The sequence below is a fragment of the Antechinus flavipes genome, chromosome 1 (assembly GCF_016432865.1).
Source record: "Antechinus flavipes isolate AdamAnt ecotype Samford, QLD, Australia chromosome 1, AdamAnt_v2, whole genome shotgun sequence".
Lineage (NCBI taxonomy): Eukaryota > Metazoa > Chordata > Mammalia > Dasyuromorphia > Dasyuridae > Antechinus > Antechinus flavipes.
This window is the reverse complement of record NC_067398.1, coordinates 342,273,166-342,393,522: the sequence shown is the minus strand read 5'-3', so window position 1 is coordinate 342,393,522 and position 120,357 is coordinate 342,273,166. Positions and strand designations below refer to the sequence as shown.

Here is a 120,357-nt window from a genome sequence, read left to right as displayed (position 1 = left end):
CAGGGATTCAGAGACATATTCTATCCCAGGGGTGCTCCTGGGCTTGTTGCCAGGGCCCTGCTGGGTTAGAATCAAGTGGGCTGTAAAAATATTCTTAAACCACAGGATTACACAGGTGGAATTTTCATTTCAGTTTTTCTAGATGGGGAAGTCTCTTTCTCTCTCTCTCTCTCTCTCTCTCTCTCTCTCTCTCTCTCTCTCTCTCTCTCTCTCTCTCTCTCACATTTTTTTTCATTCAAATTGGTTGTTACCTAGGGTAACCCACAAGCAGAGAGGAATTGTTGAGATCTCATCCTTGGTATCACATGATAGCTTCCACCAGTAAGATCTAAGGCTTCTGTCCCATTGTGGGTTTCACCTCAAATATCAATCTAGGGTTTCAATGTTACCTGCTAGACCAACCGTCCCATCTTCCCAACAGAAGGTAGAATGATTTCAGTTGATTGATGCATTTCTCTCGGATGATCATGGATCAGATGGAGTTAATAATAATACTCCTTCTGCCACCCTCAACTCTCTGAATCTGTGGGAATGAATGAGGTTGCGTCAGTGAAAACATGGAACTTTGAGACAAAGACGAACTATGTGACCATTGCTGTTATTTGTGGCCCATGTTGAAAATGGCTTACAATTCTTAAAGGAGCCGCTAAGGGGCAGAGTTGCTATTTCCAAAAAGTTGGCCAAAGTCGGCATTGTACCTTGCTCTTTCAGTCCTTAGAAGAGTTTGTTAATGGTCCTGGACTTCCAGCATAAAATGACCTCAGTTGGGAGACGCAACCCAGCAAAGGAGCACGTTAAATCTAAGCACATTGACAAATGTCGACTGTATGGATTATTTTCTTCCAGAGAGAAATATGGTTCCTTACAGTAAGCGGCACATCTCTGAGAAGAGTTCAGAATTGACTGCGCTGTTCTGGATTCTAATTTCCATGGTTTGCAGTGTGCTGCATTCCTGGCTGGCCAGCCGGTCGTGGAGAGCTTGCCATGTTTAGATATTCTAACAGTTTTATATAGTATGAAAGTTCTCTGTGGATGTTGTTGCTACCAGTTACGCTTCATCTGTAACTCATTACTGTTGTTGGCACCAAGTCGGAGATGATATGGTGTTGGGAGTCTAACAGTTGGAGGTTATTAACTTGTTTAACATTGTTTATACAAAGCTGGGGATTTTTCCTTTTTATGTATTAAATAGAGAGGCTGTGTACCTCCTCCAGTGAGTCTTTAGCAGCATTTTAAACATTCTTCTGCCGCCCTTTGGTTCTGATTTTTTTTTTTTGGGGGGGGGACACACAAAGGAATTGCTCTCCCACATGGTAACATCTGTATGGTGGGAGGCTGTTTCCTCAGCTGTAGAAGAACAATCCTTTGGAGAGTATTCTAGTTTCTCCCCTTCCTCCTGGGTCCAGGAGACTCCCTTCTGACCTAAACCCTTAATGAGTTTCTCCCAAGGGAATATTCACACGGGGTCATCTTCAGGCATTCACCATTACCATCACTCCAGGTGTTCTTCCTCTGGCCCAGAAAATCTGAAAGAAAACTTGATTAAATTTTTATTGGAGCTCAACAGCAATTTCCCCCATTGATGTGTTTGGAATTCAGCACCAAATGATAAGATTGATGTTCAGGAACTAAATGCTAGGGTTCGGTCATGTGAAGAATTCACAATGGCCGTTCTCTTTGACAAAAGGATGGTTTATTTATGAGAAGAGATTACAGACAAAATGAAGAGGTACAATAGACACTAGGAGTGATAAATATGAAATAGAGTTAGGAGAACATATAACAATTAACAATGGAAAAGACAATTTCCCTAGTGGAACTCACAATTAAGCAGGAGAAAGGAAATATTCCATGCCCTTAATTGGCAGGCTAAATCCATAGAGGAGTTTAGTACCCTAAAAGAGTTAGTTAGCTATAAAAAGGAGAAAGAAACCATGAGGTACTTCAGTCTTTCTCTGCCGACCCCACCTAGTTACTCAGGACCTCATCACTACCTCTGACCTCAGTGCTTCCTTGTAAAGGATTTTGGGGTCATCTGTGGAGTTTTGGCTTTAGAACATAACCCACTTTAGATCTGGAGTTTAGAGAGCTTGGGTTTGCGTATTCTAGCTGTGTGACCCTGAGCAAATCATTTAACCTACCTGAGCCTCAGTTTTCTTATCTGTAAAATGGGGATAGTCATAGCACCTATCTCAAGAGAATTTTTGTGAGGATCAAATGCAACAATATACCTAAGGCACAAATCTCATCTCTATATAAATGTTAGTGAGTATTATCATTATCTTTTGTCTCCTTCCTAGTATGTTTCTGAGAGCAATACACTCTCAGTCTTCTTCAGTACAACAGAATAGTTCCATTCTCTGCTTTTTTTCCCCCCGAGGCAATTAGGGTTAAGTGACTTGCCTAGAGTCACACAGCTAGCTCTCTGCCTTTTTATTGACTGTGACTAGAAGGCTCCAACTCCCCTTCCCATCCCAGGTTCCCTGGTTTCTTTCAAAATACAATTCCCATCTGACCTGCAGGAGTCCTTTCCCAATCCCCCCACCCCTCCCTAAAATATTTTCCTTCTGAGTTTACCTTCCTCATGCTAAGATTACCCTAGACTCACGCTATAAATTCTGTAAATACAACTTTTTTTTTGGGGGGGGGGGCGGGGAGGAGAGAAGCATGTTGTCTCTTTCATCAAAATGAGAGCTCCTTGAAGATTCATAGTTTCTTGCTCCTTCTTATAGCTAACTGACTCTTTTAAGGTGCTAAACTCCTCTATGGATTTAGCCTGCCAATTAAGGGCACGGGATATTTCCTTTCTCCTGCTTAATTGTGAGTTCCACTAGGGAAATTGTCTTTTCCCTTGTTAATTGTTATATGTTCTCCTAATTCTATTTCATATTTATCACTCCTGGTGTCTATTGTACCTCTTCATTTTGTCTGTAATCTCTTCTCATAAATAAACCTCCCTTTTGCCAAAGAGAACAGCCATTGTGAATTCTTCACATGATTGAACCCCAGCATTTAGTGTCTGAACATCAATCCTATCAACTTGGTGCTAAATTCCAAACACATCAGTAGGGGGAAAATGCTGTTGTTTTTGTCTTTTAGTCTCTACTCAGGGCTTAGCACAGTGTTCAGCATATGGGTGGTTTGTTGGTAGCTTGTTGGCCTTGATGGCTAGATCAAATTGACATCATCATGTTGGGGTCAGGGAACAGTGCGTCCACTATGGCTGATAAGACCAAGATGAGCTTGCAAGTTTCTACCACAGGTCAGGCAAAAATAGTCCATGTGAACATTTGGAGCGGAAATGTCTCTAAATTTGCTCATTTCACATTTCTTTTAAGCTACTGCAATTCTGTTTGCTTGTAAAGCTCAGTCTTTGATGTGGGCATGTCATACTGGGTGGTCTTGTGCCAGGGTCTCCCATGTCTCACAATTGATTCCAAAGTTCTTCAGAGAGACCTTGAGAATATGCTTGTAATATTTCTTCTGACTTCATATGAATTCTTGCCTTGTATGAGTTCTCTATAAAATAATCCTTTAGGCAACTGTACTTTTTGGCATTCAAATGCATTGGAGTTTGGATGCTTAGCAGTTCAGGTTGAGAAAGGACCTCAGTGTCTGGTATCTTATGCTGCCTGATGATCTTTAGAATCTTCCTAAGACAATTCAAATCAAAGTGATTTCATTTCCAGATATTGTGCTTTTAGTTTTCACCATTTAGTTTTCACAGGCATACAACAATGAGGTCAACACAGGGACTCTAGACCTTCAGTTTAGTAGGCAGCATAATACTTTTCTCTCACACTTTCCCTCCAAATCTCCCAAATACTGAGCTAGCTCTGGCAATGCATGTGTCACCTCATCATCTATGTATCCATCCCTGGAAAGTATGCTGCCAAGGTAAGTGAACTTATCTATGGCATTCAAAATTTCTCCATTTGCTGTGTAATACCATATAGAAGGCACTTAATAAATGCTTGCCGACTTACTACTGAAAAAAATGAAGGTACCAACTATATATAATAATGGATCACAGTTGTATATTTCTTTTATGCTTTTCAATGCAGATTCTCAAAAATATGAAATGATGTCTCTCACAATAGCTTGGTAAGGTAGATGAGACATAGTATTCCTGTTAGACACTTAATTTTAATAGTAATAATTGGCATTTAAGGAAAGAGAGGCCCACAGAAATTAAGTGATTTAAGGTCATGTGGGGAGTTAGTCTACCTATTTGGAGGCCAGGCCTCCTGACTCTCAGCCCTATGTTTTTTCCAGTGCCCTAGGCTGCTTCTTAATGACAGCTACCCTGGGAAGATACAAGATTCAACTTTGCCCAGTTTAGGAAACTGGTCCTGTTGAGATCTCTCAGCTATTAAGCCCATGTTGTGACTATAAATTAATGAGTCGAATGTTTGTTTTTTTAAAACAAACACCAGAATTTGTACATGTAAATGAGAACGTTTCCCTTGGGAGGCTACACATTTATTCCAGCAAGGCTGCTATTGCTCAGATCATGTCTGGACTCCTCTTTGAGAATTGTCTTCAAAGGCAATTTATAAGATACACAAGGAAGCCGCTTTCATTACATATAGTCACACCTTGTTTTCATCTTCCAAACTGTCTTATCCAGAGTGTTCACCCACATAATTCACAAGATTTGCCTTCAAATGACTTGGGGCCATCTCCAGAAATTAAATATATCCTTGAAAAGATAAAGGAAAGAGGACATCCACAGGAGGAGGTGCTTGAAATTCAAGATAATTTCTGAAAAGTTCTAACAGTAGTGTTATTAGTAAGGGAACCATCCTCAGAATAATTCTCTTATTCTCATTCAGGTTCTCATGGAAACAATTCTGAAGGAGATGACATTGTGTCACCTGCAGCCTAGCAGGAGGATGGCGGGAGGACTTCTAACAAGGTGGTCTTAACTCCAGGTTCAAGCACCAGATTCTATTCTGGGGTAGCTTGACTCCAGAGAGGGAATCAGTCTTTTTTTTTTCATACTTGGGATCATTGTGGTCCCATTTCAGAGCCTTAGAGAACATGTCTTAAATAACACTTAGGTGTGGCTCATATTTATAGTCTTCCCAAAAGGAATTAACAAAATACAAAATTATTATTTTTATTTTTATTTTTTATTATAGCTTTTTATTTACAAGATATATGCATGGGTAGTTTTTCAGCTTTGACAATTGCAAAATCTTTTGTTCCAATTTTTTCCCTCCTTCCTCCCACCCCGTCCCTCAGATGGCAAGTTGACCAATACATGTTAAATATATTAAAATATAAGTAAAATACAATGTATGTATACATGTCCATACAGTTATTTTGTTGTACAAAAAGAATCAGACTCTAAAATAGTAAAATATAAAATTATTGATACCAGGAATAGGACAGCTATTAATTTTCTCCACCAAAATAATTGTTTAAAATATAAAAGACTCAAGTCTTTTTTATATATTTTTATATATTAACACATGTCCTTATGAGTCTTTTATATTTTAAACAATTATATTAACAGATATAGATTAAAAATTAACTATAATCCATCACTTTTATTATATTAGTGATAGGTAAAGATTTTGGGGAACTTTGTGAGATTGCTGAAAAGATATTTTATTTCATATTCATTTTGTGATCTAGACTGTCCAAGCAACAGTCACTCAAGGTTCATATCTTATAATCAGCCAGGTAAGCATATCTCATCTTCCTGAAGATTATCTTGTCTTATGAGAAGGTATAATTTCAGGGGAACCTTCCAGCTGGGCAACTGGCACATAATTCAATATGTCTGAAGTTCTTAAGCTTATGAAATAGCTGCCAAGAATGAGAATTTCTATCCCTTAGGATCACTGTTCTGTCATTTGTGCTCAAGGAAAGAAACACCGACTAAGAGCCATCCCAGGGACTAGAGATCCACAATGTTCTTACAGCCACCATTGCTGCTATTGGGGAAAGGGAGGGAAGGAAGAAGAAAATCTGCCCTCTCCAGTTGGGAAGTCTGAAGGACAGTTTTCTTATGAAAGAGATTTGCTAGAGAAAAGAATCTTTCTCTTTGCTCCCTTAACTAATCTATTGAGGAGATGGCCCTTCTAAGCTTCAGTCTTTCAGTCATAAACCCAGGTCTTCAACCCAGACCCCTGTATCTTTCCTGTTTCTCCTCCTTCCCCATAGGGATAAAGGGATCAAATAAACTGCCCTTAGCAAAGAGTCAGAGAATACTTGGTCTACATATCAGCATCCCTCAAGGGATGGGTACTCCCATCCCAAAGGATGGAAAGTTTTGTGTCATTTTGTTTCTAATCTTAGGAGTCCTTTTGGGGAAAGGTACCTTTGTGCCAAGAATAAAACTCACTAAAAAGTTTGTATTTTATTCTATAGATAGTAGTGAGCCATTGAAAATTTTGGAATCGGGGAGTAATATACTCACATCTGTACATTAAGATTATTCTGGAAATAGTGAGAAGGGTGTATTCATGTGGGGGAGATTGGAAGCAAGGAACCTAGTTAGGAGAGCTTATTACAATGATCCAGGCAAAAGGTAACAAAGGGCGGTGACAGCATGAATGGAGAGGTGGAGGATTGATTCAAGAGAGATTCTGGTTGTAAGATTGATAGGCCTTGGCAACTGTCAGAAACACATTTAAATGATGGAAAGACTGCTTGGCAGGCTAGAAGTATGAGGCAGGCATAAGTACCTGCTTGGGAATAGAAGTGAGAACAAGAATTTATGAAAAGGACCCCAGGACTCTTTGCTTTCGAAAGTGCTTCTATGACAACCAGTTACTGCAAAATTGAGGTAAAAAACATTTCTCTCATCAGGAGCTCTCTGAGCCCAAGATGTAACCTTGTTACCTTCGAGTTTCTGGGAAATCACAAAAGGTTATTTTGCAGGATATTTTGATCGGATGAGGAAACACTGCATCTTTACTCATCTTTATCCATTCAAAAAGGTTTTTCAGGTAACTGGGTGTCCAGCTTTCAGTGAGATGGAGTGGAAATTTAAAAAAAAGGAAAAAAAAAAGGACTAAGAAGTCCCATCCCTGCCCCTGGGGGAAGCTCTCACATTAGTTAGTGAAACAATATGTACACACAAAGCAATTATAGAATAGCACAAGCTAGCATATAATTAAGCATGGGACTCTGCGATTCTCCCTCTAAGTGCTGTTGGAGTTCAGAGACTGGAGAGATCATTAGAGCCGGCGTTGGCGCAGGCTTCGTGGAGGAGGTGAGCCTTGGGCTGGGCTCTGAAGGAAGGAGTGCCATTTGGATGAGGTGCTGAGTGCAATTTACAAATGGAGAAGTTCGACAGAGGTTCTCTGTCTGCCCCTCCTCTCAGAAGAAACGTAAGACACATTACAGAGTCACACGCTGAACTCTTTAAATAAAAACTTATGTAAGGCGCTGACAAGAATGCAGGTACGGAGCCAAGGATGCAGATGCCAGGCAGGTGTGCGAGAAGGCTGGATCACACAGGCGCTGGGAATGGGCTCAGCACCGGGAGGGGGGGGGTGTTGGGTGTGGAGTTGACAGCGGGGGTCTCTAGAGGATGGGGGTGGGTAAGATCTTTTGGGGAGGAGGGGCAGGATCTGTTGGCCCCATGGACTGAGGTGTGAAGAGGCATTCAAGGAAGGGGAAGGAAGTACCGGCTCCCCAGGCCCAACTCTGCATGTGTACCTGGGGGTGAAACGATTGTTCCTAAATTGATTTTGGCAGCTCGACTTTGTCCCAAAGCCGCAGCGGTGCGAGTCCCCAAAGCCACCTTCTAGCTGATACAATATAATAGTGCACTAATGTATGACATAATCTGGACCGGATGGCCCGGTGGTCGGAGTGCAGCGAGTCCCAGGCTTGGTCCCCACATGGGCCGGAGAAACACTGCTCTGTGACTACAGCCCGTCCCTCTCACTTGGGTAAAATACGGCACTAATGCGTGTTATTGATCGACAGGGGACCTGGTTAGGGCGGATAAAGGTAATTCAGCCCATCTCTGCTGCGAGGGGACACCACTCAGAGCCGGGGCCTCTGGAGGGAGTGGGATCAGCCCATTATTAAATAATGTATGCAATCATTCTACCTGGAAGCTTCATATCTAATGATGGATCAGCCACTTAGAGCCCACAAAGCTCTGTGCAAATAAGAGCAAGCTGGAGGCAGGACCAGGTGCTGAAGTTGAGTAATGAGCCTCGGCAGTTCCTGCCCTGCCCATTACAATCATGAGGCAGGCAGGCCTGGCCCCGGCATTGAACGCTGAGGAACACGTGTGGCCCCGTTCTCAGAGCAGAGCTGGATGGAAATGGGGCATCGGGTGTTCTGCCATCATCTAGTCAAAGAGGCCGAGTCCTGTCAGGCGAAGGGCCTGGTTAGGGGGTGTTGGCAGCCCAGATGTGCACTCCCAGCCCCACCCACCCCAGAGACGGAGTCACAGGGCTGGGAGCCTTCTGCCAGGAAAGGAGAGGCTCCAGGAGTGTGGGTGGGGCTGGAACCGCCCGCGGGAAGAGCGGGCACCTGTTCTTTTGGGCTCCCTGTCAGTTTGGCAGACTGCTGGGTTTGCAGATCATCCAGCTTCAGGGAATCTGTGAGACATCCAGTCCAATTCCCTCTCTATTTACAGAGGGGGAAACTGAGGCAGTCAGCGAGTGTAGAAGCAACCGGATATAGTTTTAACAACAACAAAAAAGAATACTCCCTGGACTTGGAGTCAGGAAGATCTTACTCTGGCTTTGGTTTTCCTCATTTGTAGAATGAGGGATTTGGAGTCAATTTCCTTTAATGTCCGTTCTGGCCAGAAGGGTGCTGAAGCCAGCTCAAAATGGATCTCAAGAGCCTATAGTTAAATTTTCATTATGAGCATTTATACTTCAGAAATTGGCAAATGCTACGTTATTGTTTTGTTGATTATTTAGACTTAAAACAATGAGAAAATGTTAACTCATGCAGATTAACAAAAAGATGTCCTATATATAGTTTTTTGGAGAGCAGGGTGTTAAACTTTTACCAGTGCATCCTTACTTCCAGTTCTGTCTTTGATTCTATTGCTAGTGAATGGAACTTACATTTCCTGACTCTTGATAGAGTGTTTTCCCCCACCATATCATACCGAATGTCTGTGAGCATAAGGATCAGAGGATTAAGTTTCTAGGATCAGATATAAAAGTTCTTTGTTTGGTATTTAAAACTTCCCAATCTGGCCTCCAGACTTATTATACATTGCCAGCTTTCACCTGATCTTTTCACCTGATCCGGCCAAATTCATCTTCCTGTTGTTCCTCATATAAGCCACTCAATCTCTCGTCTTTGTCTCTGTACCCCCTATGGTTCCATTTCCTGGAAAGTTTTCCCTCCTTACCTTTTTGCCTCCTGGAATTTCTATTTTCTTTTGAAACTCAGTTCAAATGCCACTTTCTTCTACTTGAGGCTTTCCCTGATCCTTCCACTTACCTTTCCCTAACCAAATTATCTTGTATTTATTTATAGATTCAGTCCCCAAAATCAGAATATAGTTTTAATCTGTGTATTTACAAAATGCCCCCTCTTACAATAGAATGTGAGTTTCTTGTAGGGATGGGCCTGTCGTTCGATTGTTTTCAGTTATATCCAACTTTTCATGACTCCATTAGAGGTTTTTTGATTAAGATATTGGAGTCATTTGCCATTTCCTTTTCCAGCTAGATTTTACAGATGAGGAAACTGAGACAAATAGGGTTAAGTGCTTTGCTCAGGTTCAGTCTTCCTGACTTCAGACCCAGCAGGCTATTTACCCTGCTACTTAGTTGCTTATTGATTGATTGATTCAAGCCTTCATTTCTCCAACCCTCATTTTTGGGACTCCCTCATTTTTTTTTCTTTTCTTTAATTTAATTTTAATTTAATTTTTTTATTTTCTCAATTACATGAAAACAAAAATTTTAACACTTGTTTTTGAAAAAAAAAAGTTCCAATTTCAATACTTCTCTCCTTCCCCTAAATTCCTCTCTGAAAAGTCAAGCAGTTAGATATAGATTATATATTTGCAGTCATGCAAAATATTTTTGTTAGACATGTTGCAAAAAGAAAACTGAGAACAAAAACCAAAGTGAAAAATAAAATATGCTTCAATCTGCATTCAGACTCTATCAGTTCTTTCTCTAGAAGTGGATAGCATAGGACCCCCTCATTTCTCCTCTTCCAACTTCCTTGGGTAGTAGGAAACCAGTCTGTAGGGTAACCTGGTGGGGGAGTGCTATCCCCAAATTCATCAGTCAGGACTTTTCTTTGTGAAAGCAATCACTAAGCCCCAAGATACCTGAGTGAAAACCTTGAGCCTTCGTGTGTCTTCTGGGCATCAGTTTTCTGAAGCTCTAAGTGCCCCTCCCAGTATGATTCAGATCTGAGGCAGTACACAGAGACCCCTGGAGAGGTTCTTTTTATTTTTAAGGACATGGGTATGCAGATTCCAATAGAGCACATTTTGCTTGGCTAAGCAGAAGGGGAGGCCCATCAGCTCCAAGAAAAAAAATACAATAAAAGTCTTTTAGCACAGAAATTGGATTATAGGGACTGACTGCTGAGGTAAATTTCCCTTATTGTTTAGAAACTCATCTGTTTCCTTCCTCGTGACCCTAGAATGACCTGTTGGCCATGGGATAAGGTGGGCCAGGGAGCCCTGACTTCCACAAGACTGATTCTGAGAGCAGCTGGCCTGTGGCTGTTGGAGGGGAAGACCTAAATTTAATTTTCTTCCCCAAAAGTTTTTACTCTTAAGCCTTGTCAGAGGACTCCTTGCAAAACCTAAAGATCTTTCAAATAATTGGAGGTAGGATCACTTTTCTATAAGTCTAAGGATTTCAACACATTTATACACAGATATATAGACACATGGATGCACATTTATATACAAATATGCATGATAAAACATTTATTAAGTGCTTACTGAATGCAAGGCACTGTGCAAAGGGGCGACTGGGAGTATAAATCCAAGTCACCAGATCATCCCTTCCCTCAAGAAGCTTACTTAATGAAAGAAGACAACATATAAAGGGAAGCTGGAGAAGAGGAATGGAAAATTCTGCTCAACAGCATAATTTGGAAATAACCTCAAAGCGGCACAGTCCTGAATCCGGGCAGAATTGACACTGGAAAATGGGTTCAAATCCCACCTTTGACATTTCCTGGCTGTGTTACTTAACCTTGCTCCTTAGGACCTGGCACAAATGCTGAATATTCAGATACAAGCATATGCAAATAACATATGTACATATAAGACATATTTCAGACACATTGCCATCCTCTTAACAGGAGACAGTCATTTGAAAATCTTGCTTTTTTGCTGATTCCCTTTTATGCTTTCCATGAAGAAAAATGAAGCTGGAAAAGACGGGTTGTTTATGGCATTCTGGCTCCAGAACTAGAATTTCCCTGGTGCTAATGGGGCATAGAGAATACACCTGCTGCACCACGGAGGCCTGGGAAGCTGGCAGTAACCCACCGGCCCGAGTCCTCAGTCTGCTTGGATACCAAGGATCCCTCCCGCGGCTGGGACATGTGTGAATTTGGGGGGGGGGTGCAGTGAGAGTATGGGGGGGGGGTGAGCAGGAGATCACAGATCCAGGTTTTTTTCCGCATTGTTTCAGCTATAGGCTCTGCTTTCCTGGCTCTGGCCCTCTCCCCACCAAGGGGCCCGGGCTAGGTAGAAGGTGCTTTCTGGGGCAGGAGAATTTGGCCCAGGAGTCCTTTTCTTTTTGGTGAGGGCAAAGCAAAGCTCTGAACCAATGGACTCGTAAATCAGAACAATCAGTTTAGGGTGGGGTGGGGTCTCTGACCTTGCTCCTAGCCCTCCTCCCCTCCTTAGAGTTTGGGCTCTGGACTTCTATGAGCAATTCATACTTTCTTGCCTGGGCCTGCTCTGCCCAATAGCCTGGGAGTTCTGAAAGCTGATGGGTGAGGTCAAGTGGGGTGTTCACTTTCCCTGGGGTGCAGCTGTCTTGCCCCAGGCAGGGGGGTTAGGAAGCATGTAAAAAAATAAATTCTGCTGCTGGCATGAGGGCGGCTCTTGACTGAGTAGTGATGGACCCAAGATGCTTCATGAGATTCATTTTGGGACATGGTTGAAGTCCATGGAAATTTATTTTGATTAACGAGATATTTATCACAAGGACTTTCTTTTTCTTTGTCTCCAATGGAAGAGTAGTGATGAGAATTCAAGGGGATATAGGGATAGGATGGTGGGGAAAAGAAGGAAAAGAGAGATCACTGAAGCATCTTTTTTTAAAATAGAAATAATCACATAGTTTCATATGTAATCTTTTTTCTGTTCCACTGTATATATGCAAGTGCCTATTCTATTTGGTGTTTTTTAAGTTTAGAATAAAATTTTAAAAAATTAAAAACAGCATAGGGGCCTTTTGGGGAGTGATAGTCTAGCTGGAAAAATAGTCTCACATAAAATAGAGAAAGGACAATGGGAGCTCCAGTTACCCAAGAGCTAAGCAAAGTCTGGAGAAGTGAATAGGTTTCCTGGTTTTGATCCCCCAGGGCAGAAGGTTATAATAGCTGACATTTATATAGTGTTTAAAAATTTTGAAAAGAGCTTTACATATATTATTTCATTGAGTAGGACAATTAATGTACTCTTCACTAATCCAGTTCTTCCCATTTGGTAGATGAGGAAACTGAGGCTCAGTGCAATCCAATGATGGTGAGGAGAGAGAGGTGCAGGAAGATATGGGTTGGACTAATTGGTTTCTGATGGCTTTTCCAACTTTAAAATTCTGTGGCTTGCCTGTCATCACACATCTATTAAAAGTCAAAGGTGGGGTTTTCCTTACTCCAACTCCTGAACTCAGAGTACCAAATCATATTTCCTCTGCCTGACTAGAGAGATGCCCATGGGGTTTTGGACCTTCTAATTGGAGGTAACACTGGGATACTTGTTCTGGGTTAGAGTTCATAGAGCCAGGAGAAAAACTGCTTATGTCTGCCTTAGCACACAGTTCACAGAAATAGAGGAAAGGCAAGGAAGACTTGAACTAAACCCATGGGCTTTAGGATGCAAGAAAACCAGAGAAGACTGTCCTTTGAGGGTTTGTTTATCCCTAGCAAGCATTTGCTGAATGTATGTCCAGACCTATATGGGCAGGCTATTTAAAAACATCCAGCAGCATTAGCCAGATGAGACAGGGACCAAGCCAGGGTTTCAGAAATAAAGACTTTCAGAATTGGAAGGACCTTAAAAACTCTAGTATAATCTAAGCCATTCACTTTAAAAATTTTTTTCCATAGTATTTTATTTTTCCAATTACATTCGGAAGTTAGTTTTCAATATTTATTTTTGTAAGACTTTGTCTTCCAAATTTTTTTCCCTCACTTACCTCCCCCTCCCCAAGACAGCAAGCAATCTGATATAAGTCATACAGAACATATTTCTGTATTAGTCATGTTGTAAAAGAAAAATCAGAACAATGAGAAAAAATAGCAACCCCTCCCAAAAGATGAAAATAGTATGTTTTCAATCCTCATTGAGTCTCCATAGTCCTCCCTCTGGATGCAGATGGCATTTTCCATCCCAAGTCTATTAGAATTGCCTTGGATCACTGTATTGCTGAGAAGAGCTAAGTCTGTTATAGTTGACAATGATCTCCTGGTCCTGCTCACTTCCCTCAGAATCATGTCGGTCTTTCCAGCAAGCATTCAATTTGGATCGAAGGACAATTGGTTCAGAGAGAAGAGAGGACTTTTCAGGGTCACATGATGAGTCAGTGGCAAAGGCAGGGTAAAAACCTAGTGGTTCCGGACTCCAGGCCCTCAGGTTCTCAGAGTAGCTGAGTGTAAGCTTCATGAGGGCAAGGATCCTCTCATCTAAGCTTCGTATATCCCCAGTGCCTAGAACAGTCCTCCACACTTAGATCTAAGGCGAAGGGTTCATGAATCATCTCTGCCAATGATTTCACTTTACAGGTGAGCAAGCTGAGACCCATAGGGGTTACGTGGCTTGCTCAGGAGCATACAGGTATTAAGTGACAAGGGCATGATTTGAATATATAGACTCCTCACTCCTGAACCAGGGCACGCACATATTCTATTCCACATTGCCTCAGTAAAATGAGAAGAGCAACTTCATTTTTGTATATTTTATCCTCAATAATCTTGCCTTTTATATACACATGCCTGGACACATACGTACACAGTACATAAATACATCTGGGTATATTTGCATGTTTGCCTTTAATTCCAATAAATTATTTGAACCCGTGGAGACCTGAGGGAACACAAGATGGGTGTGTGCCCAGGATGCTATTAACAGAGGTAGTTGCTCAGCTGTGTTTTCTGTTTAGGAAAGAATTGTATGATCCAAATGATGGGGGAGGGGGGAGATGGCAGACTGTCCTCTGCCCCTAGCAAGGAGGACCTGGTACTGATGGCCATTTTTTCCTCCATCCCCAATCTCTGTTGTCGGTGACAAGCCTTTATCAAAATCCAGTTAGTGAGTTTTTTAACTCACCTCCCACACTAGTCCCTCTTAAGTACTATGGCCTTTGCTTAAGGTCGGGTCCCAGAGGCCTCCTGCCCATCCAGAGTGGGGAATTCTGGCCATCTTGATCTTACAGCTGGGGGAGTGTCTACAGTTTCCTGAGCCTGTTAACCTTCCCTTGAAAAACAGAGAGCTCCATTCATTACCATCTGCAAGTTGTCAGGGAGAGTGTTGCATCCAATTAGTGTCAGGCTATGGGAGTTAGTTGGGAGGGGGGCAAGCAGGCTGGAAAGCTGAATTTGGGGCCCCGATTGGGGATGGGGGCTCAGAGGCTGAAGACAAGAAGGGGAAAAGGAAGAGAGAGAGAGAGAAGATAGTGGTAGGGGTGGGAGCTGGCTGCTTAATTGCTCAAATTTGCCCTCACCCTTCCCTTTTCTGTAGGATGACAAAGACATGACCATTGCGTGCTTTTAAAAATGTCTTCTGCCTACTTTCTGAAGCCAAACCCTGACCAGGGTAGGGTAGGGCAGGGCAGGGCAAGGCAAGGCAAGGCAGGAATTGCAACAGCCCAGGAGGGAGCTGTGAAAAAAGGAGATATAGGTGTCCTCCCGGGAGTTGTTATTTCAGTGCTTAGAAAATTGCCAACAGCAAGGACCCCACCCCATTAGGAAAGGAGAAGGAAGAAGTATTGGACCAGCCTGACTTTGACCCTGCCCTGGCCCTGTATCCCAGACTGCTCCCAGAGGGAGTCAGGTTGAGGAAATATTGGGTTCCTTGTCTTTGCTGCCATCCCCTGCTTGTGGCCTCAGGGTACGGCCCCTTTTCTGTCTGCCCTGAACTTCTTCTCAGGTCAACATCCAGTTTATGAAGAGGCTTTTATTTTGTGTCCAGGAACGTTGTTGTTTGTACTTCGTTCTGGAAGAGGACCATGACATCAGGGAGGGGATGCCGTGACATGCAAGGGAATTGGGTTGAAGCGAGAGAGGTCACTCATCTCATTCTCTCCTCCAGAACCACCTGGGTCCAGTGACAAGATACTGACCCCTATCCAGAAATGATGTATCTGTCAAACAACTTATGTACTGACAGTCCCCATCCTAGTCAGAACGAGACTGGAGGAAGAGACTAAGGCTTTGTGCTTGGGGAGCTAAGATCAATCAGGGAATTCTTCCTTCAGGGTACTGGATTATTCAGGAGAAAGGGGTATGTCCTCTATTGAGGGGAGCAGATTCTATCTTCAGGGAATCTAGGAACTGAGGAATCAAGGGAATGTTAGAAAGAACAAGGTTCCTTTCCATAAGAACAACACCTTAAAAATAAGAGCTTTTTATTTTCAAAATATATGAAAAGATAGCTTTCAACATTCATCTTTGCAAAACCTTTGCAAAAAAAAAAATTGTATCAAATTTTTCTCCCTTCCTTCCCCCATTCTCTCCCCTAGACAGCAAGTAATCCAATATAGGTTAAATATGTGCAATTTTCTATACATATTTCCACATTTGATAGTGCATAAGAAAAATCAGATCAAAAAGGAAAAAATGAGAAAGAAAAAAACCAAGCAAACAATAATAAAAAAGGTAAAAATACTATGTTGTGATCTACATTCAGTCCCCACAACCCTGTGTCTGGATGCAGATGGCTCTCTCCACACAAATCTTTTGGAATTAGGAGTCTGATATCACCTCATCGAATAACATTTTCTAATTGCACATTTTTAACCCTATATTGGTTTACTTGATGTCTAGGGGAGGTGAGGAGAAAAACTTGGAATACAAGGTTTTGTAAAGGTAAGTGATGAAAACTATCTTTGCATGTATTTTGAAAATTAAAAAGCTATTATTTTTAAAATTAAAAAAAATAACATCTTCAGTGGGATTAGCTTAGAATGATTTCTTGGGAGGAGGTGCGAGGCCAAATTGTCAAGAACAGGAAAGGTGTGAGTTGGAGAGGGATATGGAGATTTAGATATGAAGTATCTCCAAGGAATGATGGGAAATTCTTTGGCTTGGATCAAGAGGGAAAGTAGTGGGAAGCAATGGAAAGAACCTAGTACCCACCTCCCAAACTGAGGTAGCAGCTGATACTTACAAAACTGAACAGAGAAGAATAAGAAAGGGCTGCAACTAAGGAGAGCCTGACAGTCTTCAGGAGCCTAATAGGGTGCCTTGTATCAAGAAAGCAGCTAAATCCAGAGTACTGGATTTAGAGTAGGGAAGACCTGTATTCAAATGCTGCCTCAGATGCTTATTGTATGATACTGAGCAAGTCACTTAGTTTCTATTTGGCTTAATTTCCTCTTCTATAAAAATGAGGATAAAATGGAAGTTTCTAGTGTGGAAAGCAGATGTCAGAAAAGGGAGAAGAAATTATGAGTAGGAGTATAGTTTGTCACAGCAAGACCAGATTCAATAAACCATTCATTTTTCTGGACTTTCATGACCTTCATAGTACCTTATAGTCCTTCTATATACTCATTTATTTTTTTGTCTTTGCAGATCTTTTAACTTCCTGCATTACTGTCAATTCTTTGGGGGTAAGGAGTATCTTCTTACTTCCCCACAGCATCCAGCACAAGGCTTCGGGAAAAACTGATATTTAGTATTTTAGTTTGTTGATTGAATAAATGAACTTAATAATAATTTATTACTTGTCTTACCATATCCAAATCTCATCCAGAGATTTTGGAAAACCAAAAAGCTTTTAAAGCAGGATTAAGCTAGGGTTCATAAATTTTGGGTTTTTAAAAAACTAATAATTATTTCAATATACTTTATTTTCCTTTGCATTTCATTTTATAAATTTAAAAATATAATTCTGAGAAGGGGATCATAGGCTTCACCAGGCTACTAGAGTGGGTCCAAGACACACAAAAAAGTGAAAACTTTTTGTTTTAAAACCACTAAGCTACAATGATGGGATTTCCAGTAGTATAAGTTTTCGAGGACATATCTCTGTATCTTCCTTCTTTTATACTTAGCAGTCTCTGTGGAAGTTGCATCTAGAGAATACCCAGTTGACTGCTGGGATGCCCTCTCCTCTGTAAGAGAATGAAGTAGGACTGTTCCAAGCTCAAATCCAGAAATTCATTTGGAGATATCAGTTTCGTTTCTCCTGTCTCTTTTGATATGTTATCCAGTGAAATCCTTCTAGGAAAGTTTGTTCCTAACTTTTACACTGGAGGGAGGCCTCTGCCATTTAGGGACTTCTAATCCACAAATCCTGACTTAGAAAATTACAAGTTCCTTTTTGGCTGAAATAATACAAAATAATATTTCTATATAAGGCAGGCAGGTCCAATAGTCTTCACTTCCCACAGTATCTGGGTTCTTCAGAGCATCACTTCTTAGGAGGAATTCTCTAGATTTGTCTTCCACAGTGTAGGTAAGGGCTCTGATTGGGGTGATGGGCAATCGAGGCCAGAGTAGACCTTGGGGTAGAAACACAGAGAGGAGAAGGAGCAAAGTGGGACAGGTGGGAAGAGAGAAGGTGACCACATGTCTCTGCACTCCAGACTGACCATAATGACCTCCGACCGTATGCAGTAATTTTCTTTTCTTTTTTTTTCCATGAATAATCAATTTATTGAGATATTTTGGTAACATAACAAATTGGTAGACCAAATATTTTTCCTCATTCTCATAACCACTCAACTTTTTCAAAACGAAATTATGTGCCAAAGATAAAACAAAGTTATTTTCCTAGTCTACGCTATCTACAACCTAAAAAAGGTTAAAGAAATAAAAATGGAAACATAGGAATTAGTGCTTTCTGATCCTATGTTTACTTAGCAGCCTTCCACTTATCTCAATCTAACAGCAAAAAGGACATACTAGCAGACCCAAGGACATGACACAGGTTTACATCAAAACCAACCCCTGCAAGTTGGGGCTCTCCCTCTTTCTAGTTGTATGCAGTAATTTCCAAGCAGCCCCGAGGGAATCCTAGAAAAGACAGTACAATGTGAAGATGGCGCCATAATTAAGCAGTCACTACTGGACCTGTGCTCTTTAAACAAGCTGGGGATTCCAGTCAACAAACATTTATCAAGTACCTGCTATGTGCTGGGCACTGTGCTAAATGCTAAATGTGGAGGGTTTTAAAGGCATTGTAACTCCCTGGAGGTGCAGGAGATTGCACCTTTTTGTGCATGGGTGCAGAGAATGTTTTACTACCTGAAACCCTTCCTTGTTGTTTATTTTGTTTCTTGTCTTAATTAAATGATGTTATCAGATGTATATGTCTGTGATGTTATTGTTGTTTGTCCTTCACTTTCGCAGAGAACCACGACATTAGCGAGGTGATACTTTGTGACATGCAAGTGAAATGGACTTAAAGTGAGGGAGGACTGGGCAATCTCATTTTCTTCTCCAGAGCCATCTGGGTCCAGTGGCCAGATATATAGATCAGGACAACTAGAGGTCTATTGAATCTGGGGCGATATACCTCTGGTGTAGTCTAGAAATAGACCAACATATTAGTCAGAAGCTCCAGGTCTGATTGAATAGCTAGAACCTCAAAAGGGCCATAATGAATCTAGGAGTAGCTAAGGGGTATTATACCTCCATAATTCACTAGATCTGTGATGACAATCATGTGAATACTTCCTCTGTTGGTACATAATAAAATCTACTTCTACAGAAGCAGCTAGGTAGTACAGTGAGGAGAACACAGGATAAGAGACCTGAGTTCAAATTCTGCATCAAATAACTTACTTGCTATGAATCTGAACAAGTCATTCATTCTCTCTCAGGTTCAGTTTCCTCTTCTGTAAGATGGAGATAATAGCACCTTATATATCCCAGGAAATAGGAAAACATAATGTAGGGCAATTTACAAACCTCAAAGCACTACATAAATGCTAGCTATTCTTATTTTATGTGATTCTGGGCCGTCTTCCCAAAAGTTCAACACAAAAGAGCTAGAGGTTTGCCTCCAAGTTTTTTTTACATGTAATGGATACCAGTGCAACACAAGTTCTGGTCATCTATCATCCATTGCTCCTGCCATAGGAATGATCCACCTCCTCTCCAATCATACACTTCCTGGATAATACCCCTTATGCAATTCCTCCTGTGGAAATGTGTGTTGAAAATCTGCAACAGCCTTCTTTATGCTCACTCTGTGTCTCCTTGTTGTCTTTTGGGTCCATTGCAATTTTGATTCTTTAGAGATTGTGGTACTCGTACCTGCATAGCGATGACTGGGGCATCTTTAGTAAATTTTTGGGTCAACTAGCTTGGGCTGTTGAAACTGATCTGAATTTTCCTGCCTGTGATTTGGCCTGTTTCTCTTCTTCCCAATCAGTTTTGGGTTCAGCTCATCCATCTGTGTGCAAAGTCTGCCCGAGTTTTATGTATGATGTACTAACTCCATCCAACTCTGTGTCACAGTCTGGGCAACAGGCCTGCTGGACACCTTGTTTTTTTCTGTTTGGACAGTTAGGTCAATCTCTTTTTAGCAATCATGGACAATGAGAGTGTGAAAATGGACTTTAAGAAAACCACATGTATAACACACACCCCCGTTATTTTCCTGATGTGCAGAAAACAGCCTAATGAGATTAAAGAATTCTTCCAATGGGACCATGATGATCCCTCCCCTAGAGCACACCTGCTAAGGGCTAGCCTCAGTAACATCTGGATAGAATTACTACACTTTGTTCTCAGATAATAGCTCCATCTCTCTTTAACCCCAGGCCAATCAAACCCCATTAGATACAGGTTCCTTATGGGAATGGCCAGGCCACTGAATTAACTAAGTTTATTCATTCTAAGCCTACTCTCCAGACAGGAGCTGCTAAGATTTTTCATGTTTGCAAACTACATTCATTAAAAAAGCAACTTTGGGCCTGAGTTCAGCATGATAGACTTTAAATCAAAATTGTAAATTTAGTCTCCCACAGGCTTCAAGAGTGTAACTGGGAGTTTGGTAGCTCAAGATTGCACTTTCCAACTCAATTTCATGCTTCCTTCCTTTCTCCTTCCTTCTTCCCTCTTTTCTCTTCTTTTTTTTCCTTTTACCTAACTTCTTCTTACTTATTTCATATAAGTTCTTTTTCCTCCCCTCCCCTCCTTTCTCCTCTCCTTCCCTCCCCTTCCCTTCCCTTCTCATTGTCTTTGCTCTTTTCTTTCTTTCCATTTCTTCTCCATCTTCTCTTCTCTTTCTTTTCTCCCTTTTCCTTCCTTTTCCTCTTCTCCCTTCCCATATTATCTTGATTTCCTCTTCTTTTCTTCCTTCTCCTTTTTCCACATCCCTTTTTCTTCCTTCATTTTCTTTCCCCCACTTCTTTCCCTCTTTTTCTTCCCCCACCTACTCCTTTTTCTTCTTTAGTGTCCTTCTTTCCTTTTCCCTTCTTTCTTCTGCAATTAAATTTATCAAATAGTTGATTAAGTATGCATTATGAATATGACATTGTTCCAGGCACTGAATATACAAAGATATCTATGAGAGACCCACCTCTGAAAAAGCTTACAATCTAATGGGGAGAAATTTGCACAAATCCCATATTTGCCCTATGTGGCAAATAACCAAGAGAACTTCAAACAAAATTCTGTGAGAAGGAGGGGAGGGAGAGATCACCTTTACCATAATGAATCTGGAAGACTGAGAAGACTTCATGAAGGAGGAGTCATTTAAAGGAGGGGAGGAACTTAAATAAATAGAGATGATATTTGTGATTTGGGGAATGATGCAAGCAAAGTCATAGAGATTAGAGAGGGCAGGATAACAATATGAGATGGAGAATAATCTAGTTTGACCGGAATGTTGAATAGATAAAGGAAAACATAACATGGAATAATACTGGAGAGAAAAGTTAGTGACAGATTGTGGAGGCTTTGAATTCCAGTCTCAGGAGTCTCCATTTTATTTAGTGGTCAATTAAAAAAACATGGAAAATTTTGGAATTTTGGTACAAAAAAACCCAAAAAATTTGTTCAGAGTGATGCATTGGAGACCAGGTATTGGTACAAAGGATGAGCTAGATTGGGGAGACTGAAGGCAGGTGAAGGATGAACTGAGTAAAGGCTATAGAAATTACAGGTAAAAGACAAAAATCAAAGGAATGTTGAAAGTTCATTGAAAATTAATAATTGAATGTAGGAATAAAGAAGAAGAAAATCTTGAGCCTGATTGATTGCAGTGATGTTTTAAAAGGAAGATGAGTTCCATTTTATATCTGGTAAATTTGAGGAACTGGGATGTCTGAATGGAAAGGTCCAACAGTCAGTTTGTATTACTCCTTCTTCTCTTTCCTCTTTTCCCTTTCTACCTTTCCTACCTTGTTATAGAAATAGACAGTGTACTTGTGGGTGGGGATAACGTGTGTCTGCAGGGCAGTCCCAGAACAGAGTAGAGAAGCTGGACCTCCACTGAATCCCTGTCAGTGCCCAGGCCTAGCAACTGATCTGCCCACAGGATGGATATGTACCCAATGCCTGCCTGATAAATATTTCTCTTACCAGAGCCTAAATTCTGGTGCTCCTGTCTCATAGCCAGGGATGTGCAGGAGCCAGCTCCTCATTTAGAACTGATTGTTATATTTTCAGGGTGAGCATTTCCATGTATAAATTGGGCTTGATTTATTCTTTTGCTGATTATCTAGATTTAAGAAAGTGATGGAGAAATGTTAACAATGCACATTAAATTTAAAAGTGTGTAGTGCTTCAGAGAGCCAATTGTTAAACATTTACCAGCAAACTCTTTTCCAAGAAGGTGCCTCTCTCCAAATCTCATTCTCTACTCAAAAGTAATCTTTTTGTCTCATAGTTTTTCTTTTAAAGATCCCAATTATGTAAAAAAAAATTGAGCATTCCTTTAAAACAATTTTTTGAATTCTAAATCTTCTCTCTCCCTTCTGCCTCACCCCTTGAGAAGGCAAGCAATTTGATATTGATTACATACGTAAAGTCACCTAAAATATTTCCATATTAGTCATGTTGTAAAAGAAAACACATTCCAGGAAAAGTAAAGAAAGTTAAAAAAAAAAGCCCATAAACAAACAAATGTGCTTCAGTTTTCATTCAGACTTTATCAGTTTTCTCTCTGGAGGAGGATAACATTTTTCATCATGGGTCCTTTGGAATTATATTGGGTCATTGTTTTGCTGAGAAGAGCTAAGTCTCTCATATTTGATTATCACACAATGTTGCTATTACTGTGTACAATGTTCTTGGTTCTGCTCACTTCATTTTACATCAGTTCTTATAAAATTTTCCAGAAACTATCCTACTTATCACTTCTTTATTTAAAAAAATTGTTATTTAGTAATGTTTTATTTTTTCTGATTACATGTAGAGATAGTTTTCAACATTCATCTTTGTAAGATTTTGAGCTCCAAGATTTTTCTCCTTCTCTGTCTTCCTTCTCCCCCTTCCCAAGATAGCAAGCGATTTGATATAGATTATACATGTACAATCATGTTAAAAAATTTTTCCCACATTAGTCATGTTGTGAAAGTAGACTTAGAACAAAAGGGGAAAACCATGAGAAAGAAAAAAAAACAAAGAAAAGTAAAAATAGTATGCTTCTATCTGCATTCAGACTCCATATTTCTTTCTCTGGATATAGTCAGCATTTCCCATCACAAGTCCGTTGGAATTGTCTTCAATCATTGCATTGCTGAGAAGAGCTAAGCCTATCACAGTTGATCATCATAGTGTTTCTGTTACTGTGTACAATGTTATCCTATTTCTGATTGTTTCATTTAGCATCAATTCATGTAAGTCTTTCCAGATCTTTCTGAAATCTGCCTGCTCATCATTTCTTATAGAATACTAATATTCCATTACATTCATATACCATAATTTCTTTAGCCATTCCCATGAGGAGATAGTCATCTCCTCAATTTCTAATTTTTTGATACTACAAAAAACCTGCTATAAATATTTTTATACAATTATGTCCTTTCCTTTTTTCTTTGATATCTTTGGGATGTAGTAAGCTTAGAATCAAGAAGACTCATTTTCATGACTTCAAATCTGGCCTCAGATACTTATTAACTATCTGACCCTACACAAGTCAGTTAACCTGGCTGACCTCAATTCCTGTAAGAATAAGCTCAAGAAGGAAAATGCAAACTACTCTCATAACTTTGTCAAGAAAATGCCAAATAGGGTCATGGAGAATCAGATGTGACTGAGATAACTAAATAACAACAGTGGTATTGGTGAGTCAAATGGTATACACCGTTTTCTAATCCTTTGGACATAGTTCCAAATTGTTCTGCAGAATGATTGGATCAATTATTAGTTCCAACAACAGCTCATTAGTATTCCAGTTTTTTCATATCCCCTCCAGCATTTGTCATTTTCCTTTTCTGTCATGTTAACCAATTTGAGGTATGAGCTGATATCTCAGTTTTATTTGCATTTCTCTAATCAATGGTGATTTAGAGCATTTTGATTTTTTCTTCTGAAGACTGCCTGTTCATATTCTTTTATTATTTATCAATTGGGGAATAGATCTTATTTTTATACATTTTGCTCAGTGCCCTATATATTTGAGAAGTGGCCTTTATTAGAGATAAATGCTATAAATATTTACTTAAGTTTTCTTCTAATTTTGGCTGCCTTAATTTTGTTTGTGCAAAACCTTTTTTAATTTCATGCAATCAAAATCATCCATTATTTTTCTCATGATCTTCTCTGTCTTGTTGCTTATGCATAGATCTGAAAGGTACATTCTTCCATGCTTCCCTAATTTATGATTTCACCCTTTATATCTAGCTATGTGGTGTGAAATGTTCTATGCCTGTTTTTTTTTTTTTTCTCCTCAAACTGCTTTCCAGTTCTAGAAATTTTTGTCAAATAGTGAGTTACCACCAAATCTTGGATCTTTGGGCTTATCAAACACTAGATTGTAGTCCTTTACTACTAAGTGTTGTATAATTAATTTATTCCACTGAACCACCATTTTATTCCTTAGCCATTATCAGATTGTTTTCATAATTACTGCTTTGTAATATAGTTTGAAATCTGGTAACATTATGGGCCACTTTCTTTCATTTTTTTTCATAGATTCCTTGATATTCTTGACTTTTTTGGCCTTCCAGATGAATTTTATTATTATTTTTTCTAGCTCTATAAAATAATTCTGTGGGGGAGTTTGGATGAGTAAATTAACTTAACATTGTCATTTTTGTTATATTGGCTTGGCCTATGTCACAGCCTTTCAGCGTCTAATTCTGTGCTAATCTCCAAAAGTATTTTCTAGTGAAGAAGGCCTAAGAAGATCCTTAGGAGACACAAATACTCTAGACCTTGCTCTATTTACTGTGTGATAGCATAAATCTCTTGAGTAAGTCTCATTGTATCTCAGAATCTCCCTCTAAAAATAAAAAGATTGGACTAGATCAGTGGTTCTTAGAGTGGTCCAGTCTAGTGATCTAGGGCCCTGGGATCCTTCAAGGGGCCCAAGACCCTTTCATGGGATCCTAGAATCAAAACTGTTTTCATCATAATTTGATTTTGAATATAGTCAGTATTAGTGATATAATTCATGTAAGGGAGAATTCTTTAGGGCTCTTAATAATTTTAAGAGCATAAAGGCCCCAAATTTAAGAACTGCTGGAATTGTAGATCTCTAAGGCCCTCTCCAGGTCTGATTTTCTAAGGTTCAGGTAAGCAATTAGATTGAATCTGCTTAAGCCAGAGTCTGGCTTTCTTGGATTCTAGTTAATAGAATTCATGGGAGTGAAGATGGATGGCTGCCTGACTGAAGTAGGAGGAAGAATGGGTAGGGGGGTCATGCTGAAGGATGCTTAAAAAGGGCTAATGTGGGATACAGGGCCACAGGAGCCTTAAGAACATGTCCATGTTCTGCCACTTGGGCAGTTTGTTAAGGAGAGGAGGAAGAGGGGACTTCCAGAAACCAGAATATGTCTCCTGGTACAGGTCTAGGCCCTGGCACTCTGAAGCACCCTATGAAGGCTGAACCAGGGCCTTTGATGCCTTCTTGCAATTTTTTCCCCCTCTCTCCTCTGTCTCCAGCTGTGATTTGTTGCTTGTAAAACCACGCAGATTAACTCTGGTTTAGCCTCCTGGTTTAATGTCTTATCATGTTTCATCTCCAACAAAAGACGTTTACAATCAACTCACAGCTTCAAAGTCATTGGGGCCAGAGCAGACAGAGCCAGGCCTTGAGGGAGGGGTTTGGGTGTGGGGCCTTTGTGTGCACCAGGCTGCTCTGATGCCACCCAGGCCAGGACACTTGAGGATGCCCTGGTTCCCTGCAAAGAACATCTCCTTCCCTTGTTCTTTTGTTCTCGGATTATTTCCTCAGGACACTGAAAACTCCCTCACTCCACCCCCATGTCTTACACGCAGCTCAACCCAGCCATCAAGGATTCTTGGCCAGAGTCTCTGAGCTTATTGGATCGACATGCTCAAGTTTTCTGCATTAAAGCTCATCTTGAGGGCATTAGGGCTGTGTCTCCCCATGCAGGGCCCCTCCCAGGCACCAGAGCTAGCTGGGAACCCCACACTGGGAGAAGGGGATCCTATTCCATAAATTTCTTCCTTCTTAAAGGTACTTTGGAGAGACTTGTGGAAAGCGTGTGGGGGTGTTGTATGCAGCAAACTCAGTGGCTCCCTATTATCTGGGAATAAAAATACCCCCCCTCCCATTTGACATTTAAAGCCTTTCATAACCTTTTGTCAGACTATCTTTTCAGTTTTATTTATTATAATATTATTATTATATTAACCTTTCTGCTAATCCTCACATATGACATGTTATCCCTTATCTCAGTGTCTTTATTACAGGCTGTCCCTCATAACAGCAATGCATTCACTTCTCACCTGTGTCTCTTAGAATCTCTTCCTTTCCTTCAAAGCTCAAATACTGCCCATCCTCCCAACACACACACACACACACACACACACACACACACACTCTCACATGAATCTTTTCTGGATTCCCCTTAGATCTACCTAAGTGCTTTCTTCCCTGATATAATGCTAGAGTGGAATCTCTTTGAGAACAGGGTCTATTTTTTTTTTTGTCTTTGAATTCTTAATGTTTAGCACAGCGAAGGTCTGTTGCAGACCTGTTGTAGGCCCCTAATGAGTGTTTATGAATTAAATTAATTCCTCCCAAACTTCTTTCCAGGACTCATTAGGCATAAATCTGCCAAAAGTCAAAGGGAAGGACAAGATGAACACAGGTGTGTTTGTTCATTAGTGATGCAATCTCAATTCTAAGAGAAAAAAAAGAAGGAGGGATTGGTTCACTGCCATAACTGTAAGGACAATGTAGAAATGGCACCATGAGCCAGGCTAATGCCAGCTTCATTCTGTCCTAAACCTATTCCTGGGCTCAGCAGCCAATATGGTGATAGGAAGCGTGTTACATTGGTAACCCTCCATCTGTCAGTTCAGGATCTGGCTATACTTCCTGCCTGGTGCAGAGTGAATACATCTCTTCAAAGATAGCAGAAAATCAGTAATATTTACTGAGTTTCAGGAGCCACTGACTCTAAAGGAATCCCCTCTGCTGAAGAAGGTAACCTGGGTGTTATAGTCAAACGAGCAATGGTCTTAGACCAAGTTTGAGTCGTGGGTCTGCTCCTTATTAGTGATTTGTAAAATGGAGTAGCAAGGAGGCACTAAGTAAAGCTCTGTATCTCTGCCAAGAAAACTCCAAATGGGGTCTTGATTAGTCAGACATGACTGAAAATGACAGAACAGCAACAACACAACAGACATAAATGTAAAGGAGGTGATCAGAGGGACCTGCTCAAATTGATGAAGAAGCAGCAGGTAAACCACTGTTTGGGACTTTAACATTTCACTAATGGAAGGATTCCCACACAATTCCTGTTTCTTGGGCCTGGTATTTATTGGCCCATTTGTACCTCACTGAGAATGAACAATTGAATCTCAGAATTTGGAGAATGATTTGATTCATTCAAGCTCTTTCTAAGTGAATAAAAAAAAATTAATGGGAATATTTATGAAGTGCTTACAAATGAAGATACAAATAGAAAATTGATTCAGCCTTGGTCCTAATTAGCTCATATTCTCATTAGGGGAGACAATACATGTAGGAGGACTAACTGCTGGGCAGATGTCAAAGCCTAGTTATCCTTGAGCTTCAGTAGCAGGGCAGATAGCAAGGCCCAGGAATCCTTAGGGAACAATGGCAGGTCAAATGGGAAAATGTGATGGCACATCATCTTACCAAGTAATTTGTCATTTTCCATTAACAGCTCCATTGGATTTCACTCCAGGAAACTCATGCCCCTTCCAGGATAAGCAGAGCACCTGAAATCTCGTCAACGTGCAGATTGTCTCAGTTTTTGATACTCAACACCTTCTCAACTCCCTGTTTGCCTCTTCTCTGATTGGAGCTCCAGAGGGTGGAACAGTAGACTCCTCCTAAAGTCTAATCTACAGAGGGTTTGACCTGTTTAGCTAACTACTCTCCATTTTTCCATCAGTGGCTTTGTTTGCTCTGGAAACCAGGGAACATCATGCCTTTGAGCCAGGTATCCCCTGGTGGTCTTCCCACCCCAGATTTTCTGCTTCCTTTTGTGAATTAGAATTGTAAACTCCTCGAAGACTAGAATTATCTTAATCTTATTTCTATCTCTAAAGTATATAGTGGTGCTATTTTCAGTTTCGTCCTACTTTTTGTAAACCCATTTGGAGTTTTTTTTGTTGTTTTTTTGTTGTTTTTTTTTGGCAGAGATACTGGAGCAGTTTGCCATTTTCTTTTCCAACTCATTTTACAGATAAGGAAACTGAGGTAAACAGATTAAGTGACTTGCCCAGGTCACACAGTATCTGAGTCTAGATTTGAAATCAGGAAGATGAGTCTTCCTGACTCCAGGCTTGGCATTGTATCCACTGTGTCACTCATATGCCTAATAAATGATTTGAACTGAACTGCCAGAATAGTTCTGTGTAGTGACTCCTTGCTCATTCAAGCAACATGAGCAGTCTTTTCTGCCTATCAGGGAGGGAAAAGGTAGGCTAGAGCCAGGTTGTGAAGAGCTTTGAATGCCAAAACATAGGAGTTCATATTTTCTTTTTTAGAGAGTAAGGACTTATGGGAGCTTTCTGAGCAGGGGATCAACATAGTTTATGTAGAGGAAAACAACTTTGACAGCTGTATGTTAAGGAAACTGGATAGAAGACAGAAGAGGTGAGAAGAAAAATTAAGCTATTGCAATGGTCCAAGTAAGAGTTAATTGAGATGAAGCAGGGCCATTGGGTGAACTTGCTTCTCTCCAGTGCTGAGCAAAAGAGTTGTTTGTTTTCAGGGGATCTGTAATTGGACTTCTCTCTCACTTCCCAGGAGATATTGAGTGACTCCATTTCTTTTTTTTTAATGTATAAACATATTTATACAATTCTCTTGCTGCACAAGAAAAATCAGATCAAAAAGGAAAGTAAATGAATAAGAAAACAAAATGCAAGTGAACAACAAAAAGAGTGAGAATGTTGTTGTGATCTACATTCAGTTCCCACAATCCTCTGTGGGCATAGATGACTCTCTTTGTCACAAGATCATTGGAACTGGGATTAATCATCTCATTGTTGGAAAGAGTCACAGTCATCAGAATTGATCATCATATAATCTTGTTGTTGCCGTATACAATGATCTCCTTGTTCTGCTCACTTCACTCAGCATCAGTTCATGTGAGTCTCTCCAGGTCTCTCTGAAATCATCCTGCTGGTCATTTCTTACAGAACAATAATATTCCATAATATTCATATACCATAACACCTGATGGGCATCCACTCAGTTTCTAGTTTCTGGCCATTACAAAAAGGGCTGCCACAAATATTTTTGTATAAGTGGGTCCCTTTCCCTTCTTTATGATCTCTTTGGGATACAGGCCCAGTAGAGACACTGCTGGATCAAAGGGTATGCACAGTTTGATAGTCCTTTGGGCATAGTTCCAGATTGCTCTCCAGAATGGCTGGATCTGTTTATAATTCTACTAACAGTGTATTAGTGGATGACTCTGTTTCTTGAGAATGGTTAGAAAAAGGAGCCATATATCTAGGGGTTGGTAAGGATGAGATGAGTAGAGGAAAGGATATCTGGATTAAGAACAGAATGCTTATGGATCTGGGGAGAATGAATTTGGGCTTTGGGGGGAGCCAAGAGTAAGAGCTGGCCACTTAGCTGTCTGCACATGTGATTTCTTACCTTGTAGCCAGTCATTGACCCTCTGCATTGCAATAGTCTGGTTTGAGAACCCATTACTGTTATGGGGATTTATTACAAAGCAGGGGATAGTTAATTAATTGGTAAGCATTTATGAAAATCATCTACTATGTACCAAGTACTGTATTAAGTAGCAAGTGTTCACAAGATGGTCAGAAATAGGACACTCTCAAGGTCTCTCACCTTTAGAATCAATTGTATGACATGGGAGACACTGGCCCAGGGCTGCCCAGCATGTTGTGCTGTGCTTTATGAGGAAAGCAGAATTGAATCAGCCCAAAGGAAACTCAAGATATGCAAAATTAGAGAAGCCCCCCCCAAATGTTCATATGGACTATTTGTGTCCGACCTGTGGCAGAACATTCTGAGCTCATATTGGGCTGAGCATCCACAGTCCGACACACTGCAACTCAATGCTGACATAGTGATGTCTTTTTGGTCCCTGAAGGACAAGCTGTGCTAAGTTCAGAGGAAATAAAGAAAGGAAAAAAGCACACAAAAAGAGGGTGACCCCAGCAGCTAGGTGGTCCCACAGGGCACAGAGCGCTGGGCCCAGAGTCCAGAAAACTTTTTCCCTGAGTTCAGATCTGACCTCAGACACTAGCTGTGTGGCCATGGTCATGTTACTTAGCTGTTTGCCTGAATGAGCTAAATAAGGAATAGCAAATTACTCCAATGTGGTTGCAAAGTTTGGATGCCCTGAACAACAACAAAAATCAGTTCCTAATCTTGAGAGGCTCATATTTTAACAGAAAGGAGATAAAGATTTGGGAAGGAGTCTCATGCCTTTGCATAAGGTAGCAGAGGTATGCATCAAACAACTCATTCCCTACTAGGTCTGTGGGGTAGACTTCGTGTGCATCAGGAGCCTGGAAGAGGGCTTTCAGGGATCCACCACAGACTGGGACAAGGCTTCCTATGTGTCCTTTCTCCCTCAACCACTCTGAAAAGAGGAGAAGAACAAAGCCCAACTTCTGCTTCAGGGAGGATGAAGAGAAAGATGAACAGTGTGGATCACTTTTCTAAGAGCAGACCTTATCAGGAGTTTCCAGATTGGAACATTTTGGCAAGTGTAACTATAATTTAAAATTAGCAGTAGTTTATGTGCCAGAATTGTGGAAAGGGGATAACCCTTTCCACACATATGTATGAACATGTGTGTGCATCTGTAGCACCTGGGACATCCCTCCTTTTGTATGCAGGGGCCCCCAAACAGGCTACTCCATATTCAAGTTTCTCTGTAGAATCTCATTCAAAAAAACTCTGTAGTTTACAAATTCCCCCACTGAGGTGTTTGTTTTTACTTATCAAAAGACACAGTTAGCTCAAATCAGATATTTAATGAAATTGCATAGGAAAAAGGTAGAAATAGAACATTTCCCTCATTCACCTGGGGCACATTATTATACAACTACACACACCATTGCTGGGGAAGAGCATACAGAATGAGGGAACACATTTAGAGGGGCACTTACTTAAGAAACATATGCAGAGGGGCACCTCACATTTTTGAGGCTACAGGACCACCAATGTCTTCTGCAAATGCCATCAATCACTTCACTCCCATGGGGTCTGCTTGCTCCCTCTTGGTCTCACATGGCATGCAGTTTCTGTCAAGAATTTAGTTCCTTTCAGAGTATTTCCTTGATCGGTGGTCATTGCTGGTGGCTGCCAGAATTGTGGTATGGTTCCACTGGGCATAGGATTGTGGCATTTCCCAGTGTTTCTAACTTCTGGTTTAAGCTGGGATTCTCCACTAAGATGCTTACAAAGTGTAGGTTCTGACATCTTTTGGAGCTTAAAATCCAGAGGTTTAAGCTTTAGTTCTTTTTTTTTTTTTTTTTTTAAAGCAGACTCTTGGAATGATTAGGTGGCTCAAAGGATAGAGCATCAGCCCTGGAGGACCTGAATTCAAATTTGGCCTCAGATACTTACCAGCTGTGTGATCCCTGGGCAAGCACTTAACCCCATTGCCTCCAAAGAAATAAAAAAAAAATTAAATCCTCCACTCATATCTAGCCATCTGCCTAGTAAAAAAATTCCTTATTTGCTTTTTGCCTCACAGAAACCATCAGACCTCAGAATTTTGACTATAACAGAATTTTCCTCTCCAAAAAAAAATTTTTGCTTCTAATGTTGAATTCTTTTGGAACACAGAACAGACAGTTACTGAGTTAGCTAAAGAAACTTTCTCAAGTATTATCTATTTAAAAAGGCAGCTAGGTGGCCCAGTAGATAGCATCGTGGGCCTGGAATATCTGAATTCTCATCTGGCCTCATAAAGTTACTACCTGGGCAACTGGGTGTGACCCTGGGCAACTTGCCGGTCAGTTTTTTCAACTTTAAAATGGAGATAACAGTACCTGCTTTGCAAAATTGTGAGGATCAAATGAGAGAATATTTGTAAGATGAATGGCGCATAGTAGGTACTATATAAATGTGTATTCTGTTTTCTTCCACCAAAAGTTTTTGTTTTTACAAATTACCAAAGCCTGTTTAAGAAAGGGATACCCTGCCACCCCACCTTCATTCTCACTCCTTACCCCTTATGAAACTTCATTGGTTTTCTTGGCCCCAAGATTTTTTGGAATTCCCATGTAAATGAATGTAAGGGAAAGAAACAAAGAAATCCAGCCCTTGGAATGGAGCTGTTTAAAGACATTGCTGTTTACCTCAATCACTTTTGCTTCAGATTATTGCTTTTATGTGGCCACAGTGAGCCACTTCAAGGCTTTTAAATTTGTCCTTAAACATCCATGCACGTGCATAGAAATACACACATGCACATTCATGCACATATACAGACACCACATCAAGTAGGAACACCCACCGTGGTGGATAAATTGGGAAGGCTTAGTCACTCAAAGTGGGGCTTGGTCAGGATCCCCCTGCCAACCGTGACAGAGAGAACTGAGAATGGTTCAGAGGAAGCTCTTAGGGATTCAGAGTCGTTGCTGCCCCTTCAGGGTAGTAAAAGCTCTCTCACAGGGCTTGAACAACATAGGAGAATATAGCCACACAAAGGGAAAGTACCCAGTTCTCCAGAAATTTACTGCTCTGTCACAGAGTTGGGTTCTCTTGTTCTCTCTCCTATTGCCACAGGTAGAGCTGCAGACACATTAAGTGTCAGTTTAGAGAGCACTAGACCAGAAGTGATAGATCTCTTTACTTTTAACATTGCCTTTAGAATAGAAGAAACATTGGGGCCACGATGGCTAATGGAAGAAATCATTGCCTTCTTTGCTTCTATGGCCCAATTGTCCTGCATCTCCATTTATGGTACCACATTTAGTGGTCGGGAAAGTTTAGACAGAGTGAGAATGAAAGTCCTTGGGTCAAGACCAATGTTACCTAGGTCAGATCCAAGAAGGACCTGAGATAGCTTCTCTGGTCAGCAAAGCCTAAGGTATTCATTCTATCCAGGTGGCCCATCCTGGGCCTACTTGGATTATGGTGCTGAAGATTAATTTATATTTAATTATATAATTTATGTATTTAATATGTTAAAATTATACTTTAGTATAATTTATATTTAATTTAATATAACATTATATTAAATATAATATTTACATTTAAATAGAATTAAATATTATAAACATAATAATTTATATTTACATAATAAATTATATATTTATATATAATTTTTATATATGTTGGTTTGGCAGACATTTGTGAAAGACCAGCTATTAGTATATTTTATCCCCTCCCTGAGAGGAATGTCTGAAAAGCCTTAATTCAGTAACACAGGCTATACCACAATGACTTCTTACTGCCTCTAGTGTCATTTCAACTCTTTTGGTCCTTTAAAGTCTTTTACAACCTGGCTCCAAATTGTCTTTCCACTTCATATAGTCTCCTCACATTCTATGGTCAAGTCAATAAGTACTTAGTAAGTACTTACTATATTCCAGGAACTGTGCTAAGTGCTGGGGATACAAAGAAAGGGAAAACATGATCTGTGTCCTCAAAGAGTTCACAATCTAATGGGGAAAACAATATACAAACAACTACCTATTTTATGTGTGTGTGTGTATTTGAAGAAAGCCAAGAAATTCAGGAAACAGAAGAGAAGAAGAAAACCACTGAAGAGAGCCACTGAAAGGCATCTTCTGGTGCAAACCCTGTGGTCCAGCCAGATTGGTCTCTTGTTATCTTTTAGACACAATACTCCACTTTCCATCTCATTACTTTTGTACTCACTGGCTATCAGCCATGCTTGTGATGCACTTTTCTCACCTCCCTGCCATAAATTCCTAACTCCTTGAGGAAAAGGATTGTTTCATTTTTGTATCCCTAGAAACAAGTACAATGTCTGAATAAAGGGGGGGGAAGCCATTTATCCCCTCCCTTCCTTCAGGATTTCCTTAAAAGTAAAGACAAATCTCTCTTCTTATTTCCAGATCACCATTTCTAGGTAGATATGTTACATTATCATCAGAATCAATTCAATTCTAATTTATTAAGTTCCTATGTCCAAGTAATGCTAGTCATTAAGAATGCAAAAACAAAATGAACAAATTCCTGTCCTCATGAAGTTTCTGTTTCACTGGGAAAGAAATGAATTAGCTTTTTATTTTATTTTACTATTATTATAACTTTTTATTTACAAAACATATGCATGGGTAATTTTTCTAACATTGACCCTTGCAGAACCTCCTGTTCCAAATTTTCCCCTCCTTCCCCCAGCCCCCTCCCCTAGATGGCAGGTAGTCTAATACATGTTAAATATGTTAAAATATATGTTAAATCCAACATATGTATACATATTTATACAGTTATCTTGCTGCACAAGAAAAATCAGATCTCAAAAGAAAGAAAACAACCTGAGAAGGAAAACGAAAATGAGAGCAAACAATAACAAAAAGAGTGAAAATGCTATGCTATTTCCCACAGGCTTCTCTCTGGGTGTAGATGACTCTCTTCATTACTGAACAATTGGAACTGGCCTGAATCATCAATGTTGAAGAGAGCCGTGTCCATCAGAATTGATCTTCCTATAGTCTTGTTGTTGCTGTGTATAATGATCTTCTGGTTCTGCTCATTTCACTTAGCATCAGTTCATGTAAGTCTCACCAGGCCTCTCTGAAATCATCCTGCTGATTGTTTCTTATAAAACAATAATATTCCATAACATTCATGTACCATAACTTATTCAGCCATTCTCCAACTGATGGGCATCCACTCAATTTCCAGTTTCTTGCCACTACAAACAGGGCCGCCACAAATATTTTTGCACATGTGGGTCCCTTTCCCTTCTTTAATATCTCCTTGGGATATAAGCCGTAGTAACACTGCTGGATCAAAGGGTATGCAAAGTTTGATAACTTTTTGAGCATATGAACTAGATGAATAAATACAAAATGTTTTGAAGAGGCAGAGTACTACAATTTTGGAGGAATCATTAGAGTTCCCAGTGGAATTGAGGCTTAAAGGGAGTGAAAAGATTTGAAGAGGTGGAGGGAATATATCACCAGACACAGATAAAAGCCTATATAAAGGCATGGAATTTGAAGGGGGAATGCTGAGTTTAGGAAACAGCAGATATGTTAGTTTGTCCTGGAACATCTGGAACATAGAATGGAGGTAGAAAGGGAGAGGAACATTTATTAGGTACCTACTATGGGCTGGGCACTGTGCTAAGCCCATTACAGATATTATCTTATTGGATTTGATTTGATTTATTGTGCCTCAAAAAAGAGTAGCTGATGGGACCGTATATAGTCAAAGGCTTGAGATGTTTGTATGCTATCTAAACAACAAAACAATACTTTGCTATTGATCCTTTATTATTTGTTTTGTCTTGAATGAGACCATAGACCCTAGCCTGATGGACAAGGAACTGTTTCTAACATTGGCCCAGGCTGCTATAGCTTTGACTAAAACAGAAGCCAGTTAGCCCAGTCAAGTCAACACTCAGTTTTTCCCACTCAAGGTACTATGCGTTAAGTTCTGGGAATACAAAGGAAGACAAAAAACATTAGCTCTTTCAAGGAGCTTAAATTCTTTTCATTTTCTTTCAATAGTATTTTTTTTTCCAAATTCATGTAAAGATAGTTTTAAACATTCATTTTTGTAAAACTTTGTATCCTAAATTTTTCTTTCTCCCTCCTTCCTCCTCTTCCCAAGACAACAAGCAGTGTGATATAAGTGAAATATGTGCAATTCTTTTAAAACATATTTCCATATTTGTCATGTTGTACAATAAAAATCAGAACAAAAGAGGTAAAGATCTGTGAGAAACAAACAAAAAGGTGAAAATAATATGTTTTGATCCATATTCACTTTCCATAGTTCTCTCTGGATGAGATTGGCATTTTCCATCCCAAATCTATTGGAATTGCTTTTAATCACTGCATTGGTGAGAAAATCCAAATCCATCATAGTTGATCATTCCATAATCTTGTTGTTACTGTGTACAATATTCTCTTGGTTCTGTCTACTTGGCTCATCCTGCTAATCACTTCTTATAGAACAGTAATATTCCATTACCTTCATAAACAAAACTTATTCAGTCAATCCCTAACTGATAGGCATCCATTCAATTTCCAGTTCATTGGCACTAGAAAAAGAGCTGTAACAAACATTTCAACATGTTTTTTTCTGTATTTTATGATCTCTTTGGGATACAGAACCAGTAGTGATACTGATGGATCAAAGAATATATAGTTTTATAGCCCTTTAGGCATAGTTCCAAATTGCTCAAGGAATTTCCATTCTAATGGGGGGAATCGACATGCAAATAATTATGTACAAACAAGATATAGACAATGTAAATTGGAAATAATCAATAGCAAGAGGGGAGACATTAGCATGAGGGAGGATCAGGAAAGACTCCTTGCAAGAAGGTGGGATTTTAGTTGGGACTTGAAGGAGAAGACAGGAAATGGACATGAAGAGGGAGAAAATGCTAGGCATGGAAATCACTAGTGGAAATACAGGATTGGTAGGTCAGTGTTTTTTTTTTTTTTTTTTTTTTTTTTTGCAAGAACCTTCAAGAAGGGCAGAGTCAGTGTAGCATAGACATGGAGGATAGTAAGGTTTAAGAGCACTGGAAAAGTCAGAATGGGCAAGGTTATGAAGGACTTTAAGTACCAATTGAGCTAAAAAGATGGGTAGTGTTCTGTCTAAAGAGTAATTGGATATAATTAGTTCATGGTTAGTTAGCAAATCTGTCTGGATGATACTTATTCGGGGATGCTGCCTCAGAAGGGAAGGATGTGGTGACCCATATTCCCATTAACTCCATTTCCCATACCAGTCATTCTTCCTTTTGTGGTTTATGTACATGTGTGTGGAAAGCTATTATGGATAATGAGATCATAATTTCTGCCACGAGATCATGATTCTTTTGACTAGATAGTGCTGTGGAAATGAAACCTATGAAATACACCTTGCTTCAGTATCACTGGAAACTTTTGAATTTCCTTCTGATATTGCCTGTAGTTTGGATTTTGCTTAATTAGAATTAGTACCCTACTCTCCAGTTGCAGTGGGGCAGTTAGGTGATAGTGGATAGAGTGCAAGGCCTGACTTAGGAAGACCTGAATTCAAATCTGAATTTTAAACATTATTAGCTGTGTGACCCTGGATAAGTCATTTAATCCTGTTTGCCTCAGTTTACTCATTTGTAAAATGAAAAGGAAGTGTCAAACCACTTCCAAGACAAGAAACATCAAATGGAGTCTAAGCAACAATAACTCCAACCCCAATAACCCATTGAACGGGATTAAATTATAATATTGGGAATTGTTATTTATTCTTCTTAATGATGTAAAGACAGAACTAATTCATTGGAATAATGTTTTTCCTCTGGCCAAAGTCAGGCAGTCAAATTTAGAGTTGTGAATCTGACTTCAAGTCTTGGCTTTGCCACTAAATAACCGTGCTCCTTTGGGCACTTTAGTTGTCCATTCTATAAAATTGGGGTGTTAGACCCCAATTATGTTTTTTCTGATTCCAGAGCATAAGAGATAATGGCCTCTTGATTTTTGGAACATAGCCTTTACCTTCATCACTTTTGAAATACCAGGTACTTATGATAGAAAAATCTCAATGCCATAAAACATAAAGTACTTGATTCTTTCACTTTTGTTCCCTATTATTGTTTAGAATTTCAAATTCCATCTCATTCCTGATGCTTCCTCTCTTCTTTATGTCTCAATTCATTCCCAATTCCAGGAAGTGGCTTAGAAATGATCTCTCTTCCATTTCATCAATTAACACCCCCCCAAACATATCTAGGGTTTAAAGTTGATAACCCCACCTGTAATATAAGTGGGTGTTGGGTGTTGGGTGTTGGGTGTTGGGTACACCTAAGTTAGCTGTAGTTGGTAGTTATATAAAAACCCTCCCCCTCAGCCTGCTACTTAGGTTATTAAATTGTTAAGTTGTTCACATTTGTTCCAAAGGTAATCAATGAGTCTGGTCTAATATTTCCTTTAAAATTAATAAAAACAATCATATCCATTAATTATTGGTTTTAATGCCCCCTGTAAGTTTGTGACTTTCCCCATAAATTTTTTAAATTTCAATTTTAAACTTTAAAAATTATTACACTTTATTTTATTTTATTACAATTTATTAACAGTAATGGAGAATACAAAAACATTTAAATATTTCAGCAGTGAGGAAAGTCATAGACAGAATTAGCACATGTAACTCCTGACCTCTTAGCTCTGGTTCAGCTTATAGTTCATAGTTTATAGTCCCGTGATTCAGCTAAGGTCTCAGAATGGTAGCCAAAATCTTTTGATAATTCTCTTCAGGATATCTGCTCCACAGAATAACAATTAAACAAAGTTCTTTCAAGAAAATTTCTTCAAAATTGAAAGCCATTTTTAGTTATATTTTTAAAAGCTCCAAATCATTATTGATTAGAGAAATGCAAATTAAGAAAACTCTGATGTACCACTACATACCTCTCAGATTGACTAAGATGACAGGAAAAGATGATGGTGAATGTTAGAGGGGATGTGGGAAAACTGGGACACTAATACATTGTTGGTGGAATTGTGAATTGATCCAACTATTCTTTTTTTTTTTTTAACTTTTTATTGACAGAACCCATGCCAGGGTAATTTTTTACAGCATTATCCCTTGCACTCATTTCTGTTCCGATTTTTCCCCTCCCTCCCTCCACCCCTTCCCCCACATGACAAGCAGTCCTTTACATGTTGAATAAGTTACAGTATATCCTAGATACAATATATGTTTGCAGAACCGAACAGTTCTCTTGTTTCACAGGGAGAATTGGATTCAGAAGGTATAAATAACCCAAGAAAAAAACCAGAAATGCAAGCAGTTTATATTCATTTCCCAGTATTCTTTCTTTGAGTGTAGCTACTTCTGTCCATCCTTGATCAATTGAAACTGAATTAGCTCTCTTTATCGAAGAGATCCACTTCCATCAGAATACATCCTCAAACAGTATCGTTTTTGAGGTATATAATGATCTCCTGGTTCTACTCATTTCACTCAGCATCAGTTCGTGTAAGTCTCGCCAGTCCTCTCTGTGTTCATCCTTCTGGTCATTCCTTACAGAACAGTAGTATTCCATAACATTCATATACCACAATTTACTCAACCATTCTCCAATTGATGGGCATCCATTCATTTTCCAGCTTCTAGCCACTACAAACAGGGCTGCCACAAACATTTTGACACATACAGGTCCCTTTCCTTTCTTTAGTATCTCTTTGGGGTATAAGCCCAGTAGAAACACTGCTGGATCAAAGGTTATGTACAGTTTGATAACTTTTTGAACATAGTTCCAAATTGCTCTCCAGAATGGCTGGATGTGTTCACAATTCCACCAACAATGTATCAGTGTCCCTGTTTTCCCACATCCCCTCCAACATTCCGCATTATCTTTCCCTGTCACTCTACCCAATCTGACAGGTGTGTAGCGGTATCTCAGAGTTGTCTTAATTTGCATTTCTCTGATTAATAATGATTTGGAGCATATTTTCATATGTCTATAAATAGTTTCAACTTCTTTGTCTGAGAATTGTCTGTTCATATCCTTTGACCATTTGTCAATTGGAGAATGGTTTGATTTCTTATAAATTAGAGTCAATTCTCTATATATTTTGGAAATGAGGCCTTTATCAGAACCTTTGAGTGTAAAAATGTTTTCCTAGTTTATTGTTTCTCTTCTAATCTTGTCTGTATTTGTTTTGTTTGTACAAAAACTTTTCAATTTAATATAATCAAAATTTTCTATCTTGTGGTCAATAGTTGATCCAACTATTCTGGAGAGCAATTTGAAATGATGCCCAAAGAGCTATCAAACTGTGTCTTTGGTACCTTTGATCTAGCTGTTTGACTACTGGGTCTATATTCCCAAAGAGATAATAAAAAAAGAGAGAAGGACTCACATGTGCAAAAAATGTTTGTAACAGCTCTTTTTATAACGGCAAGGAACTCGAAATTGAGTGAATCCTAATTGGGAAATGGTTGAATAAGTTATGGTATATGAATATAATGGAATATTATTGTTCTATAAGAAATGATTAACAGGCTAATTTCAGAAAAGCTTGGAAAGATTTACATGAACTGATGGTAAATGAAGTGAGCAGAACCAAGAGAATTCTGTACACAGTTATAGCAAGATTATGTGATGATCAATTGTTATGGACATATCACTTTTCAAAAACGAAGTGATTCAAGATAATTCCATTAGACTTGGGATGGAAAATGCCATCCATATCCTAAGAAAGAACTATGGAGACTGAATATAGATGGAAGAATAGTATTTTCACCTTTTGTTTGTTTATTTGTTTATTTTTCTTTCTCATGGTTTTCTCCCTTTTGGTCTAATTTTTCTTACACAAGATGAAAATACGGAAATATATTTAAAAGAATTGCATATATACAAAACCTATTTTGTATGTCTTGGGGGGGTTGGAGAATTGACACTTTTTATAGGATTTTATTCTGTTTTAAAAGTAAAGAAATAGTCTCCATAGCATCTGTAGGAAATACCATTGCAGTTGGGGTTATATTTAAATTAGATGTTTTATTAAAGACAATATAAAACATCAATACAACCAATAAACTTACATAGTAAATATTCACATTTTGATTAATTTGAATGCACAAAGTACCATAATAGTTTAGTGACTCCAAATCCTTATTTGTATTCTTTGATCTTTCAAAGTCACTTTTTCTCTTATGTCAAAGAATCTTAGATTTTGAGATATCTAGGTGACTTAGTAGATAGAGTGTTGAGTCTGGAGTCAGGAAGACCTGAGTTCAAATCCTATTTCAGACATTTACTAGTTTGTGTGACCCTAAGCAAGTCGTTTAACCCTGTTTGCCTTGATCCATTGGAGAAGAAAATGGCAAACCACACTCTAATATCTTTGTCTAGAAAACCCCATGGATAGTATTGGGATATCTTAGTGTCAATGGGACCGGGAAGAGTTGATATAAGTGAACAACTGAACAACAGCAACAATAAAGGTATCAAATTGGTTCATAGAAGGCTCGACTTGGAATCAGGAAGACCGTAGTTGGAATCCTATCTCAGGAATTTATTCCATGCATGACCCTGGGCAAGTAATTTTACTTTTCTCAGACTTAGTTTCTCTATTTGTAAAGTGGGGAAATAATATTACCTACTTCCCACGGTTGTTGTGAAGATCAAAAGAGATAATACACATAAAGTACTCTATAAACCTTTAAAGCATGGCATAAATGTTAGATTTTGTTATTATTATTGTTAAGAGATGGAAGGGACCCTAGAAAACCCTGAATTTTGCAGTTAAGGAAACTGAAGGCCAGAAAGGGTAAAGTCACATAATTTAAGTTCAACTCCAATTGATTGTTCTCTATCCTGCTTCTACATTCGATGTATCCATAAAATCTTCGAAGAGATTTTTAAAAATAACACTTTTAGGATATATTTATTCTCAACAATGTAATTATTGTATTCCCTTGTGTGATTTTAAAGAACATTGTATTCCTCACATATGTCTGTTGTGAGTCTTTATCTTATCGCCCTTGCTAGACTGTAATTGCCTTGAGAAAGCCAATGTTCTGTCTTTGTATCTCCCTTAGAACCTAGGTAGTTAATTTTACCGAATAAATGAATGAAGCCATTCCCTGTCAGCTTTGGTGGGACCAATATGCCAAGTTGGACTACCAGACCCTCGTCCCCAAACTCCCCTCCCCTCCCCCACTACCCATTCATCTGGGCTGTGGGGAGCCCCCTTGCCTGTTCATACAAGCGGATGTCTCAGGGCTCATGTGGCCAGCTTCCAGAAACAGCCTGTGAGGGATAGTGTTCGTGTGGCTGGACAGACTGAGCTTGTCATCTGGGAAACAGCTCCACATGGGTTTGTCTTCTTTCCCTTCCTCTCTAGAGGGGACGGCCAACTCTTGGGTCTGCAGAATTATGGCTGTTTGCCCAGAGAGATGGTGGTGGGGTGGGGGAAGGAGTGAAACAGAGAATCCTGATTAAAACATCCCAGTTAATGCACTCTCCCTTCACATGTCGTGGCTTTAGCTTTCACCCCAAAGTTTTTACCTGGAAACTAGAATAATTCCTCCCTTCCCTCTCCGTTTTTGTTCCTGAGTTAGCAGGTCCCTGTCAAATTAATCTTCCTACTGCTTGTCTCTGATACTGTCACTACCCAGATCAAATATCTTTAGTGGCTCTCCATTGCCTCTAGTGAGACTGCTGATGGATACAGCTGGAAATTAGGAATTGTTGTTCAGCCTTCTTAGTCGTGCCCAAGACTTTGTGACCCCATTTGGAATCTCTTGGGAGAGATTCTGGAGTGGTTTGCCATTTTCTTCTCCAGCTCATTTTACAGATGAGGAAACTGAGGCAAACAGGATCACATAGCTGGTGTTTGAAGTTAGATTTGAATTCAGATTTCCTGACTCCAGGTCCAGTGCTCTAACTACTGTGCCACCTAGTTCAAATCCAGTCACACTTCTTAGCTGTGTAACCATGAGTGAATCATTTTACCTTCTTTTTTGTCTCAGTTTCTTAAACTGTAAAATGGAGGTGATTTGTTAAGAAATGGAAGGATCATTGTGAGGTTCAAATGAGATAATATTTGTAAAAGTGCTTAGCACAGTGCCTGGCACACAGTAGGCACTATATAAATATTTATCTCCTTCCCTTCTTTCCCCTCTATTGTCTAGCAGATATAGTCCAGACTTCGCGGTCTGATGTGATAGGAAGAGGAGTCTGACCCTCTCCTCTTGCCCCTGCTCTTACTAGGGTAACAGCCAGATAGTTTGAACTCTCCACTGACTGGGAAGGGGTAACAACATCAGAGATGGAGGAAAGAGTTGATGAGAAACAGAAGGGGGAAATGCGGCTGTAATCAAGGGACAACATAAACTTTGGAGAGGAAAAATGGAAGTAGTTTTCCCCAACTGCATCTAATGCTTGCCATTACTAACAGCTGCTTTCCCCATAGCCAGGCAGAATTAGGCTTTTGGACACTGAGGCTGTAGTCAGTGTATTCTGGGACACTTACAGCTTATTTAAACTCCTTGTTATATACCTTAAAGTCTATTTTAAATACATATTATTTTGCCTCATTAAGATGTCATTGACTTATTTGTGGCACAATTGGGAAGAGATCCAGTGGAAAATAGTGACTTGTGAGCATTAATTTGGAATAGATAAAAAAATCAAACATGTTCTAAAACTTGATACACTGACATTCAAGGCTCTTCACAATTTGGCTCCAGTATTAGCTCCTTTCAGCTCGGTTCCAGCCAGGTGGGTCTACAATCACTTTCTGATATCACTGGTCTACTTCGAATAACATTTCCTCTCCTTAAATTACTTTCTCCCTTCTTACTACCCACCTCAATCCCGCCTCTTTAAAATTCCCACTAAATCCTGTTTCTTTCAGGAAGCCTGTTCTAAGACTTTTGACACTGTATCATGGAAGGGGCCCTAATTTCCAATTCAGAGCATGCATAGGTGCAAGTGTTCTGTTTCCAGTCCCCTTGCCATGTGAAAAAGTCTTTTGATTGGTTGCTGAGCTGGAACTGAGAATGCACTGAAATGGCACTAATCAGCAAAGGGGTTATCTCTTTCCTGCCTAGGTGCATTTGAAGGAGAAAGACTTGCTGTAAATCGATGGATGGGGTGATACCTCAAGCCCTGTCCACCCAGGGCTGATATGTGGGGTGTGAGTGTATGGGACTTTATTCTTTGCCTTTTGGTGTTTGTTCTTTGTTCTTTTCTCTTTTTAGATTAAGGCATATTGGAGACAATAATGATCTTGTGAGCTTTCAAAAGTTGGGAAAGCAAGTCACCACAAGTCCTGGGGGAGGAATCCTGGCCAGAGTTTGATACCAAGGCACCAGTATAGGCTTTGGGAGATTGGGAACCAAGTCCAGACATAGCTGAAATACCAGCATCCCCCAGTTATACCAAATTCAGAAGTGGGTCAATGCTTTATAGAAAGTGCTTTTAGCTTGAGCCTGCTTTCCTTAAGGATCAAATTGCTATGACACAAACCTTCTTAACCTGGGGGTCACAACCCCATATAGGGTCTCATAACTGAATGTGGGAGTTATGAAATTATGATTTATTATCAAAATGTTTGATTTTTTATCCCTATTATATATATATGGGTCATATAAAAGTTTCTCCAGAAAAAAGGGGTCACAAGTAGGAAAAGTTTAAGAAGCTCTGGTATAGGGGAGACTCTGTCCCCTCAGATGTTGGGAGAAAATATTTGTCCTTCTGTTCTTGCTATATCTTATTAGGTATATATTTTGCTATATCTTGGCTCATCTGATAGAAGTGTGTGTGTGTGTGTGTGTGTGTGTGTGTGTGTGTGTGTGTGTGTGTGTGTGTTTACTAACTGATTGAAGGGAGTACTCAAAATATTCAGTAAGCTTTGCACATTTATAGGAAAATGGGCTCCTTGACTGTCTCTTCTTGTCAGCCAGGGCCCTATTGGGATAGCTTTTTTTCTTATAAGAGTTCCCTGCCTGGAGAAAACCCCAACAGATTTTTCTTCTCTGTTCCTTGTCTCTCCCCAATTACTCCCCAAATACCAAAATGGTATTTTTTTAAAGTACAGTTCTGACTTTGTTGCTCAGGTGCTTGAGAAGTTTCAGCAGTTCTCCCAATTGTCAGCTGTTTGTAGGATTAACTAGAGACCCCTCTATTTAGCATTGAAGCCTTTTACAATCTGGCTCCAACCAACCTATTTTTCCATACTGATAAAAAGAGATAATAATAATAATAATAACCATCATTTATATAGTACTTTAAGGCTTGCAAAGTGCTTTACAAATATTCATTCATTGAAGTCTCATAGCAACCCAGAGACTTAGATGCTAATTATTGTCTTTTATAGATGAGGAAACTGAGGCATGAAATGACTTGCTAGACTTAAGTCACACAGTTTAGGGTTAAGCATAAAGACTCCATGTCTAATGCTCTATTCACTGTAATATCCAGCTGTGACTGAGATCATATGCATTCTACTTTGGAGCCAAACTGCCTACCTGTTGTTCCCTGAACAGGACACTCTGTGCCTTCATTACTTTGCCTGAGCTATTCTCCATTCCTGGAATGTTCTCCTTTGACATCTGCTTCTTATATAGAGTACTAGCATTCAAGGCTTCCTTTAAAGAATAGCTCAGGGGAATAGCACCTACAACAGGCCTTTTCTGATCTCTCTAATTGTTAGGTCATCTCTACTTTCTTCCAAGGAGTGACTTTTATTGACTTTCTCTATATTTTGGAAATTCCTTAGGGATTGTCCCTTTGTGAATCTTCCATTTTCATGAAGTTTCCATTTTCATGAAGTTTCCATTTTATATACAATTTGATTCCTTTAAATTTCACATTGATCCAGTGGAAAAGATTTTTTGTCACTTAGTGTTTGAGGGATGGAAGTGCTTTCCTTTTTACTTAAAATAAAGATGTGAAGAGATGAGAATTTAAAGTCTTGTTTAAAAAAGTCCAAAGTTCTTTAAAAGTCAGAAAACCTCTGTAACTAGAAATATAAAGATTATTAGACATAGAATAGAGTTGGGAGGGTGATCAGAGGACCTCCTGATCAATTGAGTGCCCCCCAGTCAAATTAGTGAGATTACTAACTCTATTACTAACCCTACTAACCCTAACCCTAACCCAAATAAAAGATAATAAGCTGAACAAAAAAAAATAAAATCTGTAAAATAGTAAGTGGGCAAGGTGAAATCATAGCAAAACCAGAAGAATAATCAGAACATATTATGTACAATTATATACTAACAAAACTGAAGACATAAAAGTAATAGAGGCTTACCTTCAAACTATTAGACCAGCGAGAGACCTTAAATAACTCAATTTCAGGAAAGGAAATAGATCTAGCTATAAACAAATAATCAAAACAGGGTGGGAGGAGAAACAACTTCTGTTTCTGATAGATTCACAGGAGAATTCTATTAAACTTTTCAAAAATAGTAAGTACCCATACTTTACAAATTATTCTCCAAAATTGAGAATGAAAGCATCCTACCAGAATGCTTTTGAGACAAATATGCTCCTAATGCCTAAACCAGCAGAAGATAAAACATAGGAAAAAAAAACCTAACCTAATATCATTAATGAATATCGATTAAAACATTTAAACAAACTTTCATCAAACAGACTACAGCAATTTATAACCAAATGGGATTTATCCCATGGATTCAAGGACAATTCAACATTAAAAACCAACACATCCAAAATCACATGATTATCTCAATAAATTCAGAAAAATCTTTGACAAAATACAACACTTTTCTGGGGAGGGAGGGAGGCAACCCCCCCCCCCCACAAAATATAGGTACAGATAGGTTTTTCTTACTATCATTAAATATATCTAAAACTAGATGCTTTGGATATAATAATTGAGATAACACTTCTAAAGTTCTTAGTAACTACCTGGCACAAAAGCACCAATAAATATTAGCTATTATTATGCACTAGGATCTTTTCCAATATACATATGAATGAAACAAGGATGTCCACTCCTCCCACTATTATTTGATCTAGTTCTAGAAATGCTAGCAATAGCTCTAAGATAAGAGGAAGAAATTAAAGGCATAAAAATCGAAAATAAGAGATAGAACTATCCCTATTTGCTAATAATATGATGGTTTATTTGAAAATGCTAGGAAATCAGTAAAGACACCAATTGAGACAATTAATAGTATTAGCAAAGTTGAAGGCTATAAAATAAATGCTCAAAACCCAGCATTTCTATATGTTGATAAAATACAAGAAGCAAAAATAAAAAAGGAAATTCCATTCCAAATAACTACAAAATCTATAAACTATCAGGGGACTGACTTACCAAAGCACAAAATTGGATAGAGATTCAATTCAATTTATTGATTCAATTATAATTAAGACTCCTTAAAGAAATAAAGAACAATTTAAATCAGTGCTCATGACTAGGATGTGCTAATGCAACAAAATAACAATACTCCCAAAATTAATTTATACTTTTAATGCTATGTCAATTAAGGGGATACTTTGAAAAATAATAACAAATTTATTTGGAAAAACAAAAGATTGAGAATAACAAGGGAAATGATGAAAAGAAGTCAAGATGAAGGGGAGAAGCGTTTCCTGTTCTCAAACTACATAATAAAGCAGCAGTTATCAAAACCATCTGGTATTGGTTAGAAAATATATAGATCAATGGAATAGACTAGACAAGGAAAAAATCAAAAACAATAGAACTCAGTAATTATATAGAAAATATAAATTGCCTAGGGGAAAAACTTTTTAGCTGCTGGAAAAAATGAAAAGCAGCTTGGCAGAAATTAATCTTAGATTAATATCTTTTATCATATTTTACAATACATTCTAACTGGATTAGAAAGGATACATGACCTTAATACATCATATTATTAAAAAGTTAGAAAAGAAATATATCATATACCTTTTACACTATGAGTTAAGAAATTCTTAACCAAACAAAAGACAGAGGCAAATATAAAAGATAAATTATTTTGATTCCTTGAGCCTAAAAAGCTTCTGTTGAGATAAAATTAATGTACCTAAGTTAAGAAGATAAACAGGCAAATGGGAAGAAAATCTTTATATCAAATTTCTCTGATAAAGGCTTACTATATAAGGTACATAATCGATTAATAAATGTATAAGCTCTTCCCCAACACATACAGAATCAAAGGATATGAACTAACAATTCTCAAAAGAAGAAATGCAAAGAATTCAAAATTACATGAAAGAATGCTTCAAATTACTAAGAAGAGAATCAAATCAAAACAATTCTGAAGTTTCACCTCATATCCTGCAAATTGACAAAAATGTCCCCAAAATGGTAACAATTAATGTTGGAGGAGATGTAGAATGGTAAGTACATCGTTAGTGAAGCTGTGAAATGTTACAACTCTTTTGGAATTATACAAATAAAAAAAATATATATCCTTTGAACTAGAGACTGCATCACTGAGTTTTATGCTCTAAGGAAGCCAATAATAAGATTTTTTGTGATAGTTAAAAATTGAAAATAAAGTTGAATGGCTAAACAAATTATAGAACATGAATATAATGGAATACCGTTGTACTATAAGAAATGAATACAAAGAAGTGTGGAAAGACCTATATGAACTGATGCAGAGTAAAGTAAAACAGAGTGAAAAAAACATACACAATAACTACAAACATGTAAATGAAAAGAACAACTATGCAACAAAAAATTATAGTAAACATATAGTAAATACTATATTATAGTAAATAAAAATAAATTAAAGTAAATATAATAAGACTAAAAAGATTAAATGGGGTTTGAATAAAGAGATATGAGAGGACACCCTTAATCCACCTCTTTGTGGAGGTGAGAAATTCATAGGTACTACAGACCGTACATGCTTTCAGGTTAATGTTCTTGTTCATAGTAAGTCTTAAGTATCTGAGGCTGGATTTAAACTCTGCTGCTCCTGACTCCAGAGTCCGTGGCCTATCTACTGTGCCATCTAGCTTCCCAAATGATCTTTTCAAATTATGTAGAATGGGAGTTTGACCTTGACATGATATCTATGTGATGCCCAAAGTACCTTTAACTCTTCCCCTCCCAGTCCCACAATTGTTGACCCACTTATTCATAAAGCAAGTTTTTGCTGAGGGCTATTTATTCGTTCATTCACTCATTCAGATAACCAGTCAAATCATGTGATGGAGGAAATAGAATAAAGGACAGGCTTTCTGCTGGGGGTTTCCATTTGGAAGAGGCAGAGAGAACAAGAAGGGGGAGCAGAGGTGGATGTACTCTTGCCGAGTTAGTTCATAATCTGAGGGAAGTCTGGACAAACCCCCAGGACCTAGGAAGGGAATGATACACAGAGAGGCTTTTAACCTTGTAGCAGGAGCTCAAGGTCAACAAGGCATTTGGGTTTTAAGCATGTGTAAGGGGTTTGCTGCAGCTTGGGGTGACCGTCAGGCAAGGTTTCCTGGGGAAAGGAAGCTAAGTGTGAGCTGGAGTCTGGAGCAGCGCTTTCCCATCACATAGTGTCATAGATCTAGACTGGAAGGGGTTACTAAACGCAACCTTCTCATTTTATATGAGGAAACTGAGGTCCAGAGAGAAGTGATTTACTCATGAGCACACAGTTAGCAAGGGACTTAGCTTGAATTAGAGTCCAACCCTTCTTATTTACCAAAAAAATCTTTCCACTAGACTGTGTGTAGTTGAGAGGAGCGATGGATCCCCCGCTGCAGAGTGAGAAGGACCCGTGATCGTTGTTGGGTTCCTGAGTAGGGGAGCTGAAAGTCTCCCTTCCCCCTTTCGGGACCAGGGTTTGGAATGTAAGGAGGAGGGGTTCCTGCCTGTGAGAGGAGCCAGGAACAACCCTGGGGGTAAGGAAAGCAAACTGGAAACATGTGCCATGGTTGTGGTCCTTGTGTGAAAGGAGGTGAGATTTCTGAGCAAGAACATGGCAACCAAGAGGCTTCAGTATGTTCATTTCCCCCCACCCCCTTCTCCTTTCCATCCCATGCCAAGATAAACACACACACACACACACACACACACACACACACACACACACACACACAGCATCTCTTCCCTGCATGAGCAAATTACTTCTTCTTCCATCTCATTTGGTTAGGCTTGCCAGGACAGATCAGAATGCGTAGCTTTAGCCAATGATCTCATGCCAAGGAATATAGCAGTTGGTCACCTGCCCTTCCCCACAGGACTGCTCCCAAGGGGGGCATCTGCTAGGGACGGAGCTGCAACAAGGACTTTTTGTGCCCGGGCCAAGTACCACAAACCTCATCGCTGTTAGGTATGGCTGGCTTTTCTTTGTAGGTATAAGTTCAATCTAGTATCGTAGAGTGTAAAGCTGGAAGGTGGGTTACGGTTCCTCCATGGATGGACTCTAAATCCTTTCATTTTGTACCGGAGGGTCAGAGAGGAGTAAATAGCTGGTCTGGACTTCAAGTCGAGTTCTCTGACTCCTAATTTTTTCTCCCAACGTACAACCTCATGTAGAATGTGGGACTGAGTATGGGAACCCTAAACTAAGGAAGGTAAGAAGTTGGAGGCTCGACCCTCTCTGAAGTCCTGGATAATTTGTGGTGCTACAGAATATTAGTTGCTAAGTGACACCATAAAGCACAGAGTATTAGATAGTCAGAGCATCTCATCTTCCTGAGTCCAAATCTGACCTCAGAACCTTTCCAGCTGGGGAACCCTGAACAAGTCACTTAACTCCGTTTGCCTCAGTTTCTTTATCTGTAAAATGATCTGGAGAAGGGAATGGAAAACCATCCAAGAAAATCCCAAATGGGATCTTGAAGAATCATACATGACTGAAAAATAACTGAAATTGTCTCTTGTCCTCCTGCCACTCCAACTATCCCTACTCAGAAAACTGACCATGCCAGAGGACGTTGTCCATGGTTAAGTTCTATATTCCCCCAGCCCGGCCCAGTCCTGGAAGACTCCAGAACCAGCAGACTGTATGAGAAGATACTGCTTACTAGGCCTGCTCCCAACACGATGGAACATCTCCCAGCCCTCATGGCCTCCACACTACCATAGATTTTAGGGAAGCCATGGTCCCAAGAGTGTTCCCTCTTATAGCAAGGATTCCCTGAAGGAGAAGGTAAAATTGCATTTTCTTCCTCTTACCAAAAGCTCCTAATGTGGGCCTGCTATAACTCTGTCTATACCAGATACCCCATTCAGTGTTTAATTCCCCCCACTTGTTTATTGAAGAATAACAGCGATCCAGGAGAGAGGGGAAGGTGGGCCCTAGTCTCATTTCTGGTCTTAGGACTCAGTGGTCCCCAAGAACAGACTTGGGGACGCCTCAGTGGGAGCACTATCCAACTAATCCAGACCCCAGAGGAGAAGGAAAACATGTATATATGCCTGTTTTTAATTTGGCTAAGGATGCTGATCCATGCTAATCCCCCTACACAGACACCCTGAGGGAAGGAGCAGACATAACTGGAAGAATGTGCCCTCCTCCAAACCCTGCCTGAGGTCTCCTTTGGGTCCTAATGTTGGGACACAGGAATCTCTGTGTCGGATTCCTTGTGCTTTCTCTTTGGGGGGAGAGCTGTCTTAGTTTCTGCCCCAGCATCCTTACCTCCAAACCTCGGAGGACTGGGTATCCTGGAGACCAGAGCACAGAAGCTAAGGTTCAAGTCTGTTTTGATACACACTAGCTATGTGAACCGGGCAAGTTAAGGCTTTCTACGAGTCCTTCTTGGGACGAATGCAATAATTATTTAATTGAGATGGATAGTGTGGGTTCAGTCTTGGAGACTTATCAGCAATAACATCTCTACGTGGCTCATTTTTGCCTTCAGCCAGGGTCTCCCCTGAAAATGTCAACATCTGGCTCATTTCCAGCTCAGTCAGTCAATAAACATTTATTGAGTGCCGATTATATACCAGGCACTGTGCAAAGAAGCCAAAATCACTCTTACCTAAAGGAACTCACAGTCTTATAGACGAGACAAGATGTACAAACCTGCTTTATAAAGGATAAATATTGTTGTTTGTCCTTCATTTTCCAGGAGAATTAATGACATGATGATGTCTTGACTGGCAAGAGAACTGGAATTAAGTGAGGCAGAATTGCACAACGTTATCGGCCTCTATTTCTCTTCCAGAATCATTGAAGTGGCGAGATAGTTTCAGAGACAAGCCAGAGGACAAGGTGACTGGGTTTGGCTGGGATACAGTGGCTGACCGTACAGTTTAATGCTTGACCAGGCTCCCTAGTGCCTGCTTCGGTCACCTTTGTGGCCACTGGACAATTGTTCTCTTCCCCTCACTCCACAGGCTTGGAACAGACCCCTGAACTCTCTCTGATGCTTTTGAACCCTGTCAGTCCCCCTCGGCCTGGCTTAGGCCCTAGCAGTGCACCTGGGTGGGACTGCTGCTGCTCAGGTTACAGTTTCTTGGAGCCTCAGGTGAGACTTGGGTGAAAGGTGGATGAGCAGCCCTGAGAGAAGCTCAGTAAACCCTCCCACCAGAGCTGTGAGTCCTCTCTGACCACTCCAGACTCCTCCACAGTAAATAGGGAATAATTAAGAAAGGGAAGGCACTAGAGTTAAGAGGGGTTGGAAAAGGCTTCCTATAAATGGGATTTTAGTTAGAATATGAAGGAAGCTAAGAAAGCAAGTAGGTGGAGATGAGGAGGGAGAATATTCCAGACATGGGGGGGACCACGAGAAAAAAGACGCTGAGTTTTTGTTTCCTTGTCCTCAGTTCTCTAGCAAATACCAATTTATTACCTTCATTGTGGTTGTTATTGTTGCTTGTCCTTTGTTTTTATAAAGGAGATGATCCGATGACATGCAAGTGAACTAGATTTAAGTGAGGGAGGGCTGGGCAAGGTCATCTGCCTCAGTTTCCCTCCAGAGCCATCTGGGTCCAATGGCTGTTGGATAACTGGAGACGGCCCTGGATGCAATGAGAGGCCTTGGTCCTTTTAAGTTAAAGTCTTCAACAGGTCTGTTTGACTGAGACTACACCCATTAAAGTCATTGGAAAAGATGTATCAAAAATAGCATCCTGGGGGCATGTAGGTGGTGCAGTGGAAAGAGCACCAGCCCGGCAGGCAGGAGGACCTGAGTTCAAATCTGGCTTCAGACACGTAACACTTCCTAGCAGTGCGACTCTGGGCAAGTCACTTAACCCCAACTGTTTCAGCAAAAACCAACAACAAAAAAAGAATAGCATTCCATTACCTGTCATCTAGGGAAGGAGGTGGGGGTAAGGAGGGTGGGATTTGGAACACGACGTTTTGCAAGGGTCAATGTTAAAAAATTATCTATGCATATATTTTGAAAATAAAACACTTTAACTGGAAAAAAAAAAGAATAGCATCCTATCTGATGAGCCTTTCAACATGGGACTGATACTACCCCACAGTGAGGTAAGTACAGCTTTCTAAGAAGTCAATCCCACCAACCTCAGACCGGTGTAGCCCCCCTAACTCCAGGGAAAACAAGGTCTCAGTCTGCTTCTCTGGGAATGGCTCTGTGTCTCATTAACCAGCTCCTGTCCTTGACACTGGTTCTCCACTTGGTTCCGGAACTCCTCTGTGTGGCTTCCACCCCCAACGTATCCTCCGCTGCTGCTCACTGCCTCCCTGCCCTGGCTGCTGCGTCCTCAGGAGGGGCTCAGCCCTCTGGAACATCCCGGCCCGGGCTGAGGTGCCTTAGAGCTCATCGTCGAGGTGCCAGCCGCCCTGCCATTCAGGCCCACACGGGCCTACAAAAGGGTTTCATTAAGCGGCTGAGGGGACCTCTTCAAGATTTAAGGTCTCCCTCTTATCAAGGGAAGGTCTCCAGCTTTCACTCACAGCCGAGTTAAGGTAACGGAATTCTATTCACCTCTCTGGGGTCTCTGGAGGCAGGTTGTACGCCTTTCTCTCCAACACATCACACCTCCCTCCCTCCCCCCGGCACACACTCACACACACTCACTACCTCCCACTGAGTTTTTATGAGGCTAGGGAAAAACACTCAGATTATTTTCCATTTGCCGTCACAACTTCCATCATTCTGTCTAGTGATTAGTGCCAGGCCTTACAAATTACCCTGAAGTCTAGAGAGGTATGAATATCCCACTAGGAGCCCTGTAGGGCGAGGGACAGAGGTGACAACCGCTGTTGGCAATCTCGCCACAATGTGCTCATTATATTTGTGTTACTGACCTCATAGAGGTAACTTTGACTTAATGGAAAAAAAGAACTGCCTGTGGATCCAGGAACGCTTGAGTTCAAGTTCAGTCTCTTACACATTAGCTGTGTGACCCTAGTCTCCTCGTGCCTTAGCCGCTCTAAGACTATAAATTGCAGAGAAAGTGCTGACCTGTGGTGGTACAGGGATCTTCCTCTCCCAGGAGTTTTCTGTATCAATAAAATCACGGGCTCAGTCCCTGTCCCCTAGTCTTTTTATTCTTTTGTTCTTTTGTTCCTTCCTTCCTGCCTTTCTTTCTCTTTTCTTTCTTTTCCTTCCTTTACCTCCTTCCTCCTTCCCTCCTTCCTTCCCTCTTTCCTTCCATCCCTCCTTCCTTCCATCTCTCCTTCCTTCCTTCCCTCCTTCCTTCCATCCCTCCTTCCCTTCTTCCTTCCTTCCCTCCTTTCTTCCTTCCTTTCCTCCTTCCATCTCTCCTTCCCTCCCTCCTTCCTTTCCTCCTTCCCTCCTTCTTTCCTTCCTTCCCTCCTTTGTTCTTTCCTTCCTTCCTTCCCTCTTTCTTTCCTTCCTTCCCTCTTTCTTTCTTTCTTTCTTCCTTCCTTCCTTCCTTCCTTCCTCCCTTCCTTCCTTTCTTCCTTCCTACCGTACAGGGGTAGCTCTTTTTTGACCTGACAGCACTATAGAAAAATGATCTGATTGTTTGTCTTTGGGCAGAGTCGTGTAGAAATCTGTGGCAACCTGCAGCCAGCAGAGCACTTGGAGAACTGAGAGAAGGACGTACACATTCGCCTGACTGTGCACAGGTATGCTCGTGTGTGCACAACGAGAACGCCCGTGTTGGCGTGTACACATCTGGGTATACGGATCATGAGGTGCATGTGCTCACATGTACAAATACAAGCAGGCTGGCTTTCCCAAGTGCAGATGGGAGGCCTCTCTCCTAACCCTCCCCTACTAACCCAACACTCTTAAGACCTGTCCCAACATGGTCTGTGGGGTATAGTGTGCTCCTGGGACAAGCCTGCTGGGTCCCGGGCCCTGCCCTTGGCCTGGAAGCCGTCTCCAAGGCTTGGGCAGGAGGGGGCTTCCACCTGGACTGTGAGCCCCTTGCAGGAGACGAGGCTGCGGTCCTGTCTGGGTCGAGGCTCGGGAGAGGCTGGCCCCTTCTCTGAAAGGCTCCCCCGTGGAAAAGCTCTGGCCCGTCCTCACCCTCTCCTTTGTGCAGAACACACCCTCCCGCATCTGCGGCAATCCAAGTTCTCAGAAAATGCAGCCAGTGGAAACTCCCATCCCGTACTCGCCGTCTCTGAGCCCGGAGGCAGGAGGAAGGAGCTCCCTTTGATGATAACATCCCCCAGAGCTTCATGAGAGGAAGCCCAGGACAGTGGGAAAGAAATCTGCCTGGGAATGAAGAGACCCATGTTCAAGTCTTGAAACTCCTCGGCCGTATGAGCTTGTGCAACTGTTCTAACATAGAGTGAGAGGTGAACCATGGGACCTCCAAGATACTGTCTGCTCTGACGTGGTCTATGGGGTAGAATATGTGTCCACAACTTTTAGGAAGCAGAGAGCACTGCCCTGCTGAGTTCCCCTAGATTCCCCACCACCACCTCCGTGGCCTGAGACCTTTTTCTTTATTTCTTCTTTCTCTCTCTGTCTCTGTCTCTGCCTCTTTGTCTCTGTCTCTGTCTCTCTCTCCCTCTCCTCCCTCTCCCTGTCTCTCTGTCTCTCTCTGTCTGACTCTGTCTCTTTCTCTGTGTCTCTGTCTCTCTTTCTCTCCCTTTCTTTGTTCCTTCCTCCCTCCCTTCTTTTCTCCCTTCTTTCCTTCCTCCCTCCTTCCCTCCCTTTCTTTCTTTCCTTTTCTTCCTTCCTCCCTTCTTCTCTCTCTTCTTTCTTTGTTCCTCCTTTCTGCCTTTCTTTCTCTTTTCTTTCTCTTCTTTCCTTCCTTTCCTCCTTCCTTCCTTCCTTTCCTCTTCCTTCCTTCCTTCCCTCCTTCCCTTTCTTCCTTTCTTTCTTTCTTTTCTTTCTTTCTTTCTTTCTCTCTCTCCCCCTTCCTCCCTCCCTCCCTTCCTTTTCTTTCTTTCTTTCTCTTTTCTTTCTTTCTTTTTTTCTTTCCTTCTTTCTTTCTTTCCTTTTCTTCCTTTCTCCTTTCCCCTCTCAATTCTTTCTTTGTTCCTTCCTTTCTGCCTTTCTTTCTCTTTTCTTTCTCTTCCTTCCTCCTTCCTTCCTTCCCTCCTGCCCTCATTCCTTCCTTCCCTCCTTCTTTCCATCCTTTCTTCCTTCCTTCCTTCCTTCTTTCCTTCCTACCTTCATTCCTTCCTTCTTCCTTTCCTCCCTTCCTTCTTTCCTTCCTTTTATTTCCTTTCATTCTTTTTTCTACTTTCCTCCTTTCCTCTCTTTGTTTCTTGTATTTTATTTTTCCAAATACATGCAAAGATAGTTTTCAGCATTCACCTTTACAAAACTTTGTGTTCCAAAATTTTTCTCCCTCCCTTCTTCATCCTCAAGATAGCAAACAATCTGATGTAGATTAAACAGATACAATCTTTCTAAACATATATCCAAATTTGTCATGCTTCACAAGAAAAATCAGATCAAAAGAGAAAAAACAGGATAAAGAAAAAGAACACAAACAACAACCAAAAAAAAGTTGAAAGTACTTTACTTTGATCTATATTCAGTCTTCATAAGAACTCTCTGGATGCAGTTGTCACTTTCCATCACAAATCTATTGTAATTGTGAGACCTTTTTTTTTGACTTTGTCAAAAAGAGGATTCCATCTTGGATTATGGCCACCTTCTCATTGTCTCACTACACAGAGTGAATAAATTCAGATTCTGGAGTTTCCTCTCCCCTTGGCCTTGTTACATCTCCCCACAATCAATAAAGTTGGGTGCTTTCCATCTATAGGAGAGTATTTCTTGGTTTTGCTGTTTACTATTTAGGTGAACATATATTCTTGGATTTTTCTCAGTGAGAAAACCCAAATTTTGTCTGGACCAAATGATCTTCAAATTCCAGACAGAGACAATAAAGATATAATAGAATGAATACTGGATTTGGAGTCAGGAGGTCTGGATTCAAATTCCAGTTCTGACAGTTACTGACTAGTTAAGGAAAGTAATTTGACTATCTGTCAAGTGGGGCTTATTATACTTGGCTTTCTTTCTTTCTTTTTTTGGCAAGGCAATTGGGGTTAAATGACTTCCCCAGGATCATACAGCTAATTAGCATTATGTGTCTGCAGTCAGATTTGAACACAGGGCCTCCTGACTTCAGGACTGGTGTTCTACCTACCATCTAGCTGCCCCAGCTTATTATATTTGTACCACATAATCTCACAGGATGTTGTATGTTTTTGAACTTTTAAAGGGCCATAAAAATTGGAGCTATTATGATGATTTATACCTCTGTATCCCAGGACCTTAACCCTGGGCTATACCTTTATTACTTTTTACCTGGATCACTACAATCCATTCCTAATTTTGCTCCCTTCTCCAATCTACAACTACTAAAAAGAAATAACTTTTCTCCTGTTGTATATTTTTCTTTCCTTCATTAATTGAAGAAAGTGTCCTTAAAAAATGGACCAACAGGGGCCTTAAATTAGCCACTATCCCTAGCTGAGAGGGAAAATCTCCCTTGTTTCACCCTGTGATATATGATATCTTCTTTTTTATGTATTTAGGAAAAATACAAAATCAAAGAATCATAGATATGGAGTTAGGAAAAACTTTAAAGGCTGCCTTATCCCATTCCCTCCTTTGAAAGATGAGGAAACTGAAGCATAGAGAAGTTAAGTGAACTGCTCAGGGTCACATAGTTAGTGACAGAAAGGAAAGGCTCTAGAAGCTGAGGAACCTGCATAAAATGAGACTTGAGCTTTGTCCAGAAGGAAGCCAAAGAAGTTAGAAGTCAGAGGTGAGGAAGGTCAATCTTTTGAGGTACAACCAGTACAAAATCTTGGAAATGAGGGATAGAATGTTATGTGGGAGGACCAGAAAGTAGGTCTAGAAACTGGATTATAGAGTACATGGAAGTGAGTAAAATATAAGACTGGAAAGGAGGAAGGCACTAAATTATCTAGAAATCACATATGAAACTTCTTCCTGGAGAAGTTCAAAACATTAAGGGTAATACAAATCTGAAGGGTTGTAGAGGTTCTTAAAAATGGTGGAGGTGAAGATTCACAAGGGAAGGGATGATTGCCTTTATGGCAATAATGTGCCCAAGTATAAAATTACTTTCTGAGGAAGCTCCAAAACCTTAGGGTAGTATTATAGATCTGAAGAACTATAAAGGATTCATAGGGAAATTGGGGAGAAGCAGGGCTCACCAAAGGTTGGGTGGGGCATTAACTTTATAAAAAAAATTTTTTTTGGTAAAAACTTTAAATGTCAAGACAAATAGTTATATTTGCTTAATTTCTATTTTGTTGTTTTTGTTGTTTAGTCTTGTTTGATTCTTTATAATTCCATTTGGAGTTTTGGTTTTGTTTTTTGGTAGAGAGATACTAGAGTGATTTGCCATTTTCTTCACCAGCTCATTTAATAGATGAGGAAACTGAGGCAAATAAGGTAAATGACTTGCCTAAGTTCACAGAGCTAGTAAGTATCTGAAGTCAGATTTGAATTCAGGAAGATGAGCCTTCCTGACTCCAGGCCTGGCATTCTATCCACTGTGCCACCTAGCTGCCCTAATTGCTATTTACAGTTAAATCAATTTAAATGCAGTTCAATGCATTGCACTTTCTGTTTCTTCCATTAAGTGCCCATTAGGATTCTCTGTCCATTTGTTCTCATCCACCTTTTTCTTATATGATCTTAGTGCATACTCCATTTTTCTGGGTTTGAATTTTTTTTTTTGCTCTGCATTATTCTATAATGGTCTTTCCAGATTTTTTTTGGTATTCCTTGCACTTGTCCATCTTAATTGCTTTATAATATCCCATTACATTAATATACCACAATTTATTTAACCATTTCCCTTTGTTGAACATTTAGTTTGCCTCCAGTTTTTTATAACTACATATAAGGCTACTATGAAAAATCTTTGAATAAGTAGTTCCTTTTTTCTCCTTAAAAAAGAACCTTTTTAGGGTATATTCCAACAAAAGAATTATCAAGTCAAATTATTGAGTCAATATGATTATTTTTATAATTTCTAACATATACTTCCAGATGAATTTATAGAAAGATTCTTAAGGTTGTGATTCTACTAGAATTGAATGAATATACCTGTTTGCCAAAATCCCACCTGTACTAAATTCTTTCAATGGTTGACTCTTTAATAATCCAAAACATAGCTTTTTCAGGGGATTTCCAATTATAGAGTATTGCTACTACAAGGAGAACTTTATAGGTCCTAAGGGGAGAAAATGCTAGAGATGAAAGAGGGGGAAATAAAGAATATTGCATCCAAAATGTTAGCTTTTTATTTATTTTTATTTTTTATAATAGCTTTTCATTTTGCAAAATACATACAAAGATAGTTTTCAAATATTAGCTTTTTAAGCCCAATGTGCACTCCTCCAAGGAGTTTTTTATCAAATGGAGGAGAGGGAGGATAAATACAAATTTTTTTTATTATAACTTTTTATTGATGGAACCCATGCCTGGGTAATTTTTTTTTTTACAACATTATGCCTTGCACTCACTTCTGTTCCGACTTTTCCCTTTCTCCCTTCACCCCCTCCCTCAGATGGCAAGCAGTCCTATATATGTTGAATATGTCACCGTAGGATAAATACAAAATTAATTATAATACAGTAAAGAGATAGGGTGGGTAAGTAGATTACTGAGCTAGAAGTCAGGAAAACCTATCTTCCTGAGTTCAAATCTGACCTCAGACACTTATTAGCTGTGTGACCCTGGGCAAATTACTTAAATTCTGTTTGCCCTAATTTCCTCATCTATAAAATGAGCTGGAGAAGGAGATGGCAAACTAGTCCAATATCTCTGCCAAGAAAATCCCAAATAGAGTTATGAAGAGTAGGACATGATTTAAAAAGTGACTGAAAAACAACAAAAAAGATAATGAATTTATCTTGCCTGAGAGGTCCAGGCAAAACATTACAACAAATCTAAGCAAGAGTAAGTCACTTGATATAATTAAAAGATCAGTAGATCCAAAGACCAAACTCACTCATTGCTGATGTTAGACAAATTCCCTTTCTTCTAGAGGCCTCAGTTTTCTCATGCATAAAGTGAGGAAATAAAACAAATACCTAAGCCAAAGAATCTGTTGATCTATTCACATCTCACTGAGGATGAGCAACTAAATCCCAATATTAGAAGGTCCCATTGTACTGGGAGTTTTCCTGTATCTCTTTCCTTTAGATAGATGGAACATGCTGGCTATCCATTGATTCTACCTAAATGACCAGTTCACCTCCTTTCTCAGTCAAAGAATGATTTCCTTTATACTGCTTCTTCTGTTCAGTTCTTTGTCCATATGAATTGCATGCTACTTAAAGAAGCTATTAATGCTCATCATTATGTCTCTCCATTATCCTTTGGATGATTCTTAATTTTTTATTTTTTCTTCTTTTTATTCTTATTAAAAACAACTTGGAAAATAATATTAAAAGAGATGGAGTTTTGTTTCAGGGGAAAACTTGGGCCTGTTGAAAGTGTTGAGCAGTTTCCTAATAGCAATCTTCTATATTCTATTATAAACTCATCAGATCCTTTTACACCCCAACTGATACTCCATGATGCTTGGAGGAACCTGGAATAACCAGCAGCAATGCAATAGTACAATGAAAGAGTACTATATCTGAAGTCAGAAGACCTGGGTTACTCTGTGAAATGACTCTTCTTACTCTGTTCCTTTCTGTGAGATCTTGGGCAAGTCCCTTTATTCCTGTGGGCCTTAGTTTTCTTCTCTGCACAATAAAAGGATCAGGTTAGATGATGTTTTAGATCCCATGATCCTAAGTGATCCAGCCTAATTAGCATCCTTACACACACATTTTCCTCACCTCCTTAGGCTCCTGCTCTGGATATTGGGGGAATGAGAAAGGATTGAGAGTCTGGGCATCCTTTCTCATCTACAAGATGAGGGGGTAGAGGTGGAATTCTTCTAAGCTCCCTTTCAGCTCTAAATCCCATGATCTTAACAGGAAAAGGGCTCAAGGAAGCTAGAACTCTGCCTGAAGTTCCTTACTCCAAAGGCTCTTTCTCCTTTTGGAACCCCTAGAGACCTAATTAGACCTAGATAATTGTATTAACTGACTAATTAACAAAGTGCTGATCCTAAGCAGAAGGGCCTGTGGGTGCAGACTTCAGCAAGCCCGGGACAGGCAAAGAGAGGGCTGGGACATTTCACAAAAGCCTCCTGGAGGTCGTTGAAGGTCATTCTAGCCCAGGGCTTGACAGGTGCAAAATGGAGGAAGGGAGGGAGGGGAGCCAAGGAGGTCCCCATGGTCTGGGATTCGCTCCAGTCTTTGCTTGGGCTGTCCCCAGCTCTTGGAATGTCCTCCTCCTTCCTTTCTGCCTCTCCAAGTCCTCCACAAGAACCAATCCAAGTCCTACCTTCTCCAGGAAGCTTGGGAAGGAATTCTCAGACTACTCCAGCCTATGGCCATCTCTCTCATCAACCTTGGATTGGCTGCAGTCCTTCCTTATGTGTAACATGATGCTATATAATGGTTTCATGAGTATGTGTCTTATGTTTCCAACCACATTTCAGGCTCTCACTTGACTCAAAATTCTGGTTTCCTCTTAAGTCTCTCCTATTTAGAGTTAGAGTTGATAGTACTTTAGAAATCATATTAATCTGGGAGAACTAAAAAACTAAACCCTACTGACTAGAAGATCTGGACATTCAATTCAATTTAGTCATTTTGCCACTCACCTTGTTGCTATTCTACTTCACTGTCTGTGAAAGAGTACTTCTAGATTCGATTTCCAGAAAAATGTCTCTAGTTCCTGGGCTAATCAATACATTCAGTTTTGGAAGTCATCCTTTAGATAAGGCTGTCTTGGTTGGTGAGTTCAAACTCAAATCTATATCTATGCATATATGTAGGGTATATGTATAGAGATAGAAATACAGATTTGAGTTTGCACTCAAATCACCAATTAAAACAGCCTTACTCAGGGAAACTGGGGGCATTTTTGTTTGGAAATATAGCCTGAAAACATACACACATGTTATATCTGTCTGTCTGTCCATCCATCCATCCATCTATCTATCTGTCCATCTATCATCCATCCATCCATCCATTCATCTATCCATCCATCTATATTTATCTACCTACCTACCTGTCTGTCTGTCTGTCTGTCTGTCTATCTATCTGCCTGCCTACCTCCCTAATTGCCTATCTATCTATAGTTGCATATAGCCACCTACTATGTCTAGCTGGCTACAGACAACTAGACCAGATTGTGGACTATCCCTTGTAGCTGTCCAGCCTAGTATTCTGCCATCAACCTTTCTACCTTGAATATAATCCCACCTCTCTTTCCTCGTCTTGGTCTTCTTGTAGTCATCAAATATTATCATTCTGCCATTATTCATGGAAAGAAAGTATCAACAAATTAACCTATGGATCAGTCTACCATCCCTGCAATTCTATTGATCTTCCCTTCCCTGGCTACAACGTGTGTGTATGTGTGTGTGTGTTGTTTCTCCTCTTTAGAATGTATTCTCATTTAAAAAAAAGAATATATTCTCTTTGAAGGCAGAGACCAATTTCACTTTCAGTAGTTCTATCCCCAGTATTTAGCACAATGACTGACAAACAATAAGCATTTAATAAATTTTTTTTATTCATTCATTCATTCATGTAGTCCAAATGATCTTAACCTGGGATCTGTGAACTTGATTGTATTTAAAAAAATTTTTTTGTAACTATGTTTTTAATATAATTGGTCACTTCTATAATCCTGCATGTTTTATTTTATGCATTTATTCTGAGAAGCAGCCCACAGGCTTTATCAGGTTGTGAAAGAGGATCACCACACAAAAAGTTAAGAATCCCTGCTTAGGACCAGGAGATCATTATATACTTCAACAACAATACTATAGGAGGATGTATTCTGATGGACCTGGCCATCTTCAGCAATGAGATGAACCAAATCAGTTCCAATGGAGCAGTAATGAACTGAACCAGCTACACCCAGTGAAAGAACTCTGGGAGATGAATATGAACCACTACATAGAATTTCCAATCCCTCTATTTTTGTCTTCCTGCATTTTTGATTTCCTTCACAGGCTAATTGTACACTATTTCAAAGTCTGAGCCTTTTTGTACAGCAAAATAATAGTTTTTACATAATATAATTATTTTGTATTTAACATATACTTTAACATATTTAACATGTATTGGTCAACCTGACATCTGGGGGAAGGGTGGGGGAGAAGAAGGGGAAAAATTGGAACAAAAGGATTTGCAATTGTCAGTGCTGTAAAATTACCTGTGCATATAACTTGTAAATAAAAAGCTATAATGAAAAAAAAAGAAAAAAAAAGAATCCTTGCTTAATTTTACTCTCTCATTTGAAGAATCAGAGACTTAGAAAGAAGGATTTTAATCACCATTTGGTAGAATTGAAAACTGAGGTTCAGGTAAGTGACTTGTTTAAGGTCACACGACTATTGTGTTATAGTGGAGACTAAAAAACCAGATCCTCTGACTTCAAGTTCGAGCCAATTATTCGGTCCCTTCCTATGACAGGCCTAATACAGTGAAATCTCCTGCCCCCAAATCGTACAGATGCGAAGTGGCAGAGCCAGACCTCAAACTCTGCCTGACTCTGGCAGATGTCCATGCTGGGCGGTCCTGAGTGGGAATGTCACTGAGTCTTTCGGCTGTTAAAGCAGAACAAGAGTGAAGCTGTTCTGGTCAAATCTCAAGGGGGCTTAATGGGGTAATGGGAGCTGTAAAGTCCCTGGGAAGTATCTAACCCAGGAGATGAGTTCCAGAATAGGATGGATTGGTTAGTCTAGGAATTGGGAGCATTTTTTTGCCTGCTTTACAGATGAAAACGTGGCTTGCCAAGACAGAATTTGAATCCAAGTCCTCTGACTTCAGAGAGAGTATCCCCCCTCCCTCCCCCCCCACTTTGTGTTTCTTATAATTCTTTTGGAAAGAAAAAAAAAAAAAAGCAGCTTGCCAGGAATGTAAACTTCCGGCAGGCCTGGGGCTGAGCCGAGGCTGCTGGTCTGTCTGTCTGGGAAGGATTCCCACCTGGAGGCTTGGAGCCAGCCAGGACCTCCTTCCGCCGCCTTTAGGGGGCAGGTGGTTAATTCCCGTCATGTGGCGGTGTCTGAGCCTCGACAGTGTTTACAATCCCCTGTCCCCTCTGATTAAACGCTCAGCCGCTAGAGCCACATTTGGCTTTTGTTGCTGTAAGGCTCCCTAGAAGAAGCAACTCGTTTAAAATAGTAATTAGGCTCGCGCACACAGGGATCCCCAATTCCGTCTGCCCCAGCAGCGCCACACACGTCTTCAGGGGAGGGGCTGCCCTCCTGTCCCTCTGGATCCAGGCCCTGGCGGTTCACAGCCCTCCCAAACGGCCACCCGTGTCCCTTCACACACAGCCCGGTGGTTGGTTCCCTCTCCCCAGCCCCAGCCTGCCAGCCAGCCAGCCTCTGGCTCAGCCACACTTTTTTCCCTCCCCACCCGTAGGTTTGGGGTTTTCTGGCTTACGAAGTCCCTTCCAACAACCCCTGTTATTCCCTCTTGCTCGCCCATCCTGTGGGACTTTTGTCCATGTATTCCCCAAAATCTGTCACTCTCCTCATGTCCTGCCCAGAGCCGCTACCCAGCCTTCTGGAGACCTTCCTTCCTTCTACCTAACACTGCCAGCAGTCCCTGTGATCCTTCACTCTTGCCTCATTCTTCTCTGTATTCACACCCTGTCCGTCCTTTTAAGCTCCTCTCCAAATGCTACCCCGATTATTCAAGACATCCCACTACTCGTGGATAGGGGAAACAGACACAGGAGTTAAGGGGTGGTGGGCAGAGCATCTGGCCCTCAGGATGCAGAATCAGGAGTGGACAAACAGTGGGCTCTGTAGGACACGTGTGAAGGCCTGTCCCAAGGGGAAAGAAAGAAGGGACAGCCCAGAGACCCGAGTTTTAGGTCCTGGTTCTTCCACACGTTAGCTGTGTGATCTTTGGCAATTACTTCACTTATCTGGACCTCACTGGCCTTTGCTGTCAAATGGTGACCAAAATAGTTGTGCTGCGTCCATCAGAGGCCTGTTGTGAGGGGGATGATCTGTAAACTGGGAAGCTCTGTTTAGCGTGGGAGCTATCATTATTCCTCCAGCTCACAAAGATCTCTCTCTTCTCTGAACTCCAGAAATGGCATTTAGAGTCTGCTTGACATACTCTAGCCCTTGATCACACACGATCAAGCCGTGGTCTTTAACTGTTCCTTGTCTGAGCTCCTTTCTCTAGTGAACTTCCCTGAGCTCTCTCAGAGTACTAGCCTTTTCCTATGTGGTGCTCAGTGTTGCTGAGTCAGGGATGGACTCACAGGCAGGTATTCTCGGTATGGAAGTGGCCGATGAGAGGAGTGGCCGGCCGGGGACTGGGTAAGGAAAAATAAGGTGATAGCTCACCAGACCTTAGGGGCCCTAGTTCTTTATATGATAAAAGTTTCCAATCCTTTCATTATCCTGACTGCTTTTATCTGCAGTGGTTGTAAATGACCTTTCCAAAATGTCATGCCCAGAACAGAATATAATATATTTCTTTGCCAAAAGAGGCATTTATTTAGGAGAAGAGGTTACAGACAAAATGAAGAAGTAAGAATACAATATTCTAGATCTCATTTGATTAGGACAGAGAAGACAGGAATTACATGTTTTGTTTTGGATACTATTTATTGGTCATTTCATTTAGTCTTTTAGATTGATTGTTCCTGACTTCTTTTGGAGTTTTCTTGACAAAGATACTGAAGTAGTTTGCCATTTCCTTCTCCAGTTCTTTTGACAGATAAGGAAACTGAGGCAAATAGGGTTGAGTGACATCATCCAGCTTGTATCTGAGGCCAGATTTGAACTCATGAAGATGAGTTTTCCTAATTCCAGATGTAGCACTCCATGTGCTTTGACACCTACCTGTCCAAGGACACTATGCTTCTGTTAATTTAGTTTAAGATGGCATCAACTTCCTTGGCTGCCATGTCATTGTGCTGACTAGTATTAAGTTTGTAATCCACTAAAATTCCTAGGGATTTTCCCCACAAATTTTAGTCTCACTACATTGTCTCCATTATGTTGTTAAGTGGTTGATTTTTTGATTCCAAGCACAGGATTTTGCGTTTATCCTTATTAAAATGTTTTTTTGTTAGATTTAACTTATTCTTCTAACCTGAGGAGATATTTTGGGATCTTATTATCCAGTGAGTTGGCTATCCATCCCTCCCAGCTTCAAGATATCCATAAATTTGACAAGCTTGCCATCTATGCCTTCATTCAAGTCATTGATAAAAAATTTTGAACAGCACAGGGCCAAGCTTAGAAATCCCTGGGGCTTTCTACTCCCTCCAGGTTGACATCGATCTGCTAATCACCACTGTTTGGATCTAGTAGTTCAATCAGTTCTGAATTCACTTAACAACTATCATCCAGCCCACATCTCTCCATCCTGTCGACAGGGATGTCAGGAGAGACATTGACAAAGGCCTAGCTGACAGCTAGGTTGGTATACTATGTCTACAGTTTTCCTCCAGGAGGGAAAACCTTTCCCTTCAGGGGCCTCCGGATGCTTTCATGGAGCCACACTTTCTTGGGGAGCTCTGCAGATTGCAGTGTGATGTGTCTATGGCATGGGTTAATTTCTCAGGGGCGGAGGGATTTGAACTTTGCTGTACCATTGACATTGTAAAGTAAGTTTAGGAAAAAGGACTGTGGTAAGAGGACCAAGATTTAGATCTCTTTCTTTCCAGACCTACTCTTCATTTGGAAGGGAGGAGTAGAGGGGAAATAAGTTTGTTTGGTTTTTTTTGAAGAGATAGCAATAAAGTGATTGACCCTTCTAGTTAGGACCCAATTAAGAGCAAATAACTGTGCTTTTGTAACCTTAGTTTGAGTTTTGTACCAAATGTGCTCAAATTTGTGAATTCCTTTATTTATCTAAGAAAGCTAAATGATGATTTTTTTGAGATTCAAGATCCTTTGGAGACTTTACATCTCTCCCGGATACTCAACTCAGGGCATTTCATTAAGTGCTTAATAAATGTTTGATATTAAACATATTAAATATGTATTAATAATTTGCTATTATTAAATTATCTACCAGAATTATCACTTATAATTACTATTAATATTTGAATATTAAAGTAATTCATATATGTAGTATTCCCTTCCTAGAAGTATTTGTCCATCTTAGCACTCAGAGGTTGTAGGTTGGGTTTTTACGAGCCTTCTGTGAAGTTATCTTTAATAATGAACTACAATTAGCCCAGAGCAAAAGCACTTATCAAGATGGCATGATAAGAACAGTAAATAGCTCCATAATACTCCCCCCCATAAACTTGGGACATACTCCTTCCCAAATATGCTCGTTGTCTGAGGGAAAATCAGGCACAGACTTAAGAGTATGCTGGTAATGAGACCCCTGAAAGCAACTCATAGATCCAGCATTGGTGGGCTCTAATATGCTTTCTCTTTTCCTGCTGCTCCACTTTGGAAGCTATCTTTCTCTTGGGCAGGTCATTCAATCAGACTTTCTGGACTGATTTCTCTCCAAATCTCATAGACTATTTTGCTAAGGCTAATTTTTCCTTTGAATTCATAGATGACTCTCTTCTCTGCTGCCAGGAGTCATGTTCCTTAAAGCTCTTTTTTTGTCTCAATTCTCTTCTTTCTCTCTCTCTTCACTCTCCCCTCTTACATCCCCCTTCCTACCCCCCTCTAATAAATGTCTCTACTGGGTGAATAGCTCCACTGCAAGAAATTCACCCCACCCCAGAAGAAAAGGGAGTCATACTCCACAAAGCCACTTCCTGACTCAAATATATCTACTGCCTCAAGGGCTGGCAAGTTTATTTTTTTTTTTTTTAAAAGGCCACTAGGGACTTGGCCAATCTTTGGCAAGCTTCCCTTCCAATTCCATCAGGGAAACTTTTTCACACTTCCTAAAGGGATAATGGGACATAGAGAGTCTTTGTACTACACTTTGTTTAATTCATTAACACTTGGTTACCTCAGTGAATATATCAACTGGTGGTGGGAGTATCTCCCCTCCCCACAAAATATATGTGTGTATGTATATGTAAACATATACATTTTTATTTATTTATTTCCCAAACTGGTATCCATGGGATAAGAGTAAGAAGAAGGGGTTCCTTCCTTACCAGGACAAAAGAACTAGAGGGTAATTCTGAGCATTTATTAAGATCCCTGAACCCACTATAAGGACAGTGATATCATGATGATGCCCTAAATGCTGGGGCAATTCTTAGAAATAAAAATGCCTTGGAAAGCAGTTCTGAATTCAGCTGGTACCATCTCCCTTCTTATTGAGACTTCTTTATATTCCTTTATATATCTAGGTGAAGATAAGGAATATGAGATCTGAGAATATTACAAGCAGGCAAATCAGCCTAGATGAAGCAGCAAAGCACCCTTGAGGGAGACAAGTGTCAGGCAAGACAAACCACTGCCAAAACCTTAATCACCTTCCTTCAGATATGGACAGAGCTAGTTCAGGACCTTGAGCCCATGATTTCTGAAATAAAGGACGTTTTAAAGCTCATGCTCCATTCAAACCATTAGTTCTGCTTTTAGCCAGGTCTCTGCAGCAGTTGTCAAGGAAAGCAGCCCACCATCATCACCACCACTAATGCTATCTATTGATCAACCACCACTGAGGGGTAAATAATTCCTAATGTCCCAGAAAAAGCAGTGCTCCCCCATATACTGACCCTGCTTCTAGCACACCTCCACAGCTACTATCTGGAAAGCAATCCTTATGGAGAAGGGACAAGCCATCCTCACCAGCTAATACCCTAAGCCAGCCCAAGTGAAGTAATAAGACACCCCAAGGAAGATACAGGAAGTAGCATGTGACCAGCAAGACAAACCATTGTCCATTATCTTGACCACTACTGTCCACTTTTCAGATAGCCCAGGACCTAGAGGACAAGAACAAGGGGATAGCAGTTAGCCCCAGACCAATGGTCCTTTTTCTATTCCAGTTTCCCAGCAAGGAATCAACCCTTTAGAGACTGTTTCTGCAGGTTATGCAATATGCTATGTCTCTTATTCCTAAAGACCCAGAAAAGAAAGTTCTTGCCACCCAAAATTCTTAGTATGTCAAAAAATTCAACATCAGAAATAAGTTTAGTGGTTTTTTTTGGTTCTCCCCCACTGGAAATGACATTAAAGATCATTACCACCTGCTTTGTTGTTCTACCCAAACAATCATGGAGCCTTTCCATCCAATTTGCAACTAAAACTTTCTATGTGTTGTCTCATTAGAGCTCCATTAGAATGTAAGCAGTTCTTTGACAGCAGAGACTGTCTAGTTTTTCTATTTATGTCCCTAGAAACTTAGCATAGTCTTTTGTACATAGAATGAACTTGATAATTTTTCCCCCATTTCATTCATTCATTTCTAGAAGGTGGAAGGTCTGAGACCATTCCATGTGCATGTAAAGTCACACCATCGAGGACTTTTCTCAGATGCCCAAGGCTACTGCCAGGGTCCCATAGCCAAAGGTCTTTCCCATCCCTGTGTGTGGGGATGGGAGTGAGGATGGGGAAGTGAGAGCCAGATTGCTCCTTTCCCAGTGCAACTATACTCAAGATTGGGTTGTCCGCTAAAGCCTGTCTTTTGTTCTTCCCTACTTCTACTGAATTTGTCTTCTAGTAGTTAGTTAATTTTGGCTTTGTACCAGCCCTTTTCCAAGAAGAGGGCCACAATGTGTAGTACCCTGAAGTTTCAAACAAAGAATGATCATTCCACATTGCTGAGACACATATTCTCTCTCTCTCTCTATCTCTCTCTGTCTCCATCTGTATATGTGTGTGTGTCTGGCTCTCTTTCTCTCTCTCTCTCTCTCTCTCTCTCTCTCTCTCTCTCTCTCTCTCTCTCTCTCTCTCTCTCTCTGTCTCTCTGTCTCTGTCTCTCTCTCTGTCCCTCTCTGTCTCTGTATCTCTGAATGATGGGGACAGGTAGACTAGCCACCTTCCTTAAGAATCAACCAGGCACTGGGGATTTGGGGGTGGGGTAGGGAGGAGAAAGGCTCCTGAGAGAGAGATGCCATGGAAACAAGACTCTGGAGGTGGAGACCTGGGGGTAGTTCGGTTACCCAGCTGGAGACCACAAGCCAGACACCTCTCCTCATGCCAGGTCACTGGGCAAATTTTCCAGATGTGGGAGGGAGAGAAGAGGGAGCAGTTAGGAAAATGGGGTTAGGATATGGGAGAAGAAAGTAATGGCTTATACTGGGAGGCTGTGAAGGAGACTTGAGAGGCGCTGGGAGGGGCGTTCTGTGCTGCCAGGAGGAGAGAGTCAGGTGAGGCAAAGGAGAAGGAACAGGAGAGACAGGGGAGAGAAAGAGGGAATATAGAAAATGGTACTGGAAGGAAAAGGCATAGGGAGGGAGTAGGAAAGGAGTGAGGAAGAAAAAATAAAGGAAAGGGTAAGAAAAGTTGGGAAACACAGGTAGGGGGAAAGGATGAGAACTAATGAAGGAAAGGAATATGGAGAGTAGAGGAAGGAAGAAAGGAGTCTGGAGAGAAGAAAAACAAGGATGAATCCAGGCAAGGGGAAAGGATAAAGGATAAAGCAGCAGAGTGGAAACATAGGAAGAGAATACTAGAGGAGAAAGGAAATCTGGGACTGAGAAAAGGAAAGAAGGAAGCAAGGAAACGGCGAAGGAAAGGCAGGAATGAGGGATGGTAGTGAAAAGAGGGAAGGGAGAGACTGGAGATGGGACATGAGGCAGAGATGGGGAAGGGGACTGTTCTCGGATTGGGGGGGAAGAGAACTCACGAGAGAAGGGACTAAGCCCCAAAGGAGGCAGGCGAGGCAAAACGGATCACGGAGGATCCCCAAGTCCAAATCTAAGTGAAAAAGTCTTCATGGCAGATGCTGGCTTTTAGAAGCAGTCTCATAAACCGCAAAAAGCTTTGCCCTCGCCTTTTTCTCAGTCTCTCTCCAGGGAAGTAATCAGTTCTGTTTGTTGCCCCAGAGCTGGAGTCAGTTCAGTCCTGCCTGAGGCTGAACTCGGACTTGGACTCCTAAAATTACATACCGGCGCATTTAGGCCCTTCTGGGAGAGCGGACCCGGACGTCCCCCGCCCAATAGTGGGCACTCAATGGCGACTCACTTACTTAGAACAACTTGTCACTGCCCGTCTCCAAGGCTCCCTCCCTCCCTGGTCCTGGCCTGAGTGGGAAGAGGGGAAGGAGTTAATCGGGGAGCTGGACTCTGGGGGTGAGAACGTGAGGGACTTAAGAAACCAGCCGGGCACGGGGAGCAGGGCGGCAGCCTGGGAAAGCCCTGAGAGTCTGTCCAAGATGTTTTCACGTATACGCATGTACTCCGGGATGTGTATCCGAGTGTCCCCAAACTGTGTCTATCTAGCGTCGTGGGTGTATTTTTGTCCTCCCAAAAAGGGGTAGGTCCGGCTATCTATGGTTTTTCGGGTCACGTATCTACGCGTGTCTCCGCGGCCTGTTTTCTAGCGACTGTCCCGGGTTTGAAAAGCGCTTCTCTAGGAGGAAGCACCGCGCTGGAGAGCCGGCCGGGGCTGGGTTCTCGCGCCCCAAGCCGCAGGGCTACCCCAGTAGGCGGTGGCGGAGAAAGATTGGGTAGGTAGCGGGAGGGTAGCGAGGGGGAAGCGCGCTCGGGTTGGGCGAGGCGGGGCGGGCTCAGGCCGGGTTGGGGCGGGGCGGGGCAGGCAGGGGCGGGGGCTGCCGGGCCCCTCCCCGCCCTTCCCCTCCCCTCTTCTCCTCCCCCTCTACCCTGCTGCCTCAGCCTGGGCCGGCCGGCGGCCGTGCAGAAGCCGAGACGCCCGGCTGAGGGAGCGCGGCCAGGGCCGGGATGCACGCCCCGCGCGGCGCTCCACGGCCCCCGCTCCGGGCTCCGGGCGCAACGAGGCTTCATGGGACGTAGCGGCGGCGGCGGCGGGGAAGGCAGCGGCGCGGGGGGCCCGGGGCCGGGGCTCCGGGCGCACCTCGGGGCGCTGCTCCGCGCGCCGCCCCGCGCGCCGCTGCTGCTCTCTGTGCTCCTGCTCGGCACCTACTTTTTCTATTGCCTGTCTGGCCCCTGCGCCGCTGCCCGCCCCCCGTCGCAGCCCGCCGCGCCCCCGGCCACCCGCACCCCGCAGCCGCCGTCCTGGGCGCCGCGGCCCGGACGGCTTCTCCCAGCGGCGGCAGCTGAGTCGGAGGATCCTCCGGAGCCCGACACGGAGCGCGGCGGAGCCGGGGCTCCGCGAAGCCCCGGGACACCCGGCGGGGGCGGGCTGCCCCTGGCCAGCAGTTTCGGGAGCCGGCGCTTCCCGCAGGCGCTCATCGTGGGCGTGAAGAAGGGTGGCACTCGAGCCTTGCTCGAGTTTCTGAGAGTGCACCCCGACGTCCGAGCGCTGGGTGCCGAGCCCCACTTCTTCGACAGGTGCTACAATAAGGGGCTCGCCTGGTACAGGTAAGCGCCCCGTCATACTCTCCTGCGAGCCTGGAGCAGGGATCTTAGACGGCCCGAGTCTGACCGGGGCGATAGTCACCCTGAGGGCAGCTGGAGCTCCTGACCCTCTGCGTCCCCGGTAGCTTCCCTCCATCTAGGACACTTTCCCCTTCTCTCTTCTCTGGGACGCCCCTCCTTTGAGATGATGCCCGCTCCTCTTTTACTTGGTACTTCTTTTCACTTTGGTACAATTCTTCTTCCACCTCAGCCTGGAATCTTCTTTCCTCCTTCTAGCCAGATCTTCCCCTACTTGGTGGGGAACTGAGGCCTTCTGTTTTCCCCTTTGTAGCTTTTCGAATAAGAAAAATGAACTCCGGCACCCAGAAGGACTTTTGCCCCTCATGTCATCCCCCCACTTCCTTCCCCTGCCTTTCTTTTTTGAGGAAAGAGAAAGCCCTCAGTCTCCTTTGTAACTAAGGCTACTAAAAAACCGTTTTCAGGGTTTGTCACAGGCAGCAAAAGTAGGGGGTTGGTAGGGTGTTGCCCAGAAACTTTGAGCAGCTTTGAAAGAAGTGGGTCCCGGCCTTTCTGTAACGGCTTTTAGCGAACTGCCTGAGAGAGTATGGCATCTCGGAGACCCCACCCTATGGGGCCAAGTCCTTTAGAAAGGATTGTCTTTGCCCGGGAGGAAGGAAGAACTGTCCTTGGGGACTGTGACCCAATATCTAATTAGGTCCGTGTGGAAACTAGGGGAACAGTACGACCTCCAGATTTGGCTTTGGAATAATTTCTAGATGTGTGTTGGGGGGTGTTTGCTGTTGAACCCTTGAAACTAGCCCAGACTTAGAATTAGGTGGGGATGTAGGCTCAGGAGCCCATCACCTCCCTAGCTTTGGTAGGAGCTTAGAAAAGGTCACTGAAGATGGGACAGGGATATGAGTAAGTATGGGGGGTGGGGGTGGGGGGGAATCCATGACAGCAACAGTAGTCCTGTAAGATCGGGGCTCAGGGAACCAGATTGGTTTCTAAGGAAAGACAACTAAGACTTGAGACATAGAAAGAGATCTCCTTTGCTTCTATATTGAGCTTGTGACCAGAATTCAATATTGTGAGTCTTTTGGTTTCTAAAGTCAGAGTAAGGGACTGGCTGAAGGTTTGGGAAGGGTAAGGAATGGAGATGGTCTTTTATATCTTGGAGTGGTATGAACATGTTTCCTATTAGCTGGGAAACCCCAAAAATGCAGAAAGCCAAGAGTGTGCCAACTGGCAAAATGGCCAGGAGTTGCCTCTAACAGGCACAGTATACACCAAGTTGCTTGGATGGAACTTGGGGAATAGTACATTAGATTGGGCACTGAATAGGAGGTATATGTCTGATTTTCTTTTTTTCCTTTTTTTGTGTGTCTGATTTTCAAACTTTTACCTCTGCCACTTGATGATCTGCTTGACTTAATCCCTCTAGCCTTTAATTACAATTCCTCTTATAAAGTAAGAGAGTTTTTAGTAGATAATCTGTAATTCTGTGCTTTTGGATGGGGAGGGGGGCGAATCTTCTCTTTTGACTGACTGTATTCGCTATATCTTTGCTGTTGGCCTGTTGTAGTTTATCTGAGACCAGGAAGCAGCCCAAAAGGAGAATCTTCCCATGACTGGAAGTCTTAACTAACCCTTTCTAATAGGGAAAGACATTGTGTTTGGGAAAGCGAATAGACTCACAAAGCTTAAAGACCTTCCCTCTTGTGCTAAACCTGCAGGGAGCCGCCCTCCCTGTTTGCCAGCTCTCAAGGCTTCAGGCTTTGTGAACCACACAGACGGGTGTCTCCAGAAGTTTCAGGGTCCGAGTGGACATGATAGGAATGTTTGGGAAATGAGCCTTCTCTCTATTCACTGTTAACAAACTCCATCAGGGCTTCGAAAGTTTGGGACTTTGTTTTGTGGGGTGAGCAAAGACCTTTGGAATCTTGGGGGGAAGTTGGGGAGCGTAAATGAAGTTGGAGCATGAGAACAATTTGTGTTCTTTGCTAGTGCTTTAGCATCCCCCTTTCTCTTCTCGCCCTGTCTGCTTTTTTCCCCAGAAGAGGGACTTGGGACAATATTACTGTCGAAATCTGTCTCATGGCAGTTAGCAGGAAAGGGTCCCAGAACTCCCTGCTGACTTCTTTGACACAAGCAGAAATTAAGTACTGTTGCTGGAGGAAGCAGCTGGCCCAGTATCGAGTGAATGAGCTTATATGGTCCTGGAACTAATGCCACAAAAATGACTATAGGCCGTGACCTGGAATCTGCCCTCTCGGTTTTCTAATTTCCAATCCCAGATCTGGATGTCAGGTACATAACCCTAAATCCTGCCCATTTTAGATTCTGGGGCTTTACAAGTTTATGAGCTTTGGGCCATGGGCGCGAGGAAAAGTTGCAGGCAATCCAGGGAGTGATGTCACAGATGGAAAACATCCTGGGAAGGACCCAGAAGTCTTGGTATAGTAGAAAGAAGAGAAGAATTAGCATCAAGATAACCTGAGCTTGAATTTTAGCTCTACCTAGTACTTGTGAGGAGGACCTGGGTATTTCACTTTTCTGAACCTCAAGTTTCGTTTCTGTAAAATGAGAATGTTTCACTAGATGGTTTCTAAGATTCCTTCCAGCTCCCGTTTCTGTGATAAGCGTGTTGACTAGTGTTTTAATTAACAGAAAAGAGGTAGGTAGAGTGTCTGTGACTGTCAGATATCCACAGATAGACCTTGCAGATTTTGGCTTTTCCCTTTTTCCAGGCCTTAGCTCAGACATGTGTATGTGTCTATCTCCCCGTTCATCTGTCTTTCAGTTTTGAGAGGGCTAGAGCCTGGCTTGGTTGTTCTGAACATTGTGGCCCTCCCCACAAGGTAAAGTGAATCAAGGAGTTGATGTGGGTTTGAGGGAAGGCTGCTTGTTGTGTGTGTGTGTGTGTGTGTGTGTGTGTGTGTGTGTGCATCCGGGTGAGCCCCGCTCCAATTACAGGGTTACTCCATTAGCTTCAGGATTTAGTGTTATTGGCAGCTGGAAAGTGGAATTAAGGAGATGCCTCCAGGAGGGAGGGAAATTGAAGCCTTGTGATCTCTCAGATGGAGACTCAAACTGTGGAGACATTCTGGTGTCCACCTCCATCACTGGTATCTCCTTGTTGTCCTGAGTTCTAATAGGACACGGTGTATCTGCCAAGAAACACAGCGATCTCCTCTCTGAGAACAGGGCCCCCCTCCCCACCAAGGTTTTTCTTCCTTTGTACTCTCCTAACAGTCAGACCATAAAACTATATTAAATTGACTCTAATTAATCTTGAAGGTTGGACTATCTTATCCACGATCGGATTTATCATTATAAAGGTAGCTCATATGTGTCTAAACACTTTGCAATTTACAAAATGCTTTCCTCACAACAACTTTCTGAGACTTACTCTCTTGGAGTCCATTTTACAGATGAGGATGTGAACATTTCTGGAATAAACATTTCTTTTTTTTCATCTCCAGCACCTAGAACAGTATCTGACACATAGTAGGTGCTTCATTGTTGATTTGATTGAGAAAAATGAGGTTTAGAGGAGAAATTCAGTGATTTCTTAGTACCACACAGTAAATGTTAGATTTCCTGACCGCCCCCCCTCCTGTCTTGTGTTCTTTCCTTTGTACAGTTCCGGGCCAGTTTCCTTCTGATCCCTTCCTGAATATGCTTTAGACCCATTTCCTCTACGTTGAAAATAAACTCCTAGAGGGCAGGAATGACTTCATTTGAATGCACTGTGCCTGGCTTTAGGCTGTGGAAAAGTTTGTGGAATTGGATCCAGTTGGAAGCATTTCTGATGATAATTAACCTGAGAGGCACCGGGAGGCTCCCTTTTGTGCTTTCCTTTTAAAGCTGGAAAAAGGCTATAGGTGGGAGAAAAGTCCTTGGATGGGAAGTCTGGGCATCCTCTCGGCAGTTCTGCTTTACTCTGTGACCCTGGCCTAGTCAGTTCCCCTAAGAGTTCCTGTCTCCCCTTATAGCAAAGGATCAGATGATCTTTAAGGTCCCTTCCAACTCTGACAGTCTGATTTGTAGATTGTCTGCCTTTCTTCCTCCCTTCCTCTCCACCTCCCCAAGATAAATGACTGTAGTTTTTTTCCCCCTAACCCTTTAGCCCTTGAGTTTATACTGATAGTGATATAGAAGCCTTTTTTTTTTTTTTTTTTTTTTACTGGTTCCAGGTTTATGTATCACAGCCCAATCAATCTCTTAAGGGGTGTCCCTGAGTAGGGGCCTCTCTGGGACCTCTTTTAGGCGGAAGAGAGGGTCAGAGGAGACAGTTTTTAGCTTTCAGGAAGCAGGTATGTCTGTTCAGGAGGGAACAGCTATATATCCCCCAGCATTCTACTGGCCCATGTTCATGGAAAGAATCAGTTCCCTATTCTCAGAATACTGGGCTTCTCTGGAACTGGGTAGGGAGAAATTTAGAAATAAGTATTTCTGCTTGAAGATACTGATGAAAATTATCTTGGAGAGTCTTTTTATTTAAAGTCAATCTTATTTTCAATTGTGAATTCTCTCCGTCTTTCCTCTCCCTCCCCTTCTTCCACCTATTGAGAAAGCTAGAAAAATAAAACCGTTACAAATATGTATAGTCATGCAAAACAAATTATTGGGGAATCTTTTATGTAGGGTAGGTAAAACCACATTGCTTCTGCATAATGAAGAGCTGGTTCCTGAGAAACAAAGCCCTCTATATACATTCTAGACTTTAAGAATGGCAGATCTCAGAAGGTCCTTTGGGGTCATCTGGTCCAATTTCCTCAGTTTATAGATGGCAAAACTGAAAAGGGGAGAGAAGTTTATTAGCAGGTCACACTGAAAATGAGACAGTTGGAACTAGAATTTTTAGTCCTAGACAAAAATTCTCCAGGAAGTCTCTGGTTTTCTCCAGAGGTACTGATATTCCCTATACCTTCTTTCTCTTCCTCCCCATCAAACAGATTTTATTTCAGCTATAATACAAAGTAAGGGATCTCTGAGACTTTAAGCCAACCTTCCTATTTTCAGATAAAAAATTGAGGCTCAGAGTTCAAATGGCTTATCTAAGATAGTAATTAGGAATTAATTAGGAAAAGGAAGAGTTGGAACCTGGAACCCAGGTCCATTTTAATTTAAAGAATTAGCATAAAACGAGATAATTTGAAGAGTTGGGATTTAAGCCAAAGGTTGAAAAGCTGCTATCTCTTACATATGGATGAATAAATGTCTCTGAAATTCCTGCCATGATCCTGTTGGTGCAAGTGAAAAAATCCAAGCCTGCCAGCTTTGGCAGGCAATGGAAAGCCACTGGGCCAGGACCTTATTTATTGATTGAAACACAGTGTCAATAACCACTTTGGCCCCCCAGGGAGTGGTCCTGTCTCTAATGATCTTTGTCCCATTTTGAAATAATTCTGTTGTCTCTCCAGCTCTTTTCTTTCCCCTGAAGTTAAGAAAATCTCAATGGCTGTCCTAATTTCCAAGAGTCTTGGCTAGTCTAATAGGGTCTTTAGATGCCTGAGCTAAAGTGGATTTTGCTACTTAACTCTGCCCAGGAATCCTGAAGCAAATAATTATAGCTGCTCACCCTGAGGAGGAAGTAGGATAGAGCAGGAAGCTACGGGGAAGCCTGAATGTTAATTGGAGCCCATATTTAAGAGCTTATTACTGACCTTTGAGAAGTTTTGACTGTATTAAGCTTGGGTGGGGATTGAGAACTTGGCTAATGAAAGGGTTGAGCAAAGGCGCCTTAATACCAGGGTTTAGCCCTAAAACAGTTTTCAAAGAGCCCTTAGAATCCAACTGCCTCACCCTGCTGTCTTGCTGGGAGCCATTTGGAAGGATAGCCTAGTGGGGGGGGGGGTGCCGCCCCGGAAAGAAGGTCCTTAGGGTGAGGGGGCAGGGACGTGGCCGGGGCTCAGGAGGGAACAGAGGCCATCTCTGTGGAGCCTCCCAGGGGTTCGTTGTGCTGGTACTTGTTGGAGCGGGGAGAATAGGAGTATGTGTGATTGTGGCTATGAGAGTGTGAAGGTGTTCTGTGAGTGCTTTTTTTCCTTAATGTGTTTATGTGGGTCTGTGAGTTCATAGTGGGGTGTTTGTATGTGGGTGTGAATGTACTTGTTGGCAGGGACGGTGTTTGTGGTTGGAAAAATGTAGTTTTTTAGTGCGTTCAACAGACTTGAGATATTTTCACCTTGTAATAATAATAATATCGAGTATTTATATAATGGTTTATATTGAAAGTTGCCAAGTGCTCTGTACGTATCATTCCATTTGATCCTCACAACCACCCTGCAGGGGAAGGGGGTTGCCCAGAGGTGCTCGAGGAGGGGCTGAGGGATTTGAACTCGGGGCTTGCTGAGAAGTCTGATCTACTAGTCCGGCTAGCCGGAGGTGGGGAGCGAGAGCAGCAGCTGCAAGAGGGTGAGCCGGACTCTGCCAGTCCCCCGGCCCTGTGCTGCCCTGGAAGAGCCGTCTTATTTTAGCCTTTTTCTGAGACAGGATAGAGCAGATGATGGGCAGAATTTTGCCCACAGGACAAGCCCCCCGAGTCCCTGGAGGCTAATCTTGTGCATTTGCCTCCAACCTGCAGCATCAGGGTCAGACCCGAGGGGGTCATGGGGAATCCAAACTTCAGGGAATTGATGAGGGGAGGAGAGAGAATTGCATTAATATAGTCATTGGTCACTGGGGTCTTATTAGTAATCAGCGAGCCTTAGTCTGCAGGGAGCAGACATGTGACCTCATTAAATGCCCCTACTGATGACCAGGGCCTATTGATTCATGGAGCGGGCTGGAGGTCATCCCTGTTCCTCTCACCTCAGCTCCGGCCGAGCAGCGGAGCTGGGACCCAGAGCGGCTGCCGGGAGGCTCCCGCGGCCCGCGCGGTACCTGAGGGGGCCTCGGACCCCCACGTGTTCGTGTGAGCGTGGGACTCCTCCCGGGGCTCCCCTGAGCACACGCCTGTGGCTGCTGCCCGCTCTGAAGTCACCATTGTAATCTTCTGCTCTGTGACCCTTGGCTAATTGGAACAGCTTCAGAGGGGGCAGCTGTTGAGTGAGGCGGGTGGGGGGGTGGCCCCCCAGGGAGCAATCCTTCTGGATGGGCACCATATGGTAGAGCCACTGGGCTGCATGCAACAGAGATAGCCCTGGGCGCTCTCTTCTCACGGCAGTGAGTTACAACCCTGGAGACCTTCAGGGGAGGGGGCTTGGGTCAGGGGAGGGGACAGGGCTGCGCGGGGAGAGGCACAGAGGGTCTCAGGTATCCAGCGGGCCGTCGGCGGAGAGAGGGACTCGCCCGAGCTCTTGAATACTAGTCCCTGGTCCCCTGTCTTAAAAGGCGGACTTCCCCTCTCATTCCTCTCCTCGCCTTCCCACCCCCGCCCCTACCCCTTCCCGGGGAACTGCTTTTTCTGTGTGCAGTGACCTTCCCTCCATCCTTCTTTCTGTCCTTTCTTTTTGGTTATTCAGAGCTTCTGGGGGTGGGGAACAGAGTGGGGTTCCTTAGGCCTCCAGCCCAGCTTGTGGGGGCAGGGCTTTCTCCTTAGAGAAGGGCCTAGAGTATATTTGAATTCAGGCTGGACTAGGGGTGGAAAGCTGCCCTTCCCCCTCCCACCCCCACATGTCCCCTTCAGGACCATTTTTCCTCTTCTCTCCTTTCTTCTTCCTGCTGCCCCATCCCCAAAACTAGAAGCAAGGGGAGGGGCGCGGCCACAACACTGGGGCCATTAACCAGGCTCTAGAAGGGTGGGCGTGGGGTGACAACCTCTAAGAGCCTCTCTTTCCCTCTCCAGCCTCAGACTTAGCCCGTCCCCACCTCCTCCAGGTTGGGTACAAAGGCTCCTGGAGCCCCGCCAGAAAGGACCTGACGCCCCCAGCCCGAGAGGGGTCGGGGGCCGAGGGGGACCTTGGCCCAAGCGGGCACCTATAAGCTGCTCATCCGATTTACCTGAAGTTCTTTTTCGGAGCTATAGAGTAGATTTTGTGCTCTAAATAGTATGATTGGATGGCTCCCGGTGGAGGAGGGGATAGGAGAGCACCCTCCCTTTCTGCTGCTTTGTTCCCTGAAATACAGGCCACACCCCTCTAGGGGGACCTTATGCAGATGCAACTCCTCTGGTATTATAGGGTTTTCTATGCTATTCAAGTCTGTCTCTGAGTCTCAGACCCGAAGCCGGCCTAGGGGGAGGGGAGATGATGGGGGAGACGGGGCTATTTATCTGTAATGAGGATGGTAATCCGGGTCCCACCCAGCTCCCAGGGTTCCCTTCCAGGATAAGGGCCATTTGTTAAAATGGTATCGATTACCGCCGTCCCGGCGTTAACTGGGAGAGGTCCCGGGGCAATATCCCAACCGGGCCTTTGTAGCCTTGGTACCCCCGGAGTGATGGAGGGAGCTCAGTGGGCTGGGGTCAGAGATGGAAATCGTGGCTCTGCTGTTTATTAGCTGGATGGTACTGGGCAAGTCAGTTTACCTCCGAGGGCTTCAGTTTGCTCCTATGTAAAATGAGGAGCTTGAGAGTAGATCTCTGGGGTCTCTTTCAGCCCTAGATGTCTAAGAGTCTTTTGAGGGAGGGACGGTCCATTCTACCGCCTGTCTGGGTAACTTATCTGGACGGTCAGGCGAGACTGAGGGAGCAGTTGGTCGCCTGGGGCTTGATGAAAGCCACAGGGAAATGCATACCAGATGTGGATCAGCAGAGATAATTTGTTAGACAATTTGTTAGATGCTGGTTGTATGGGGGTGTGGTTCCCCTTCAGTCCTCTGGACTCAGACCCCGGCCCCCTCCCCAAAGGGGAGGCAGGAGAGGGGCACGGCCGGGACCTGCTAGGAGACAGGGTCTTAGATAAAAATGTCTGTCCTGCTTTTATCCCCCCGGACAGGGAACCGAATTTACCCCAATGGGAGGTGTGATGGGAGGCGATTATGTCCCTTTCCCCTTTCCTCCTAGGCCTGAGAAGCCTCTTAACTGGGGCCCCACCAGGGGGAAGAAGCGTGGAAGGAACCCTGAGTACTGTTGGCGTAGGATTAGCTGTGCCCATCTCCAGCCTCCCCCGGGGGAGATATTCCTCCGCATGGAGGAGGCCCCGTTTGGAAGCAGAGCCCTTTATTGCAAACTTAAAGCAGGCCCCGGACCGGCCTGCATCCGATACGAGTGCCGAAGCCTGTAAAAGTGGTTTTTGAGATGGACGGAGCACTGTAGGATTGTCACAGTGCTGGGAGCCTGGGGCAGCAGTTGGATTGAGGGGGGCTGAGGAATTACTGGGGGGGACCATCTCCCGCTCTGGCCTCTGTCCCACGTTGAGTGAAGGACCAAGAGGGATCAGGGAAGGGAGGCATCTGGATGCTGAGTATCTTGCTGAAGGCTGGAGTTTCCTGAGCAAGGAGTAGGGTCGGGGATGGAAGTGGATTTGGGGAGGAGCAATATTAGTCCCTCGAATTTAGGACACCCTGAATTAGTTTTAATGGGTCAGGAACCACAAACATTTGGTTCTTCTCTAACCCAAGGCCCATCCTTTTCTCCCTCCAGCCCTTAAGCCGTCCCTCAAAGAACCGAGCCGTGACTGTGCCGGGGAGACTGGAAACAGAGCAGCAGACTAGGAAACTTCAGAAGCTGTTTCTGATTAATTTCCCCTTTCTTGTCGATTTTTCTTTCCAGAAAAGAAGGGGGGAAGAGAGAAGGGGGGAGCTGGTAATCTATCCGGGTTTGAAGAGGGTAATCGGTTTTCAAATAGGCGGGGAACGGAAAGGAAATCCCTAGCCAGTTTCAAGTTGTAGCCGACCCTGAAATCCTGCAGGGCTTCCTGGAGCTGGGAGCCCGGCCGCTGCCGAGGCTGGCCCTTTGTCCGGAAGAGAAGGATTTAGCAAAGCGATTTTCTGATCTCAAAGTTTGGGAGTCAGTTTTTCTCCCTTGAATTCTTCCCCTGACCCCCAGGACTGGGGAGAGGGGAGGGGAAGGTGGCTCCGGGGAGATGCTGCTTTGTTTCCTGTTCTGGGGCCAAGTATTCCCAGGATCTCTCCAACAAGGCAGACTTTTTTCCGCTGGGGGTGGGGGTGGGGAAGGGTCTCTTCCTGAGTACTGCTTCAGAGGCAGCATGGGAAGGTGGGCCAGCCCCGTGGGACCGCTTCTAGACCCCAGGTTGATTGAAGATGAGACTGAGCTAAAAGGTAAAGTTCCCATTAGAGCTGTGTATGATGGGTTGAGGATTCACACCTCTTAGAGATAGAAAGGGGGGGGACCACTAGCTTTGGGTTCAAATCCAGCCCACTCACTGTCTTCCCTGTGGGATCTTCAGCAAATGACATTTCCACCCTTTGTGGAAGGTGACAGCCTCTGAGTCACTTTTGCCTCAGAAGGCAGTTCGGCTGTGATTCTAGTGAAGGTGGTAGAGAAGGGCGAGGTCCCAAAGGCATCGGAATAGCCAGCTTTTATGGTGGGGGCCGGGCAGGGGCGACCCACATCCCCAGCCCCCAGGTGTGGGCTCACCTGGCAGAGCCCAGCAGAAATTCTTCCAGACGGGGTCATTGAACAGGGTGGGGGTGGAGAGACCCAGGTCACAGCAGCACATGCAGATGGTCTAATAGCAGGGGGTGGAGGGGGGGGGGTCTGTCAGAATCTGGGATTCTGGGTCTGGGATGGATCCTCAGGAAGCAGTCTTGGGTAAAATGAATGATTCTGGAAAGTCTCGAGCAATGGCTTCATTGTGGGCTCGGGGGAGCTCCCTGGGGCCTTCAGTTGTCTTTGTCCCTCCCATTCTGGGGGTCAGTTTAGTAGCAGTCTTGTCAGTTGTCTCCTATTTTTTTTTTTGGATCAGTAAAAGGAAGTCACTCTAAGTAATTGAAAAACCAATGAAGGTCCCCAGAGAACCGATAATGAAACATACCTCCCAACTCATGGCAGAGGCCAAAGACTACTGGGGCAGAATTTTGTGTACATTGTCAGATGGGTTCGCTTAATTGTTTTTCTTGGTCAGAGGAGGGATTTATTTCTGTCTTGGGGGAGAGTTTAAATGACTGTGATAATAAAGAGAATAAAGAAGCGTCACTGAAATATTTTTTTAAAAGTTGATGAAATCTCCTCCCCCCAAACACACACACTAACCCATTTTGCAGATGCTGACCCAGAAGCAGATAGTGAGGGAATCCCACAGGATAGAGCTAAGACCCCTGGCTGTGCATTCCCACACCTCTTCCTAGCAGCTGGGCTGTTCTTTTATCTCAGAGGTTGAAACTGGTGACCCTAATGATTTGTTTAGTATCTGAACACCCAGGGTTCCTCCCAGCTTCCCACCACCCTTTTTTTCTTTTTCTAATCCCCCACGTGCCCAGACTGAGGGTAGGGAAGCCTCAGTTTCTCCTGTAAGTCAGTCTCTGGTATCCTGCCCCTTGCCAAGGGCCCAGAAAGGAAATTCTTCCAAATAACCCGTTCTTGGAGTTGTGAGGTTTGGGTGGAGGAGTCATAACCCAGTGCTTGACTGAAAAGGGAGAAGGATTAGGAGACGGAGCCCCCTACTCAGATAACCAGTGCTGTTTGTCTGCTGTGTGAGAACCTGGGGCTGGAAGGAAGGCCCAGCTGTCCCTGGGCCCTGGATCTGAGGGGGCCTAGCCCCCTCCCAGCCCTCTCCTGAAACAATGGTGCTAAATTGGATCAGAAACAAATCCTTTCTGGCCTCCTCTGGAGGGCTGTTTAGAGCCAGAGTACAGAAATGCTTCTTCTGTCACCCGCCTCCCCCCAATCCCTTGTGCTGTATTCCAGTCTCGTTAGAAAGCATTCCCTGTGAGCACTGGGGCTACTGCTGAATTGGGGGGTTTGCTTGGGGGGAGAGAAACAGGCACACAGTTTGCTGAATGCTTCTCTGGTTTAGATTAAGAATACTAAAAAGAGTTGTTTATTCTGGGCCCGTCGCCCCCACCCAGCTTCAGCTAGGAAGGGCTCCAAGTAGGATGTGGGGGGGTGAGGGGAGTGGGAGGAGGTTCTAGGGAAATCTCAGTTGTGAAGTGAGACTCACTTCTTCTCCTGGTCTTAGTCCTTGGTTCCCTCACCTGTCGAAGTCTCATCATTGATCAGTCATTGAATAGTCAGATCCTGAAATAATAAAGCTCACTTGGTAACTTTATTTGTGAATTATTCATTAATCTCATCCTGTGTGCAAAAAAAAAAAGGTGTTAAATTTACCTAGTGGAGCTTATCTTTTAGTGGAGAGAAGACACCAATATAGATAATGTACAGTACCATGATTAATATGATGAGTGCATTAGAGAATTACAGAACAAAGTGCTATTTGAGGCTTGGAGATGATGGGAAAAGGCACTCATTTATATATGAGACATCAGGGAAGACTTCATGGAAGAGGTGGTATTTGAATCCAGCTTTAAAGGATGGGCAAGGGAAGAAGGTGGGAATTAAAGCACAAGGAATAGTGTGAGCAAAGGCAAGGAGACAGGAGGGCATATGGCATGTTTGGGTAATAGAGAATGAACCCATTTAATGAGAGCATAGAGTGCAGAGGGAAGTAGATGTGTAAGGCTGGAAAGATGGAATAACTCCAGCCCATGGTGGGCTACTTGAGGGCTAGCTTGGGCAAAGGAATTTGAACATCATTTGTGAAGCAGTGGTGGATCTGGGATCATTTAATATTTTTGAATAACAGATTTAGGATGCAAGGACCTGATCCTTATGCAGATCTCCATGGAGCCCAGGGCTGGATAAATCAGCATTTGGGCTGCTCTAATATTTTGTTAATATCTGTGTTTGGCATCTATCACCTCATCATTTTTTTTGTGTCCCTTTTTTCAACTTGCTTAATTTTCAAAAGTTATGATTCTTAAAATTATTATTATTTTTTTGGTGAGGTAATTGGGGTTAAGTGACTTGCTTAGAGTCACACAGCTAGGAAATATTAAGTGTCTGAGGCTGGATTTAACTCTATCTACCATGCCATTTAGTTGCTCCCTCCTCTTTTTAAATTTATTTGATTTGGGGAAAGTTTATAATTTTCTAAGGAAGTCTGGGAATCACAGGAGCACAGAATCCTTGAAAGAATCACAGGTTCATATTTAGAGCTGGAAGGGATCTTAAAAGCCCTCTAATTCAATCTCCTTACTTTACAGATGACAAAAGAGCCTCAAAGAAGTCAGTTGACTTCTTTGATTGAAAGGCTACTACAGTTCAGAGATAAGATTTGAACACAAGACTTCCTTTCCAAGCTCAGCACATTACCCAGAGAACCCCTATGTTCTCCAAAGATTACCTAATAGAAGGGCAGAGATATTAAATTACTTTTCTTAGCTCACCCCGATAATAGTAGTAGTCAGAATTTGAACCCACTTTCCCAGCTTCAAATCCAGCACTTCCAAATAACTGGGAGCTGTTTGCTCTCCTCCTTTACAATATGGAGAGAGTGCTGGAGGACTAAGAGACGCTAATAGCCAGCCCTTTTCACCCATTTGTTTTCACCTTAGGAGAGTGGCTGTTTTTGTGAGTTATTGTGCCAAACTGAAATTGAACTCAGGTACTTTTGGGGGAAGAACCTTTTGAGTTTGTTATGTTTTTAAACTACAGGTTTATGAAAGTCAAACTCTGTTTTATATACTATATCGCTATATAGAGCCTATTTTTGGGGAGGGGTTTAGGGGGAGGCAGAGTTGTGACTTGCTTAGGGGATAGAGCTAGGACCCCTTGGGCATTCCCTCACAGCTAGTAAATGTCTGAAGCTAGATTGGAATTCATGTACTCCTGACTCTCTCCAGTGTACCATCCAGCTGCCCCAGAGGCTCACTTTTGTGCCTCATTGTGGTGTGGAGGTGATTCTGGTTCCTTGTTCAGTGGAGCTGGAAGATCTTTGAGTAAATCTTTCTCAGTGACACATTGAGTCTACTGGTCCAAGAACAAATATAGCCAGGTACAAAAGAACTCATTGGGAAGAACTGGCTGCCATGGCAACCCATGGAACAAAATACAAACGGGTCCTTAGTCCTATGCGAGCCATGTTATTTTTCTATGGTACCAGGGGCAGAGGGGAGGAAATGATGACAGAGGATACTTTAAAAAATGCAAGCTTAACTGTCGGTACAGACATTATTGTCCACTGGCCAGTGATGACATTCTTCTAGGAGAATTGAACCACATCAGTATTGATGTTCTTTGATAAACAAAACCAGAAGACAAGGAAGTTGTAACTAAACGAAAGGAAATATGGCTCTCAGACTGTCCCTGGAGAGAGACAAAGAGCTGGTTTCATCTAGCACCCAGAGGAAATGAGAACCATCGTTTTGTGGGACCCTTGGATTCTCTTGTTTCTGTGTCTATGATGACCATGACTAAAAAAGACCACCTTGAAGATAATGGCAGTTTGTGTACCAACATCAGTTAATGGATAAAGAAATTCGGGATGAACTTGACTAGATTGTTCAAATCGAGTTTGGTAGTTGGTGACTTCAGTGTGGACAGGGGAGGGTGTCCAGAGGGAAAAAAGTGTGTTGAACAATGTCACTTAGGTTTGAGGGGTGAAAGAGAGAATGTGGATGTGTGAGAAAGCTCTGGTACTTCTCTGAACAGTTTAATGTTTTCTTCCAGAAAAGAGTGAAGGCGCTGAAAATGATGAGCCCTGAATAGTATCACAGGAAATGAAATTGACTATATCTTGAGAGACAGGAAATAATCACTTAGTGCTGTCTCATTTAGTCCATTGATTAGTCAGAGCAAGGGTCAAAATCAACACCAAATTAGAAAAAGGGACAAAGATGGAAAGATACTGGGGACAGTCTCAACCTAACTATTCAAATGAGCAGTCAATACAAAAACACAAGGGGGTGGGGAGGTGTTAGAAAAAGGCAAAGAAATTGACCTTGACTCCGACCTTTTCCTGTAAAAATTTAACCAATGTAAAACAAGCACTGGAAGGAGTTCATTTTTTAAAATGACTAAAAAGTGCCTCAGGCTGCAAATGTGGGACATCCTTGCCCAGTAGAGAGACATGATAATTTAATACTAGTGTTGCTGCTGCTTCTATTACTAGCATTTATACAGAGCTTCAAGATTTCCAATCTATTTTACAAATATTCTCTCATTTTATTTTCACAATACAAGGAGGTTAAATGCTATTATTATTCCCCCATTTTAGTGATGAGGAAATTGAGATAGAGGTAAGTGATTTGCCCAGTCACACAGCTGGTTAAGTGAGCCTGAATTTGAATTTGATTCTTGATTCTATCCATTGAGCTTCATTGTAAAACAGTTTGGAGGAAGACCAACCACTAGCCTCATGGCTTTGTAAAAGCACAAACGTAGGCAGACCTAAGTCCAGAAAATGTGGTGTTAGACCTGAGTCACATTGCCCCCAAGAGTGTTCCAGAGATAGCATGGTGTGATAGATAAGGTTCTGGACTATGCCCTTGCAACCACGCACAAAACTCCAAAAAACAGCACACATCCCCTTTAGGGTTCATAGTGTGCTTCCTTTACAACAGATGAGTCCCAGAGAAATGAAATGCTTTGCCCAAAGAAGCCCAGCTAATGAGTGGAGAAATGAGATTAGACTCCTAGGCCCAAGGCCACTGTTTTTCCCTTTATACCAGGTTCTGCTGTTTTCCCCACAGTTGCCCAAATTGTGTCAGTCGCTGCCCTGCCAGCCCCCATATATAGGCTAGAGGAGCCTGTCTAAATTGAATCCAATAAATATGTTTCAAACACAAAGGAGATCAAGGATTTAGCCTGTCCCCTTTTCCTCAGATGATCCAGTAAAGGAGACTGAGATGGGGTGACCCTCAGGGCTTTGAGGACTGGCAGCAGAAGGCACATGTAATATGCCCACGTACCCCTGCACAAACGCGTATCCCAGGGATATCTGTTATTAAACACTGGGGCTGGTGAAACGGGACTGGGGGGTACTGGCAGTAAGCATGTAGAGCAACTAGAGAGCTGTGTGACCTTGAGCAAAATGGTTTCTGAGGTCCAGTGATGGTTGAAACTCCAGGGACTCTCTGGACAAGAGTCTTTGTCCCAACAGAGAGAAGACCAGTGGAAAGTGTAGGATGACTTCAGAATCCAAGGACCTGGGTTCAAATCCCAGCTCTGTTACTTAGTGTCTGTGGAATCTTGGATAAGTCACTTAGTTTTGGAGGGGCCTCATTTTCCTGGTCTGTAAAAATGGGAGAATTGGAGGAGATGATTTCCAAGATCTCTTCTAACCCTATTTCTATTTTGCTGCTATACTTGGGAGCCTGCGGGTATTGCCTGCTCCCCTTTTCCCCAAGCTCTGACTTTGAGAGAGGGTGGGAGGGGCAGAAACCCCTCTGAGGTTCTTCCTGTCCAATCCCTTGGTTTTTGCTACTGGAGAATCCCAAACTGAACTGGGAACAAATGTTTTTTATAGCTGATGTTAATCTTATGCTTTAAGGTTTGTCAGATATCTCATGCAAGCATTTTCTCCTTCTGACAAACTGGTGAAGTAAGTACATCCTACAGGTCTTCCTCCTCCCATTTTGCCAAGTGGAGAAATCAAGACTTGGGTGAAGTGACTCACCCGCTGTCACACAGCTTGTAGGTATCTGAGGGGGCTTCCTCTCCGTTCTCTCATACCCCTCGATGTAGGTCTCTCTTCACCTCATACCCCCTCATTCAAGCAACTCTAGTGGCTCATTATTTATAGGATCAAATATAAAACCTTTCTTTGGCCTTCCCCCTCCCCAGGCAATTGGGGTTAAGTGACTTGCCCAGGGTCACACAGCCAGGAAGTGTTAAGTTTCTGAGACCAGATTTGAACTCGGGTCTTCTTGACTTCAGGGCTGGCACTCTGTCCACTGTGCCACCTAGCTGCCCCCTCTCTTTGGCTTTTAAGACCCTTCATAGACTAGACCCTTCCTACCTTTTCAGTCTTCTTACATCTTACTCCTACAATGACACTGACTTCAATGTTGCTCATCCATCTCCTGCCCTCCACACTTTGAGTGCTCTTCCTCCTCACCTTTGCTTTTTCTGGTTTCCTTCTAAGCTCAGCTAAAGTCTCTCCTTTTGTATGACTACTTTTTCCAGTTCCTCTTATTGCTAGGGCCTTTTCTCTGGGATTATCTCCAAAATATCTTGTATGTATTTTCTAACACAATTTGCATGTTGTCTCCTCTCATTATCCTCAAATGAGATAATATTTAGAAAGTGCTTGGCACAATGCCTAGCACATAGTAGGCCTAAATCTTTCCTTCCTCCCTTCTTCCCTCCTTCCCTCCCTTCCTTCCTTGTTTCCTTCTTTCCTTTCCTTTTCTTTCCTTCCTTCCTTCCTTGTTTCCTTCTTTCCTTCCTTCTTTCCTTCCTTCCTTCCTTCCTTCTTTCCTTCCTTCTTTCCTTCCTTCCTTCCTCCCTCCCTCCCTTTCTTCCTTCCTCTTTCTCTCTTCCTTCCCTTCTTCCCTTCCTCCTTCTCTCTCTCCTTCCCCCTCTTCCTCCCTCCTTCTTTCCCTGCATCCCTCCATCTTTCCTTCTGTGAACTCCTTCAAGTTCTGAGACTTTTCATTATAGCAAGCTGCTTCTCAGATCATAGACTGGGCAGGCATAGGCCAACTGTGGTCACTGGCAACTAGAAAGTGGTGTGTATAAACAGACTTTCCATAGGTAAATAGAGGAAACAGGAGCCGTGGTTAATATCCTTGGGGAGCTCCCAGAATGGAGAGGATGGAGACATGGTCGTTCCTGACCTGGGAGGGGATGTATGTACATGCACATACGTGAGATAGAGAGGCAGAGCCAGACAGAGAGAGACAGAGACAGTAAGATAGGGACCAAGAAATAGAAAAAAAGACAGACAGAGAGCAAGACAAACCAGAGACAGAAACAAAGAAACAGAGAGACAGGCAGAGACAGACAGACAAAGCTCAAAGAAAGTTCTTTTTCTGAGAGTTCCCCAATAGGGGATCTCTTTCTAGCTTCTATCTCTAAATGTGATTACAGACATGTGGAAAGCCAGACTACACAGACTAGCCAGAGGTAAAATTTTCAGAATTTTTTGCTGGCCTTTTTCCCTGGACTAAGAAGGTGTTGTTCCAACAGGGTTAAAAGGAAATTTTGTGATGTTGTGAAACAAATCTTTTCCTGGGAGTCTGGAGACCTGGATTCTAAGTTCCAAGTCTGTCAGTAACTATGTAATTAGTTAAGAAAGAATCAAACTAGAGATGATCATTGAACTTAGAGCTGGAAGGATATTTGGGTGACTCGAGTTTAAATCCTTCATTTTATAAATGAGGAAACCACACTGCAGGTAAATGTCTGCCCAGGGGAAGCGAAGCAAACTTACAGTATGGGATGAAATGGGGAAGCAGATCCATATCCTGTCTCTGGGAATCTCAGTTTGTTGGGGCAGGAGGAGGAGACTTGTACCCATCCATCCCTTGAGGTGTTTATGGCCTGGGAGGAAAAAGCAGATACTCAGAAGAAAATACTATTGGACATTGTCTAGAACTGCAGGCGATAGCATCTAAGCTCTTCTCTCTGCCTTTCCTCCCTCTTTCTTACATGTTACTCAGGCTGTAGCTAAGCCATACTGGCTTCTTGCTTTCCCCTCCTGGAGCACAAGATGTCCATCTCTTTGCCTCTGTACCAGTTGCCCCCATCCCCTCCAACCCTTGCCTGGAATGTCTTATTTCTTGGGTTCCCCAACCCCCATTTCTGTCATGACTCAGTCCCCCTCCCCATCTTAACCCCCTCCATAGTGGTCAGTGCCTTCCCATCCAAGGTACTTTGTGATTTGCCTTATAGACATCTTAGATGGACTTCTCTATCCCTATGCTATCTCTTTTTAAGGGCACAATCTCCTTGGGATCAGGAACTGTTTTTTTTTCTCTGTATCCCTAGTACTTAGCATAAAGCCTGATGAATTGCAGCCATTTAATAAATGCTTGTTTGATAGATATGGGTGCCATAAACAGGACGGCACAGGCGCACGGACACAGACGTACATAGCTGCAAAAGATATATAACTGCATGCGTGCACATGTCCCTGTTCAAGGATCCTGTGAATAGGATAGCGAGAGTAGAGGAAAGGGCCTGGCATCGAGGAGGGAGGATTTATGTGAGACTGTTCAAGGGCAGTTTGGGATTCCCCAGCTATGGAGGCCAAGGGCTTGCCTTGTGGGTTGTGAATCCCTGTGGTCTGTGCAAGACATTCCCAGGATCGGGCCTTGGTGGAACTGTGCCCATTGGCCTGGAGTCCAGGGAATTGTTTTGTTTTCATTTGAGTTTTTAAAACAATCCATTCTAAATAGTTGATCTTTGTTTAGAGTCAGAGGTAGCCTTGATGCTTTTTTGATTCCAGCTCTTTCATTTTATAAATAAAGGAAACTAGCCCAGAGAATGGGAGTCACTTATCCTAAATCACCCAGGAAATTAGCACCGGGGAGGTCTCAAAAATGGATTTTAGGCAGGATACTGGTAGATATGTTGGGGGTTGCAGAAACAGATTCTTCTTGGCTGCTTCTGGTGACCTGGCAGAGTAGGCCATCCTTCATTAGGGGAACCTAGATTTTGGGCTATATGGGACAGATTGTACCATCTAACCTTTAATTTACAAACAGGGAAACAGACAAGGGAAGTCAGGATCCCCTCTTGATTTCCTTCAGATTTGAGCATCCAGAAAACACCTAAGGCATGTAGAATCCTGGACTAGCCCCAACTCAGGGCCAGTTGTGAGACTCCTTACCCCTCAAGACAGATCTTGAGAACTTCCCACCCATATGCTACAAAACAGCTTCTCTCCATCTTTTCTGTACCAGAAGAGAAACACCTCACTTAGGTTTAACTTGAATCAAGTGGAAACACTTTAGGGTCCAAAGAGATGAGAAACTCAGATGTTCTATACTAGAAAGAGCATGGAATTGAAGTCAGAAAGCAATTGGTTTTGAATTTCAACTGCAATCACTAATTTACTCCCCTCTTTCCTGGGCCTCAGTTTCCTTGAAGGAGGAATATGGCACTAGATGATCTTTAAGTTTCTTTCTAGTTCTAGGTCTTGAGAGTATTTTCACCAAACAAAAGTTAGCCAAAGTAAGAAGAAAATCATAAGATGTTCAGAATGTTAGCTCCAAGCAAGCAAACAAATATGTTTCCATTGTCTAGCAAGGTTCTTAGCTCAGTTTTAGGAAATTTGTTTTCAGAACATTTTGATAATTTTAAAAATTCTGAATTATTTTCTATGTAATTTTATTTTGTGCATTAAAAACATGACTTTGAGAAGGGACTTGTGGCACACAAAAGGTTAAATAGCCCTGTTCACCCATGTGTGTTGGGGATAATCTGAGCTGGGGGGCTCTCCTGCCCTAGTCTTCTGATTGTTTTTTTTCCAACTTGCCTTAGGTGGGGTAGAGGGGGAAGGAGGGAGGGAAGGAAGGAGGGTCGAAGTGATGGCCAGGGCTTCTGTTGCCATGTGGATCCTGCCTGTTGACTCTGGCGGGTCTCAGCTGAGCAGCTCCCAAAGTCTGAAACCCAAGGTGGGAATGAAGCCACAAGCATGTTTGGAATCAGCCTTCTCAGCGCCCGCCTGGCGGGGCTGGCGTAGGGGCTGCACATGGAACTATTTTGCTGTATCGATGTACAGGAGGGGAAACTCCACAGCACTGTGAGGAGAGAGGGACCATATGCCTGAGTACCAGCTTGCTATCCTTACCCCCTGGGCCACTTTCTTGAATGGGCATGGGTGGGTTAGGGTACCGGCCCCTTGGCACTGCCTGGCTTCCTGGGCAGGACTGCCTGTGGTTATGCTGTTGTGTGAGTTTAATGGCCCAAGTTCTCTGCTCTCAGCAGGGTGGGTGCTGGTCTGGAAGAGCTGTTGGGGGTCCTGGCTGGGGACACCTCCAGTTCTCAGAGCCTGCCTTTGATTGGAAACTTCCTGTGCTGGCAGCCCTGAGACTGACCAGCCGGAGAGGCTGCTGGCCTCGGAGGCATTCAGGGGACACAGCCTCATATTTTCTTACTCCTGTCTCCTATGGAGGTGGGCAAATTGCTAGGCCCTCATGAGCTTGAAGGAGATGTAATGGCTAATTTTCCCAGGATCCAGGAGAAGACAGGTAGGGAGAGTGACCATTTTTAACAGGTGAGAGAAAACAAAGTATATTCAATAGGTGACTTTTGAGTCAAGTTTTTTTTCCCCTCACTCTTCTGTAAAATGGGGATAATGTCCACATAATCTTCTTCCTGATATTGCTGGGTGGAAAAGTGTTTTGTGTATTGCAAAACTCAGTCAAAATTGGAGCTAGTGTTAGGGTGTATTCTTTCCCTTTCTCTTCTCCCACTGTCCCTTGAGCCCCAATTAGAAAGGGTCAAGTAGGTGCTAAATAATTAAACAGGCTGGGGCTACCTGGGTGCCCCGAGGCATGTTCATGCCAGCCAACCTAAGTAGGGATGCAATTAGATGGAGACCTGCAGGGTTGGGCCTGGACCGCCCCACCCTCCCTCTTCAGGAAGCCCTTCTCTTGGACCCCGGCCAAAGCCAGTCTGAGCAGCTCCATCTGATGGGAATTAGGTCGAACAGACTTGGGGGAGGTTGTCTTCTGTCCTCATTTGGGTTTACAGGCTGTGGGCTTGGCCGGGTATGGCAGCTCCAGAGCTGAGAAGAACCAGAGTTTGATCATAAGAGAACATCTGTAGCAACATCTGCAGCTTGGTGAGAGGATGGTTTACAGCAAACACAATGTCAGTGGCTCAGTTAGACAGCTCAGCCCTAGAGGCTGGCACCGGGAGGTAGGGAAAGAATCAAAGAAGCTCAGAGCTGAGAAGAGACCTCATAGAACAGCAGGCCCCAACCCCCTCATTTTTTTTCTTTTGGAATTTTTTTTTTTAAATTCTGGACTTAAACATCAAATAAAGAGAGCATTTCTGTATACAGAATAGAACAAAAGAAGATGATTGTGCATAAGACTGTTTATCTCCATTATATGCAGTTTGTTTTTCTTTTTAAGTATATAATAAATTCAACATAATTTTCAAAGTGGTCCTGCATGTCTGTGATTCCTTCTGGCTTTCCTTATGTTTTCTGGACATTAAAAAAAAGAGAGAGAGAGAATATATGTAAGTCAAGCAAAACAAATTTCCATGTTGGCCATGTCCAAAAATATGTATTTCATTTTACATCTTGAGTCTGTCTAGAGGTAGGTATCTTGCTCATCACTGCTACTTTGTTATGGTGATTGGTCATTAGATTATCAGAGTTCTTAAATCTTTGAAAGTTGTTTTTCTTTAGATTGTTCTGGTTCTACTCACTTCACTTTTCGTTGGTTCTTTTAAGTCTTCTCAGATTTCTCCAAAAACTCTCTTTTACCATTTCTTACAGTGTAGTAATATTGCATTTTGTTCATATACCATAATATATTCAATCATTGCCCAGTACGTGGGCATTTTCCTCATTTCCAGCTCTTTGCCATTATAAAAAGAGCTGATATAAATATTTTTATATATGAATTTTCTTCCTCTTTATTTGATTTTTTAAAAAAACAGCTCTTTATTGTATAGACAAGGAAACTGAGACCTAGTTTGCCAGAGGCTACATACACAGTAACCTAGTAGCAGAGTCAATCAGGATTAGGATTGAAGTCCCTAGCTCAAAACAGCATTTTTCAACAGTATCACACATTGGTTCCTGGGTAGGGCTGCTTATAGTTATCTTGTTATATGATTTTAATAGTTGAAGTACCCTGCTTTCTGGGCTGGAAAGAACTTTTGGGGTTCTCAGTTATGGATACCCACAGTTCTCACATACTGATTTTAGAAACATCCTATGCTGGAAGCCCTGAAGCTGCCAATCTCACCTCCACTCCCCTCCTTCCCCCCCCCCTCAAAAAAAAAGATGAAAAGAGGGGATTTAGAGCTGTAAGAAATCTGAGAGATCATCTTCCCCAATCTGCCCATTTTTATAAATGGGGAAATCGAGGGTGTCAGATTAAAGTACTTGTCTAGGCTTTAGAGCACATAGAGCACATAAATGCTTAATGAATGTTTTTTAACTGATGTACTTGAAAGGCTTCCTGGTCAGTGTTGGATTTAAAGGAATTTAAGAAAGATGTGTTGGACAATTTGTCCTTTCCATGGCCTGGCATTAACTCAGAATCAGAAGATGGCCTCAGTCCCATTTTAGAAGGCCTTTCTAAGACACCTCCTTAGTAGTGAAATACCCGCACACATACACACACTTTGTAATTGTAAGGGATAGTTGTGGGATTCATCTGCCCCTCAATATGGATGTGCTCATGGAGGGGGGGACCTAGATGTTTCTCCCTGACTTCCAGGTCCACTCTTGGCAGCTCAGAAATTTGGGGGGCAGTAAAGGGAAAGAAGTGATTTATTTATTACCTTGGATATAGGTTCAAATGGCTAGACTCTTGTCTGCAAAATGAGAGGGGCTGGGTGATCTCCAATTCCATCTCTAGCAACTGTGACTCTGAAATGATCCCTCCCAGCTCTCAGCAAAGGATCATTCTGAGGATTGCTTTTGGAGGTTCTAGCCCTTAGCCCTGTCCCCTGCTGGGACAGCTGGCTCTTCCACATTCCCAGAGGGAGTATATATGTGTATGTATGGTAGGATATAAATTAATCTAGTGACTTGCTCTCTCCTTTTGTAGTAAAGACAAGGAAGGAAGTGTCTTGAAGAATGAACCTTTCTTTGTTCTCCCTTGTCCCTCAGCTCTGGGTGACTAAAAGTCCCAAGACCATGCACAGATCTTAAGATTTAGATCTGAATTGGAAATGGAGTGGGTGCCCATCAATTGGGGAATAGCTGAATAAGTTATGGTATATAAATGTAATGGAATAGTAGGAGCAGGCTGATTTCAGAAAAGCCTGGAAAGACTTGTATGAACGGATGCTGAGTGAAGTGAGCAGAATCAAGAGAACATTGTACCCAGTAGCAGCAACATTGTATGATCATCGACTATGATAGACTTTGCTCTTCCCAGAAATACAGTGATTGAAGACAATTCCATTAGACTTGGGATGGAGGATACCATCTGTGTCCAGAGGGAGAACGATGGAAATTGGGTGCAGATTAAAGCACACTATTTTCACTTTTTTTCTTGTTTGCTTTTTCTTTCTTATGGTTTTCCCTTTTGTTCTGATTTTTCTTTCATAACATGACTGATATGGAAATATGTTTAAATTCATTGTACATGTATAATCTATATTAGTTTGCTTGCTGATTTGGGGAGAGGGGAGGTAAAGGAGAGAAAGAGGAAAATTTGGAATTCAATCTTACAAAAATAAATGTTGAAATCTATCTTACATGTAATTGGAAAAATAAAATACTATTGAATAAAAATAAAATAAAACAAAAAGAAAGAAAAGAAAAATATATTTAAAAAAAACAGATTTAGATCTAAAAGAGCCCTTGGAGGTTATTTTGTTATCTACTTCCAGTGCCTTCATTTTACACATAAGGAAACCAAGGCCTTAAGTGATTAAATAGCTTGCCCATAGGTTACACAATAGTAGAAACAGGATTCTAACTCGGGTCCTCTGACTTCTAGACCTCATTTCACTGTACCCCATGTTCTTTGGTTAGAAGCTGTTTGCTGTTCAGTGGGAACTCTGTCTCCTCCACTTTGAATAATTGAAGGGGAAAGGGGAGGGGGCCAACCAGAGACTATAGCCTGCCTATTGGGACTGACGAAGTCACAGGCAGGACACCTGTCACAGGCCCCCTGGGGACCTGTGTCTGACTCAGACACTGAGTGGGAGGCAGGTGAGCATTGACAGGATTTCAAATGTCAGACACCAAGAGGTTGCACCTGTCCTTCCCCAGGGCAGGGGGGAATGTGCTTATCACTCTGTGGAATCCCTCATTTCTTCCCTTCCTTTCCCCTAATTATCTAATTGCTTCCCTTCTCTTCCCCCTTTTATCTCTGCATTACCGAGGAGCCTAAAGCATTGTTATAATAGGACAAAGAACACTAGTTTCAAAATCCTGAGAACTGAGAGTCAAATATTAGCCTGCTTTTTATGATGTTACCCAGAGAAAGTCCTTTACCTGTTTGGCCTCTGTTTCCGGCTCTATAAAGTGAGGGGATTGGACATAGCGGTCTGTGTTCACTAAGAGCTTGCAATCCAGATATTCTATGATCCAGTTGATGGGGGTGGGTGACATCAGTGAGAGTGTCTCTGCTGAGAGGTTCTTGGCACTTTTTTTTTATTCATATTTAGTTGAATAGGGATAGCTGAGGAGAGCTTGCCAGTCTTAGCATCTACTTATCACACCCACTGAATAAGCCTTCTGCCAGGAACTGCCAGAGGGGAAGCCCGAGGGACTTCCTTCATCAGCTGCCTCAGTTCTAAGACATAGTTAGTAAGCTCCTCCCCTGGATGATATATTGAGAATTCACTGTGAAAGCACTTTCTGAGATGTCGACAAGCAACTCACCACCATACAGTACCATAACTCCTGTTCAATGATCGCATGCCCTACATGAACCAAAAGTTTTGGGACTTCTGGGTATTTTAATCTTAGCTCTCTGTGTGTGTCTGTCTTTGTGTGTGTGTGTGTGTGTGTGTGTGTGTGTGTGTGTGTGTGTGTGTGTGTGTGTGTGTGTTTCTCCTCCTCCTCCTTTCTCCTCTTTTTTTCTCTCCTTTTCCTCTTCCTCCTTCTCCTCTCCACTTCCTCCTTCTTTTCTTCCTCCTTCTCTTCCTCCACTTTCTCCTCTTTCTCCTTCTCTTCCTCCTCTTTTTTCCTCCTCTTCCTCCTCCTCCTCCTTCTTCTTCTCTTCTTCCTTTTTCTCCTCCTCCTCCTCTTCCTCCTCTCCTCCTTTTCTTTCTCCTCCTCCTCCTTCTTCTCTTTCTCCTCTGTTTGTCACTGTCCCTGTCCTTGTCTCTCTGTCTCTGTCTCGCTGTCTCTTCCTCCCTCCTCCTTCTCTCCCTTCCTCCCCCTTCTTTCTCTTTCTCTTACTCCAAACCATCCTCCCTTCCTCTTCGCTCTCCCTCTTCCCTTCCCCGATCTGTAAATGTCCAGGATGAGAGGGGGGACATGATAATCCCACTGTCCACTAATTGGGAAAAGACCATACCTGGAGTGCTGTGTACAGTTCTGAGAGCCCCATTCTAGGGAGACTTTGACAAGTGGAAGGCTGTGTCTAGGGGGAGTGCAAACCAGGGTGGTGAAGGAGGAGCCTCAAAACCACACCAAAGGCGTCCAGGGTGTTTTTTAGGTTAGAGGGGAGGCAGCAGCTGTCTTCAAATATCTGAAGGTCTCTCCGTGGGGTTGAAGGATTAGGTTGTTCCCAGAAGGGAGCAGTGGGATCAATGGGTGGAATTTACGGGGTTCTGGATTCTTAGCCCTGGGTGATGGGTTTCACAGGCTGGAAGTGTTCCCAGGGAGGGGTGATGGGAGAACCCGGCTGCCAACCCAAATCAGAAAGGCAGGGGCTGGAGGGTGGGCCTGCCCCATTGGCCCAAGAAGAGGGGCAACGCTGTGTGCTTCCAGGACGGCAGACGCCACTGAGATCTGAAATTTCCCTGGAATAAAATACGAGGGCTCTCAGGAATGAGCAGAAACCCTGCTTGCTGGCTTGTTCTGGGCTTTGGAAATTCATCTACAGAGATGGCAATTAGAGGGTCTGGGAGTCTGAGCTCGTTAACTCCTTTCCCCTTCTCCTTCCATTCCCTGCCATGCCTGAGTCAATAAAGGAGGCAGACTCAGAGGCTTTCTGAGAGCTATTAAGAGAGTGCCTGCCCGGTTCCCAGGGTGATCCCATCACCCTGGCACCCAATGTCATCGCACTGTTATTTGGCCATCTGGCAGCGCCCTATCACCTATTACCCTGGCTGTCTCTAAACGCCGTCACTCCTGGGGGCTGCTACTTTGTAACTACTATTGATTGGCCCATCACCGCGGTCACTGGGTAATAAATAAAGCCCTACTTTGATTTAGTACTTTGTCATTTTCCAAGTGCTTTCCTCACAACAACTCTGAAACGAAAGGAGTGCAAATGATGCTCTCCCCACTTTAATTTAAAAAGGAGGAACCTGAGGCTGAGCAGAACGAGTAAATATCTTAGGTAGGGCTTGAAGCCTGGTCTCCCGTCTGCAAGTTCAGGACTTGTCCCCCACTGCATCTTGCTGCCTTCTATCCTGTTGCAGTGATCAGTGGGGAGCCGTCAGATTCAAACCCTGACCCCCAGAGGGATAAGAGCTGGGACCTTTAACCCTGAGCTCTCTTAGGTAACATCCTTCCCAAGTTGAGTTCTTTATGGGTTCTCTTTAGTATTCTGGAGCCACCTGGCAAGGTTAATGACAATTAGCACACTTATAATTAAAGGGAGTCTGTCAGTAGAGTGGAGGAGTCCAGGAAGCTGTCCCTTATGGGAAGGAGGAGAGGTATCCATAATTAATGAAGGCAATTTAGGGCAAGGTATGAGTTAATGAAAATGGACAGAGGAGTAATTACAAAGCATGGTGGGAGCCTTTGTGTGGGGGGACAACCAGCAGAAGGCTAGGACAGCTTTGGTTGAGTAGTTCAGGGAGGATGGCCAAGGGAAACCTCCAACTTTCGCAGCCTCACGTCAGTGACGGGATGAGATGGGTTCCAGCTGATGGGGGTATCCCGCTGGGCTGCTGGGATCATGAACAAGGATGAATCCTGTATGGGCTGTTCCTAACCTCAATACTATTCGGTGTATGTGTCTCTGAAGTGCTGTCATGGGCTGGGAGTAGCCCTGTTTGAGGTGCTGGCAGTACAGATGCATGTTGTCTAGGTCAGAGTGCTAGAAATCATCAAAACGAACTAGGAACTGACTATGTTTGGTCAGGAAGAGGAGTTTTGGTCTAATGGAAATAATATTGACTCTCACATCTGAGATCCCGAGTTCCAGTCCTGATTTTGCTATTATTTACCTAATCATATATAGTCATAGGATTTAGAGCTGGGAGGGTCCTTAAAGGTCTGTTGTTAGTACAATCCTTTCATTTTACAGATGGGGAAACTGAAGCCCAAAGAAGTTAAAAACAGGAAATAGTTTACTTCTCTGGGCTTATTTCCCCAATTGAAAAACGAGGAGCTTGGGCCAGATTATCTCATAAAATGCCTTTAGCTCTTAAATTTTAGGATTCTATAAATCTGGTAAGGACAGTGAGAAATAATCCCAAAAGGCTATCTCTTATCTGCTTTCTTTCCTTCTTCATACTTCTCTGATCTTTCTACATTGTTGAGGGCGATTGGAAATTCCTATTGAATCCCTACATCCTACCTGTCCCAAACTGGTCATTCCAGGTTCTTCCCACTCACAGGCTGGGCTGAGGGTGTGGTTGGCTGGGGTTAAATGCTAGAGTAGTAGAAAGGAAATTATCCTTGCCCCAGCTCAAGTTTCCTCATTTTAAAGGGCTGAATATGGGAGAGAGAAAGAGGAAAAAAAAGGATAAAGCTAATAGGGGGAGAGAAAGGAGATCATAGGGTTGGATTTGGGAGTCAACGATGATCTGGTTTCTGATACCAGGTCGGCTCCTTGCTAGCTATATGACATTGGACCAGGCTTTTGTTTTCTTATTTGGAAAATGGGGGTAAAGGGCTTTCCCAGTGCTAAATCTTAAGAACCTATGGAACTGGCATATTTAAGTACAAGAGTTCTTTTTTCCCCTGTTAGTAGTATTTTATTTTTCCAGATACACATAAAGATAGTTTCAGCATTCATTTTGGTAAGATTTTGTGTTCCAGTTTTTTCTCCTTCCCACCACAAGATAGCAAGCAATTTGATATAAGTTAAACATTGAAGTATAAGAGTTCTTAACTCAGAGTTGGAGAACTATACTATATATGCGTATATGTAAAACTCTGTTTTGATTGATTTCCTTTGTAATCACTTGTACTTATTTTGTGCATTTAAAAAACTGCTGAAAGGGGCTCCAAAGTTTCAAAGACTGCCAGAGGGGTCTGGGATGGCCACAAGAAAGTTGAAGTCTTTATAGCTTTGGAGGAAATTGGGGGCTGTCATGAGATTTGGTTTCTAGTCCATTTGCTAATTCATTTTGTGACTTTTAATAACTTCTGTGGTCCTCAGTTTACTCATCTGTAAAATGGGGGAGTTGAGATAGATGTCTTTTAGGATTCTATCCGATGACTCTTAGTCTGTGAAAATGACATTGGACTATTTACTTAGCCATCTCCCCTGTCTTATTCTGTGAGCTTTGTAGAGTCTGTTCTTTCTCTCTGTCCCTCTTTCCATTGTAGATGAACTAAGAACCAGGCACAGGCACTTGAATGGTGAGGGAAGAGTAAGTATCCAATAGAGTACATAAAGCTGGGATGGCTTCTTCATTTCTAAAGCCCAGAAAGAGCCAGGCTTTGATCTGTGATCTAGGACACACTTCAGGTTTTGCTCTGGCTCCTCTCCTTCAGGAGGGAACAGATGTTTTTGCCCTGGAGATCTGGAGCCTCCATCTGTCTCTTAGGTCTTTGGAAGTTGGGGGGAATGACCCTTTTCTAGCCTAGGCGGAAATCCAGCAGGAACATCTTGAGAATTAGTCAACAAACACTCATTAAGCAAACACTGGATGAAGAATCTTGATCATGATAGTACAGTGGGAAAGAATGCTGGATTTGAAGCCATCGGAACTGAATTCAAATTCTGACTGCCATCTAAGTCTCTCTGGGTCTTTTCCTCATTTATAAAATGAGGGGATTGGATTAGATGCCCTCTCTCTTTTTTTTTTTAATTTTTATTTTTTTTCTATTTTTTTAAATTTAATTTTATTTAATAATAACTTTGTATTGACAGAATCCATGCCAGGATAATTTTTACACAACATTATCCCTTGCAATCACTTATGTTTCGTTTTTTCCCCTCCCTCCCTCCTCCCCCCCCCCCCAAGATGGCAAGCAGTCCTATATATGTTAAATATGTTGCAGTATATCCTAGATACAATACTTATTTGCAGAACCGAACAGTTCTCCCGCTGCACGGGGAGAATTGAATTCAGAAGGTAAAAATAACTCGGGAAGAAAATCAAAAATGCAAATAGTTCACATTCATTTTCCAGTATTCCTTCTTTGGGTGTAGCTGTTTCTGTCCATCATTTATCCAATGAAACTCAGTTAAGTCTCTTTGTCAGAGAAATCCACTTCCATCAGAATACATCCTCATACAATATCGTTGTCGAAGTGTATAATGATCTCCTGGTTCTGCTCATCTCACTTAGCATCAGTCCATGTAGGTCTCTCCAAGCCTCTCTGTATTCATCCTGCTGGTCATTCCTTACAGAGCAATAATATTCCATAACATTCATATACCACAATTTACCCAGCCATTCTCCAATTGATGGGCATCCATTCATTTTCCAGTTTCTAGCCACTACAAACAGGGCTGCTACAAACATTTTGGCACATACAGGTCCCTTTCCCTTTTTTAGTATCTCTTTGGGGTATAAGCCCAATAGAAACACTGCTGGATCAAGGGTATGCACAGTTTGATAACTTTTTGGGCATAATTCCAGATTGCTCTCCAGAATGGCTGGATTCGTTCACAACTCCACCAACAATGCATCAGTGTCCCCGTTTTCCCGAGATGCCCTCTCTCTATCCAATTCTAAATCTATGGGATGATGTTTGGTCTTTTACCAACTAATCCCACTCCTACCCCCAAATCTTCTGGCTATAAATCTTTGATCACTGAACATGTTTTTGTTTTTGGTTTTTTGGTTTTTTTTTTTTTTAAAAGGATGTGAGAAATTCTATTTCCCTGGGGTTGCTCCAGGAATTTTCTCTTGGTAAGAGCAAGGGAAGAGGGTTCAAGGAGAGACAAAGAGACAAGTTCCTTGGATGTTGCCAGCAGATATAGCGCTGGACACAGCCCTGGCTAGACCAGTCCCCAAACCAGTTCATTGTCGGGGGGTGAGGGGGGTGTCCAGTGGTTTATGTATGTGGTGGTTTATAGGAGCTTTTCAGAAGAGCCTCTGGCCCCCTAGAGGGGCAGCCTCATTGTTTAAGGGGCAGTCACGATGGAAGGAAACAAGACCCGAGGCAGGAAGCAGGAGGGGCTGGAGTCCATTCCAACTTTTATACATCCACTCCTTGATGCTCAATGAGCGAATCCCCAAAGCAGTTGGGAAACAGCTCTTTCTGCACTTCTACCCCTGCCTCCATTCCGAGCCTGGTCCAGATAATTCAATTCAACAAATTCTGCAAACATTTACTAAGTGCCTCCTGCAGCCTAACCTTTTAGCGGTCTGTAATTGTTTCCTGTGTGTTTTGTCCCCCCAGTCAGGCCCGAGCTCAGCCCGATACTTCTCTTGTCTCCCTGCAGTATTAGGCTGTATAAATGCTTGTCAGATAGATGAATGACTAGATGGATGGACGGTCCTGACCCCCTACCCCACTGATCGCGGGGCCATGGGCTCCGAGCTATGTCCCTGGGAGTGGGAACGGGCAGCATTAGCTACACTCTCTGCTCTCTTCATCTTAGGATCAATGGTAGGCATTTGTAAGGAAGCTTGCTCTTCAGCTGGAATGGTGGGTTAGTCTATGACTGAGGCTAGAGGTCAGGCAGGGACCAGGGGTGGGGCTCAATCTGGGGCCTGGATTTTAGGATTTCGAGCCATAAGGAACCTCTAGAGATTAATTAGGTCAACCCTTTCATTTTATATATGAGAGGTTAAGCTGGTTGTTTGGGGGTGACCTAGCTAGTGTCTGAGGGACAGTGATCCCCTTGGTGATCCCCCAGCACACACACATCCCCAGCCTTTCCCATATTTGCTCCTAAAACTTCATGTATGCAGTGATTGCAGTGTGTCCCAAAGGTATCCTAGATAATGAAGGCATAATTGAAGGGGAGACGAGGCCGTATGGTCACTTTTATTGGGTATTTTCAGGAACCAGGGGCCCAGACACTTGATTGCTTTACATTTGGGTACTCTGACCACTGAGCTTCCCTTAGATCTCCATCTCCCTCTACTATAGATTTTCTACTGAAAGGGATGGAGGAGAGCTCCTAAGCTGGTTTGTGCTCCTGGGCATTCTCAGTGAGGGGCTAGGAATCACCGTTTGGCCTAGAGGGGAGTCAGTTTGCAATGGTGGCCATGGCTCCATCAGGGTCCAGAGTTGGTCTAGAGGTAACTTGAATTAGGAAGGGGTACATTGCGGGCAGCCTAGAATGCCAGGCTGTGAAGGTTTTCTTACCTCCTCAGGACACTGGAGGATCTGGAAAGACTTTGAGCTGATAAATGATGGGATGAAAGTGTTTTAAGAAGATTAACTGCATCTCAGCACGGATGCTCCCTATGAAGAATGGTTGTGATAACTGCAGCTATTACTGTTCCAATTAGTGATCTGTGTAGTAAAGCCTTAACGACTCCATCAGTCACTAAGATAGGGACTCTAATCACAGAGTTACAGACCATGAGGGAAAATAAACCCTTCTCACTGCCTGTAGCACCTCTGTTCTGCCCTAGTACCCTAAAGGAAGCCCAAGGGCTAGAGATCCTCTCCCCTTTGCCCCAGAACACAGGGCAGCTTTGATGCCCACCCCCAGAGGGTGATAGTGTCTGGCCCAATCCCCTTATTTTATCCAGAATACAATGAGTCCCCAAAGAGATGAAGTGAATTTTGGGTAGTAAGTCATAGGGGCAGGATCTGAACCTAGGCCTGCTCTTTAAACTGCCTTTTGTAGGCTACAAGTTTGATGGAATGTGGCCAGGATGCCGTCCAGTGCCGGCAGCTCTCGGGGGTCAGTAAGGTTGTGGGAAGATTATTGATGCTGAATGATAATCCCTTGTCCAGAGAGAGAATGGGCAGGGGGCTGCAGGTACAGGATGATGTGGAGTCAGATATGGCCAGTCGGTTGGTTTGTTTTGCTTAGCTACTTTGTTATAAATTTTCCAGCTGGAAGGATGGGTTAGTTATTGGGGAATGACAGGATTGTTTAAAAAAGATAAAGAGAGTGAGGTCACACCCCTCCCTAGCCAAAGTTTCACGTGAATGGACCCAGGAAACTCTTGTCTAGATTTCACCCAGATAAAGTGGAATAGAAGTAAATAGCCCCAATTCCAACTGTAGTTTGGTTTATCCTTCCAAAATTCAAGGTCCCTTGAGATGCGCTTCCTGTTTCTTATACCCCGGCTCCTTAAATTTTTTCCACTCATGACCCCTTTTTGCCTAAGAAACTTTTATGTGACCCTGGGTAACATAGGCATACAAAAAGGTATACAAACCAAACTAATAATAAATCATAATTTTGCTCCCCCTCCATTCAGTTATATGACTCCATGTGGGGTCGAGACCTAGTTTAAGAAGCTGAGAGCTAGGAAGGGGATATGTAGTGCTTGACATTGAACCAGAAAGTCAGAGATAAAAGGAATGCTGGTGGTCCACACTTTCACTTTATAGATAAGAAAACTGAGGCTCCCCGAGCTGAGAGCTCTGGAATAGGAAGGGATAAATGTTAGGCTCAGGGGGGGTCCTAAAACAGCCAGCTCACATGTGCCCTGCCCTCTTGTCTCCCCAGAAGCCTGATGCCGCGGACACTGGATGGCCAAATCACCATGGAGAAGACCCCCAGCTACTTTGTGACGAAGGAGGCCCCTCGACGCATACACAACATGTCTCAGGACACCAAGCTGATCGTGGTGGTTCGGAACCCTGTCACTCGGGCCATTTCGGACTACACTCAGACGCTGTCCAAGAACCCCTCGATTCCGAGCTTCCAGGCGCTGGCCTTCCGGAACGGCAGCTCCGGGCTGGTGGACACAGCGTGGAGCGCCGTGCGCATCGGCATCTACGCCAAGCACCTGGACAACTGGCTGCAGTACTTCCCGCTGTCCCACTTCCTGTTTGTGAGCGGGGAGAGGCTGGTGAGCGACCCGGCCGGGGAAATGGGCCGCGTGCAGGATTTCCTGGGCCTCAAGAGGGTCGTGACAGACAAGCACTTCTACTTCAATGAGACCAAAGGCTTCCCTTGCCTGAAGAAGCCAGAAGGCAGCAGCCGCCCTCGATGTCTGGGCAAGTCCAAGGGCAGACCCCACCCCCACATCGAGGAGCACGTGGTCCAGCGCCTGAGAGAGTTTTACCGGCCTTTCAACCTCAAGTTCTACCAGATGACCGGGCAGGACTTTGGGTGGGACTGACCCAGACTCGGGGTACCCTGCTGGTAGTGGGGTGGGATGAGAGGGGCTGCCAAGAGCAGCGGGGGTCACCGCTGAGACAAGGAAAAGATCTCTGAAGGCGCCCATCTGGGCCGGCTTGGACTTGAGCCTCCTACCAGGCTTTAGAAAGTTTGACAATGGTTCTAATTTATATCTGCTCTCCTAGTAGAGAGCAAGCAATTGTACACTTACTGAGTAGAGAGAGATATTTAAGAAATAAAACAGTCAGATAAATATTCTTCCACATAAACTTTTGTGGTCTCTATTGCCTGGGTGTTTTCAGGTGGGGAGGAAAAGTGGGAAAATGGGAGGACTGAGTTTTAATCTCTTTCATATTTGTGCCCCTCATGGTCACTGGGAAACATGTCCCCTCACTGAGCATACCTTGGGGACCTACTGGCAGGAGCCAGAGCGGTAGGGATTGCACTTTTAGCCAAATAACTCCATTTGGACTCTGCTTTCCCAGAAAGGGCCTAGCCCTGGTGCCCACCTGATAGCTGGACAGGCCACCCAAGTGATGGCGCAACCATTATCTCTGTCCCAAATTTCCAAATCATCCCCCTCCCCATATATATATACACTTAATACCACAAACATTTATCCTTTTCCTCTGCCGATTCCTCTCTTTAAATATTATCCCTAAAGCTTTCAACTCCCACTGACTCCTTGCCCTTAACTACAATCCTCATTGGACACAATGATTGACCCCTTACCCAAAACCTGCATCCCTTATTCACCCCTCCCTCCAAGCTTTCTCTCCCACGCAGTCTTACCCCAAACTTAATCACTCTGTTAAAGACATCCTTGCATTCCCTTTACAATATTCCTGACAAGGATATCCAGCCTCCATTTGGAGACCTCATTAAAGTGGAATCCTCTGTCTCCCCAAGCAACCCATTCTGCTTTGGGAAAAAGCTTTCTAAGGAAGTTTTATTTTCACCAACCTTAAATCTACCTTCCCATCTTCTTTTAATTTTGCCCTCAGAGGCCAAGGAAAACAAATCTAATCCCCCATCTGCTGGATAGTCCTTTTAAATACTTGAAGACAGCTATCATGTTCCCTCTAAATCTCCTTTGTCTAGGCTAAACATCCTTGCTCCTTCAACCAGTTCTCATAAGGCATGGTCTTTGGTACCCTTAATATCCTGATAGCCTCCTGACTCCTGGGAGACAGGATTTCTCACCTTTTGTTGGAACCCCACCTCCCCAACCCATGCTTCAGAGATCAAAGATTTAGAGCTGGAAGAGACTAAAGAGGTCAGCCAGTGCAGCCCTTTCATTTTATAGATGAGGAAACTGAGACCCAGAAATATTAGATGATTTGCCCAGAGTCACACAGGTGGTAAGTATCAAAGGTGAATTCAGAACTAGTTCTGAGGCCAGTTCTCTATCCACTGTACCAAACTGCTGCTTGTGGTGCAATCAACCAAGTCATGATTTTCTTGGTCAATTCAATTTAACAAACATTTATTGTTCACCTATTGTATGTAAAGCACTAGATTAAATACTGAGAATACAAGAAAAAATAATTCAAAAAACTTATATTTTCCGGAGGGAGACCAGATTTTTTTTTTTGGGGGGGTGTAAAAAAAAGTACATGGAATGGGTAGCATATGAGCTGATTTCTGAAAGGAGATAAGGATTCCAAAAGAAGGAAATGAAGTGGGAATGAATTCCAAAGACAGAGAAAGGTCTATATACTGAAGGAAGAAGACAATATGTCAAGTTTAGGGACTATATAGTGGTTCAGTTTAGCTGGAAGACACTATAAGAAGGAGAGTAGTGGGAAATAAAGCTGGAAAGGTAGATTATGGAGGACCTCAAATAACAAATGAAGGAGTTTGTATTTTATCTTAGTAGCAATAGGAAGCCACTGGATTCTTTGGCTCTGGTTACTTAACCAGTTCTAAATAAATTTAATTGTAGCATCATCTAGCCCACATCATTTCATTATGTCCACAAAGATAACATGAGAGATTTTGTCAAATGCCTCACTGAAATCTTAGTATGCTGTAGCTAAAGCATTCCCCTGATCTTCCAGTCTAGTGACTCTGTCAAAAAAGGAAATAAGATTAATCTGGCATGACCTGTTCCTGATGAAGTCAAGTGATCCCCTCCTTCTTGGGTTGATTTCCTAGCCCCACTCTGCCCCAACCCCCCAGAGTATGAGTTATTGGATCCTAGCTATCATGTCTCTGAACCCTCTGAAATCTGCTCTCTGAAAATCTGAAAGAAGCTGCTTTCCTCTGTCACAATATCATGGAATGGTCACTTGTCCCAGAGATTTCTGTTGTTCCTATTTCAGCAACTAGTCTGGTCAGAGCCCAGTACCCCATTAGATGCATTCCTTTCCTAGATGCCATTATTGTTTTGTTTTGTTTTAATGTCTTAATTGATATATTTTGTTTTTCATCATGTATGTTTCTCAGGGTAGCCATTTACCATCACTTGCCCTCAGCCATGCTTTATAACAAAGAATAAAAGAGAAAAAAACCTAGTTCTGGAAAGCTAATCAGCATATTAGCCAATTTATGCCTGTATTTTAAATTGTGGTTTGGAAATCTGAAATTCCATTCTCAGATGCCATCTTCTTAACCAGCTGTTCTTCACTTCCCAAGTCTGCTGTTCCCATCTGAATCCCTTTTTTAAACAGCTTACAGTAATTAAAAGACCAGTTGTACTCCTAAGACCATAACTTTCTAGCCCTGGATCTCACACTCCTCAGGAATTCTTTTCGTGCTCCTTCTGGTGATATCATTTGTCACCACATGAATTTGAAGGAGTGGGTAGTGGTCATAGGGCTTAATAATTCTTGAGGTTCTCCATCAAATTCTGGATACATGATCCAGAATGCAGCAGACATCTCGCTATTGCTCATGGCAGCTTGACAAATGACTGCCTTGGTCCCTCTTAAGACAGGGGTCCTCAATCATTGTCGCTTATTACTTCTTCCTCTGCCTCTTATTAAATGGCCTCTCATCTGATGGCATCAGTAGCTTCACATTGTCTTTTTTCTTTCTTTTCTTTTTTTTTTTTTTTACAAGGCAATTGGGGTTAAGTGACTAGTCCAAGATCAGACAGCTAATAAGTATTAAGTGTCTTAAGCCTGGATTTGAACTCAGACCTTCCTGACTGGTCCTCTATCCACTATGCCATTTAGCTGCCTCTTCATGTTGCCTTTCCTTGAAAAATGAGAAATTGCCATCTCTGAAGAAAGTCTAGCTTAATCCTTTTCAGTTTCCTCTACCCACCTATTTTCTGGCACCCCTCAAAATTATTTATCTTCTGGTTTCTATTTTTAAACCATTTTGCCATTTTTTCTTTTTTTTATATATAATAATAGCCTTCAAATACATGTAAAAATAGTTTTCAATATTCACTTTTGCAAAACCTTCTGTTCCAAATTTTTCTTCCCCTTTTCCCCTCTCTTAGATAGCAAATAATCCAGCAGAGGTTAAACATATATAATTCTTCTACACATATTTCCATAGTTTTCATACTGCATAAGAAAAATGAGATTAAAAAGAAAAAAAAGAGAAAGAAAAAAACAAGCAAGCAAACAACAACAAAAAGGTGAAAATACTATGTTATGAGCCATATTCAGTACCCACAGTCCTCTCTCTGGGTGCAGATGACTCTCCCCATCATAAGACTACTGGAACTGGCCTGAATCACCTCATTGTTAAAAAGAGCCACGTCCATCACAGTTGTTCACTTGGTTCTATTCACTTCACTCAGCATCAGTTCATGTAAGTCTCTCCAGGTCTTTGTGAAATCAGCTTGTTTATCATTTTTTATAGAACAATAATATTACATTACATACATATACCATAACTCATTCAACCATTCTCCAACTGATGGGCATCCATTCAGTTTCCAGGTTCTTGCCACTACAAAAAGGGCTGCCACAAACATTTTTGCACATGTGGGTCCTTTCCCTCTTTTATGATCTCTTTGGGATATAAATCCAGTAGAGACACTGCTGGATCAAAGGGTATGCATAATTTAATAGCCCTTTGGGCATAGTTCCAAATTGTTCTCCAGAATGATTGGATTAGTATTCAACTTCAACAACAATATATTAGTGTCCCATTTTTCCAATATTCCCTCCATCATTATTTTTTCCTGTCATCTTAACCAATCTGACAGGTGTGCAGTGATACCTCAGTGTTGTCTTAATTTGCATTTCTCTGGTCAATAGTGATTTAGAGCATCTTTTCATATGGCTAGAAATGGTTTCAATTTCTTCATCTGAAAATTGTCTGTTCATATCCTTTTACCATTTTCCATGGTAAAATGGCTTGAATTCTTATAACTTTGACTCAATTCTCTATATATTTTAGAAATGAGGGCTTTAGTGAAACCCTTGAATGTAATTTTTTCCCCCTGTTTATTGCTTTCCTTCTAATCTTGTCTGCATTGGCCTTGTACAAAAACTTTTTAACTTAATATAATCACAATTATCCATTTTTATTCAATAATGTACTCCAGTTCTTCTGCCACTTTTTCAAGGAAGATTTCATTCTCTCTGATATTCTGAAGTGTAGAGAGACTCTTTTAGCTCTTTCAGCTTTTGTTCTATTAGGGAAATAAAATGCATGTCGAGCATGGGTAGCTGGGGCAGAAACACAGAGTACACTCTGTAGTGTAGTGAAGTATCACTACAAAATTTCTTTTCACACCATACTGAAAATGAGGTATTCAATTCTCTATTTTAGTTGGTATTTCTCACAGCTAATTGTCCCAGCAAATTGCCTCTTGATCATGCTTTAAACAAGCACTTGGTAGTTCAATTGAAAAGCTTTATTTATTTGTAATAAATTTCCCAACTCTTCTCAGAAGAGGAAGCTAGATTGTTCACTTACTTCTGTCTGGAAATTAGCAGGGACTCAAGTAAAATCCAATTGTCAGACACTTCTATCTCTTCCAACTTTTTAAATGCTCTCTTGTTGATGAGATTCTAGAAACTTCTCCAGCATTTTGACTTTTCAAAGACGAGTGTTCTTCCCAAACTCTTTTCCCTCCTTGCTCTTTGCTTTCTCTCAGTGATTTGTCATTGTGCAGTCATTTTAGTTCTGTCCAACTCTTTGTGACTCTCTTTTGGGGTTTTCTTGGCAAAGATACTGGAGTGGTTTTCCAAGTCCTTCTCCAGCTCATTTTACAGATCAAGAAACTGAGGCAAATAGGGTTAAATGACTTGCCCATGACCACACAGCTAGTAAATGTCTGAGGCCAGGTTAGAGCTCAGGAAGATGTCTTCCTGACTCCAAACCTGGCACTCTATTCACGGTGCCATCTACCTCCCCTTAAATCTCAATGTTGTCTATCTCCAAATCTCAGGAAATTTAAGACACTTGGATCCGGGTCAGAAAAAAAAAGTGAATGGATAGCTTTTTTAAGACTTTTGGAGGGTGGAAGTTTGATTAGCTCTAAGGAATCTTTAAGGGGCAAGGAAAAATAAACCCATTTCTGAAGAAAGTGAGTATCATAGAGTTTTTTGGGAATATGCACTTGAAAGACATCATTGACCAATGAAGAAGACCTGGTAAAGGCTGGGGTGCTATGACCTGGCTTAAACTACATTCCTTGGGCAAAGTTGATCTAAAAGTAGGGTTGAAAGACATTAGGGTGCTGAGTTGAGGATTCAACTCTTAAGTGTTCTAACTCCAATTCTAGTATACATTTTATTACAAGGAACAGTCTCCTTTAAGTGTTTATAGACTCCGTTTCCATTCAATTAAACAAACCTTAAAGAGCAGTGGGATTGCAAAGCATGCTAGGTAGCATGTGTAAAGTAGGCAAATAGACAAAGACAATAATGAAACTGCCCCTGCCCATAAAAAGTTTAATTTTTAGGGGTTTAAAAATATATGTAAATAGGCAAAAAGAAGGTAACTTAAGGAAATTACATTTATATTAGAACATTAACTGGGGAAGATCAGAGAAGGCTTCATGGAAGAGGTAGCCGGTGAACAGAGTCCTATAGAAAGAAGAGGATGCTAAAAGTCAGAAATGAAGAAGGACTGATGTAAGCCACAGGATGCACTGTCTATTTGCATGTTGAGTTTGAATACCAGCAGAAAGTCAATGTTAGCTGGAATCTAGAGTTTATGAGAGAAGTAATATAGAGCTGAAGAGGTAGATTGCAGATTGTAGAAACCCTTAAGTACTTGTCTGAAGAGTTTGTATTTGATCCAAAAGTCAACAGAGAATCACCCACTGAAGATGTTTGTGCTTGGGAATGAGAAGGTAAGTTCTGTACCCTGCTTAGCAAGATTATTTTTTTTTTTTTGCTAGGTAGAGGATGGATTAAAGAAGAGAGAGGGGTGGGGGGGAGGAAGACAAATCAGGAAACAACTGCACTAGTCTAGGCAAGAGACAATGAAGGGTTAAAATAAAATGGTGGCTGTGGGGCTGAAAAAAAGGTCCTAGATATAAGATACTGTGGAGGCTAGTCAATAAGACTTTGCAATTGATTACATATGGAGGAGACGATGAGGGAGCAGGAAAAGGAAAAGGACTGAGACTACAGACTGGTGATTGGTCCCTCAACAAAAATAAGGAATTTGGAGGAATGGATGAGGGAAGGGGGTCAAAATCATGACTTCCATTTTGTATATGTTGAATTTTAGCCAATGAAATCCTGAATTAAGAGTGTAAAAAGAGAAAAGTAGTTGGCTCATACAATTTATAATACACTTCCACATATGCTATCTCATTTAATCTTCATCGCAATCTGCTGAGCAAGTCAGGATAAGTATTATTCCTATTTTACAGATGAAGAAACTGAACCTCAAAAAATGTTCACTCTAATAAGTTCCAGACATAGAAATCAAACCCAAATTTTCTGACTTTCAGTTCAGTTCTTTTTCTTTTTTTTCTTTCATTTTTAAAATGTTTTACTGATGCTTTTTTCTTTTTTCCTCACCATAACTTCCCACTGACTCCCCCATCAAATAGAACCCTCCCTTGTAACCAGTACAAACAAGACAAATCAATGCATTAACTACGTCTGAAAATACAGGCCTCATTCCAAACCTATAGCCCATTCCATTTCTGCCAAAAAGCTTTCTTCACCATCAGTTTTTTAAAGTCATGACAACTCAGAGTTCCAAAGTCTTTCAATGTTGTTTTTTCTTTACAACGTTGTGGTATAGATATAAATTGTTCCCCTGGTTCTGCTACCTTTATTGTGTATTTTTATACATAATAATATATAACTTTATACAAGTTTTCCCAAATTTCTCTAAATTCTTCCTAGTTATCATTTCTTTCGGCATGATAATATTTAACATTCACATGGCACAATGTGTTTACTCATTCTCCATTTTCTTTCTAAATCTTTGATATTACAAAAAGTGCTGCTATAAATATTTGTTTAGGTGTGACTCTCCCCTCCATCTTTTGCCTCTTTGGGCCATTAGTGGGAATATTGTTGCACAGTTTAGTGATTTTTAAAGTAAAATTCCAAATTGTATTTCAGAATGGTTGGACCAATTCACAGCTTTTCCAGCAGGATATAAGTGTGCCTGTCTTCGCACAGACTCTTGAACATAAACATTTTTGTCTTCTATCATCTTTGCCAGTGTGATGGATGTGAGGTAAAACCTCAGAGACGTTTTAATTTGAATTTCTCTCATGATTAGTGATTTGGAGCATTCTTTCATATGGTTGTTGATAGCTTTATTTTTCCTTCTTTTGAAAACTCTCTGTTCACATCCTTTGATCTCCAGGGCTCTTTCCATAACTTCTAATCTTGTGATTTAAGGGCTTGTGCTAATTAGTGTCCTCATTCTCCCCACATCCCCTGGAACCTCACATCTCAGTTCCTCTATAACACCCAGGCTCATATTCTCAGCCGCACCCTACAATATAAGCCCCTCTATCTCAAAGGCTCCCTATCTTTTTCCATTTGTACCCTTTACCTCTCAGCAAAACTTCCTGTTCTCTTATGAAAGGAAATATATTCTAGAGTTTAGCATGTATATGCATGTGAGAAATGCATATATGAGAAATAATAGAGATTAATTTCAACAATCTATTGAAATGATCAAATGTGCCAGTATTCCCTTGACAAGTTTCTCACACCCTTGATGGTACCCATACCCCAGACTGGAAATCCTTGCTCTAACAGGAGTTTTCCACACCTGACATTGAGTTTCCAACACAGATAATTTCTTATGTTTCCTCCTTTTGTCAAAACTGTTTCTATATCACCTCTTTCAAGAAGATCCCTGAGATCCACCGGCCCCAGTTATTCAGCATTCCCCACAGGAGGGACAAGTACTACTAGAGGTTCTATTTCTCCTTCTGCAGTCTGTTCAGTAGCTTCAGGCTTGGGTGAAAAATGGGGGTGGTAAAGATGGAGGGCAATGAGCACAGCAGTATGGACTTCTAATGCAAATGTGGTAGTAGGAAACAGAGGCAAAGCTATTTCTCTCAAAATCCAGATGGATCCGTCTCCTGCTAGGTGAGTGGGTGATCCACCTATACAAAGGTTCACATCATAAGGCATTCAGTTGGGTGCAGATTTATAGGGCACAAGCATGGGCAGCAGGGTCCTTGGGAACTGGTGTAGCCTGTGCCTGAGTTGCTTATTTAAGTGTTAGTTTGAGGAGTTTTCATTTTATCCTAGATGCAATAAAGGGAAGCTCTAGTGTCAAGATAGTAGCATGTCAGAAAGCAGTATCTGACTGATAGTTATATAAAGGATGACTAAGACAAGAGAGATCAACTAAGAAGCCTTGGGAGGGAGCGATTAAATGGGATGTGGATAGGGCACCAACCATGAGGTCAGGAGGATCTGAGTTCAAATCCACTCTCTTAACACTTCCTAGCGGTGTGACTCTAGGCAAGTCATTTAATCCCAGTTGCCTCACACACACACAAGGGGCTGTGATCATAGCTAGATAAGAGATGATGGCCTGTGAGAAGAGAGAAGAAGACTGTTGAAAGAGATGTTGTAAAGATAAGGAATAAAATTTGATATCTGATTTGGCTTAAAAGGTGAAGGAGGAAACCCTTGAGGTTATGAACCTGGATGAAAAAAACGGTGGTACTCTCAGTAGAAATAGGATACTTTATCCAAGGCAATCCCAATATTCTTTGGATAGAAAATGCCATCTGCATCCAGAAAAAGAACTATGGAGAGTGAATGTAAATCAACACATGTTATGTTCACTTTTCTAGGAATTTTTTTTTCTTCCATGGTTTTTACCTTTGCTTTGGATTTTTTTTCTCCCAACGTGATTTCTAAAGCAACGTGTATTTAAATAAAGAAAGAAATAAAATTTCAAAAAAAGAAATAGGATAGTTTAGAGAAGACACAGGTACAAGGGGACAATAAGGAGTTGTATTTTAGATATGTTGAGTTTGAAATGCCTATGGAACATCCAAGTGGAGATGAGAGAGTAAAGGAATATGATGTATAGAGCTGTGCTGAAGCTGACTCTGCCTATAGCTTTTACAATTAAGCATCAAGCCAATTGGTAGCTTGGTTTCTCTTCAAATAAGTTATTTTTTTTAAGTTCAATTTTTTTCCAATGAACAAAAATACACTTTTCCCCCCTCCCACCCTTCTCTTCCATTAGGGAAAAAAAGGGGGGGAAATTTTTGTAATAAAAATACATAGTCAATAAAAACTATCCCCCCCCAAAAAAAGCATATCTCATTCTGTTTTCTGAGTCCTCTTACATGTAAGGAGGAGGCAAAGGGACATAATGTGCTGAACCTAGAAGCTGGAAGATAGGAATTGAAATTCATCTCAGATATTTACTAGCAGTCTGACAATGGGTAAGTCATTTAACTTCTGCCTGCCTCAGTTTCCTAATCTACAAAATGGGGGAAATAATAGCACCTACACTCTCCAGGGTTGTTGTGAGGATCAAATGAAATAATACTTATAAGGTGCTTTGCAAACCTTAAAGTATGCTGTAAATGATAATTATCATAATTATCACCATCATTTCAGTTTCTATATAACATCAAAGCTCACATTCTCAGTCCTATCCTATTTATTATTGTTATTATCATATAAGTTCTAACTAGTGACCATTCTCTGTCCCTATCCCTGAGTTCTTCAAAAAATATTGAAAAGATCCCTAATTTCATCAATGTGAATAAGCCCTCCACCTCAGTTCGGAATCTCTATGCTTTCATAGGTAATTCTCCAAGACTTGCTGCAACCAAAATGATTCATCCATTCAGCCTTTTGGGGATGAGCATCTCCAAACTTGGCTTGGCTGCTTCTGGACAGCAGACACAGCTGCTACCAAACACCATCACCAACTATCTGGGATTGTTGGGATCTGGAGGCATAGTCTTGGAGAGTTTAGGGGTCCTCCTCTACGTCTTGGTGAGGTACTGGAAGAGGATTTTTAGTGAAGGAGTGAGAATAATACCAAGAGCCAACGAGGACAAGTATCCCCATTACCCCAAGAAAAGGAATTCTGTCTCATTTATCATAGGGAAGCTCTTTGTTCCTTGTAAGTTCTTGGGACAAATAGCTTTCCCTGGGACTTGTCTAGGCTAAGCCCTTGTAGTGGAGATAGGAGCCATATTATGCAAAAGTCGGGGTTTGTAGTTCTTTTGTGACCAAGATGGACCTAGGATACTAATGGAAGGGGGATTAGTGTGTTAGGGAGTGGTAGGGTATGAAAGAGGAAGCTAAGCCAGGTATAGAGTAATAGGAAGTTTTAAACAAGAAGCAGGGAAGTGGGACGAAGTTGTGAAATAATAGGGAGTAGTGTGGAGATTATCAAGCCAAGTAGCATTTACTATATGCTTACTATGTGCCAGGAAATGTACTAAGTACCGGAAACCAGCAGAAACGAAGCTAAAAAAGGGAATTTGGGGGACTTTAAAAATGAGGGCATGTAAGCCTGAACATGGAGAGTTGGATCAACTACAATGACCAGAGGACTCTAATCTGGAATCTTGGGAACTGAGAGAAGGCCCTGGCTGAGCTCTTCACCTGAGGAAGGCTCAGAGGGAAACCCAGCCCTCTCACAACATTGAGCCTGGACCTGGATCAGGTTTAGGATTGAAACCTGTTTCTATTACAACAGGGATTACTTGGGGGAATAGGTTGGGTTAGATCAGGATTCTTTTTTTTAAGTTTTTAAGAACTTGTCAAGGGCTCCTTTGGTAGTCTGGCATTCTATGAACTTCTCAGAATATGAACCCCTCCAGGAGACCATTGTTCACGACAACAACAAGATAATACAATGATCAATTCTGATGGATGTGGCTCTCTTCAATAATGAGATGATTCAGGTCAGTCCCAATGATCTTGTGATGAAGAGAGCCATCTGCACCCAGAGAGAGGACTGTGGGAAGTGAGTGCAGTTCACAACATAGCATTCTCACTCTTTTTGTTGTTGTTTGCCTGAATTTTATTTTATTTCCGGTTTGATTTGATTGTTTTTTGTGCAGCAAGATAATTGTATAAATATATGCATATATTGGATTTAACATATTTTACCATGTTTAACATATATTGGACTATTTGCATATATTGGACTACTATCTTGGGGAGGGGGTGGGAGAAGGGGGAAATTGGAACGCAAGGTTTTGCAAGGATTGATGTTGAAGAATTATCCATTTGTATGTTTTGAAAACAAAACACTTTAATAAAAAAAGAATATGGACCCCTTTCTAAATGCATAAAATAAAACACCTAGGATTACAAAGGAAACCAAATGCTGGTGAAAACAAAGATGTAATTTTTTTTCCCATCCAAGTTCACAGACCCCCTGAAATCTATCCATGGACCACAGTTTAGAACTCCAGGGGCTCAACAGTTGCCAAAATCCTCTTCTAACTCTCAAATTCTGATTTGATGCTCTCTTCTCCAGGAGGATGACTTGGGAAATTGAGTGGCAAAGGTCAATGAAACCCCAAATGGGGTGGACATCTCTCCCAATTTTCAGCCCTTCTTATTCACACTTCCTCACTTCCATTCTGTCAGAACCTGCTCTTATTGCATGAGAAATGTACCCCAGCACCGTATCACGCTGGGGCTGGAGAAGGGTCAGTTCTGCCACCTAGAATGGCTCTGAGGCTCTTGTGGGAGGCTGTCAGGGTGACTGGAAGCTGGGCTGGGGTTGGCCAGCTCAGAATGCCCGCCTGCCTGTCTGCCTGCGCCCTCCCTTGTCTGGCCAGTGAATGCCTCCGAGTCTCCCTCTTTTCTCCCCTCCCTCCTTCCCAGCTTGATCGCCTTGCTCTGCCTGACATGGGGGCTTTAAAGTTTCCCAAGTACCTCTGAAAAGCTGGACAGGCTGATAGTGATCCTATTTCTCAGCTCAGTGGCCCCATTCAGCGAGGGCCATATTGATATGCAAACCACCCGGGCCCCAGGTCTAAAGCTGCTCTGTCTCCCCTGAAAGAGAGGGCGCCTTTCTTCCCCCCCGGCCAGGCCTTTCTGGCCGCACAATGCCCCCCGCCAGGCCATTGAGAGCATCTGAGGCGACCCCAAATGCGTTGAAAGGCTCTCGGCCCACTGCTCTCAGAGCTGCCCAGCCGGGATTAAAGCTTGTGAAGTGGTACACAAACCCCGGCTTAAACTAATTGCTGCGGCCAGGGGTCAAGTGTCTGTATTCATGGTACTCCGGAGGGGCCACTTGTGGGGCTTCCCAGGTGAAGCCAAACAAGGGCTGGCCAGCACAGGAAGCCTGACACTCCCTGCTCCCTGTCAAGCCCAGGGAAGAGCAGGGCAGGGCAGAGGGAGGCGGGCGGAGAAGGCTGCTTGCAGACAGCATCAACCCTCCCTCCACTTCTGCAGGCAACACAACGCCCAGAGAGCTCAGCGATTGAGCACTTTTTTTTTTAATTAAAATTTAATTTTTAAAGTTCTGAACTTAAACACTCCCTTGCCCTCCAAACACAGAGAGAAGAATTTGAGTGCTTTCAAAGTGAGCTTTGATGGATGCCCATCAATTGGAGAATGGCTGGGTAAATTGTGGTATATGAACGTTATGGAATATTATTGTTCTGTAAGGAATGACCAGCAGGATGAATACAGAGAGGCTTGGAGAGACTTACATGAACTGATGCTGAGTGAAATGAGCAGAACCAGGAGATCATTATACACTTCGACAACGATACTGTATGAGGATGTATTCTGATGGAAGTGGATTTCTTTGACAAAGAGACCTGAGTTTCAGTTGATAAATGATGGACAGAAGCAGCTACACCCAAAGAAAGAACACTGGGAAGCGAATGTGAACTATCTGCATTTTTGTTTTTCTTCCGGGTTATTTTTACCTTCTGAATCCAATTCTCCCTGTGCAACAAGAGAACTGTTTGGTTCTGCAAACATATATTGTATCTAGGATATACTGCAACATATCTAACATGTAAAGGACTGCTTGCCATCTAGGGGAGGGGATGGAGGGAGGGAGGGAAAAAATCGGAACAGAAACATGTGCAAGGGATAATGTTGTAAAAAAAATTACCCTGGCATGGATTCTGTCAATATAAAGTTATTATTAAATAAAATAAAATAAAATATTAAAAAAAAAACCAAAGTGAGCTTTGAATCTTAGGAGCATGGCCTGGGAAAGTTTGGGGATCGGTGATAATAGAGCTGGGTTTTAAATCTAAGTTATAAGCTCACAGATCAAGCATTGAAAGGGACCCTTGAGGTTGTCTAGAGGCAGCTCCCTGGCCCAGTGGGAGAAGCATTGGACCTGAGCTCAAATATGGCTTTAGACACTTCCTAGCTGTGTGACCCTGGGCAAGTCACTTAACCCCAATTGCCTCAGGGGAAAAAATTAGTTTTCAACATTCACCTTCGCAAAATCTTGTGTTCCGATTTTTTCTTCCTCTTCTTCCCCTCCCTGTTCTTCAAGATAGCAAGCAATATGATGTAGGTTAAAT

General features: G+C 42.3%; 1 protein-coding gene across 1 annotated transcript; it reads left to right on the top strand.

Annotated features, from left to right (window-relative positions):
- The first annotated feature begins 71,768 nt into the window (after positions 1 to 71,768).
- On the top strand, positions 71,769 to 106,729 carry HS3ST6 (heparan sulfate-glucosamine 3-sulfotransferase 6). The gene is made up of 2 exons (XM_051969473.1): positions 71,769 to 72,398; positions 105,843 to 106,729. Exons 1-2 carry the CDS (start codon positions 71,860 to 71,862, stop codon positions 106,459 to 106,461), a joined length of 1,158 nt encoding a protein of 385 aa, XP_051825433.1. The 5' UTR covers positions 71,769 to 71,859; the 3' UTR covers positions 106,462 to 106,729.
- The last annotated feature ends 13,628 nt before the right edge of the window (positions 106,730 to 120,357 follow it).

Excerpts from the sequence above, each read along its gene's own strand:
- HS3ST6 (XM_051969473.1), top strand. The coding sequence starts at position 71,860 with ATGGGACGTAGCGGCGGCGGCGGCGGGGAAGGCAGCGGCGCGGGGGGC. Across the intron at positions 72,399-105,842 it reads AAGGGGCTCGCCTGGTACAG|AAGCCTGATGCCGCGGACAC; the intron begins GTAAGCGCCCCG and ends TTGTCTCCCCAG.